This window comes from Salmo trutta, chromosome 9 (assembly GCF_901001165.1).
Source record: "Salmo trutta chromosome 9, fSalTru1.1, whole genome shotgun sequence".
Lineage (NCBI taxonomy): Eukaryota > Metazoa > Chordata > Actinopteri > Salmoniformes > Salmonidae > Salmo > Salmo trutta.
Window position 1 is genome coordinate 28,962,699 of NC_042965.1, and position 144,179 is coordinate 29,106,877.

The 144,179-nt window shown below is 42.8% G+C and overlaps 5 protein-coding genes and 1 pseudogene across 8 annotated transcripts; 4 read left to right on the forward strand and 2 right to left on the reverse strand.

Moving 5' to 3' along the window:
• The first annotated feature begins 245 nt into the window (after window positions 1-245).
• On the forward strand, window positions 246-7,500 carry neff1 (neuronal intermediate filament family member 1). Its single transcript, XM_029763365.1, has 4 exons — window positions 246-1,279; window positions 3,422-3,745; window positions 3,998-4,122; window positions 4,545-7,500. Exons 1-4 carry the CDS (start codon window positions 536-538, stop codon window positions 4,936-4,938), a joined length of 1,587 nt encoding a protein of 528 aa, XP_029619225.1. The 5' UTR covers window positions 246-535; the 3' UTR covers window positions 4,939-7,500.
• A 6,747-nt stretch (window positions 7,501-14,247) lies between these two features.
• Window positions 14,248-39,155, forward strand: LOC115200359 (phosphatidate cytidylyltransferase 2-like). The gene is made up of 13 exons (XM_029763366.1): window positions 14,248-14,482; window positions 19,974-20,110; window positions 20,574-20,670; window positions 21,296-21,393; window positions 21,849-21,988; window positions 24,928-24,986; window positions 25,864-25,946; window positions 26,486-26,573; window positions 26,707-26,775; window positions 26,880-27,032; window positions 37,966-38,085; window positions 38,269-38,372; window positions 38,780-39,155. Exons 1-13 carry the CDS (start codon window positions 14,420-14,422, stop codon window positions 38,901-38,903), a joined length of 1,335 nt encoding a protein of 444 aa, XP_029619226.1. The 5' UTR covers window positions 14,248-14,419; the 3' UTR covers window positions 38,904-39,155.
• Window positions 39,156-42,409: 3,254 nt separating this feature from the next.
• LOC115199604 (rho GTPase-activating protein 25-like) lies at window positions 42,410-58,274 on the forward strand (annotated as a pseudogene).
• Window positions 58,275-64,096: 5,822 nt separating this feature from the next.
• Window positions 64,097-68,247, forward strand: LOC115199605 (bone morphogenetic protein 10-like). Its single transcript, XM_029761929.1, has 3 exons — window positions 64,097-64,505; window positions 66,717-66,894; window positions 67,177-68,247. The coding sequence occupies exons 1-3, from the start codon at window positions 64,097-64,099 to the stop codon at window positions 68,069-68,071; spliced, it is 1,482 nt and encodes a 493-aa protein (XP_029617789.1). The 3' UTR covers window positions 68,072-68,247.
• Window positions 68,248-79,457: 11,210 nt separating this feature from the next.
• On the reverse strand, window positions 79,458-89,522 carry ch25hl3 (cholesterol 25-hydroxylase like 3). The gene is made up of 2 exons (XM_029763367.1): window positions 88,819-89,522; window positions 79,458-80,345 (listed from the first exon to the last, which is right to left on the reverse strand). The coding sequence occupies exons 1-2, from the start codon at window positions 89,280-89,282 to the stop codon at window positions 79,859-79,861; spliced, it is 951 nt and encodes a 316-aa protein (XP_029619227.1). The 5' UTR covers window positions 89,283-89,522; the 3' UTR covers window positions 79,458-79,858.
• Window positions 89,523-94,309: 4,787 nt separating this feature from the next.
• Window positions 94,310-131,161, reverse strand: LOC115200361 (erlin-2). 4 transcript variants are annotated; one of them, XM_029763371.1, is made up of 13 exons: window positions 131,069-131,152; window positions 129,062-129,115; window positions 128,798-128,905; window positions 128,366-128,447; window positions 127,950-127,996; window positions 127,757-127,818; window positions 111,360-111,485; window positions 110,636-110,709; window positions 106,619-106,677; window positions 102,904-102,995; window positions 102,626-102,715; window positions 96,041-96,120; window positions 94,310-95,677 (listed from the first exon to the last, which is right to left on the reverse strand). In XM_029763371.1, the coding sequence occupies exons 3-13, from the start codon at window positions 128,902-128,904 to the stop codon at window positions 95,504-95,506; spliced, it is 993 nt and encodes a 330-aa protein (XP_029619231.1). In that variant the 5' UTR covers window position 128,905; window positions 129,062-129,115; window positions 131,069-131,152; the 3' UTR covers window positions 94,310-95,503. The 4 variants fall into 4 exon arrangements, with proteins under 4 accessions (XP_029619231.1, XP_029619232.1, XP_029619230.1 ...); XM_029763372.1 differs by having other exon boundaries at window positions 129,062-129,120; window positions 131,069-131,126; XM_029763370.1 differs by lacking the exon at window positions 129,062-129,115 and having other exon boundaries at window positions 131,069-131,161.
• Between the last annotated feature and the right edge of the window lie 13,018 nt (window positions 131,162-144,179).

Here is a 144,179-nt window from a genome sequence, read left to right on the forward strand (position 1 = left end):
TTCTATGCCATATTGGCCTCAATATCAGCATATAATAGTGAAGTCGTGTTTTACTTCTATCACTATATATCATCATTATCATTAGGATATTAGTAGGCCTACTATTGTTGTTAGTATTCTGATTTATTGGCCTCATTATTATTTACTATTTATACGTCCCCTATATAAGTCGTAGTTTGATGTGCTTTCCTTGACCATAGGTCTATCTTGTCTTATCTGTACAGCACGGATTACATTTTATTCAAGAAAAGAATGAGTTGCCAAAATACAAGGCGAGGAGCAGCATGAGTGAATTCGTGTTCCCCTGAGAATAGCTCTTTTTGCAGGAGCCTGCAGGTTTCCCTGTCTCTACTGCCGCCCTTGCGTCAAATGATGCTGGAGTTCCATCGCTATAAAAGCACCTGTCTTGGCCAGATATCAATTGCGTCTCACTTTCTCTCTTCCACCCACACTCCCACACTCCAGACACACTCACACAAAAGTACTTCGCAAGCAACAAAGGTATAACCAGCATTCCACTTCTCCAACTGCAAACATGAGCTACTCCGGCGATGTCTACTCCAGCAGTTCCTATCGGAAGATCTTCGGGGATGCGCCCCGGAACTCCGGCCGCATGACCGTAGGCAGCAGCCCCTCTCGCCTATCCAGCGGATTCCGCTCCAGCAGCGCACACCGCAACTATGGCTCCCCATCCATGCTCTCATCCTCCGGCTACCGCAAGGTGGGCGCCGGGCGCAACTTCCACTCCTCCATGTCCGACTCTATGGACCTGAACCAGTCCACGGCCGTCACCAACGAGATGAAAATCATCCGCACAAACGAGAAGGAGCAGCTCCAGGGCTTGAACGACCGCTTCGTCTCCTTCATCGAGAAGGTCCACAACTTGGAACAGCAGAACAAGGTGCTGGAAGCCGAGGTGACCATGCTGCGCCAGCGCCACACCGAGCCCTCCCGACTGCACGACCTGTACGAGCAAGAGATCCGCGAGCTGAGGGCGCGCGTCGAGGAACTGACGCACGAGAAGAGCCAGATGCACCTGGACTGCGTGCAGATGAACGAGACGCTGGACCGCGTTAAGCAGAAGCTGGACGAGGAGACAAGGCTCCGCGAGGAGGCGGAGGGCACCCTGATAAGCTACCGCAAGGACGTGGATGATGCCACGATGTCCCGGCTCGAGCTGGAGAAGAAAGTCGAGTCGCTGCTGGATGAGATCGCCTTCCTCAGGAAAGTGCACGAGGAGGAGCTGCAGGAGCTGCAGGCTTCCCTGCAAGCCACACAGGTGCAGACATTACATCACCCCTCATGACCCCCATCAGATGTCACCCACATCTCCCCATCTCCGCACATATCACACCAAATATACACCAAGGGAAAAGTTAGGCTATGTAGCCTATGAATTGCTGATAACTTTTATGTGACATGGTGATAGCCAGTGCCAAATACCTAATAATGTTCATAGCGTGTTATCATATGGCTATCTTATCATTCACACTGTGGATCCACATTAACTGAGTCAAATAAGGCTGCATTTACACTGGCAACCCAATTCTGACAATTGTTTCTCTAATTGGCCTTTTGAACAATCAGATCAGCTCTGAAAAAGCTCTGATGTGAAAATATCTGATGTGATTGGTCAAAAGACCAATTACTGGAAAAAAATATCAGAATTGGGCTGCCTGTGTAAACGCAGCCTTTGTTCAGTCACAGCACATGCTCTGTCCTTGGTGCTGAAGCCAGTGAACATTGCGCACTGCGATTAGTGGCAGTAAAATGTACGGCACTGCGGTTCTGTGTCAAACAGCACCATGCAGTACTCAATTCCCTGTCTGCCAAGTAATCTGCAGTGCCCCAAACCCAGCACTGACATAGGACACTAACTATTGAAACTATGAGGGAAGTTTTGTAACTATAAAAGATTATTGAAATGGTTTAAAAGGCTACTGAAAATTGAGTCTGCATAGTGAGAAAGTGATATGCAGTGTCAAGCGCATAGGGGAGGGAGAGAGAGGGGGAGCATTGGGGTTGATAGCAGTGCTGGCGCTGCCACTGATGATGCAGAGAAATAGTAGCGCAATATCTAGGTGTGGTCGTCCCATCATGCAGGGGGATACGGGATAGGACAGGGTCAATTCAGAACATCAGAAAACTCAATACAGATAGATCAGTGCATGCCCTTGTTGCATTTTACCTAGACAATCTCATGATGATCAACTATCACACTTTGTCAATTCATTTGACAGGATTGGGAAAAATTACTTATTTTCCCTATAGGTTACTACTGCCACATAGCACATATGTTGTCAACATGGTATTGATTCATGTTGTCCCACACAAGATTAGTTGGAATAATATAATCATTAATCAAGGTCACAATTAAACAGCATTATTGTAGCTTTATACAGTGTCCCAGAAGCCAGTGGCATTTTGGATGCATCATTGGATGAGGTGATAGTACTCTAAAGACTTAAAACAAAACAAAAAAGTATGATGTACAATTTCATGTCAATCAATGCAGCATAGAATCTTCATCATTGGATAGAGCATTAATCGTTAGTTTCCTGTATGGGGCTTTTCTTTTGCCATGCAGTACATACAGTATAATTGCCATGTAAGTGATAAGCGATTGACAGCACCACCCATAGTGGTGCACAGAGCCCTGACTTAGTGCTCGATACATCAGCCCTCGCCATTCTACTTCACTGGGTAGATAATCAATTCAAATGTATTCAAATTAAATTTTATTTGTCACATGCGCTGAATACAACAGGTGCAGATTTTACTGTGAAATGCTTCCTTACGAGCCATTTCCCAGCAATGCAGAGTTAAAAAGGAAGAAAAGATTAGCAAGTAAAAATGAAATAAAAAATGAAATAGTGACACAATAAAATAACAGTAACAAGGCTGTATACAAGGAGAGTACTGGTACCAAGTCAATGTGCAGTGGTACAAGGTAGGTGAGGTAATTGAGGTAATATGTACAGGTAGGTAGGTAGGTAGGTAGGTAAGGGTAAAAGTGACTGTAAAAGTCACATTAGCCCAAGGCTCATAGCTCCCAGGTGTCTACTGCAAGCACATAATGGTCTGTGTTGTTTGACAAAGATTTCACATTTTCAATAGTGATTATCAAAACTTGTACCTATATTTTGATTAAAGAACAACAATTTATTTCAGAAAAACTGGATGTTGCAACAATTTTAGTTTTGATTTCTTATGATATTTCACATTTACATTTGGATTTTTGTGAAAATAATAATATAATAACGAATAATAAAGCAAACATTCTCATATTCATATCGCCACTACAACTTAGAGATGTATCTATTTAGCCAGTGAAGCATTCGTTTCCCCCGTGCTAACACCTGGTAATCATTCCCAACCCTTTAACTTACCCCTCTGTCCCTCTGTGTCTACCTGGTCCCAGGTGTCAGTGGAGATGGACATGAGGGAGGGTAAACCCGACCTGGCCGTGGCCCTGAAGGACATCCGTGCCCAGTACGAGGTCCTGTCAGCCAAGAACCAGAACCAGGCGGAGGAGTGGTACCGCTCCAAGTTTGCCAGTGTGAATGAGGCGGCCGCCCGCAACCAGGATCAGGTTAAGCATAGCAGGGAGGAGCTAAATGAGTACCGCAGGCAGGTGCAGGCCCGTACCCTGGAGATCGAGGCCCTCAGAGGCCACAATGAGGCCCTGGAGAGGCAGATGGCTGAGATGGAAGACCGTCACAGCAACGAGATGGGAGAGATGCAGGTACGTGGAGTAGGACAGGGTGACTATTTTTGTATACCACAGTAATTGTTACAGTACAGGCTTTACCCTGTGGATTCTATAGAATGATGTCCTCCTAAGTAACAGGTGCATATCACAGATGGTATGTTTGATGACATTGTAATTGCACTGTAGCACAACACATGTAAAAAGGTATTAGGTCATGCACATTGTGAGGTAGAATAGTGAGGTCTTTATCATTAGTAATACATCCTGATGTTAATCTGCCTGCAGGAGACCATCCAGCAGCTTGAGTCTGCCCTCCGCAGCACCAAGGGTGAGATGTCCCGTCATTTGCGTGAGTACCAGGACCTGTTGAACGTCAAAATGGCCCTGGATATTGAGATCGCTGCTTACAGGTCAGTCATCCCTTGATCTGAGTCTAAGAGTTATGTCTGATAATGTTAAACCAGCAGCATATCATTGATCCAAACCACAGTGCCTTTCCTGTATACTAAACACCTTTTTCACATTTGAATTCCAAGTCAGCAGAGTGACTGACAACATTCACATGACTGCTTTGACAATTATGAATGGTCGGAGTTTGGTACATTTGTAAACTGACTTCCTCTTTCTCTGATTTAGTCAGTAGTTCAGTCAGCTCAGCAGTCAGCACAATGTTGATGCACCACAGTGTGTCTTGGAAAGATTTATGAACATCTTTTCCTCCCTTTAAGAAAATGTGAATACTTAGTCAGCACACCAGTGGAATTTGACACACGTGTAAACTGACTCTCTCTTCCTCAACCTCTCTATGTCTCCATCTTCATCCCCTCTTCAGGAAGCTGCTGGAAGGTGAAGAGTGCCGTCTGAGTACAGTGGGCGGAAATATCCTGCAATCAGGCTACTCTGGCTACTCCTATTCGTCCGGCCGCTCTTACGCCCTGGGTTCCTCCGCCCCCTACAGGATGAGAGGAGCCAAGCCTGAGGAACCAGAGGAGGAGGAGGATGAGGAAGAGAAGGAGGAAGAGGAGAATGAGGAGGAAGGAGAGGAAGGAGAGGAAGGGGAGGAGGGAGATGAGAATGCAGAGGAGAATGGAAACGGTGATGAGGAGGAAGAGGAGGAAGAGGAGGAGGAAGATCAGAAGAAGAAAGATGAGAAGAATGGCAAGGATGAGAAGGATGAGAAGAAGGGAGAGAAAGGAAGTGCTCCCAGCAAGAGCACCAAGAGCTAAACTGCTTGTGTCATCAATCATCAATGCCTTTCGCACTACTACAGTCCACTCATTCACTCATATGGATCTTATCCCTTCCCCGTCACCTCATCTGTTTCACAAGGACACACACACACACACACACACACACACACACACACACACACACACACACACACACACACACACACACACACACACACACACACACACACACACACTTACTTACCGTACTCACGCCAGATGCCTCACACACACATACCTTCTCCTCTGTTTCTCTGGGCCTCAACAATCAGCTGTGTGGTGGAAAACAGAAAAACACATCACAGAGAGGAACATACTGTTGGTGTATTACCCTGACAGAAGATAAACCTGTAGCTACATATCCTGAATAGGGCGCTCGGGATCCTATGTCACGGTTTTACACCATAGATAATGGTTATCACAAAACAGAGAGCAGAGAGAAGGTGCTCAACATTACAGTAGTAAGCCAGTCAGTCAGTCAGTCAGTAAGAGAATGCCTTAAAGCAAGTATGATGTCATATTAAGAGGTCAGGAATAATATTGCCCAGTAACGTCCTGTCTTTATGTGCCATTAATGATATGAAATGTGTTGAAGAGCAGTTGTAATCTTGAAAGTAGTAATAGGATCCTGGTAGTAGCACACAGACTACTATATGCACAGAGGTCTGGAGCATACAACTTTATCAACTTTTACCAGTCCAACTTTTAAGGTGCTTTTTGATTTCAACAAAGAAAAGTTGGAAATGTCTAGGGAAATTCATTGTAGAAATTGCTTTGTAAACCTTTTCATGAATGTTAGTGTATAATATTGGGGACACAGATATCCAAATCATTCCCGTAGGTGCAATAATGTATTTTGAGCTGCAGACACAAACTGGCACACTGAATGCTCCTCACTCCTCTTTTTTTCATTCACATGTGAAATATATAGAATGTTCAGTCCATTGACCCACTTTCTTTTCATCGCCAGAAAACTAAACATTTCACCATTCACCTTCCCCCCTCTCTCTGTCACTGCGACGGTCAGAGCTCGGCGAAATGACAACATCATAACTTTTATTTGGGAGGTTTCTATTTTCAAAGGTAGGCGATAAGTGCATTGTGCAGTGATTCTTCTGTTTTCAGAAGGGCACCTTTCACGAATGAAAAATGTAGAGTTTTAAAATGCTACTATTTATCACATTATACCCTTATATTTGATGTAGAAATACCCCCTCTTGATTGATTCATTTGTCACTGAATGGATATGCCCTGCCTTGCCCTCCAAGTAAGATAACTCACTCCAAACCTGAGGTAAATGTCTTTCCTAGGCCCTTCCTTTCCCAAAAAGTATTGTTTGTTTAATATCTTCAGTCTTTTAGTATTCTGTACCCTGTGATGTTCTGGGTGGTGGGTTGTTTGAGTGGGGGAGTGTGTGTTGTTTGCATCCCAAATGGCACCCTATTCCCTATATTGTGCACTACTTTTGATCATGGCCCATACGGCGCTGTCCAAAAGTAATGCATTACATAGGGGATAGGATGCCATTTGAGACACAGCCTGTGGGTCCTTTTAGCAGTGTGCTCTGTTCCAGACAGTGAAGAGGCCTGTGGCTGCTCTAACAGGACAGCTGGGAGTGACAGTGAGTGACAGACAGCCCTCCACTCTGACTGCAGGACCAGTTGGCAGCCGGTCAAGACGCCACTGGGGTCATGATTGGTCACATGGTGCGGCACCACAGATAAGGGCTATTATCACAATATACCCCCCTACCACCACCACCACCACCGCCACTGCAGTCTGAGATGGACAGCAACAGTATGTATACCCCAGGCAGACATGTCCTAGCTGCAGGAGAGGGACCATAATAGCATATTGTAAGTTAGCTCTGATATGACTGGTGCCAAGCTATCCATATCAGGATTATCTGTGGGTCAGGGTACAGTGACTGTGTGGGTAGATATGTAAGGCTTAAAGAATAGGTGTAAATGTTAAAGACAGAAACATGTATGATGTACAGCGAGAAAATGAATAGTGTTGTAGGAAGTGTGTTCAGGGAAAGAATAATAAATGGAAAAATACAAATGGATGTAGAGCACAGGGAATTTTTTGTAAGAATTCGGCCAATGTACTCTAGAATCCTATACAGCAGTAAAATTACCTGTCCTCTCCAACATTTTTGTAAACTTACAGTGGGCAAATGTATAGCTTGACAGAATGTTAAATGTTATTTTTTGAGACTGTCGCACACTGTGGAAGGCCTTCCTTAACTGTTCTAGATTTCACTCCTTTTTCCTTTCCTTGAGAAATGAATCAATCGACAAGCATTGATTGCATGGCCTGATTCTCGGAGCATTAAAACTGGGCATGGGATAGATTTCGCTTGTTGAGTGTAAAAAAAAGAAATTGCCTTAACCATGATCAAAACAATAAAAATCGTTTTCACTTGCATTTCACATGTTTCCGAGGTGGTTCAGGAGCGTTGAGCGTTCATTCTGCTATACTACTGTGACTGTATGTGCTGCTATCTCATGCAGTGGTATTCCTCCCAAAGCCAAATAAAGCCATTTATTAACCAAACACTTACAACCATCGGCAGTGTCTTCAATAATATCATATTATCAAAACCATTCGACATAAGCTACATTTTAGGACTGGGCGCAGGTTCAGAGCGAGAATGACAAACCGAAAAACAATGCTATAATATTTGAAGCATTTTGCATTGAAAATGCATACAGTACACAATACAAATGTTAAAGCTAGAATACTTCATTGGAACACTAACAAAGTGATCACCCGCCTCAGTTTTAGTAAAAATGTAGAGGGATGGGCCTGGAGAAATATAATCACTTTCAAATTCATAGACAGAGCTAAGGACTGACCATCATGATATCAACATTATAGTTTCAACCATGTTTTGTGGTTATATAGTGTGTGTTTACGTTTACTTTGATTACAAACATTGGAATAAAACAAGTTTATATTTTGGGGTTTGATGGGTACGACAGTGGAACTAATAAGCTCATGAGGCATTTATAAGGTATATTCTTCAAGAATCATTAATTTAAAAGTAAAAAAAAAATGGATGCAGCAACTAAGGGTTCTAGATTTAAATAGAAAAACAAACCGTGATATCAAATCATTACTACACTAATGGACATGGTCAAAAAGATAAATAATAGTCCACAAAGGGAACAAATCAATAAATGGACTTTATTCAAACTGCCTGCCCATCATAGTATGTTGAACCAGTAGCATGACCTAGAAGATATTGTCAGTCATGCCACTACCAACTAATGCCATTCTTCAATAACTCACTGACCTGAGAGGAATAGACAAACCTATAATAAACCATAAATGATCATATATTTGATATGACATAACAATTTGGGTTAGCCAACCGGCAACGACTTTACCGCATAATAACACATCAAAGACATGTCCTATCACTCCTGACAGGTTATGATCATGTGAAGTAGACATTATGCTTTACTTTAGTGTAGTTAGTTGGAGGAAAGGTTTTACGAACTGCTCCACCAGACTGAAAGTGATGTATGAAGTCAGTTAGGCCTCTAGATGAGTTGGAGGGGTTGCGTCCCAAATTACACCCTATTCCCTACTTAGTACACTCATTTTGACCAGGGCCCACATGGAATAGGGTGACATTTGGATTGCAAGCTATATCTCCCCATATCAGCTCCCTCTCTCTCCTGCCTGCTTCAAAGGTAAAGGATGAGAGAAGGAGAAGGTAAGATGGATGACAGTAGCAGAGTGGCCACCAGCACTGCTGTCAGAAACACCTTATCTTAGAGTGGGGATCTTTACTATCTGCACAGCCACTCCGTAATACTGTGTGGACAAAAAGGTATCAGCGCATTGACAAAAGGTCATCATCAGCACTAAGGACAAATCAATGAAACACAGAAAACAAGACAAAGCCTGCAAGAGGATATGTAAGACCTTGGTATCATATGAACCTCTACACTTTAAGATTATGGGAAGGCACTGGCAGCGACAGTCAAAATTTACTTCAAAACTTCTCTCTGTGTGTGTGTGTGTGTGTGTGTGTGTGTGTGCATACAGTACATGTGTGGCCATTTGAACCTCAACCTTTGTGTCGGTATGCAAGCCAAGGCACAGAATGACTGATTCACTGTCGTCTGTGTACCATGGAGAGAGTTATGGGTTGGCAGGGCCGGTGGGGTGAATGAGAAAAGTCCAGGGATGTATCACTCTGCAGGAGGATTGCAATAGAAGAAGACACACACACACACACACACACACACACACACACACACACACACACACACACACACACACACACACACACACACACACAGCAAGACAGAGCACAGTATCTAGACAGATTTATTGAAAATAGAGGAATGTGATCAATCCCTTTTTGTGGTGTGTGGATGTGCCGTGGTGGAGCCGTCCTTGATTTGTTTGGCGGCCTTGCGGTTCGGCACAATGCGGGGAGATATGCCGTCAGCAGATTTGTTGTTCTGGAGATGCAGACATAATTGAACTGCATCTTTTTCTCAGTGCACTCTCGAGATCTGCTGGGATAAGGTCGTAAATCTTGGCCTCAGCAATCAGCAACCACCTCCCTCTATCCATGTTGATGGCCCAATAATTACATTTCCACTAGAAACTGAATTAGAAGATGATTACTGGCAGGTAGACAGTTCTCTGACCTTGCCACTGCTTCTCTGACCTTGCCCTTTATCTCCAGTACGGTCAACTGAGACTTTGGGAAGGGGTCAGTAACCTAATTATATAATATAGCCTACTATTACTGTTATGTATGTCTACATTACATTAAGATAATGAGTTTACACAGACATCTTGCTAATCAGAGAAAAGATTCCTTTGTGATAAGGTTAAGTATTACATAACTCAATAGCACATGTGGCAGAGGAAGCTGATTGTATCTAGGCGAAGTTACCAAGTTATCACAGTCTTTCAGTCTGGGCCTCACGGCAGTTTTATCCGATGATCAGTGCTGTGTTTTGGCTTCTCAAAGGGTCCAAGGGATTTATTCAGTTGTCAATAGCAACATATTGCTTATTGAGAAAAAAAGGAAATTATCAAATTGAGGGTACAATTACTCAATTATTCTTTGTGTCATTGATACTATCTTTCCCTATCTCTCCCCTTTCTCTAAATCTGTCTCATCCTGCTTTTTCTGTACAAGAAGAGTTTTCATTCAACCACCATTCAGCAGCTCCCCTTTCACACTCTCTTTTCAGCCTTTCTCCCACTCTCTCGCTCCCTCTCTCTCTCTGTCTCTCTCTGGCTTTCTCTCTCTTTCACCTCCCTCTCTCTCTCTCTTTCCATTTCTCTGGCATCCTTTCTCCACCGCTATAAATAGACTTCTGCATTGCAGATGTCCCAGAGCCCAGAGGAGCCCCAGCCAAATTCTGCCACTCTGACATACAGTACAGCAAGATACCACACCACTGAGCGGGGCAGGGGGGCACCCTGCCTCATGCATACGCAATATAGCATGACTGTGCAAAGTCGGGTGCCGGAACTGGGTGAAGTACCACCACATACCACAGATCACAGACACAACACTACAGTACAAGCATAACATGTAACTATGTGAAAATGGTTATTAGATTGTTTACTGTATTATTTTTTTTAAACACAAAGCAAACAGTTACCATTTTTAGGAAAAAATTATTCAACAGTTATGAACTGAGAAATGCATGGATCTTTACAACTCTCTCCCTAATATATAATGTCTTAGATACATTCACCCAATAACAAGATACAGTATGTGCAGCACCCTCAAAATGCCATGGATCTGATACTGTCAGGGAATGTGGAATCACAATGATCGTAAAGTAGACAGAGAATGGATATGTAGCTTATAGATCACCTCGAGGGAGTGATTGATGGAAGAAAAGTGCCGCATGCATTAATTGCCATAGATTGATTTATCTCTTCCAGCACTACAGGGGTTTTTGATGAGTCATAAATCTATGTGCTGTGCTCCAGCATGGGCTACTGTTGTGAGAGGGCTCTCAAAGGATTTATGCAAGAATCAAAGGAAGTAATTCAAAGAACTGATAAAGAATAAAAAAACATCACTTCACAGTAGGCCTATTTAACATGAGCACTGATGTTTTTATAGAAATTGTAGTTCATTCGTAGCCTACTTTACAATTTTTAAACCACTATTGATGACCCTTTAGTACTCTCTTATGAAAAATGTCATATTGAGAGGAGAAAAGAGGGGAAACGCCCTGAGAAGCATAAAAACGTGGCTTTTGTGTTTTGTCTGCAATGCTGCCTTCCCTTCACTCCGACGCTGCAGCAGGCCATTAAGTAGTTATACTTCTCCATACCCCTGTCACGCCACTGGAATGAACCACATCTCTGTGCTGCTGGGGAGAGAGAGGCACACACACGAATGCACGTATGCTGCTACACACACATGCACCCATGCTGCACAAAGCATCTCAAACAGTCCTCATTCAATACATTTGTCAGCCTTTGCTGCCACTTGGTGTCAAAACTGTCAATTGCAAAACAAAAACATTTCAACTTCACATTTGTTTTAGCCCACTTCATGTACCAGAAGGGTGAGATATCAGCAAGCCAACTGCATCGTCTGGCATCGATCATCTAGCGCACCAGTCTCCGCCAAGAGAGGGCACACTCCGTCGTGAAGGGACTCTCTGAAGCTCGCTTCTTACCATCGTCAATTTATTTGTTTTGTTATTCTACCTACAGTTGAAGTCGGAAGTTTTATTATGCTTAGGTTGGAGTCATTAAAACTTGTTTTTCAACCACTCCACACATTTTTTGTTAACAAACTATAGTTTTGGCAAATCGGTTAGGGTATCTACTTTGTGCATGACACAAGTCATTTTTCCAACAATTGTTTACAGACAGATTATTTCACTTATAATTCAATGTATCACAATTCCAGTGGGTCAGAAGTTTACATACACTAAGTTGACTGTGCCTTTAAATAGCTTGGAAAATTCCAGAATATTATGTCATGGCTTTAGAAGCTTCTGATAGGCTAATTGACATAACTTGAGTCAACTGGATGTGTACCTGTGGATGTATTTCAAGGCCTACCTTCAAACTCAGTGTGTCTTTGCTTGACATCATGGGAAAATGAAAAGAAATCAGCCAAGACCGCAGAAAAAAAATTGTAGACCTCCAAAAGTCTGGTTTATCCTTGGGAGCAATTTCCAAACGCCTGAAGGTACCACGTTCATCTGTACAAACAATAGTACGCAAGTATAAACACCATGGGACCACGTAGCCATCATATCGCTCAGGAAGGAGACGCGTTCTGTCTCCTAGAGATGAACGTACTTTGGTGCAAAAAGTTGCAAATCAATCCCAGAACAACAGCAAAGGACCTTGTGAAGATGCTGGAGGAAACAGGTACAAAAGTATCTATATCCACAGTAAGTCCTATATTGACATAGCCTGAAAGGCCGCTCAGTAAGGAAGAAGCCACTGCTCCAAAACTGCCATACTACGGTTTGCAACTGCACATGGGGACAAAGATCGTACTTTTTGGAGAAATGTCATCTGGTCTGATGAAACAAAAATAGAACTGTTTGGCTATAATGACCATCGTTATGTTTGGAGAAAAAGGGGGAGGCTTGCAAGCCGAAGATCACCATCCCAACCATGAAGCACGGGGTGGCAGCATCATGTTGTGGGGGTGCTTTGCTGCAGGAGGGACTGGTGCACTTCACAAAATAGATGGCATCATTAGGGAGGAAAATGATGTGTATATATTGAAGCAACATCTCAAGACATCAGTTAGGAAGTTAAAGCTTGGTCGCAAATGGGTCTTCCAAATGGACAATGATCCCAAGCATACTTCCAAAGTTGTGTCAAAATGGCTTAAGGACAACAAAGTCAAGGTATTGGAGTGGCCATCACAAAGCCCTGACCTCAATCCTATAAAAAATGTGTTGGCAGAACTGAAAAAGCGTGTGCGAGCAAGGAGGCCTACAAACCTGACTCAGTTACACCAGCTCTGTCAGGAGGAATGGGCCAAAATCCACCCAACTTACTGTGGGAAGCTTGTGGAAGGCTACACAAAATGTTTGACCCAAGTTAAACAATTTCAAGGCAATGCTACCAAATACTAATTGAGTGTATGTAAACTTCTGACCAACTCTAATGAATTTATCCTCTGCAGCAGAGGTAACTCTGCGTCTTCCTTTCCTGTGGCGGTCCTCATGAGAGCCAGTTTCATCATAGCGCCTGATGGTTTTTGCGACTGCACTTGAAGAAACTTAAAAAATTCTTGAAATTTTCAATATTGACTGAACTTCATATCTTAAAGTAATGATGGACTGTCATTTATTTTTGCTTATTTGAGCTGTTCTTGCCATAATGTGGACATGGTATTTTACCAAATAGGGCTATCTTCTGTACTCCACCCCTACCTTGTCACAACACAACTGATTGGCTCAAACACATTAAGGAAAGAAATTCCACAAATTAACTTTTAACAAGGCACACCTGTTAATTGAAATGCATTCCAGGTGACTACCTCATGACGCTGGTTGAGAGAATGCCAAGTGTGTGCAAAGCTGTCATCAAGGCAAAGGGTGGCTACTTTGAAGAATCTCAAACATAAAATATATTTTGATTCAACACTTTTTTGGTTACTACATGATTCCATATGTGTTATTTCATAGAACAATGTAGAAAATAGTTAAATAAAGAAAAACCATTGAATGAGTAGGTGTCCAAACTTTGACTGATATATATATATATATATAAAATTGTATATGAAATCCACAACCAGCAGTTACCAGCAGTTACCACTATGGAACGCATTAACTTTTCATATGTCTAGACTAGAGAAAGTTGATTTTCAAGAGTGTTTGGTAGCCATTGCAAGCCAACGTTACAAAACGTTGCGATACAGAATGCAATTTAGACCATTAGTAACGTCGCGATTCAACACCGAGCGTCGTCACTAGTTACAACAGCCACAAAGTCATAACCCCCGCCCATTTCTCAAAATCAAATCAAATAAAATTGTATTGGTCAAATACGCATATTTAGCAGATTTTATTGGGTGTAGCGAAATGCGTATGTCCCTAGCTCCAACAGTGCACTATTATCCAACAAGTCACAGAAATATAAAAGTCAAATAATGTCGGAGTGGCATTTTCTAAAATACAGTAGAATATAATACAGTATATATACATATGAAATGAGTAAAGTATGTAAACATTATTAAAGTGACCAGTGACCAAACTGCACAGTTTTGTTTTCATAAATTGTTACGATATAGACAATTACATTTTGATTTTGTGGCTGTAATATCTAGTGGAAACCCAGTGAGAGGGACGTGAATCATCTGGGGTTAACAAGAAAGCATAATTTATGTCGAACGAAACCGTCGTATTTTGTTGTTTAGCAAGCTAGGTGGTAAACTGTAACAACCCTGTGTCACATACACTCACCCTCTGTCGTAGCTGGGACACGAGTTGCAGAAATGACAGAGCTACGGCACCGCGGAACGACTGAAAACGACCTATATCAACAATCCGAAGACAAGGTAGCTAGCCTACGGTACTACGGAGTGGTTATGGACTGCCATTTGGAATAAACCCGTTAGCTAGCCAAGGCAAGAAAGACCCACTAGATGGGACATCACGCCACAAATTATGATTGTGACTAGAATAATGATAAGTATTATTTAGTTAGCTGTAATAGCGTACAAGGCAAGCTAGTTAGCCAGCCACGTCTAACGTTACAATTTAATTAGCGCTAGTTTGCTTGCTAGCAAAACATAGCTAGTACGCTAACAAAGTGTATGCTGATTTGCTGCTAACATTAGATCTGGCATGAATGGCACACATTTACAAGATACCATTAGTGGTTAACTAGCTATCTATATCTAACCCTTGTCTCTAGGGTGTCATTGAAAGTAACAAGAAGTATAGCTATTCCTCTCTGCCTACTCCCCCGTCAACTGAACTGAAAATGGGCGTTGTGCATTTACTGTGTGGACAGGGCAACTAACTTTTTAAGTAGATGTATCTATTCAATTAACTAAATATATGTATTAGTCTAAGCTCTGGCTAGTTTTCAAACGTATGAGTTGGATTTCAACTCATGAGGTAGGCTGAATTGAAATGGCCATGGCCAATCAACTCTGCAGGAAGCCACATACAAATACAGACAGATCACCATCACTGCCTCAATTTATAGCTAGTATGCATTGTGGGCTGTTTCGAATTTAAAAAAAGAATTACTTTACATTAAATTAGGGATGGGCAATATGGCCAAAATATCAAATGATGGTATTTTATGTTTTGGATAATAAAAGTTATATATTTGCTTTGAGTAGTGGGTGGCAACACATACATTCAAAGTTATTTTAACAGGTCTCTCTCCATTCTGATTGTTTTATACTGTTCAATTAAACTTCAACCCCAAATAATTTAATGCATTTTGATCAATTTCTGCATTTCCTGCACTCATTTGAGATCATTTCCACACTGCCACGTAGGGTTGCACGATATTGGAAAAGAATCGAGGCCTTATATTTAACCAAATGTTAATTGCGATTTGACTTGCGATTTAGTTTAAACTGTTGGAATCATGGAAAAATGTGTTATTATTCTATAGTTAGAAGATAATAGTGGGCACTTTGAATACAGTGTTGTTTGATATGACAACAAATTAAAATGCCAGGGAGGAGTTATTGTGACAGGGTAAATCAAATGTATTTATATAGCCCTTCTTACATCAGCTGATATCTCAAAGTGCTGTACAGAAACCCAGCCTAAAACCCCAAACAGCAAGCAATGCAGGTGTAGAAGCACAGTGGTTAGGAAAAACTCCCTAGAAAGGCCAAAACCTAGGAAGAAACCAAGAGAGGAACCAGGCTATGAGGGGTGGCCAGTCCTCTTCTGGCTGTGCCGGGTGGAGATTATAACAGAACATGGCCAAGATGTTCAAATGTTCATAAATGACCAGCATGGTCAAATAATAATAATAATCATCACAGTAGTTGTCGAGGGTGCAACAAGTCAGCACCTCAAGAGTAAATGTCAGTTGGCTTTTCATAGCCGATCATTGAGAGTATCTCTACCGCTCCTGCTGTCTCTAGAGAGTTGAAAACAGCAGGTCTGGGACAGGTAGCACGTCCAGTGAACAGGTCAGGGTTCCATAGCCGCAGGCAGAACAGTTGAAACTGGAGCAGCAGCACGGCCAGGTGGACTGGGGACAGCAAGGAGTCATCATGCCAGGTAATCCTGAGGCATGGTCCTAGGGCTCAGGTCCTCCGAGAGAGAAAGAAAGAGAGAGAATTAGAGAGAGTATACTTAAATTCACACAGGACACCGCATAAGACAGGAGAAATACTCCAGATATAACAGACTGACCCTAGCCCCCCGACACATAAACTACTGCAGCATAAATACTGGAGGCTGAGACAGGAGGGGTCAGGAGACACTGTGGCTCCATCCGATGATGCCCTCTGACAGGGCCAAACAGGCAGGATATAACCCCACCCACTTTTCCAAAGCACAGCCCCCACATCACTAGAGGAATATCTTCAACCATCGACTTACCATCCTGAGACAAGGCCAAGTATAGCCCACAAAGATCTCCGCCACGGCACAACCCAAGGGGGGGCGCCAACCCAGACAGGAAGACCACGTCAGTGACTAAACCCACTTAAGTGACGCACCCCTCCTAGGGACGGCATGGAAGAGCACCAGTAAGCCAGTGACTCAGCCCCTGTAATAGGGTTAGAGGCAGAGAATCCCAGTGGAGAGAGGGGAACCGGCCAGGCAGAGACAGCAAGGGCGGTTCGTTGCTCCAGAGCCTTTCCGTTCACCTTCACACTCCTGGGCCAGACTACACTCAATCATATGACCTACTGAAGAGATGAGTCTTCAGTACAGACTTAAAGGTTGAGACCGAGTCTGCGTCTCTCACATGGGTAGGCAGACCATTCCATAAAAATTGAGCTCTAAAGGAGAAAGCCCTACCTGCAGCTGTTTGCTTAGAAATTCTAGGGACAATTAGGAGGCCTGCGTCTTGTGACCGTAGCGTACGTATGTACGGCAGGACCAAATCGGAAAGATAGGTAGGAGCAAGCACAGGTAATGCTTTGTAGGTTAGCAGTAAAACCTTGAAATCAGCCCTTGCTTTAACAGAAAGCCAGTGTAGGGAGGCTAGCACTGGAGTAATATGATAAATTTCTTTGGTTCTAGTCAGGATTCTAGCAGCCGTATTTAGCACTAACTGAAGTTTATTTAGTGCTTAATCCGGGTAGCCGGAAAGTAGAGCATTGCTGTAGTCTAACCTAGAAGTGACAAAAGCATGGATTATTTTTTCTGCTTAATTTTTGGACAGAAAGTTTCTGATTTTTGCAATGTTTTGTAGATGGAAAAAAGCTGTCCTTGAAACAGTCTTGATATGTTCGTCAAAAGAGAGATCAGGGTCCAGAGTAACGCCGAGGTCCTTCACAGTTTTATTTGAGACAACTGTACAACCATCAAGATTAATTGTCAGATTCAACAGAAGATCTCTTTGTTTCTTGGGACCTAGAACAAGCATCTCTGTTTTGTCCAAGTTTAAAAGTAGAAAGTTTGCAGCCACCCACTTCCTTATGTCTGAAACACAGGCTTCTAGCGAGGGCAATTTTGGGGCTTCACCATGTTTCATTGAAATGTACAGCTGTGTGTCATCCGCATAGCAGTGAAAGTTAACATTATGTTTTCGAATAACATCCCCAAGAGGTAAAATATATAGTGAAAACAATAGTGGTCCTAAAACGGAACCTTGAGGAACACCGAAATGTACAGTTGATTTGTCAGAGGACAAACCATTCACAGAGACAAACTGATATCTTTCCGACAGATAAGATCTAAACCAGGCCAGAACTTGTCCGTGTAGACCAGCTTTTTCAAAAGAATTTGAGAGGAATGGAAAATTCGATATAGGCCGATAGTTTATATTTTCTGGGTCAAGGTTTGGCTTTTTCAAGAGAGGCTTTATTACTGCCACCTTTAGTGAGTTTGGTTTTTGTGGAGCGATGGGTAACGATGCTTCGAGGGTGTCAATTGTTGTGGGCAGAGGGTCCCTGGTTCAAGCCCAGATAGGGGCGAGGAGAGGGACGGAAGCAATACTGTTACAGAAGCAAAGTGAAAACCGCATCGTAGTCATCAACATTGTTTCATATGCTGCGTTAACCATGAAGACTGAACGCAAGTGTCTCGTGGTTGAGCAACAATAAATGCGGTCTTTGAGTGACGGGCGGGGATAGGTCTGTGTGGAAAGCAGCATGGAGAGGGAGCGCGGCGAGAGATGACTCACTTAGCGGAGTTTTCTATAAAAATGGACGTTACACACGGCGTATCACATTTAACAAACCAAACATTCAAATACCATTATAAAAGGTAAAGTAAAAACCCAAACCGGTCTGTGCAGCCCTACATTTTAAAGTCAAGTGCCTTTTATGAGCTCTAATTGAAAGTGTCCAGCTGCTTTGTTGTGTTGCCTGTTCTCTCCGCATCCATCACACAGGCTCCACTGTGGGGCTTTACTAGTTTCAGGGTCCTTAAAAGACATGCTGTGTTCCCCCCTCCAAGTCCACTTTGACTTGCATTCTCGCCTCAGAATGTAGGCCTTGCGTCTTGGTTTTTGATCAGTGATTGTCAGGCTGGTGCCCCCCTTAGCGACATTGGCAGAAACCGGATGTTTCTGGTTGACGACTCCGCTCTGGCGTCTGTCTACTCCTGCTACGTTCGGTTAGGCAGGTTTCATCATGCAGCTGTGTTGTGCTGGTGGTATAGGGCCGTGGCGCTCTGTGGTTTGATTCTTTCAGACATCACTGTAGAAGGACCCTGCCTGCAGATGAATCATCAGTTCTCCATGGAGAACTTAGTGTCTCTGTCTTGTGCCTACAAAATGTTTTTGAGTTGAAATCATATGAGCCAAAGTTGACTCGGTTTGCTCTCAGAAAGTTTGAAGAATGGGTATATCAGTCAAAATGTGACAGCCTAAGGACACTGGAAAATAGATCCAGCCTATTTATACCCAGGGGAAATGGCATGTTTGTTGGTCAGTGCTAAACGGAAACCTTGGGATGTCCCATCTCTGACGTTAACCCCTACCCTAACCTTTTACATTTCAATGGGGTAAGGTTAGGGACATCCCAAGGATCCTGGAGAGCACTGACCCTTGTTTGTTGTGTATAGTATGTATGACTGCATGTGCATGTTTATTATTGTGGTAGCGTAGGTCATAAGATAAGGTAGAAGGAAATCGCATAGGCCTACATTACTTATTTAACATGGTTGAATGAATCTCTTGATTCTGATAATGTGACCAGAGACAAAAACAAAACGAGGTGTGGGTAGTGTAGTGCTGCTTCTTGCCTCCCAGGGAACATGAAAGGGGTCTCTTTAGTAGCAGGAGTGGGAGGAGGGGCTATTTTTATCCAGGGCATCCTGCCTGATAGGAAATGGGAACCAGAAAGCCTGGGGGTTCCATCAGCTTGATAGCTAGGCCTACTGCTATATGTGTGTGTACGGTATGTGTGTAGACAACCAAGAAAGGCAGAGTGTAGGCTAACCGCTATCTGTTGTGTTAATAGAAGGTTAGGTGACACAACAGTGCAATGTTCGTAGCGCTAGGGGGGAGAGACAACGATGACGTCACAGCAGTCTGCAATGTCTAATGACACATTTTGTTGCCATGGAAAAGCAGAGGGTCATCCGCTTTCAGAGAGTATCAAGGGGGCAGACACCGTGAAATATGTTGATTACTCTGTCACCATCAGCCGTATATTTATCAGACAGAATATCCTAACGCCAAAGCGGAAAAGCACTACAAGCTTGCTCTCACGATGTTGTTGTTCACTGACATAAAATAGACCCGGAAAGGAAGTGGGGGAGCATTCCTCATAGGAGGCTAGCTGTGTTTGTTTACATTGTATGACTCACTCTATATCTGTGTCTGTCTCTCTGTCTCCCCCCTCTGTCTCCCCTCTCTCTCTCTCCCCGCCCTCTCTCTTTCTCTCTCTGTAGGGATCTGAGAATGAGGGGAAAGCAGAGGGGGTGTCTGAAAGTGAGACCAAGCCTGATACAGGGCTCCCGGAGGTGCCTGTCCCTGCTGATGACACCCCTGAGGTCCTCAACAAAGCCCTCTCTGGACTGTCCTCACGGTAAACACTTTCAACATATATATATTTTTTTCATTGACTATATTCTTATGGTAATCACAACCTCCGGTTTGGCCATTGTTTGGAACAAGGGAAATATCACCTATTCACAAAACGTAATATTTGCGTCCCATAAGTCTCTGGTCAAAAGTAGTGCCACTAGGCCTATAGGGAATAGAGTGCCATTTGGGACACAACCAACATCTAGATTTTTTTATTTACTATCTTCGGTTTGCTCCTCCATCCTAACAACATCCTGTTATTCAGACATGGATTATTGAATGCTAATGAAATACCATCTGCTATGCTCAATATAACTATTGATCTGTGTAGGCCTATATTGACATTCTTCAGGAATGTATTGACCAGCAGTTCATTTGGGCACACAGACAACTGATATGGATGCTTATTGTTCACCTTTTCATTACACACTGTATCTGGGGATTAACTGTGTGTGTGTTCTCAGATGGAAGAACTGGTGGGTGCGAGGGATCCTGACTCTGGCCATGATCTCCTTCTTCTTCATCATCATCTACCTGGGCCCCATGGTGCTCATGCTGATTGTGAGTGATCCTCATCCTCCTTTCCCTAAGCCTTCTGTCAGTCAGTTTGTTAGCCGATCCCAAATCGCTCCCTACACGTCCCCCTTGTTCCGAACCCCTCTTTTACCAGATCTGCAAACTCAGGATAGGTATACGCAGTCCAGTGAGGGAGCTTCCACCATATTGCGTACATACCTTACAGATCTGCAGAAACAAAAGTTTAGGATGAAAGAGAGGGTAAGGGATTGAATTGGGGCCGGCTGTCTGTCTGTCTGTCTGTCCTTAATGGATTTAGGCTCAGAGTGTAGCTCAGTGGAAATAACAGATTCTTCTCTGCTTTACTGCTCTGCTGGACTACCTGCTGGGAGGGAGAAAGCTTGCTGCAGGAAGTGAACAGAGAACACAAAAACTCTTTATAGAGTCACAACACAAGAACATTGAACCAAAATGTCTGATTAAATGAGATGGTATTGAGCAACAAGGAATCATACAGACCGATCCAGATACTGTTGTCAGGGTGATATCAAATGTGAAGTGTGGTAGGGAATACCATGTAGTTGATACCAAAACCCAGACAGTCAATGGCAAACCTCAGTCATTTATTACAGACCTGTTCAAAGTAATAATGGAACATCTTTCTCTACAGGTGCTGTGTGTGCAGATCAAATGCTTCCAGGAGATCATCCACATCGGTTACAGTGTGTACCACTCCTACCACCTGCCCTGGTTCAGAACGTTGAGTTGGTGAGATGCGCGTGCGCACACACACAATTTTATCTCTGTGTTTAATGTTATACTGCAACTAACTGTTTGTTGACCCGAGATAATGAGTTGCACATTTTATTTCATTGCAGACTTCCTGAGGTTTGTTGGTATGATGTTTACCCAGTTTAAAGTGTTCATCTAGATTATTTCTCAGCAGAGAGATACTACATCATGTTACATGTAGTGGTGATGCTATTTGTAGTATGTTAGCTCTGGTGTAAAAACTCTTTAGTTATTATAAAACATCATAACTTGTACATTTCTTCATAACTTGAACATTGCATCTCCAAAAGTTCACCATTGCTCCAGGTTTTCCAGGAAAGGGTGCATAGTGAATGTTCAGTCTGTTGTAACAGTTCTGACCTCACCCCTTGCTCCCCTCCTCCCTTCATCTTCCTCCTCTCCCTCCCCTCCTCTCCTCCTCCCCCTGTCAGGTACTTCCTGCTCTGTGTAAACTACTTCTTCTATGGAGAGACGGTGACAGACTACTTCTTCAATCTGGTGCAGAGGGAGGAGCCGCTGCGCATCCTCAGCAAATACCACCGCCTCATCTCCTTCGCTCTGTACCTCACAGGTGAGATGCAGGCTGTCTCAAAAGTTCTGACTAACTTCCTTTTTTCATGTCTTTTCCTTCATTATCACTGACCTGGAAAGGACAGATGGAAACCTATCTAGTGCTTTTCTCTATTGGTGATAAAGAAGCCATTTTAGAGTATTGAGAGTGAGACAGAGCCAGGGAGAGCAAGTGAGGGAGGGAGAAAGGGGAGTCCTCTTTTGAACGTTTAGTGTTGTTTTAGTTGGAGCTTCTTAATTTATAATCAGTTTTTACCTGACAAAGGGTTTGGTACAAGTTTTTAAAAGATTCTAAAAGCTTCAGAAGGAAACTCCACTGTGCCACACCCTCCCTCTTTCAGTCAACCAGTGCAGCAGTGGCCGTTCATGGCAGCAGGATGTGGTGAAGGTAGCACTCGCTAAACGTCTGCTGTTTCTGTGTGACTGTATGATCATACCTCGACTTTGTTCCTCAAGGTGAAAGAGGAAAGTTAATACCCATCCATCCCTCCTTCGTTCATACCTCCTTTAGGGTGCATTTCAAAACGGGGGCAGGGTGTTTACTGGAGAAGTGTTGGCAGGGAAAGACTAAAGGTAATAGGGCCATCTCTTTTAAGGTAGTAGGGCCATCTCTTTTAAGGTAGTAGGGCCATCTCTTTTAAGGTAGTAGGGCCATCTCTTTTAAGGTAATAGGGCCATCTCTTTTAAGGTAATAGGGCCATCTCTTTTAAGGTAGTAGGGCCATCTCTTTTAAGGTAATAGGGCCATCTCTTTTAAGGTAGTAGGGCCATCTCTTTTAAGGTAATAGGGCCATCTCTTTTAAGGTAATAGGGCCATCTCTTTTAAGGTAATAGGGCCGTGTCCCCAGTGACAGATAATGTAGAAGGAGCTGAGTTTCACAGAATCTATAAGTAATTATATAAAGACAAATCAGAACACTGTGTGCTTTGTTCTAGCCTGGTTCCAGATCTGTTCATCAGGCCAAGTTTCAAGTTTTATTAGTCGTATGTGCGGGATGCACATATGGTATACACCGTCCAACAAAATGCTCACTTGCAGGTTCCTTCTTGACAATGCAACAACAATAAGAAATAATGAAAGATGATATACGAACATAAAGTAAATGACTCAGTAGAATAGAATAAACAATTTAGCAGAAGTATAATACAGTGACTACAATGACCATAGAAGTTGGCAAGACAGCACAAACTGATCTGGTACCAGGCTAGCATTGTGGTGCTCTGATGAAGCATATGTAACAAATTGATGTGGATTGGATGGATGTAGAAATATTCTGGTGTCCAAATTGTCCTAACTGAATTATTGGCCTGACTGCTTTATCTAATTTGTTAGATTCAATAAAAGCATTTTACTCACAAGGGTGTCTTCTTACTCTGCTTTGATACAGCCTTGGGGATTGATATAATTCTTGGAAGTGTAAGAAATCAAGAGTTACACGCAGCGCATTCATGTGAATGTGTTTTTATCTGTTACTGACTTTAGCAGGCGTTTAACCTCTGAACCCAAAACCAAATCATCATTTATGTCACTAGAGATTGTGATTGAGTTTGATTGAACATGGCTAGGATGATTACAAGGATGCAGTTGCTGGTCCTCAGTTTTAAAGCAAAGAATGACAATAATAGCTTCTAAAACAGTCTGACCCAAAAATGCTTTGGGGTAAATCCATTTGAATTCAATCACTTTTTGACAGCATCCCTTTTGAATTAAACTAAACTTTTCATTCATGTTTGCCCATGGAAGAAGTGGTCAGAAAGTGACCGTTTGGACCTGAATGCCAAAACATTCAGGAGATAAAGGTGCTCAAAGTTGACCCATTTTGCATACCCTACCATACCATGAGACATCCATGTCTTCATCACTGGAAAAGATAAATGGTTGAGTTTGACAACACCGTAAGCTTAAAAATGATATCAAACTATTTTATTATTTCTTGAAAGAAAACATTTATTTTTAATAATTGTAATTTTTAAACATTTAATGTAAATTATTTAAAAACGTATGACCTCAGATTGTTTTCATATTCTCATACAGTATGTTGTAGCTTAGACCCTATTTTGTATCATCTGAGGTTTTTATGTTTTCCCCGCCATCGGTTGAGACATAACATGCTCTTGAATACGGTGGGTGTCATTTCAATTATAGAAATATAATTCTTAGAATTGACCTTTACCTGTCGACCATTGCAATTTAGCTGGTACACCATTGAAATTTGAACTTTTAATTACTACCACACAGATGACCGCCAATCCACCCAACGTCGAATGTCAACTTAAATGGTCATGTCTATTCTATTATCTATATTTCTATGATTTCAATAGGATTGACTGTATTATTTAAAACAACCGATATTCCCATCCAAGTCAACATTATCTGATGTGTGGACCTCAACCCATCTTTGTGGTATCGTTTGAAAGTAAAAATGGGAATACATTTGAAATTTTATCAGCCAAAACATGACACCCACCCTGTATTCAAGAGCATGTTGTCTCAACTGATGGTGGGCACAACACTAAAACCTTAGATGATGTCAAATAAGGTCTAAGCTACAACATGTGAAAATGAAAAATATTAGAAAATCAAACTTAAATGACATAATTTTTATAAAAATATTTTTTGCCCAGAAATTAGAAAGTAGTTTGACAACTCTGTTTGTAAGATTTTAAATTGTATAAATCTCAACCGTTTATCTTTTCCAGTGATGAAGACATGGATGTGTCATGGTATGGTGGGGTATGCAAAATGGGTCAACTTTCAGCACCTTTTATCTCTGTAATGTTTTGGCATTCAGGTCCAAAACGTCACTTTCTGACCACTTGTACAATGGGAAGATATGTATGGAAGGTTTCGTTCAAATCAAAAGGGGTGCTGTGAAAAAGAGATTGAATTCAAATGGATTTACTCTTTGTTGACTTGTTTCCTCTGTTCTCTGTGGTGCAGGTTTCTGCATGTTCGTGCTGAGCCTGGTGAAGAAACACTATCGCCTGCAGTTCTATATGGTGTGTGTACTGTATTATGAACCCTCTGGGCTGCTACTTCATTATTGAAGGGGCCTGGCCCAGAAACATAGAATCCTACCAGCAGTGATCTGGGTCCTCTCCAGGATATAGGGCTAGGGGCCTCATCTATCTGCTGCTGCTGCTGCCTTTGTCAAACACACAAACACACACACACACACACACACACAGACCGTCTGTGGCTCTGTTCTGGGCTCTGGATTGACCATGTAGGGCAGTGACATTGCTGAGCGCTGCTAGGAAACACACACTGCAGTAACACATCACTGAGAGCACCGCATACTGCAGTAAAACTCATGTACTCAGTGTTGTGGACAAAATGTCACACTGACTGGGCTGAGGGCTTAGCACTCCTCAAGGATATGCTTGTGTTGTTGCAAAGAAAACTTGGTCATCATTGCCCTGTTATCAGTAAGGATTGTTCTGGGCAAAATGCCATTTACAGCATTAATGCTAAATTATAAACAAAGGGTGCTATGAGTAATTATAAACTGAGTGGTTCGAGCCCTGAATGCTAAAAGCCATGTTATATCAGACTATACCACAGGTATGACAAGAAATTACTGTTCTATTTACATTGGTAACCAGTTTATAATAGCAATAAGGCACCTCAAGGGTTTGTGGTATATGGCCAATATTCCATGGCTAAGGGCTGTATCCAGGCACTCCACGTTGCGTTGTGCATAAGAACAGCCCTTAGTTGTGGTATATTGGCCATATACCACACCTCCTCAGGTCTTATTACTTAAATATACTGCAGTGTTCTGGCCATTTTGGGGTAGCTATGTTCCTTTATCACTTATTAAAAATGTTGGGACAATTAAGCTTTCTGAAAATGAATTTCCTTCCTTCCTGTCAGTTTGGCTGGACTCATGTAACTCTGCTGATCGTAGTGACCCAGTCCCACCTCATCATCCACAACCTGTTTGAGGGAATGATCTGGTAAGAAATGTCTCTCTGTCACTCACTCACTCACTCACTCACTCACTCACTCACTCACTCACTCACTCAAATTCAATCAGAGGGAAAATTCAGTCAGACATTGGTTGTGACCTAAATGGCACTCTATTCCCTATATAGGGCACTACTTTTGATCAGTGCCCTGTGGACCATGGTCAAAAGTAGTATACTATATAGGGAATAGGGTGTAATTTGGGACACACCCAGTGGATCTGTTCTGTCAGAGGTTAATGCATGGGAGTGTCTTCACTTAGCCCACTGTCTCCATGCTGTACAATGGGAGGACTTATTGCAGGTTGAAAAGTCTATCTGATGTAATTACGACCTGTCCTACAACCATGTGATGCAAATGACAAGTGCATTAGGGTGGTCTAGATCTGAATCAGAACGTTCAGACAGAAATGTACTGTGTTGAAGAGACCTGCTCTGTCTCTTCAGAGTAAATACTCATGTCTGCTTTATACACCCCACTGAATACACCCCAGGTGTTGATACCAGTACCTCTCTCCTTCTCGGTCTAGGTTCATCGTGCCCATCTCCTGTGTGATCTGCAATGACATCATGGCCTACATGTTTGGCTTCTTCTTTGGACGTACTCCACTCATTAAGGTTAGCAAGACTGTTACACCACTACTGTATGTAGCATTTTCTGAAGTTTGGATCATTTATTTGACATTTGGTTCAAAGGATACCATTGGTAACACCCTGTACTGTGTCAACATCCTGATTGTGTACTCTACAGCTGTCTCCTAAGAAGACCTGGGAAGGCTTCATCGGCGGATTCTTTTCTACTGTTGTGTTTGGGATCCTGGTAAGACACGGCCATAGCTAACTGCAAAAGTTTCCATTCAAATTCCCCACAAGTCTTATTATTTTATTCTCTGCTTCTGTCCCTCTCTCTCTCTCTCTTTCCAGTTGTCTTATGTGATGGCAGGCTACAGCTTCTTTGTGTGTCCAGTGGAGTTCAACAGCGACCATAACAGTTTTGAGGTGGACTGTGTGCCCTCTGATCTGTTCCAGCTACAGGACTATGCCCTGCCGGCCACCCTCGAGTCCCTCACTGGATGGGTGAGTCGGATCTGTCCCCTCTGTTTGATTGTGTGGCTGGCTGGTCTCTGTTTCTGATCTGTCTTTCTGGCTGGCAGGTGGGTCTGTTTCTGATTGATCGCTAGCAGTTCTCTGATTGATCGCTGGCAGGTTTCTGATCTGTCTCTCTGGCTGGCTGGTGGGTCTCTGTTTCTGGTCTCTGGCTGGCAGGTCTCTGTTTTTGATCTCTGGCTGGCTGGTGGGTCTCTGTTTCTGAACGCTGGCTGGCAGGTTTTTGATCTTTGTCTGGCTGGTGGGTCTCTGTTTCTGATCTCTTGCTGGCTGGTGGGTCTCTGTTTCTGATCTCTTGCTGGCTGGCGGGGCTCTGTTTCTGATCTCTTGCTGGCTGGCGGGGCTCTGTTTCTGATCTCTTGCTGCCTGGCGGAGCTCTGTTTCTGATCTCTTGCTGCCTGGCGGGGCTCTGTTTCTGATCTCTTGCTGCCTGGCGGGGCTCTGTTTCTGATCTCTTGCTGCCTGGCGGGGCTCTGTTTCTGATCTCTTGCTGGCTGGCGGGGCTCTGTTTCTGATCTCTTGCTGCCTGGCGGGGCTCTGTTTCTGATCTCTTGCTGCCTGGCGGGGCTCTGTTTCTGATCTCTTGCTGCCTGGCGGGGCTCTGTTTCTGATCTCTTGCTGCCTGGCGGGGCTCTGTTTCTGATCTCTTGCTGGCTGGCGGGGCTCTGTTTCTGATCTCTTGCTGGTTGGTGGGTCTCTGTTTCTGATCTCTTGCTGGCTGGCGGGGCTCTGTTTCTGATCTCTTGCTGGCTGGCGGGGCTCTGTTTCTGATCTCTTGCTGGTTGGTGGGTCTCTGTTTCTGGTCTTTGACAGTATTTTCCACTAGCCGGCTGTCGGCTATACAGCTGATTACAGAGTAATTTTCAGCTGAGTACTTTTTCCACTTAAATTAACTACGCATATGTTCAATTCTCTAGTTAGAAAAAAGTCTGCCGGCCTACCTAAGTGGCGCAGCATCGCAGTGCTTGAGGCGTCACTACAGACCCTGTTTGTGTCACATCCGGCCGTGACCCGCAGTCCAATAGGGCATCGCACAATTGGCCCAGTGTTGTCCGGGTTAGGGGAGGGTTTGGCCGGGGGCCTTTACTTGGCTCATCGCAATCTAGGGACTCCTTGTGGCGGCCCGGGTGCCTGCAGGCTGACAGCGGTCGTCAGTTGAACAGGGTTTCCTCTGTTCAATTTTGGCCCATTCCTCCTGACAGAGCTGGTGTAACTGAGTCAGGTTTGTAGGCCTCCTTGCTTGCACATGCTTTTTCAGTTCTGCCCACAAATGTTGTATAGGATTGAGGTCAGGGTGTTGTGATGGCCACTCAAATACCTTGACTTTAATGTCCTTAAGCCATTTTGCCACAACTTTGGAAGTATGCTTGGGGTCATTGTCCATTTGGAAGACCCATTTGTGACCAAGCTTTAACTTCCTGACTGATGTCTTGAGATATTGCTTCAATATATCCACATGATTTTCCTCCCTCATGAGGCCATCTATTTTGTGAAGTGCACCAGTCCCTCCTGCAGCAAAGCACCCCCACAACATGATGCTGCCACCCCCATGCTTTACGGTTGGGATGGTGTTCTTTGGCTTGCAAGCGTCCCCCTTTTCCTCCAAACATAACAATGGTCATTATGGCCAAACAGTTGTATTTTTGCTTCATCAGACCAGATGACATTTCTCCAAAAAATTACTATCTTTGTTCCCATGTGCAGTTGCAAACCGTAGTCTGAGCGGCCTTTCTGGTTATGTTGATGTAGGACTCGTTTTACTGTGGATATAGATACTTTTGTACCTGTTTCCTCCAGCATCTTCACAAGGTCCTTTGCTGTTCTGGGATTGATTCGCACTTTTTGCACCGAAGTACGTTCACCTCTAGGAGACATGACGCGTCTCCTTCCTGAGTGGTATGACGGCTGCGTGGTCCCATGGTGTTTAAACCTGCGTACTATTGTTTGTACAGATGAACGTGGTACCTTCAGGCATTTGGAAATTGCTCCCAGGATGAACCAGACTTTTGGAGGTCTTCATTTGTTTTTTCTGAGGATTTGGCGGATTTCTTTAGATTTTTCCATGTCAAGCAGAGATGCACAGAGTTTGAAGGTTTAAAATACATCCACAGGTACATCTCCAATTGACTCAAATTATGTCAATTAGCCTATCAGAAGCTTCTAAAGCCATGACCTCATTTTCTGGAATTTTCCGAGCTGTTTAAAGGCACAGTCAACTTAGTGTATGTAAACTTCTGACCCACTGGAATTGTGATACAAATAATCTGTCTGTAAACAATTGTTGGAAAGATTACTTGTGTCATGCACAAAGTAGATGTCCTAACCGACTTGCCAAAACTATAGTTTGTTAACAAGAAATTTGTGGAGTGGTTGAAAAACGAGTTTTAACTACTCCAACTACTCCAACCTAAGTGTATGTAAACTTCCGACTTACACACACACACAGTACCAGTCAAAAGTTTGGACACACCTACTCATTCAAGGGTTTTTCTTAATTTTTTACTATTTTCTACATTGTAGAATAATAGAATACAAACTATGAAATAATACATAGGATTATATAGTATCCCAAAAAGTCTTAAACAAATCAAGATATTTTATATTTGAGGTTCTTCAAAGTAGCCACCCTTTGCCTTGATGACAACTTTGCACACTTTTGGCTTTCTCTCAAACAGCTTCACCTGGAATGGTTTTCCAACAATCTTAAAGTAGTATGCTGAGCACTTGTTGCTTTTCCTTCACTCTGCAGTCCAACTCATCCCTAACCATCTCAATTGGGTTGAGGTCGGGTGATTGTGGAGGCCAGGTCATCTGATGCAGCACTCCATCACTCTTCTTCTTGGTTAAATAGCCCTTACACAGCCTGGAGGAGTGTTGTCATTGTCCTGTTGAAAAACATATGAGATGCTCAAGGGGGAAGGTGTTCCTGCAGATGGAATGCCCACATGCAGGAACGCCCCGAATTGCGGGCTGCTGTTGCACAGCACAGGACAGCACAGGCTGCTGAGGAGAGGACGGCACATAATAATGGCCGGAAAGGAGCAAATGGAATGGCATGAGCCATGTGTTTGATGTATTTGATACCACTCTACTTGTTCCACTCCAGCCATTATCACCAGCCCGTCCTCCCTCATTAAGGTGCCACCAACCTCCTGCGTTGCACTCTATTGTCCAAAAGAGATATCGACATGATATCGATATGCAGTAGGCTAGCCAAGACCAATGCTAGGTCTTTCTTTTAGCAGACTATCAACAGCGTATTGCTAGTATGTTCCTTATTGAAGGTTTGCTTTTGTAAATCACCTTCCTTAAAACAAATAAACTCGGTGAGTAGATTGATGGGCGCTTCTTTTTGCTCTGAATAGCTCGTTTGTGCTGTGTCTCACAAACTGGATTGAAGCCCTAACAAAAAGGGAGACGACGTAGAGATCAAGGAATAAAAAAAGGTATTAACTGAAGTAGCCTATATACAATTAACAATGGTGTATGTAGTCAGTAGTGTAAGTGAGTGGTTGCGTGCATAGATGTGATAATGAGGGGTGTTGAAAGGTGCCAAAGCAAACAAACAAAACGGCCACAAAAATGCCACAACCAAAATCCAACAGTGTGTCTGCATGGAGAGAGTCTCCTCCATGAATGGGGAAAGGTGAATTTATCCCGGGACACACCGGGCCCATGTGTCCCATTTCGCTGACGACCCTCCCAACTCCGCCCACCGACATCCTAGTAAGGAAAACAATAGCAAAGAGAGATTTCAGCAGACAGGTCCCCCCCCCCCCCATAAAACCGGGGACCAACAAGGACCCTGGAACACCACACCAATCATACATAAACACAACAAAATACTGCCCTGGTTACCCCACTGCCCCAGCCAACCCACTGCCCCCCCCCCCCCCCCCCCCCACAACCCACTGGTATCCCACTGCCCCAGCCAACCTTGTCCTCCCCAGACCTCAGCAACCTTTGCGCACAGGAAGCAACCTTTAAGAGGAAGGAAGAAAATGAGAACAGACAGGAGCGACAGAGCAGGACAATACCAAACACAAAATAAACAGTGTTCAGTCACATGGACATGCAGGAACAGGGCGCACGAGAGAGCGCGTCAGCAATGACATTATCAGTCCCGCTGATGTGCCGCACATCGAGATGGAATGCTTGTAAAAAATAAACACCATCTCATTATCCTCTGGTTAGGATGCATCATAGACCTCAAGAAGGTGAGATTAGATCCTTGGTCACTCTGAATGAGCTTATGGATTCCAAACAATGAGAAACCGAGTCAAAGCTTTTAGCACAGACTTAGTGGTGATAGACCGGAGAGGATAGACAGCAGGAAACCTAGTGGTCTGATATCACAGTGAACAGGTAACTACTACCATTCTTAGAGCGAGGCAGACCAACACAGTCAGTAATCAGATACTCAAAAGGTTGGCTGAGTACGGGAATAGGAAACAGTGGTACTGGCTTAATAGCTTGATTAGGTTTACCAGTTAATTGACAGTTGTGGCAGGTTTTGATGAACTCAGAAACATCCCTCTTTAACCTAGGCCAAAATAAATGTCTTATTATGCGATTATAGGTTTACCTCATGCCCAGATGTCCAGCAACATCGTTGTGGGAAGTTTTCAGCACCAATTCACAAAGCTTAACTGGTACAACAACCTGAGTAATAGCCTCCCCCACAAAACATCATCCTGGAGAAAATAGCCATGGGCGACATCTCCCAACTGTTCCACGGGCACAATTTGGTCACGCAACTCTTCTAATGTGGGGTCAGCCCATTGCTCCTTGAATAGATCGGAGTGGAGCACAGATAACGGGATAACAGGGAAAGTAGTGACAGATTTCTTTGGGCCATCATCGTTAGCCGGCGCAGTGACCAGGTCGCCACTGCTCATGGAATGCGTCACCGTACACGCAGAGAACACCTCTGGGGAAACTCTGCGTGCTCTCGTTGGGTATCCCTACAAATGACGGCTTAGCGGAAACCGCTAGAGATGGACACGACAGCCAATACACGCTCACCAGCCAAGTTATTCCCAAGGATAACGTCGATACCCTCAATAGGAAATGAAGGACGCACCCCTACAACAACCTCACCTTTCACCAGTTCAGAATCCAACATCAGTTTATGCAATGGAACTGACAGAGTATTCAAACCTATTCCCCTAACTAAAACACTATTCCCTGAAATCAGTCTCAGCAGAGAAGGGTAACACCGACTCTAACACAAACGACTCAGAGGCACCTGTCTCTCAGGTTCTTCACTGGCACTAGGTTGTTACTTCCTAACATTGACACAAAACCCTCGGTAATGAAAGGTAAATAATCTGGGTCAAAATGGACTTTCACATGCACCTGGGCATGAGACAGAGTGACAGGAGTGAACTGATGTGGGACAGGCGCTGCTAACGCCGTAGGCTTAGGTTTAACGTAAGTGCGAGTACTGAATTTAGCCTTAGCCCTGAGAACAGGACATTAGTTTTTCCAATGACCTGAACTCTGACAGTAGTGACACCCTTGACCGAAGTCAGCTTTACCACGGGAGACAGGCTCTCAACCCTAGTTGAAAGAAACTCTGCCCGTGAACCAGAGTATCTCGATGGGCGAGGCCCAAATCTCCCCCACTCACTCCGAATACGGGGCTCTGCAAAAACACTTTTGTGAGTCAAAACATACTCGTCCGCCAAAACCGCAGCTTCAGAGACAGTCTTCACTTTTCGTTCGTTAATATACGATCAGGGATTGTGTCCTTAAATTGTTCTAGCATAATCAGATCACACAGCCCCTGGAAAGTCATAACCGCAGAGGCGGAACACCAGCGATTAAACTGTGAAGATATCTCTCGCGCAAACTCAACATGAGTCTGTTGGAATATTATGGCTATTTTACGAGAAAAATCGCATAAAAATTGATTTTAAACAGCGTTTGACATGCTTCTAAGTACGGTAATGGAATATTTTGATTTTTTTTGTCACGAAAGCATGTCAAACGCTGTTTAAAATCAATTTTTATGGTATTTTTCTTGAAAAATAGCGATAATATTCCAACCGGACAATAGTGTATTCATTCAAAGGGCAAAATAAAAAATTACGAGGTCTCGTGAACGCGCATTTCTAATCTCTTAGTCACCAGGCAGTCCACTGACAAACTGTGCTCCTATTATCTGCCCAGAGACAGGAGACGCCTCAATCCGCTTTCTGAACGCTTTAGAGAGCCAATGGAAGCCTTAGAAAGTGCTACGTAACCCCAGAGATACTGTAGTTTCGATAGAGAAGCAAAAGGAGAACTACAAATTTGCAGACAGGCCACTTCCTGCTTGGAATTTTCTCAGGTTTTTGCCTGTCATATGAGTTCTGTTATACTCACAGACACCATTCAAACAGTTTTAGAAACTGCAGAGAGTTTTCTATTCAAATCTACTAATAATATGCATATTCTTGTTTCTGGGCAAGAGTAGTAACCAGTTTAAATCGGGTATGTTTTTTATCCGGCCGTGAAAATACTGCCCCCTAGCCCAGACAAGTTAAGAGTATTTTGCTGCGACTACTATGTCACCTACTACCACCTTAAAATCTGGGGATTTCCTCAGTTTCACTTTGGACCCAAACAAGATGGACTCTGTTTTCCAAGGTGAAGGGACAGTTTATTGTCATATAGCCATTTACTGACATTCAGAAGTTCAGCACTGAGGGCTTTCTCAACCATATTTTTGTCTTTATTGAAAACATACAGTGCAGAATCATCTGCATATAGGAAAAGTTCACATGTACAGGCAGATTTCAGATCATTAATTTACAATAGAAATAAAAGTGGACCCAGCACACTCCCTTGGGGTACCACACAGTTCAAGATTTTGGGCTTAGACAGGGTCCCATCCACATCCACCATCTGTTTTCGTTCTTGCACATAAGAGCTGACCCATTTTACTGCTAAATTGTTAAAGCCCATGGCTCTTCGTTTGATTAACAGAATCTCATGATCCACTGTATCGAACGCCTTTTGGAGATCTAACATAACCATACGACAAAATTTCCCTCCGTCTACTTCCTTCCTTTGTGGTCAGTCAGATATAGTAGGTAGGTGTCAGTGGAATGGGATTTCCAGAAGCCAGATTGGAGCTCATAGAATAGGTTATGCAAGGAAATATAACTGTCAATCTGCTTGAACATAATCTTTTCCATGACCTTCGATAAAGCACACAGGATTGAGACAGGCCGATAGTTTCCGTGATCTAACTTATTTCCTTTTTTGTATAAAGGAATGACCCTTGCGAGTTTTAGTTCACTGGGAAAATACCCTAGTTCAATAGACAGATTCACAATGTGAGTTACACAGGGGCATCCTTCAGAAATCTGTCAGGAATGTTGTCAAGGCCAGTTGCTTTGGAATAGTCAAGTTCTTTCAGCCTCTCTAGCACAGTTGACTCAGACACCTTTTCAAATGAAAAATCATCTACTTGAATCCCCTGCTGTGAGTAAAACTGCTGGACATGACTCTCCCCATAGCAACCTGATTGACTAGGTAACTTGCTAACTAATGTATTAGCTATAGTTGTAAAATAGCTATTCAGACTGTCTGCAACCATGGTCTTGTCTGATGTAACCATTCCTCCTATGTCCAAGCTAAGATTGAGAGCTTTGGTCTTTAATCTGTTACTATAACCTAACAGCTTCAGACACTTCCATAATTTACTCAGATTGTTCCTATTTTCAATTATTTTGTCATTGAAATATTCTTTCTTGGCCTTCTGTATCATCCTGTTGACTTCATTTCTTATAGTCTATAAATATATCTTCTGCCCTGGATTTTCTAAACTCCAGAAAGTGTTCATTTCTACGCTTAATTGCCTTTAAAATGTTATAATTTATCCATGGTTCAGTTGTTTCCTCAATTGTAACCTTTTTTTATTGGAGCCTGCTTATCTACAGCATGTAAAAACAATGATTTAAAATGGCCCCAGGCATTCTCCACCTCATTGCATTTCAATACAGCAGACCAGTCCAATTTGCTCAAACAATTAACAAACATATCTGCACTATAATTATTCATAGCCCTAATTTTTATTAATTTATGACAAACTGTTTTCTGAACCTTCCTAATACAGAAAATGATGGAATTATCATTTTCACACTGGAATGATCACACTGAGCCCATAGTTCACAACACTACTGTTTGATATCCTTGATCTATCCAACACCAACACAAGGTCAATTATGATTTGGGTAGAAGGACAGACCCTGGTTGGCTCATTAATCAGCTGATAAATGATAACATGCTCCAGTTTAACATGATCATTCTCTAGCTTAACATGATCGTTCTCACGATCATGCTCCAGTTTAACATGATCATTCTCTAGCTTAACATGACCATTCTCACGATCATGCTCCAGTTTAACATGATCATTCTCTAGCTTAACATGACCATTCTCACGATCATGCTCCAGTTTAACACGATCATGCTCTAGTTGTAACAGAAGCAGTTCATTCTGTTGTTCAAACATCCACAGGTACATCTCCAATTGACTCAAATTATGTCAATTAGCCTATCAGAAGCTTCTAAAGCCATGACATAATTTTCTGGAATATTCCAAGCTGTTTAAAGGCATAGTGTATGTAAACTTCTGTCCCACTGGATTTGTGATAAAGTGAATTATAATTGAAATAATCTGTCTGTAAACAATTGTTGGAAAAATTACTTGTGTCATGCACACAGTAGATGTCCAAATCGACTTGCCAAAACTATAGTTTGTTAACAACATATATGTGGAGTGGTTGAAAAACGAGTTTTAATGACTCCAACCTAAGTGTATGTAAACTTCCGACCAACTGTATATGAATGTGTGGAGCATTAGTAAGGTCGGGCACTGATGTTGGGCGAATAGACCTGGCTCGCAGTCGGCGTTCCAATTCATCCCAAAGGTGTTTGATGGGGTTGAGGTCAGGGCTCTGTGCAGGCCAGTCAAGTTCTTCCACACCGATCTCGACAATCCATTTCTGTATGGACCTCGCTTTCTTCATGGGGGCATTGTCATGCTGAAACAAGAAAGAGCCTTCCCCAAACTGTTGCCACAAAGTTGGAAGCACAGAATCGTCTAGAATGTAATTGTATGCTGTAGCATTGAGATTTCCCCTCACTGGAACTAAGGGGCCTAGCCTGAACCATGAAAAACAGCCCCCAGAAGCGTGATTCATCACTCCAGAGAACGCGTTTCCAATGGTGAAATAGCCCTTACACAGCCTGGAGGAGTGTTGTCATTGTCCTGTTGAAAATGGTGGCGAGTCCAATGGTGGCGAGCTTTACACCACTGTATCCGACGCTTGGCATTGCACATGGTGATCTTAGGATTGTGTGTGACTGCTCGGCCATGGAAACCCATTTCATGAAGCTCCCATTCTCGTGCTGACATTGCTTCCAGAGGCAGTTTGGAACTCGGTAGTTAGTGTTGCAACCGAGGACGTACTATTTTTATGCGCTACGTGCTTCAGCACTTGGTGGTTCCACTCTGTGAGCTTGTTTGGCCTACCACTTCGTGGCTGTTGCTCCTAGACGTTTCCACTTCACAATAACAGCACTTCCAGTTAACCGTGGCAGCTCTAGCAGCGCAGAAATTTGACGAACTGACTTGCTGGAAAGGTGGTATCCTATGACAGTGCCACGATTGAAAGTCTCACTGAGCTCTTCAGTAAGGCCATTCTACTGCCAATGTTTTTGTATGGAGATTGCATGGCTGTGTGCTCGATTTCATATACCTGTCAGCAACCGGTGTGGCTGAAATAGCCAAATCCACTAATTTGAAGGCGTGTCCACAAACTTTTGTATATATAGTATATTTCATCTGTGCAACTGAGTGGAGAAGTGTAACTAAAGCATGAGATTACTCGTTTTACAAGTGATTTTGAGCAGACCCTGACTGAAGCCTAGCCTAGCTGATTGCTTGCTGGTCTCTGTTTCTGATCTCTGGCTGGCTGGCTGGTCTCTGTTTCTGACCTCTTGCTGGCTGGCTGGGCTCTGTTTCTGACCTCTGGCTGGTCTCTGTTTCTGACCTCTGGCTGGCTGGTATCTGTTTCTGACCTCTGGCTGGCTGGCTGTTTCTGATCTTTGGCTGGTTTTTGATCTCTGGCTGACTGGTCTCTGTTTCTGATCTCTGGCTGGCTGGTCTCTGTTTCTGATCTCTGGCTGGCTGGTCTCTGTTTCTGACCTCCGGCTGGCTGGTCTCTGTTTCTGACCTCCGGCTGGCTGGTCTCTGTTTCTGACCTCTGGCTGGCTGGTCTCTGTTTCTGACCTCTGGCTGGCTGGCTGGTCTCTGTTTCTGGTCTCTGGCTGGCTGGCTGGTCTCTGTTTCTGGTCTCTGGCTGGCTGGTTGGTCTCTGTTTCTGACCTCTGGCTGGCTGGCTGGTCTCTGTTTCTGACCTCTGGCTGGATTCTGACCTCTGGCTGGCTGGCTGGCTGGTTTCTGACCTCTGGCTGGCTGGTCTCTGTTTCTGACCTCTGGCTGGCTGGTCTCTGTTTCTGATATCTGGCTGGCTGGTCTCTGTTTCTGATATCTGGCTGGCTGGTCTCTGTTTCTGACCTCTGGCTGGCTGGCTGGTCTCTGTTTCTGAGCTCTGGCTGGTTTCTGATCTCTGGCTGGCTGGTCTCTGTTTCTGACCTCTGGCTGGCTGGTCTCTGTTTCTGATCTCTGGCTGGCTGGCTAGACTCTGTTTCTGATATCTGGCTGGCTGGTCTCTGTTTCTGACCTCTGGCTGGTCCATGTCTGGAAGTCTGCTTTGATATCCTTTTGTCATTGTTTCTCCTCTGTTAAGAAACTGTTTGACCGTATATGAGACTGTAGTCATCCTCTCTCGCTCCCTCTTCTTCCCCTTCTCTCTCTCCCTCTTCCTCTCTCTCTCTCTCTCTCCAGCCCACAGTGCGCCTCTACCCATTCCAGATTCACAGCATCTCCCTGTCTGCCTTTGCCTCCCTCATGGGACCCTTCGGAGGCTTCTTTGCCAGCGGCTTCAAGAGGGCCTTTAAGATCAAGGTGGGTATGAGGAGAAGAGACTCCTGTTATCACTGGACCTGGTGGACTCACTAGAATTGAGTGGCCTCTCAGTTGGCAGTGCTCATGATCAATGTTCCCTCAAAGCTGCGCGGCAGTCCCGGGGAACAGAAATATCAGCCCACGGAGAGAAGCACAAGATTTATATTTTTGTTGTTGTTCCAGGACTTTGCCAACACCATCCCCGGTCACGGTGGCATCATGGACCGCTTCGACTGCCAGTACCTCATGGCCACGTTCGTCAATGTTTACATCGCCAGCTTCATCAGGTAATGTTCTAGAACACCCCGTTGTTTATAAAGAGAGTAGTCAGTGGTGCATAGAGAGAGAGGAGCCACAGTCTTAACTGCTTTTGGCTGACAGTGTGTTGATTGATGAAAAGAATGCATTACTAAAGAGGAAGTGATTCTAGAGAAGGCTGTTACTGTATATGATTCATGTAACTTTTAAAATGTTATTCTAGTCATTTAGCAGACAATCTTGTCCAGAGCGACTCAGATAGTAATCTTCTCTCTCCTATGGGCCCAAACGGCAGCAATGTTCCACCTATTGCATAAAGACATGAGGTACAGCCTTAAGCAAATTGACTAACCAGACATTTTGTGGAGCTGTATTTGTGCTGTCAAAATGTCACCCTGTATGTATATCTGTAATCCATTGTGTAATCTCTCTCCAGGGGCCCTAACCCTGCCAAGGTGGTCCAGCAGCTTTTAGCCCTGCGCTTGGACCAGCAGCTCAACATCTTCAACTCCTTAAAGAGCCACCTAATAGAGAGGGGTCTGCTGGAGGATGTAGCCTAGGGCCCCCACGGCCACAGAGAGGAGGGCAGCACCTGGCACCAGCAGCCCTGGAGGTGTGTGGTGCTCGTATGAGCAAGAACACATCTAAGAAAGTAACTCAATTCTTTGGGTTGTTCCATTTTCTGTGTGACTGAGAGGGAGGGAGTGTATATAGTATGAAAGAAAGTGTGTCCTAAACTGTTTTCCTTTGTCAGTGTTTCATTTACCTATTCATGTCAGCCATAGTATCTATAACACAGTGATGCCACTTGATCTGTGTACATGTGTGTGAATATTTTATGGTACATATATTTTATTTGTGTTTTAATGCACTGCTCAACATAGTCACACTGTATTGTCCTCATCATCTGCCACCGTGCCTCTGTTTTATTTGCTTCATTCATCGTAATAATTGTTTGTATTTATAATTTTTTATTTTACCTTTTATTTAAGTAGGCAAGTCGGTTAAGAACAAATTCTTATTTTCAATGGCGGCCTAGGAACAGTGGGTTAACTGCATTGTTCTGGAGCAGAACGACAGGTTTTTACCTTGTCAGCTCGGGGATTCGATCTTGCAACCTTTTGGTTACTAGTCCAATGCTCTAACCACTAGGCTACCCTGTCGCCCCACCTATTACATAATATGTGTGGTTGACTTTTTACATTGAAATCTTCCATTATATCCCTGTTTTGTATAGTCAATGTGAAGTTTACCCGGTAGAGGTTCACTCTGCTATTGGCACGTCATGCTGCATACCAGTGTGTTTCTGTCTCTGTACCATGGGCTGCATCCCCAAATGGTACCCTATTTCCTACATAGTGCACTACTTCTGACCAGAGTCCTATGTGCCCAGGCATCATCAACAAGATTCAGCCGCGGCTGGTCAGGGGGCCGGAAGATAATTACAAATAATTTGTAGACTGCAAATTGACTGCAAGAAGTCCAAACAGATATAATATTTTACTCAAACATAATAATTTAAAACCTTGCTTACATTTGTATAAGATCACATATATTCCCAAAATTAAAATCACTGATTTGCCGTTGTTTTTAGTCTTATGCCCCCCAAAAATTTCACCCATGGGACAAATTCGGCTAGCGAGCCGCCAGTTGGGGAACCCTGATATAGGGAACAGGGTGCCATTGTAGACACTCATGCTTCATCTGTAGCTTCATTCACACCCAGCCACATCGTTCTAGGAAGTGGACTGTCTAAATTGGGAGCAAAACACCACTATGGATTTGACAGGATTATTGACTGTCATTATTGTTACAAAATGGAGGTTAAGGGTAAAACATTCCCTAGGAGCAATAGAATACCTGTTTGAAAGTGTAAAATGACAAAAGGAATAGTATAGGAATGTATTTTACAATATATTCCATTGCCATTTCATATTCTACTACACAATTGTCTGCCTTAATGTTAACTTAATGTAAAACTATTGTGATCTCCTTTTTGGTGTGGGAGTTGGACATCAGGGTTTCAGCTGTGGTTATTTGGGATTTTATTTGCCAATCAAGTTCCGTTATCAGAGATGACGATCTGTGAAGGGTCCTTTCACTTCACGCTGGATGACTGCCACCAGAGTTTTTTATACAGTACCATACTCATTCAAGGATTTTTCCTTTTTTTTCTTATTTCTACATTGTAGAATAATAGTGAAGACATCAAAACTATGAAATAACACATATGGAAACATTTAGTAACCCAAAAAGTGTTAAAGTCTTCAAAGTAGCCACCCTTTGCCTTGATGACAGCTTTTGCACACTCTTGGCATTCTCTCAACACATCCATACATGTTGTTTACATCAGCTATTGTAATGGATGAATAGATATTTACAAATGGCCACCAGGCGCGATCTATTTTGTTACCTGCCCTGCTGGTATAATATATATTTGTAAGCTTCTGCTAAGAGGCAGATTTGTTCATCTGTTACAGAGTGTTGTATAGAAAGCACCAGGATGGTGGGGTGAAGGGATCATGCGGTTTGTTCAGTGTCCATAGCTATGGGACTGTAGTGAAGGATACGACTCCTAATGTTTGGTATACACAGTGTAGTGTATTACTTTTGACCAGAGCACTATGTGCCCTGGTCAAAAGTAGTGCACTATGAAGGGAATAGGGTGCCATTTAGGATGCAGCCAGGCTCACAGATAGTGCTCGTCGTTACACATCCCTCCTGTGGGTTGCGAACAATCAGTAACAGGTGGCTGCTGAGGGGAGGACGGTTCATAATAAGCCAGTAGTAATACACAATACCAGAATCACTGACAATCTCACAGATGTTAAGCTACTTTTAATGCTGTTGATGTTTTTCCACTTGTTACCATTGTGAGATATACATTATATGGACAGGGAGGAGCTGATCCTGGATCAGCACTCCTACTCTTAGATGCTTTATGAATATGGCCCCAGAGGCTCATCTATCTATGACTGAGGAAATTGAGGGATTGATGTGTTTAATTAAAGAGATGGCCTGTGGCAAGCTGTGACTGACCCACATACAGATTATCTCAGCACTATGCCTGATCACATAGGGCCCAAATCTGAAATATTGTACAAACTGTCACGTCTTTCACTCTGCCTAATCACATACAGTATGACCCAATACTGATTTACTGTACAATCGATCACCTCAATCATCCGTTGATGCCATACGTCTACTGTAACTCCAGATTGGGATCAAATTGTGTATGTAAAGAATCCACTGCCATTCATAGACGGATAAATGTTCAACGTGGTACATTAGTGAAATTAGATTTTTGGAGTAGCCTACGTCTTACTTACAATAATTTCCGGACTATTGAGCGCACCTGAATATAAGCCGCACCCACTGAATTTAATTGTTAATTTTTTTGAACATAAATAAGGCCGCACATGTCTATAAGCCGCAGGTGCCTACCAGTACATTGAAACAAATTAACTTTACATAGGCTTTTAACGAAACACGGCTTGTAACAAAAATAAATAGGCTTTAACGAAACACGGCTTGTAACAAAATAAATAGGCTTTAATGTAAAATGACTACCGTAATCAGAATGATGGGAAGTTTGAGAGCGCTCGATTTAATCTAAACAGTAAACAAAAAAGTTGTTCGCCCTTTAACCGTTGGCAATTTCATTGGTCTAATTCATGCCGCCCAAAAACTGTGCACGTCACAGAATGTTTTTTTTGGGGGGGGAAAAAATTGAAAGCGGGAAAAATCCATATATTATCCGCGTCATTGTTTAAGCCGCGAGGTTCAAAGCCTGGGAAAAAAGTTGCGGTTTATAGTCCGGAAATTACAGTATTCAATCCAAATGTTAAAATCAAATTTTATTGGTTGCATACACATATTTAGCAGATGTTTTTGCAGGTGTAGTGAAATGCTTGAAATCCAAGGCTCATGCAACTGGATCCTGAACAATAATTAGCGACACATATTTTTATTTTACCTTTATTTTACTAGGCAAGTCAGTTAAGAACAAATTGTTATTTCAATGACAGCCTCGGAACAGTGGGTTAACTGCCTTGTTCAGGGGCAGAACGACAGATTTTTACCTTGTCAGCTCAGGGATTTGGTCTTGCAACCTTTTGGTTACAAGTCCAATGCTCTAACCAATAGGCTACCTGCCGCCCCAATAATGAAAAGATACCTCCGTTTCTGCCAATAACATTTTTAATGTAGGATTAAGTATCATAGCTAACACATCTATTCTGTGATTCTATTCTGTAACGTAAAATACAAAGCAATATGAAGTATCAATGTAGGATGTGAAATGTCCATGCAGGGTCCAATACTTAGTGAGGAGAGTTCATACAAAATCTGTTCACTAAAAAGCCATATAGGTATGTTTGGGATTGGGTGATCTGCACTGTTTACACCTCCACTATCATCATCTCTCTGTCCTTCACATCCTCACCATCCATTCATGTAGATCCAATAAGATGGGGTTTTTGTCTAGATGGGATACAGCTTTTGTCAAAATTGACCTCGTTGCAGGTTAGAAGAATTTACGCAGCAGATTAGGAGAAATAATTTAGCAGGTTAAGGTTAGGAAAGTGTAGGGTTACGGTTAGCAACAAAAACAATTTGGGACAAAAGCTGTATCTCGTCTAGACATGACCCTAATATGGAAGGCCGCATAATAGATCGAAACCTCTATACAGTCCAAAAACCATGCAGCTCTACTCCTTGAAATGCCTACTTCATAAGCACATTTTTCCTATATTTTTTGGTGATAATTATTTGAGATCCTGTCAGTCTTTAACTTACCTTGCTTATTTTTATTCCTATGTTGCCTTGTATACTCTACTGGTATTAAACTTACCTTTGATTTTCAATATTATATTATTATATCATACTTATCTAGCTGTTTTGGCAATTATATCTATATATCCTTCATTTTTTACATTACATAACTCACAGATTTACTTAGCTAATGTTCAGAGAAATATTCAGGCAGTATTGGACATATTTAATGTGTTTGTCACTATTTTATCTCTTTTTGCTGTGGTATCAGGTGCATTAGCTAGTTTTGAATTTCCAGATATTGGCTGTTGTCGGTCTATGGAAACTATCTGGTAACTTTGTGCTGCGTTCAAGAGAGGGAACCTATTGTAATGTCTCATGCGTGTAGATGATAGAGGCATTGATAGAAGTTGTCAGAAGCCAACAAGGGGAATATTGGAAACCGACCAGTGAGAATGGTGGTACATTTTCATTGGCAGTAATAACAGTATTGTGCCAGTTCCCTGTCAGTATTATGGATAGCTGCCACTTGAGTGTGCTAAAGTTTAAAATAGATCATTTTTTGTTATCCTCCTTGGTCTATTAAATTGAGCCTCTGCCAGTATTGCACTTACATGTAAAAGCAGCAAGATTATACCTTCTGCATCACTGCTGTTCGATAACATTCCATCTCCTAAGGTTAACTTAAAACTACTTATGGGGGAAATGGGGATCATTATTCCTCCTTAGCAGTTTGCTCTTACAGAAATTACAATTTCCCTCACCAATAGGTTAATCATAATATTGAGCAGACATATTTTCTGCATAATAGGCACCACTGTGAAATGTTCTATTTTAGTATGTTAGGAATCTTATCAAGTTATCCAGGACATTATGGGATGTATGGAGATCTGCTATGTTTGGCTGTTCACACATACGCTTCTCCTCTGGGTCAACTCTGGTTGGTTTGCTTTTGCTCTGATAGATATTGATATTTTAATGTTTCTGTTTATTATTATTATCGTATATTGTGCAATGATTTGTGTTAAATTGTATTTGATTTAGGAAACGTTTTTGATAATGCCAGAAAATGTGCTTGGCCTTTCAGTAAATACCTTGTTCATATGTTAGATGACAATAAAAGGAAAAAGGTAAATGTGTGTCTGTGAACTCATTGGCTGCATGTTGCGTGTAAGCATATTTGCCACAGCTTGAAGAGACTGAAACGATGAAACAAACCCACTTCCCCCTGAGAGAAAATGTTAGGAGACCAATAGTTTAGTGACACTTGTGAATTTTAGATCATTTGAAACCTTCCATCATGGAGCACCTAATGCTATACCTACATGGAGATAGGAGACATACAGTGGACTATTAGAATAGCAGAACATGTATCTACAGAGAAGTAGAAGGGGACAAGAAACAATGTGTTTTGACGTTTTGAAAAAAAAAGAAAGATTAATATCTATACAGGAAGTAGGAAGTCAGATACAGAACAGTTTTAGTGTGACTGACAGACAGGAGATTTACAGCAAAACCCTTAATGGATGTGTGTGTGCTGTGTGTATGTGAGTACGTGTGTGCGTTTGTGTTGTGAAGTGAGACACTGACCTTTCCTATGAAGGAAGGAGAATGTCTCTCAAGCTACCTCGGAACTGGGACTTCAGCACCCTCAAAGCTGAAACCACCAGAATAGGTAAGTTACTGGTTGTTAAACTGAACATAAAGCTATTCTAGGTATCATTGCATTTGTGTAAGTAGGTTTGTTCTATGATCAGTTGCATTGTACACTAGTGTACAGTATGTGTGTGTAACAGGCCTCTAGGTAAAGAGACTGGACCTGTGGGTGTGACATGAGGTGACTGTGGCAATGTTATTCTCAGACTTGGTTATATTAGTGTGTTTAGCAGTGATCGTGGTCCACGGCTTCCAGCAGGATCGTACACCTGATTACAGGTGGGGCGATGCACCTATAACAGTGCATTGAGTCCATGTGAATACAGAAGTACAGCACATAACCTTATATGGCATGCAAATGAATTCATGCTATAACTTTCAGTGGAATATTGCAGTTGTCATCAACATGAGTCAGTGAAAACAGTGTGGATACTTCTATTTACAGTTTTAGTAGGCTATACTGGATGCACATCAGCATAATATAATAAGCTTAATGTAATAAATTGGCAATCATTTATTGAGTAAATTATGATATTATGAAGTGGGTTAAAACAGTATCCTGAATAGTGTAATAACTTTAACCAATAATGTAATAACAACCTATAAAAAATACAATAACTAAATTCACTGTCTTTTTTTTAATGCATATCAAGTGTCATGCTTCAGTAATAGCTGACTACACAGGACACCACATTCCTGAATCCTTATTTGATATTAATAAGGGACTATAACTGAAGAGTTAATTAAACCAGTGGACTAATGTTGGAGGGGCCGTACTCATCTTTCCCAGCAGACATAAGTGAGGAGATCGTGGGCATTTGAATTCCGACACACTTAGATATTACAGATAATCCCAGCATGTGTCATATCTACAGAACATACGTCAAATGGAGCCATGAAGGCAACTTTGTATTAAATGCTTCTTGTACTGTTTGAAGAAAAAAACGGTTGTAACATTTCCATATGTGAGGGTCATAAGAGAACTGTAAAGGCAGATAAATGAAAGTAGTCTCAGAAAACTGATTTTGGCCTTGGGCGATAGATGTGGTAAAGGAGTCAATGGAACGCAGACGTTCCAATGACCAGATTGGCGCTCATTCAACAAATCGGATTTAACAAAATAGATATTTGTCAATTGATGATTTAAATGATGATTTATGCATTGTAACAGGCCCACAATGTGGTCTGATTTGGATATATTTGGCTGTTTTCACTTCATAACATGTAGAAGTTGTACCTTTTTAGGTTTAGAAGCAGTGACTGCCTAATGCTAACCCCTGTTTGTATAAGCTGGTTAGCATAGCTAGCATACAGAAATCGGTGGTTGTAGTCAGTCATTTTTATCTGTAATGCAGTTGATTGGTAATGATGACATAAACATGTGTTGGGGTTGACATCCATATAAGCATTATACACCGATTTTTTTTTTTACCTCAACATAGTGTGAAATACACATATAAACAGCCTAAATGTTGGCCAATTTTGCTGGGGGGCAATGAGGAGACAATCTATCCCCCACGGACCTTTCCCCCATGCGTTTCCTTGGCAAATCCATTGTTTTGGTCGAGTTCGATTGACCTGTTTACCACATCTATGGGTTAAGAGTGAGTGAGTGAGTGAATCAGTCAATCAGTCTGTGAGTGAGTGAATTGGTGAGCCTGCCTGCCTGCCTGCCTGCCTGCCTGCCTGTCTGTCTGTCTGTCTGTCTGTCTGTCTGTCTGACATGAGTCTGGTTCGATCTCCACTCTGTAAATCAAAGTAGCCTGGTCAAACCGGGATAAGGAGGATTGAAACTCTTCTTGAATATTTTTGTGATCATTGGAATTTGGCTACACATGAATGCAAGGTGTGTCTTCAAATTGAGGATTGTTGTTGTTTTTTCTCTCTAATGACACTGGATGTTTGAATGGAAGTGCAATAGTAACACCCCTTGCAAGTCTGTTGTGGCAATGGATGCAAATTAAAAGTGTTCAAGTGTGTAACACTTAATATGCATCCCATTAATGAATGGTTATTATTGGTTTAAATTATTACACTGTTGATTAACTTGTTTTGTTTTATCCACTTTGTAATGTAATATTCTATATTTTTTTTAATTCACAACTGTGTGTGGGGTGGGGGGGTGCGAGTGGGGGTACTGTGGGATTATTTAAGATACTTTTGAAGAGGTAGGGTTTCAGATGTTTTTGGAGGACGGCAAGGACTCTGCTGTCCGAGCTTCAGGGGGAAGCTGGTACACCATTGGGGTGCCAGAACAGAGAAGAGCTGAGCTGGTGCTGGGGGTGGGAGGGCCAAGAGACCAGAGGTGGCAGAACGGAGTGCTCAGGTTGGAGTGTAGGGTTGAGCAGAGCCTGAAGGTAGGGAGGGGCAGTTCCTCTTGCTGTTCCGTAGGTAAGCACCATGGTCTTGTAGTGGGATGCGAGCTTTGACTGGAAGCCAGTGGAGTGTGTGGAGGAGCGGGGGTGACATGGGGGAACTTGGGAAGGTTGAACACCAGGCGGGCTGTAGCATTCTGGATAAGCCCAGCCAACAGCAAGTTGAAGTAGTCCAGATGGGAGATGACAAGTGCCTGGATTAGGAGCTGCGGTGCTTCCTGTGTGAGGTAGGGTCGTACTCTACGGATGTTGTAGAGCATGAACCTTCAGGAACAAATCACTGCTTTGATGTTACAACGAACAACAGGGTGTTGTCCAGGGTTACGCCAAGGTTCTTTGCACTCTGGGAGGGGGACACCGTGGAGTTGTCAACCCGTGATGAAAAGGTCTTGGAGTGGCCTTCTGCGGGAGGGAAGAGCAGCTCGGTCTTGTAATAACTATTACGTTATGTGCCAAAACGTTATTACGTTATGCATTCCGCATATTTATTACATTATTGCATTATTACATTGTCAGCATTTATTACATTATAAATGCTAAAGTTATTACATTATAAGCAGATCATTCCTGCAATTCTACATATTTTGCCATGGGCCAAAGAGAAAATGTGCAGTTTTATAGCTACTCACATGCTATTCTACACATTTTTCCATGAGGCCTGAAAGAAAATGTTGCTGTTACACATTTTGCCATGGGGCAGAGAGGGATGTGTAGTTTTATAGCTAATCTCATGATTTTCTACACATTTTTCCATGAGGCTGAGAGAGCTAATTTCGTCAAGAGCTGTGGGGGTTTCTGCTACTCCAGTGGCAGTAAGGCGTGTTTGATTTCCTCTGTGCTCTGTGGTGCTTTCAGCAGGAAGCTGATGAAATGCCAGAACAGTAGCTGTGAGTAGGCTTGCAAAGAAGGGTATATTACCGGTAACTTTGGAAATTTACCAATATACTACCAGAAATTTGGAAACCTTCAAGGATTTTATGGAATTGTCATAACATGTAAAATAACAAATAAGATGATTTTAATATAAAAAAAAATAGAATGACAAAGCTGTAAAACATGATCCTAAATATAACCAATCAACAATATCCTGTATATTTTGACACCCGTTAATTTATTTTACTATGTCATATGTCTTTGTGGTGGCAGTTGTGAAAAAAGTCAATAGTTGGAAGAGCTGCAGAGTTATTGCAAGTAATGTCATTGTTGATTAGATAATTTTTTCATTAATTCGGCTATTTTTCTCTTTATCTATATTGTCTATCCAATATAAATTAATGGACAACATGGACATAGATATTTTATTGTATTTCATATATACATTACCGGTAGTGTGTAGTGATGCGTGGGTGACTCATAACCTGCCGTCCCCATGGTTATATCTACGGGGTGGGCAGGTTTAGGGTCATGAAATATGTGTGTGATAAAGGGTGGGTGGGTGGCGGGTTGAATAAAGAGAAAACTATAACTTTAAAAAAATCCATAAATGTATAATTCTTGTGCCAATTTAATCTATAGGCTACATTGAGGTTTTTCTTTCATTATTTTAGGCTATCTGGTATTAGTGTGTAAGTCTAAGCTGTACACACATCAAATAGACTACACGCCAATGGGCAGAAAAAGTTAATATTGAGCCACAGAGGCCAGAAAAGTAATGTTTGGGAAATATTTGGTGAAGTGGTAAAAGAGGTTGATAGCAGTGCCTTTATGTGATGATTATGAGGCGGTACACAAATTAGACAGTCACAAGATGGGGACTTCAAATAGGCTTATGGTACGTCAAGGGAACTGTAGCCTACTGTTCAGATGGGTTAAATGGAAACTGAAATCTGGACACTGACTGTAGGTCTAAAACCTGTCACACTGCCTTAATATTAACTCCTGCAGAATGAAGCATTTCTTGCTGTAAATTGATACAACAAATGTAGGCTAATTTTGGACTCTGGAACAGGACTGGAGAAATATTATTTATTTCTTTCAGCATCTTGAGAGAATGCGAATAGGCAGTTAGATAGAGGTGCTATCTTTATCAGCATCATAAAAGCTGATAGTATTTCACCACATAAAATATGCATCCAAGCCAAACTGAAATCTCATCAGAAACATGTTGGTCATTTCACAGCTTTCTACTTCCTTACAACCGGTCAAACTGATGTCATTTGGAAATCTTGCACAGAAATTATTTTCAGATTTTTTTTGCATTTTCTCCCTAAAGATCTTTGCCACGATGTGAACTAGTATATTGAATAATTTATTCTACCGATTTATGACATTATTCTGGTGAGCAAGGTTTTATTCAGGCTTATAGGAAAGCATACTGTATGACAGAAGAGAAGCTGCATGTATCTAATTATAGACAAGTTGACTAACAAATAGCCTAAAAAAATGTCTGAGATTATAAGCAGAAGCATATCTAAATCAGGCAACAACAAAGAATCTGCACCCCCTGTCCCCAAAATAATTCTGCCGTCTCTGACTGTGGCCTACAGCACAGTTTCTAAATTAGTGGGTTAGGATCAGGTGTGGGCCTCAGATTTTCACTTTATCACATATAGTCAGGCGGTTGCATATAGGTTATCAGCAATTGCGGGCGGGTGCGGGTGAACAAACAGCTGACCCATATTTTTTCATTACACCACACTACTATAAAAGTCAATGGCATTCCATAGCTAGGCATAAGAATATGTACACAGAATTAAAATGTACAGTTACACAGCTGAATGGGGCAAGTGTGTTCTGTCATTTGAGCTGCTAAAGTTACCACCCTATTCAGTGAGATACTTTTGACCAGGGCCCATAGGGCTCTGGTGAAAAGTAGTGCCTTATAGGGAATAGGGTGCCATTTGGGATGCATCCTTGGTGTCTAGGGTTTTTATTTTTTATTTGACCTTTATTTAACTAGGGTTCAACATTCACTTTTTCTTCAGAATGTCATTGAGATCATTTGGAACTTCATAATCCTGTGAGTGCTGCACCTTTCCAGAGGGTGTTGTGTCTCCTACATCACTCTGTGAGGTCCGAGGTTCATCCAGAGCCTTTTTGACCAATGGGTCTGAGTTCTAGGTAGGGGCCTTCGAAGCGTTTCTCCAATCGAACCATGATGCAGTAGCTCTCAATCACAATCAGTCTAATCTCTCCGGCAACCTATGGTGCCACCATCTGTGTCACTCCGTCCGTCGCTTTCTCTTTCCATCCTGTGCCACGTAGTCTACTTTGGCCAGAATCTCCCTGTTCTGCCTGACTTCATCGTTGTGAGAAAGAGTCTCTCTACGCAGCTGTTCGTTAAGCTGAATGTCTACTCTTGTGCCCCCAAATGTTTTTGAACTCACTGTAGCTTGCAGGTGTGAAGTTGAGTCTTGGTGGAACAGTTTCCTGGGTTGCTCACACCGGTCATCATGGATAGCGCTCATAATTGTTAGCTTGAAAATGTCTTTCAAAGCTCTTTCCACATTGCACCAATCAGGGCAGTGCTGGTGTTGGCCACCCCCTCTGCACAACATTTAACTTCTCGTAGAAAGGGAGTTAGCCTTGATAAGGGACAATGCCAACAAATTAGCCAACACATCCTCCTCGAGAACACCTGCTACAGCCACCCCATTGTCAAACAAAGCATGGGAAAACTAGGCTCACTGCTCACTATTGGCTCCAAGTCAGTAGTGACATGTCTAGGCCCTTCCAGAAGGCCTTTTTTTTTATTTTAACGACGCCACCCATTGCAAGTCTAAATGTGATTGGTTTATTCCCACTGTCTAATAGAATTGAATGGCAGAGTCCTTCTCTCCAGCTTCTGAAAGCCTAGCCAGTGGACCTGACTAGAACTCGCTGGATTTTTCTGCCCAGAGACCACAAGAAATTCCTGATTGGATAGTATTTTCTCTTCAGTATTAACTCTAGCTTTCCAACACAAACGGAGGGAGAAAAGCAATGAAATCAGAAGAGCATACATTTAAACATTTTTAAAAGAAGGCCCTCAAGATTCCCCACTGACTTTGGTCGCACACATCCCACTGAATGTGGATCTCCAGTTCATCTGCTGATCTTTCAGCAGTTGCTGACATTTTCGTGGGACTCTAAATATAAAATCAGTTGCACTGGTTCGCAAAGCACTCTGGCAGTCAAAAACCCTTATTGGTGTGACACGTAGCCTACAACTTTACCTCCATTTCCCATCTTTCTTCATACGATTCATTTTTTTTCTCTCTCATGTTCTCCTCTGAATCAACATAGACGACTAAGACAGTCAGGATGTTGCTGAGCAATGGATGGGCTTTTATTAAGGGTAAAGACACCCAAACATGGACAAATGACTCAACTTGTTTCATATGGTATGTGTATGTCTGATTGTTATGAATACACTTAATATTATTTTAAATATACTATATGTTACGAACTTTGCAAAAGCTAGCAGGCTACCGTTAGCAACTTTTGGTTTGCTAGATGTTCAGGTTATACGTCTACCCATCCACCCCGACACAACTACCTGCTTTTGTTTTTGCCTTAAGTAACCATCTGTGCTATGTAACCATACCAAACATAACATATCATATCATTTGAATATTTACTATATTACGTCTAGTCTATGAGACCCAGGCTGAGTTGAGACCATACTGTATTATTGTTCCTGATTTGCTCTTTCCTCTAGTGCACTATACTGTTGAATTCCCAGTGTTATTGTTGTTCGCTACTTTCCATCCACCGAACAATCACAGCTAGAATTTACAAATAGCATGTACCTTGACAGGTCAGATTGAGGGCAGGCTGTATCCTGCCAGGCCACCACACTCAAGGAGGACAAAATACACTTGTCAAGTTTCAGCCTGCAGCCCTGCACACAGCCACACACACTGACTTCTATCTACTGCAAATGTCAGATTGATGCATATTCAAATCAATAAAGAGGAAGACCTGACCTTGACGGATGTTGAGAGCCTTGTTGACATCCTGCCTGTGTTTAGTAAAGTGTATTTTAAGGCTGTCTTTAACAGTCTGGTGTGTTTGTTTCCACTCTGCTGCAGCGCGGTCTAAGAGTGTGATGCCTGGAGAGGGCAGCCCTGGGTCAGGCTCGCCTGGCTCCACCCACCAGGTCCATGAGAGGCCACTGAAGGCCGGCTGGCTGAGGAAACAGAGGTCCATCGTGAAGAACTGGCAGCTGCGTTACTTTGTGCTGAGAGGGAGCACACTGACCTACCATAAAGACGAAAAGGAGGGAAACATGTCCAGGTGAGAGATTGGGCACTAGCTATCCTTTACTAGCGTTTCCTGATCTGGTCATATCGTTACGGAAAAACTCAGGGGACATTTAAGCATCCAAACAACACTACTTCTGTCAATATTCAGTTTCCATCTTTATTGAAGTCCTTTCCTGTGTTTCCTGTAGCATATATGTGTTATTTACTAAGATGTCCGTGTCTGTCTGCCCTCTGTCCCTAGGGAGTGATCCAACTGAGTTCAGTAAAGTAAATGAGCTCCCACTGAACCAAGATGACCAGGGAAATCCTGTTTGAGATCATGCCGCGTAAGCAGAAAGACTGTCTCTGGTCTCTTTCGCTCTGTCTCTCTCTGTCACTCTCTCTCTCTTTCACTTTTCCCTTATCTCTCTATCTCTCTTTCACCCTCTCTCTGTCCCTCCGTCTCACCATCTCTCACTCTCTCTCTCTAAAGGACCCCATCTATGTATGATGTATCCTAGTGTGTTGGAGGGTCATACCCTCTCTGTATCTCTGGGATTTCCAGGCAGCAGTGGTGATGGGAGCGGTTGCCCCCTACATTCTCATGGCCAACTCCCACAGTGAGATGGATGAGTGGGTCCGCACGCTGCGCAGGGTGGTTGGAGCACCCTCTAGTGGAGGTACAGATAGCTTGCTGAACATATTTAGAGGCAGGAGTTTTCCCTGACCAAGGGACTTGACCAGGAAAAACAACGTATAACAGGCTATATTTTTCCTGGTCGGATCACATGGTCAGGAAAATGCAGGGCTCTATGTGTGTGACATCTGAACTTATTTCCTTGACTTTTGGTTCGAGAACTCTTTTTGGAGTCGTCTTTGGGCCCATGACATAAACCATACAAATGTTTCTAGCCACAGGGTCAGTAGGCCTACATGGTCGCAAAGCATGAGGAGCTAGCCACCGCTACTCACCAGATCAGTGGGTCTCGAGCCTCGACCAAGAACTTGAGAAACCGTGTTTTTTGATTCTCCAGATTGAGAGAATGCGAATAGGCAGTTAGATAGAGGTGCTATCTTTATCAGCATCATAAAAGCTGATAGTATTCAACCACAAAAAATATGTGACTTACTCTAACTGCTCTCTTACCCCCTCCGCGATTATTTGGCAAGAGCCTGGGTGATACTGTGACCTATGAGCAGCGGTTTGGCCCCCACATGGTGCCCATCCTGGTGCAGAAGTGTGCTGAGTTCATCAGAGAACATGGACTGAGTGAGGAGGGCATCTTTAGACTGCCAGGGCAAGACAACACCGTCAAACAGTTCAGGGAATCATTCAATGCCGGAGAGAGAACCTTCCTTCCCAAGGTGAGATACCTCAGAGCTAGGGCCCCAAACATACAAACAGATAACTATTACACCCTTTTTATACAAACTCAAATGAACCAATTATCATGCAGATGGGGTACTGTCTCTAAGGGTTGATAGAGACATGAGAGAGATGCAGTCAGGACTGATAGTGCAGAGAAGCCTGATACACTTTCTTCTGCTCTCGGTGCTCTGTGGCTTACACCACATCCTGTCCAACTTGACAGAGAAGAGGAGTGCAACGTTAGTCAAACATTCACAGTGAACAGTCTTATAAGCACCTTCTGCTCAAGCTGAACTCTCTATTGACAAAATGAATGAAAACGGGGACCAAACTGTTTTGTAGCCTGGATTCGACACAAAATAGCAATACACTCAGCACAACTGTATGTTGTGTGTGTGTGTGTGTGTGTGTGTGCATGCATGTGTATGTACGGTAGTGTGTGTGGCTGCGCTTGTAGAGCCTATGTACAGTATGCACTGTTTATGACTGTTTTGTGCCTGCAGTGACACCGATGTCCACACAGTGGCGTCGTTGTTGAAGTTGTACCTAAGGGATCTGCCTGAGCGGTGGTTCCTTGGCACAGTACCAAGACTTCCTGGACTGCCAGCCCCATGCTGGACCCCAACAGTGCTGCAGTAGGAACTAATATTTACTTAAATGAAGACCTTAGGCAAATATTGTCATAAATAAACCCTTTGCACTACAATTTGTGATATAGCACCGTTTCTATCAACTTGTATAGGAACAAATACAAACTAATTCTTTAGCCAATGTTCTTATAAATAAACATTTTCTCTTGGCTACAATTTGTCATTTTGCCCTATTTCTGTCAAGTGTTCTAAAATGAGTATGTACTGAATCAGAGTGTTTTGACTTCCTTTCAATGAAGACCATAGCCAATATTCACATAAAAAAATGTTTTTCGGTACAATTTGTAATTTAGCTCTATTTCTGTCATCTGTGCCAAAATTACATATGGCTGCGTTTAGACAGGCAGCCCAATTCATATATTTTTTTCCAATAATTGGTATTTTGACCAATCACAACATATCTTTTCAGGTCACGTCTTTTTCAGAGCTCATCTGATTGGTCAAAAGACCAATTTGTGTGAAAACGATATCAGAATGGACTGCCTGTTTAACGCAGCCTCTGTAGGCCAACTGAATCAGTGTTTTGCCTTACTAACTCTTTGCTCAGGGTCATGAAAGACTGGAGAAGCAGATCCACCCTCCTTCCTAGACCCAACTATAACCTCCTCAGCTACATGTGCAGGTGAGCTTACAGTCACACAACCAAGATCAGGGGGGTAAGGGGGTAATTGATTGAATTACAATTCATAGAACCTGTAGTTTGAAGCTCCTTGCAAAACATTTGAAAAGCAATTTGATAACTACACTGTAATATTTAATCTATAGCTTGCTCATACAGCATTTGTTGTTTGATTAGTACACATTTCTGGTGTGAGTGACTTGCTGCATAACCTTGCTTTGCAGGTTCTTATTGAGGTGCAGCAAAACTCCAAGGTGAACAAGATGAGTGTTGAAAACCTGGCCACGGTCATTGGGATCAATCTGTTCAAGCCCCAGATTGAGGACCCCATCACTATGATGACGGGTGAGACCAGACTACTGTCAGGATCCTCTTAGTGCATACTGTAACAGGGTAGTATTCATTCTACTTTTATTTTTCACATACTGCTGCCTGCTTGGTGCAATAACCAACTGACACTTACTGACCTACAATACATAGAAATCATGATGCACTGTTTGATTAAGGGCTTGTAAGTAAGCATTTCACGGTAAGGTTTACACCTGTTGTATTTCAGCATTTCACGGTAAGGTTTACACCTGTTGTATTCAGGCATTTCACGGTAAGGTTTACACCTGTTGTATTCGGGCTCATGTGACAAATACAACTTTATTTGATATCAACAAGTTGTTTCTTTATCCTCGCTATATGTTAACCTTTCAGAAGTGTTTGTGTGTTAACAGGACTTGTCTGTCTCCTCCAGGTACTCCTCAGATCCAGAAATGTTGATGACAGTAATGATCAGACAGCACGAGGCTCTGTTTCCTCCGTCTAAAGACGTGGCTCCTTCACCCCCCGTAAGAAGAGTGAGAGCAAGAAGAACAGTGCTCCACGCAGCTTTGTGGGCTGGGAGTTGCTGAGGTAACAACATAACATTTTCAACGCAGCCCATATGGCCCTAATCAAAAGTAGTGCACTATAAAGGGAATCGTTGTACAATTTAGGATGTGACCCTTAAAGAGGCTCTCCTATTGTTTCATACTATGAATGTGGTGAGTAATATTATTATGATACATTAGTAAGCATTGCCTAAACGCTAAACAATATAAAGATAATCTCTCATTCTAGTTTTGTGGTCTATACTATATTCCACATCTTCTATGTCCCTGCAGTGTGAGGCTTTCAGTCAGAGTCTCCAGAGGAGGAGGAGGACACGACACCTGGGGCGCGAGCCAGTTACCATCTCCATCTCCCAGCAGCCCCCACTCCCCCTTCTCATCCTCAGACTTGGACCCCTTGTCTGGAAGCCCCCGCAAACGCACCCAGACCCTGCCTACTTTGAACTGCCCTGTCCCGGGGAGTGGGAGGGCCGGCAAGCTGGAGGGCCATGACCGCTGGAGCCGCATGCCAGGAGAGCAGCGAGGCGAATGGAGAGAAGACTCTCTCAGAAGACATCTTTAAGATCCTGGACCTGCAGAAAACGTCTCTGTTCGGAGGCACCCAGAAGGACTGGGAGGACAGAGGGATGGCCAGGAGAGGAAGTGACATCACAGTCACCTATGATGACATCACAGCATCTCTTCCAAACCCAGCAATGACCCCCAGCAACAAGTCTCAGTCCACGACCCTGAGAAGAAGACAGAGGCCAGTACAGCTGTGGTTCCATCTTCAGCCCTCCAACCAGACAGCAAGGCTGACCAGCAGGAGGACAGCCAGGGAAACTCCGAGCACCTCAGTACTAGGTCTGTATAATGGGGGTAAGAATACTGTCTGCATCCCAAATGGCACCCTATGCCTTACATGATGTACTGTAGGGCATTTGGTGCTATTTGAGACGCAGACACTATCTTATTGGAAAGGAACAAAATGTCAACGCTAGTAAGATTATTACATAAACGCATGCACGCACACACACACACGCACGCATGCACACACACACACTGACCAATACATACTTACTCTGCATTCATAATAATATCTCTCCTCTCCCCCTCTCATGCAGCCTGCAGCAGAGGAAACAAAGAGCTGAGTGCCACAGTAGCAGAACTGCAGTCAGCCCCTGGACACAGAGAAGCGCTGTGTGTCCGCTCTGGAGATCCGGCTGAGGAACGCGGAACACAGCCGAGACGAGGCCCAGAGACGTAACCAGGAGCTGGACCAAAAGATACAGCAGTTCCTCAGCAGAGAACCACGAGGGCCAACTTAGAACCACGAGGGCCAACTTAGAACCACAAGGGGCCAACCTAGAACCATGAATGGGCCAACCTAGAACCACAGGTCCAACCTAGATCCAATAGCTCCCCACCAGGGAACCATGAAGCCTACCTAGAAGATATAACTGCCTATAGCCTTAAGTTATTAAAGAGATCCCACAATAAAGTTTATGGATATTTAACATAGAGTTCTCTAAACTGTAACGTAACATAGAGATCTCCAACATAGAGAAGAAAGCCCTGACTATAGGCCACCTGCTGTTCTACGAGAGGTAGAGAGTCAGTGTCTTGGCCAGAGCTGTAACTCTGGCTGGGACCTGGAACATGTTGCTACAGATGCAGGATCTTAATTTGACAATATTCTTACAGTAGGAAAATAATCCTGCATTAACAGGAAATGTGAATTCTTGTGTGGATTATAATTAATGGACATTTTTGTAGGGGGTGATACGTTTTTTGTTAGGGCAAGTCAAGTCTGAAATTTTCAAGTGGACATTACAACTTTAGAAGCCTTTTTAAACCTTGAATACACTATAAGTTTGCATTTCCTGCGTGCTGAACTGTCCTGCAAGAACAGGGTGATCAAATTAAGATCCTATATCTGTAGGTTGTAAGTTTGTTTGTTGAGAAAGCCCATGGGTAAACTCTTTAGTCAAACCAGCCATCGTGTTGACTACACTTCACATTTTATAAACACAAAATGAGGAATTCTGTGACTGTATATGAATGGCCTTTGCTCGGTGTAGCTGATTATGTAGTATGGATGTGATGTGCAGTAGCCTATAAAATGCTGATAGTTGTTGACTCTGTTACATTTATATTCTCAGATGATTAGAGCATGTACATGAAATAGCAGGTTGTGCAGAATGTCCAGGTTAAGAGAATGTCCAGGTTAAGAGAATGTCCAGGACAATTGGACTGTAATGGTCTGTATAAGTACTTTGGCCAGGATTCAATTCCCAGCGCAGCGCGCTGGAAGCCAACTTTACAGTTTTTAATGAAATTAATTTTACCTACGTTCGCGGAGATCGTATTCACGGTAAACGCCGTGCATGTCGGCTCAATTGTTAAGGTTTGAATCCTGTTTATATTTTGTTTGACCAGACGTTAATAAAGGAGGAACAGAATATGTCGACTTGGCTGATCAATAACCTGCACTGTTTGTCATTATTATGACTTACAGGGTTGAACTATAACCTTTTAAGAGGGACTGGCAATACAATAAGTGTTACTATAATAATCATGTTTCATAGAGTGAGTGCTAGAGAGAGAGATAGAAAGGATGAAAGAGGGCCAAAGTGAATGCCGTCTCTCACACTGATGGGGTCAGGGGAAAGATAGTGTGTCAGTGTAGATAACGTGTGTAAGGCCAGGGGAGAAATGGCTGCTGGGAAGTGTGTGCATATGTGTGTGTGCACATTTGTTTGTTCATTTGTGGTGTGTGGGCGCACGTTTGTTCGTGCTTGTGTGTTTGTGAGAAAGGGCACGATAGAGCGAGAGAGAGAGAGAGTGGGGCAGGGTCGTTATCAAGCATTCTTCAGCAATGACGGGAGATGGAAGGGAGAAGGGACTGCATAAATGGGACTGCAGGGGAGATAAGCACCTCTGTCAACTGTCACCCTGGAGGATGAGTAACAGGGGAAGGAAGAGCCTGTTCCTTCCCATGTCCTCCCCTCCTCACTATCAGGAGTGCATCTTTGCAGGTCATAGTCAGAAGCTCAGGAATGAGGACCCCTGAATTGTGGTTGAACCAAGCAGTAGCATCCATACAGATTTTGAAAATGTAGTTAAATGATACGTCTAAATTTAGGATCTGGAGCTAATGGTAGCATAAATTAATCTCACAGTCTAGCTTTTAAGGCAAATCTGAGAAGACGAAGTGTTGTGATGAGGTATTGAGTGTTTGGAATCAGTCATCGACGGAGAGAGGAGGTAAAAAGGGTTTATAAATACATTTGATTGATATGACTGATTGAGAGGTAGAGACAGTGGGCACTCAGTGTAGATTACTCCTCTGTCACTGGTCAGTGGGGAAGTGTTCTAACTTGAGTCATCCAGGTTGCAGTTCTAGTTTGACCTTGACTCCATGCTGTCTCCCAATCACAGTGGAATGCTTGAGACAGTCTGCCTTACAAGCATGGAGTCTGCCCATGCAAAGCCCTCTCTCTCCTGCACTCCACTCTGGGGAATCTGGACTAAAGCTAAACTCAGGACCTCAGAACCACTGAACTGACAGACGTGTGAGGGAACAGCACAGGGCACATTGTAAGTAATTGTAAGTCCTGACTGCTGTGCATTTATAGGCAGTGAGGCCTCTTAATCAGACTCCGGACAGAGATAACCCATTTCCAAAACTGCTGTGACTTCTGCAACATGTTTGCCTACTAAAAGAGGAAGCGTACTTACATTAAGTGTTGCAAACTTCCAAACTCAATTAGGTAATGAGTGGATTACGGGAAAGTTGTGTTTTGTTGTGTAGTCTACTCTGTTTCCACAACAGACGGGAAACAACTGAAGAGTTTCATTCCAAAACGCTATATATCCATTTTCTGAAATGTTGGTAAATTAGCTGTTAAGGGTTAAAGGAATTATGAAATAGATTGGGGTGTTTTTTCACTATCTAATCATGGCATGGGGTTGTTAAATTACAGACATGTATTTGTTTAAAATCTATCACTTGATGGTTTCATTTCACATAGACAAATAATCATGTTTCTTTGCAAAATGCTATACACTCAGTGGACAAAACATTAGTAACTCTTTACTAATATTGATTTGCACCCTGTTTTGCCCTCAGAACAGCCTCAATTCGTCAGGGCATGGACTCTACAAAGTGTTGAAAGGATTCCACAGGGATGCTGGCCCATGATGACTCCAATGCTTCCCACAGTTGTTGCAAGATGGCTTGATGTCCTTTGGGTGGTGGACCATTCTTGATACACACGGGAAACTATTGAGCGTGAAAACTCCAGCAGTGTTGCAGTTCTTGACACACTTAAACAAGTGCAGCTGGCACGTACTACCATACCTCCTCCAAAGGGAACTTAAATCTTTTGTCTTTGCCCATTCACCCTCTGAACGGCACACCTACACAATCCATGTCTCAATTTTCTCAAGGCTTAAAAATCGTTCTTTAACCTGTCTCCTCCCCTTCATCTTCACTGAATGAAGTGGATTTAAAAGGTGACATCAATAAGGGATCATATCTTTCACCTGGATCACCTGGTCAAACTACAGTGCCTTCGGAAGTATTCAGACCCCTTGAATTTTTGCACATTTTGTTACGTTACAGCCTTATTCTAAAATGGATTAAATACATTTTTTTCCTCACTAATCTACACATAATACCCCATAATGACAAAGCAAAACAGAAATACCTTATCTACATAAGTATTCAGACCCTTTGCTATGAGACTCGAAATTGAGATCAGGTGCATCTTGTTTCCATTGATCATCATTAAAACATGTTGAGGCTAGGGTGCAGTATTTGCACGGCCCGGATAAAAAACATACCGATTTAAAACTGGTTACTACTCTTGCCCAGAAACGAGAATATACAGATAATTGGTAGATTTGGATAGAAAACACTCTAAAGTTTCTAAAACTGTTTGAATGGTGTCTGGAGTATAACAGAACTCATATGGCAGGCCAAAACCTGCGAAGATTCCATACAGGAAGTGCCCTGTCTGACAATTTGTTATCCTTCTGTTGCATCTCTATCGAAAATACAGCATCTCTGCTGTAACGTGACATTTTCTAAGGCTTCCATTGGCTCTCAGAAGGCGCCAGAAAGTGGAATGACGTGTCTCCTGTCTCTGGGCGAAGAACAGCAGGAGTATTTGTTAGTGGTCAGGCTGGGAACAGTGACACTGGAGATGCGCATTCATGAAAATTCTCCATTTTTTTTCTTTCAGCCTTTGAATGAATACGTCGCCCGGTTGGAATATTATCGCTATTTTATGAGAAAAATAGCATAAAAATTGATTTTAAACAGCGTTTGACATGCTTCGAAGTACGGTAAAGGAATATTTTAAAAATGTTGTCACGAAATGCGCTCGCGCGTCACCCTTCGGATAGTGACTTGAACGCACGAACAAAACGGAGCTATTGGATGTAACTATGGATTATTTGGAACCAAAACAACATTTGTTGTTCAAGTAGAAGTCCTGGGAGTGCATTCTGACGAAGAACAGCAAAGGTAATCCAATTTTTCTTATAGTAAATCTGAGTTTGGTAAGGGCCAAACTCGGTGGGTGTCAAATTAGCTAGCCGTGATGGCCGGGCTATGTACTCAGAATATTGCAAAATGTGCTTTCGCCGAAAAGCTATTTTAAAATCTGACACCGCGATTGCATAGAGTTCTGTATCTATAATTCTTAAAATAATTGTTATGTATTTTGTCAACGTTTATCATGAGTAATTTAGTAAATTCACCGGAAGTTTACGGTGGGTATGCTAGTTCTGAACATCACATGCTAATGTAAAAAGCTGTTTTTTGATATAAATATGAACTTGATTGAACAAAACATGCATGTATTGTATAACATAATGTCCTACGAGTGTCATCTGATGAAGCTCATCAAAGGTTAGTGCTGCATTTAGCTGTGGTTTTGGTTTTTGTGACATATATGCTTGCTTTGAAAATGGCTGTGTGATTATTTTTGGCAGAGTACTCTCCTGACATAATCTAATGTTTTGCTTTCGCTGTAAAGCCTTTTTGAAATCGGACAATGTGGTTAGATTAACGAGAGTCTTGTCTTTAAAATGGTGTAAAATAGTCATATGTTTGAGAAATTGAAGTTATAGCATTTTTTAGGTATTTGTATTTCGCGCCACGCGATTCCACTGGCTGTTGACTACCCTTCCCCAGATCTGTGCCTTGACACAATCCTGTCTCTGAGCTCTACAGACAATTCCTTCGACTTCACGACTTGGTTTTTGTTCTGACATGCACTGTCCGCTGTGGGACCTTACATAGACGTGTGTGCCTTTCCAAATCATGTACAATTAATTGAATTTGCCACAGGTGGACTCAAATCAAGTTGTAGAAACAGCTCAAGGATGATCAATGGAAAAAGGATGCACCTGAGCTCAATTTCGAATCTCATAACAAAGGGTGTGAATACTTATGTAAATAAGGTATTTCTGTTTTTTATTTTTAATACATTTTCAAAATGCAATTTTTGCTTTGTCATTATGGGGTATTGTGTGTAGATTGATCAGGGGAAAAAACGATTTAATCAATTTTGGAATAAGGCTGTAATGTAGCAAAATGTGGAAAAAATAAAGGGGTCTGAATACTTTCCAAATGCACTGTTTGTCATGGAAAGAGCAGGTGTTCTTAATGTTTTGTACACTCAGTGCATATCTGCCTCACTCAGAGAAATAAGTTACACAGTTAAATGTAACAAATAACTACATTTTTTTATAAAGAAATGTACAAATGATACATTTGTAACATCAATATTATTATTTTTTATAATTCATACAGTAATATGAGCTCTGTATATAAAACATTTACATTTGAGTAATTTAGCAGATGCTCTTACCCAGAGCGACTTACAGCGACTTAAGATATCTAGGTGAGACAATCACATAACACAGTCAAATATACAGGATATGAACATTCCATTATAGCTAAACAGTGGATACATAGCGTTTCGCAAAAAAAATAAACTTCATAGACATCTGAAATCTATTAATAAAAAATCTGAGAACAGTAGTATTTTACACACACGAAGGTACCAATTAGCAATAATTTCTGATGAAAAACATAAATGTGAAAAATTGGTGGATATAGCATTTTGGAAATAAACTCAACATATTCCTCTCTCATTATACTTTTTCTCAAAAAAACAACAAATGCTTTTTAGGATTCCATTGTTAAGTATTACAACTGATTTCTGAAATAATACAACTTCTGTCATAAAATGAAAACGAAATGCAGGATTATGCGCTATGCTGTTCTCATCAGCTGATCTCAATCTGTTTGTTTTGTGCAGATTTACTGATGTCCAACAAATATTTAATCCGTACCCATTACATCTCACACCTCATTAAAATGACATTTAATTTGGGAAGGTACTGTCCAACCGACATATCCTGTCGCATTCATCAACATCAACAAACCCTTTACAGATTTGTCAACAAGAACTGGTCAATGGAGTAAAGTCCTGTATCTGCAGCTCCACCATTTACAAAACAAATAAAAGACATGAACAAGCTCACCCCTGCCTGATTTTCTGACCCCAAAAAATATCGCTTTCACAAGGAAGAGGCTAATGTTTACAAAATCGTCATTAAGGAAGTAGTGAGATCACACACACACACACACACACACACACACACACACACACACACACACACACACACACACACACACACACACACACACACACACACACACACACTAGAAATGCAGAGCTTACCATATCATAGATAAGGGACAGAAAGAAAGCGAGAGGGAGAGAGAGAGAGAGAAAGGGAGAGAGAGAGAGAGAGAGAGAGAGAGAACTGAGGGATATACTGGGAGAAAAAAATAAAGAGATGCCTCCATTGGACGTCGCAAAGCCACCCTTTCGCCGGAACTCCAACTCTTTGGTAAACAACATCAAAAGATGTGCATGAGGATAAAGGGCATAAGATCTGGAATAAAAGCAGTTTATCTGGGTTCCAAGCCACACACACAGAGAGGAACACACAGAGAGAGCGACAGAACACAGACCTCCACACTGATCAACTCCAAGGTTTAACAGCACCTTTTAAGTCACCAGAGAATCGACAACCACACGGCTCAGCAAGAGAAAAACACGGTTGCTGTTTCTCACCCTTCATCAAGCTGAATCCAACCTCCAGTGGACCATTGGATTAACACGTGTGATAGATCTAATTCTGTTCAATCGCAAACAACATTGGATAGTCTCTGTGGACACAACAACAGTACCACTCTTCTCCATGGCGGAAACTGGGCTCCCCAGGTTGGAAGCTACCTTTATTACCCGGATCCTCTTCCCCCTGCTCTTCTTGCTGCTCCTGATGTGGCCCCTATCTGGACAGGGCAGCCCCATCTCCCTTGCCCCAAAGAGGCATCACCCTGCTCCCGAGCTGAGGGACAGCCACAGGGGAGTCATAGACCCATCTCTGTTGGAGCAGGACAGTGATGTGGACATGCAGAGCTTGCTGGTGAATCTGAGAGGCCAGTTTCTCCGGACCTTCAACCTGTCTGGCCTGGGCCCTCCTGCCCAGCCGCCTGGCAGTGCCCGTGTGGAGCCTCCTGAGTACATGATGGAGTTGTACAACCGCTTCGCCAATGACCGCACCGCCATGCCCACCGCCAACATCATCCGCAGCTTCAAGAATGAAGGTAGAGAACCGCTGTACTGTATTGGGTATCCATATCCTGTACTGAGTTCAAATGATGCTAGATGGTGTTCTTCGCTTTCATTTGGAGAGAAAAAATTATTAATGTGCTGTAAGCCCTTTATCCCTTTATAATTAAAGTATTATTAGCAGAACTGTTCATCAAAAATGTATTACGTATCAAAATTGACCTGTAGAAGGTCAACACATGCATGTATAGTGTAAATACAATGAAGGATAAAAATGTTCAATAAGATTTGTAATACATTTTTTATTTTACAAATACTGTAGCACCTTAAATAATTGAGTGTTTTTTAATTATTTGGTTGAGAATATCCAAAATATTTCAAGGTGAATTTCTCAAAATGTGTAAAAAAAACTAAACAATTACAGTTGAAGTCGGAAGTTTACATACACCTAGCCAAATACATTTAAACTCTGTTTTTCACACTTCCTGACATTTAATACTAGTACAAATTCCCTGTCTTAGGTCAGTTAGGATCACCACTTAAGAATGTGAAATGTCAGAATAATAGTAGAGAGAGATTTATTTCAGCTTTTATTTCTTTCATCGTATTCCCAGTGGGTCAGAAGTTTACATACACTCAATTAGTATTTGGTAGCATTGCCTTTAAATTGTTGAACTTGGGTCAAACATTACGGGTAGCCTTCCACAAGCTTCCAACATTAAGTTGGGTGAATTTTGGCCCATTCCTCCTGACAGAGCTGGTGTAACTGAGTCAGGTTTGTAGACCTCCTTGCTCGCACACATTTTTTCAGTTCTGCCCACAAATTTTCTATAGGATTGAGGTCAGGGCTTTGTGATGGCCACTCAAATACCTTGACCTTGTTGTCCTTAAGCCATTTTGCCACAACTTTGGAAGTATGCTTGGGGTCATTGTCCAGTTGGAAGACCCATTTGCGACCAAGCTTTAACTTCCTGATGTCTTGAGATGTTGCTTCAATATATCCACATAATTTTCCTCCCTCATGATGCCATCTATTTTGTGAAGTGCACCAGTCCCTCCTGCAGCAAAGCACCCCCACAACATGATGCTGCCACCCCCGTGCTTCACGGTTGGGATGGTGTTCTTCGGCTTACAAGCCTCCCCCTTTTTCCTCCAAACATAACGATGGTCATCATGGCCAAACAGTTCTATTTTGATTCATCAGACCAGAGGACATTTCTCCAAAAAGTGCGATCTTTGTCCTCATGTGCAGTTGCAAACCGTAGTCTGGCTTTTTTATGGCGTTTTTTGAGCACTGGCTTCTTCCTTGCTGAGCGGCCTTTCAGGTTATGTCGATATAGGACTCGTTTTACTGTGGATATAGATACTTTTGTACCTGTTTCCTCCAGCATCTTCACAAGGTCCTTTGCTGTTGTTCTGGAATTGATTTGCACTTTTCGCACCAAAGTATGTTCATCTCTAGGAGACAGAACGCGTCTCCTTCCTGGACGGTATGATGGCTGCGTGGTCCATTGGTGTTTATACTTGCGTACTATTGTTTGTACAGATAAACGTGGAACCTTCAGGCGTTTGGAAATTGCTCCCAAGGATGAACCAGACTTGTGGAGGTTGACAATTTTTTTTCTGAGGTCTTGGCTGAATTCTTTTGATTTTCCCATGATGTCAAGCAAAGAGGGACTGAGTTTGAAGGTAGGCCTTGAAATACATCCACAGGTATACCTCCAATTGACTCAAATGATGTCAATTAGCTCCTAAAGCCATGACATCATTTTCTGGAATTTTCCAAGCTGTATAAAGGCACAGTCAACTTAGTGTATGTAAACTTCTGACCTACTGGAATTGAGATACAGTGAATTATAAGTGAAATAATCTGTCTGTAAACAATTGTTGGACAAATGACTTGTGTCATGCACAAAGTAGATGTCCTAACCAACTTGCCAAAACTATAGTTTGTTAACAAGAAATTTGTGGAGTGGTTGAAAAACAAGTTTTAATGACTCCAACCTAGGTGTATGTAAACTTCTGAGTTCAACTGTACATATTCGTTCAACTTGATCTAGTTCAATGTTGAATGGGATGTTACAGTAAAGCTGCAATTGCCTCTCGGACGTGTGTTGGAGAAAATCTTGGCTCTTGCTGTACTTCCAATTCTGCATGAAGTGTAGTACAATGGTGGTCCATTCAAAGCATCAACAAGAAGAACTACTGATAAACAGCCTTTGTCTCTGTGTATTCCTCTCCTGCAGACTCACCTCCCTGCATTTTGGGTAGTGGAGGGGTGAGACGACACCCTCTGCTCTTCAACGTATCCTTCCCCCACCATGAGCGCATCACCGCCGCAGAGCTGCGTCTCTACACCCTGGTTCAGACCGACCGCAACCTCTACGCCGGGGTCGACCGCAAGGTGACCATCTATGAGCTGAAGCAGCAGGATGGAACAGGGGAGGACAATAGAACAGGGGAGGACAATAGAACAGGGGAGGACAATAGAACAGGGGAGGACAATAGAACAGGGGAGGACAATAGAACAGGGGAGGACAACAGAACAGGGGAGGACAACAGAACAGGGGAGAACAACAGAACAGGGGAGGACAACAGAACAGGGGAGGACAATAGAACAGAGAAGGACAACAGAACAGGGGAGGGCAACAGAACAGGGGAGGACAACAGAACAGGAGAGGACAATAGAACAGAGAAGGACAACAGAACAGGGGAGGACAACAGAACAGGGGAGGACACTGAGAAAGGAGGAGGAGGGGAAGGAAGGGAGCAGTTAGTGGAGCTGGCATCACGGCAGGTCTATAGTACTGATAACGGCTGGGAGGCCTTTGACCTGACCGCTGCTGTCCAACGCTGGCGCAAGTCAGAGTACGGCACAACCCACAGGCTGGAGGTGCACATAGCAAGCCTGGCCTCTGAGGGGAACGGAGGGCAGGCACTGGCAGAGGGCGAGGGAGAAGGAGAGGAAGAGGGGAGAAGGACATTTAGGGAAGACATGGAAATAGACACCAGCCCAGAGGACAAACACAAACCCCTGATGATCGTCTTCTCCAATGACCAGAGCGGTGATCACCGTGACGACAAGCAGGAGCTGAACGAGATGATTGGACACGAGACTTCGGAGGTGGGGATTCAGGGTGACCTGGGGCTGGGGCTGAATGGGCTATGGGGGGAGCTGAGCCGGGCTGAGGGCCAGGAAGAGCAGGACGAAGAGGCCCTGATCCAGATGCGCTCTAACCTAATCTATGACACAGCCTCTAGGATCCGTCGCAACGCCAAGGGCAACCAGTGCAAGAAACAGTCCCTCCATGTGGAGTTTGAAGACATCGGCTGGGACAGCTGGATCCTAGCGCCGGCTGGGTACGAAGCCTTTGAGTGCAGCGGCGTCTGCACGTATCCACTGACCGAACACGTGACGCCCACCAAGCACGCCATCGTCCAGACACTGGTGAGCATGAAGAGCCCGCAGAGGGTGGTGCGAGCCTGCTGTGTGCCCACCAAGCTGGATCCTATCTCCCTGCTTTACCTGGATGACACAGGAGTGGTCACGTACAAGTATAAGTTTGAGGGCATGGCGGTGGCAGAGTGTGGCTGCAGATAGCCAGTCTACACACCCTGCTAGTCATATGGACATGGAGAGAGACAGTGGTGAAGAGAAATGACAGGGTTTGGATGGAACAAAGCAAAAACTAAGAACAAAATGGTGGCATTAGAATACACAGACACTGAATTGAATCTGGTATCACCATTGAGAACAGTTGAGAAGAGAAACAAAAAGGAAGAGAATAGTTTAGGTGAGCCTTGACAAGGGAGAACAGGACTATGTTGTATCTGCAACTATGATTCATCTAAACTCCAACACTTTGTACATTGTAAACTTATATTTTGAATTTCAGGAAAATGTATGTTATTTTCTACAGTACAACGTCTACGATACGAATTCATCATTCTGAATGAGGGAAAAGGATGGACCTTCAAGAATAAACTATCCTTTTATCCACACAGCACCCAGGCGCACAGTACTGTCCAGTAGGCCTAGCTGGTGGGACCTCACAGGGAGAGCGTTAGTTAGCTCTCCTCCTCTGACACTTATCTCTGTTCTCCCCCTAGACGCTAACACTAATCCACACTTCATTTACCTGTCTCTCTAACAGTAACAGCAACAGGCTTCCCAAGGGTAAGCAAAAACTTGACTGGACTTCTGCTAGGGGCCTGCCCTCATCCTCACCCCCACCACCTCCCCCTGGCACCTGGGCTGAGGTCAGAGGTTAGGGTGGACTGGGTTATCTGAGTCATCTTACCCACCTTCCCACATTGTCCTCAGAGAGTCAGTCACATGCCATGTGAGCCATTCTCTCCCACTCCTCTGCACCGATAAGGAGGTGTTGGCGCTGAGAAACGTGCTCCGCCACTCACGACTGGGGGGGGTCTGTCAAGATTCCATGGTTACGAATAGAAACATGAAAAGATAAACAGCATGCTGAGGTTGGGACAACTTGTATAAACTTAGACCGGGTGTTGAGCCATTGTATGTACAAAACAATGAATAAACTTAAATTAACATATTTTTATTGCTACACAAACTTTCAGGTATGAGCCTTTCTTCAGCGTGCATAGGAGGCAATGGCAATCAGTGTCACGACAACAAACATTTGTGATGCAGTAAAAATATGTTCATTTAAGTTTATTCACCAGAGTGCTGTCCTATTTTTGTTCTACTAACGTTAATAGAAACAGACTCTACTTACACTCTTAGAAAAAAGGGTTCCCGAAAGGGTTCTTCGGCTGTCCCCATAGGAGTACCCTCTTGGTTCCAGGTAGAACTCTTTTTGATTCCAGGTAGAACCCGTTTGGGTTCCATGTAGAACCTTCTGTGGAAAGGGTTTTACATGGAACCCGAAATAATTCTACTTGGAACCAAAAAGGTTATTTAAAGGGTCCTCCTATTGGGACAGCCGAAGAACCCTTCTAGGTTCTAGATGGCACCTTTTTTTCTAAGAGTGTAGCATAACTCACTGACCTACATGTGCCCCCACCATCACCACCCTGAAAACCCCCTCTCTGTCCCTTCAGCTCTACTACCCCCATCCCTCTCCCCCCGGCCCTGCCATCCTTCACGTTTAAGGAAAATATTTACCTGCATTTGGCCTGTTATCATGTACAGGCTGAGGATGAGAGGAGGGGGTGGCACCTCCTGTCTCTCCTCCCCTCCTCTGAGAGTCTTAAGGAGTCCTGTGTGGGGTCCTCTCTTGTTGTTCTGTGTTCTTCTAATACAAATGTAATACAGTTCTCTGCTGCTTGATAATGTGAAAGCCTATTTATTGATTAATTTATTTATGTACAATTGTATAACATGGATATGCATACAGAGGGTGAACATACAGCACATACTCTGACCATATTGTAGAAAACAGCCTTAATTTACAGATATTTTGTGAATATTATATTTTGTTACCTGTTGTTCTGGTTGCTTTGTGAATCCTATCGTAAAATACTGAAGCAGCAAAACTGCAGTCTTAGAATGCATAAATAATTATATTTTCATACAATGAATACTTTAAAAAAATACTATTGAATATAGATTATCATAACATGTTCATTAGGAATCATAATCCATTTCTCCCTTGGCCTGACAACTATGAACATAATGCAACACTTTAGAAAGGGGGCTCTCAGGACTAGGATGCAGAACTCTGAGGTTGGGACAGTTGCGTACCACAGTATCAGCTCACAGGCCATAGTTTACACATGTCACACAAACAAAGAACCATGGGAAACTGACTGGAAGCCCAGCTAATGAACACAATGGATGGTCTGCCTGATGGTTTGACTGTCGCTCGCTATGACAACCTGCAGATGCAGACAGCTGCTCTGGATGGAAAACCTGTCCTTCAAAGCTTTCTTGTACACTTCAAAAAACGGAGAGAAAATTAACTATTAACATGGTTCCTTTGCTTCCAATGCTCTTCCTGATGGACTTATATCAACAGCAGCAGCGGTGTCAAGGCATGTTACTATCATGTAATGTCATTTACATGTACCAATGCACATAGTGGATGTAAATAAAAAATAATGTGCTCCAAAATGTTGTGTAAAGATGCATGACTCTTGTTGTGATATAATGACTTGGTGTAGAAGCACTTGTAGTAGGCCAAGAACATTTACCTAAGGTTGTGGTGTTGCCTTCACAGATTTGATAATCACTTTGAAGCCATAAGCGTTTTTAAGAAAGCTATAGACTCTGGACTTGATGTAGCAGTAGGCCTACTGTACCCAGCTAAACAGTACCCCCAGTACACTGACCCAGTGCAAGGCCCAGTTGACTGTATGCCAGTCTGTGTAGGCATGGTGTCTCCCTCTCTAAGAGGGCTAGGTCACCCTTGTCAACACACTGAGGAGGGACACATGCAGGGAAGCAGAAATATGGAGGAGCTATTGGCTTTCCCAAGCAGCATTCTTTAAACTGCCAGGAGCCAAACGTACAGCTAGTTTAAACCCTGTGATAACACAAATACACAACAGAGTATACAAGGACATGGTCCTACATGAATGCAGCCTCCGCTAAAGTGGGAACATTTCCTTTAAATTTCCTTTCCGTGATGTGGATTGATTCAGATTCAGTCACAATGAAAATTGTAATAAAAAACTACAACAACAGAAATACAAATACCACTAGCTATATGAATAGTCTGGAAGCAGTTAACGCCACCCAGAAAAACATTTCTGACTACGAGTTATGATATAGTAAGTCATAATTATTAGATAGTAAGTTATTATTATGAGATAGTAATTCTGGATCCTGGACAGTCCTGCAGGTTGACCCCTTTTAAAGGAACAATCTGGAATTCAAACATTAACAAATCATACTCCTGGCTATTTTATTTGGTAAACAGCTGAGGAAAGGAGATCAAAATGATAGTTTTAACTGTGTTTTGAAGCTATGCTGTGTTTGTTTATAATTACATTGTCTACAAACAATGGATTAAAACAAGCTTATATTTGGGGTTCTGATGGGGTAAGACTGTTGCTCATGAGGCATTTCTAAGTTACATTCTTCAAGAATCAACGTCTATATATTAATAATTTAAATAAAAGTCCAAAAATGGATGTACCAATCCCAGATTGCCCCTTTAATGGATTGAATTGAATGAATGAATGAATGAATGAATTCAATCTGATGTCAACCAGACGTCATCAAACAGGCACCAACTCACATCAACAAAACTCTCCAATGCATTAAAATGGAACAATATCAACACAAACTCTCGCTCTCTCACATAGACATGCACACACACACATACGCACACACACACACAGACACACAACACATTTATGACTTGCTATCTAATAATAATAACTCACTAACTCATATTTTCTTACATATTATCTCATAACTCGTAGTCAGATTTTCTTCTTTGTTTGTGGAAATGGGCTTCCATAGAACAGAGCCCTTACACAAAATGTAATACTAATGAAAGGATTAGTTCAACAATACACATAACACTTGACAAAACATGCCTCCACCAATCAAATACGTGCATCAATAGCTCATTAACTGCAAAATATGAAAAGTTAAGTAACATCGACGCACTTTTCTTGAAGAGTCCTACACCATAGAACTACATGTCTGAGTGATTCACAGACACAGCTCTTTGAAGTCACCATACTAATGACAAGTACATTGTGATGTTTTGGCAAGAAAAAAATAGGAAACTATGAGATCAGTGACCTCTGTCGTCTTGTGTTAGATGAAAGCAGAGGCCGTCTATATATGGCTGCAGACCAGAGGGCAAGGACCCTAACCAATTACTGGACGACTGGACGTCAACATGCTAGCATGCAAGCCTCGGTGTAGGAGCTCACTAATTTAATATTTACATAAACCACTGAAAAGAGGAGTCTGGCCACTGTCAGCTAATGCCCAAGTCTAGGAAGCATGTTGAAATAGGAAGTCTTTAATGGTTGTGCTGACGATAACTCATGAATGTGGTTTCTATGGCTACTGCTCATGCTACAGAATGACACGATTCTCAAAACATGCAGTGTTTAAACCCATTAATTGACTATCATAAAAAATAGATTCTTACTCTTTGTGTAAGGGTGCATGTGTCAGATTTATGAAAACAAGTTTTTTTCTGGATGTGAAACACACTTAGGCATAATTGTGCAATTGTTATGTTTAAGTAATACACTAGTTTTTCAAAGCTAGAAAATGTGTTTTGATTTGTCATCCTGCCCTGCCTTTTCTCTGACGTGGGACAGCTCCCATCCCATCACTCCCTCTGGATCCCTCAGGCCCATATCAGATCATCTCAATAGCAACCCAGCTCCTTACGCTGATCCCCCTCATCCTGCACTGCAGCTGGACAACAAGACATCACATAGACCTAAACTTTACTCTGTCGTTGTGTGTCTACTCTGTCAGTTGTGCAAGGGTGTGTTTGTGGGTGTTCTTCCAGCTGTGATTTTGTGTAATTATCTATCCATGCTCGTAGGAATAGTACAAGTGAGAAGAGGAGAGAGAATAAATAATAGATACACAGATAAAGAACAGAGGTTTAGTAGAAGAGAGAGAGGCAGAGTGAGACAGAGAGATACCGAGAGACCGAGCAAGCGAGAGAAAGGGGGAGGGAGCTGTGAGATGTAAGGAATCATCGAACGTGAGTATTTACACGGGAGGAAACCTCCTAATTGCCTGTAATGAGGACAGGGGGATGTGTGGCGTACGGTCGACGATGCTGCCCTCCATTCAGCCAGCTCTCTGCCCCGCAGCCCCACTGATCAGGGAGATAGTTGGCACACTTGTGGGAGGCCAATTGTCCTGAGGAAGCTGTGCTGAGGTCACTTTGACATGTGGACTAGCTGTGTGGTGAAGAGCTACGTGTGTGCCTGCATCCTCCAGGGATGGCCCCCAGGCCTGTCTTCCCCCTTCAAACCCCACCAATGTTCATCACAGCTAGGGCGAGCCACACGTCGCCAGGAATAAACACTCCTGTTCTGTACTGTACCTCAGGCAGCAGCAGCTCATTCAGTAGCTCTAGTGGATGCACAAAGGCATCTGTGGAGTGTAATGACGTTTAGGGATGTCTGAAACTATCTGCACATTTCCACACTCTGCACAGAGATTTCAAATCAAATCAAGCTTTATTTGTCACATGCGCCGAATACAACATGTATTAACCAACAGTGCAGTTCAAGAAAGAGTTATAATTTTTTTTTTTATAATAATAAAAAGTACCACAATAAAATAACAATAACGAGGCTATATACAGGGGGCAAAGGTTAGTCAAGGTAATTTGTACATGTAGGTAGGGGTGAAGTGACTATGCATAGATAATTAACAGCTACTAACAGCAGTGTACAAATCAAATGGAAGGGGGGGGGTCAATGTAAATAGTCCGGTGGCCATTTTATTAATTATTCAGCAGTCTTATGGCTTGGGGTAGAAGCTGTTAAGGAGCCTTTTGGTCTTAGACTTGGCACTCCGGTACCGCTTGCCATGCGGTAGCAGTAAGGAAGTCCAGAATCCAGTTGCAGAGGGAGGTGTTTAGTTCCAGGGTCCTTAGCTCAGTGATGAGCTTTGTGGGCACTATGGTGTTTTTAATGCTGAGCTGTAGTCAATGAACAGCATTCTCACTTTTGTCCATGTGGGAAAGGGCAGTGTGGAATGCGATTGAGATTGCGTCACCTGTGGATCTGTTGGGGCGGTATGCAAATTGGAGTGGGTCTAGGGTATCCGGGAGGATGCTGTTGATGTGAGCCATGAGCAGCCTTTAAAACACTTCATGGCTACTGACGTGAGTCTACGGGGCGGTAATAATTTAGGCAGTTTACCTTCGCTTCCTTGGGCACAGGGACTATGGTGGTCTGTTTGAAACATGTAGGTATTACTCTTACTATTACTATGTACTGTAAAAAACAACTATTTCCTGTGTCTATGATTCATGGTTTCGCTCTCAGTCTAGCATCTATTTCTCCCCAACCACCCTGTGACTCTACTGAGTAGCCTACATGTTGCAAGTTATTGACTTGAGCCCCTTGTTACAATCAGTCAGAAATTGACTCAATGAAGACATCTTGTGGTCTTCCAGGGTATTTATGGACTCTGATTCTGCATCATGTAAACTTTCCAGGACCACCATTCTGACATTATTATGAAACCGCTGAGTCTTAATGAAATACAGCAGTTACTACTCAGTACTTATCCGTATGCCAGAAAACATTTTCTGTGATTGAGTTCAAGTAGAGTGAAATGTACTTTTTGTTAACAAAATGTGGAAAAGGGGAAGGGGTCTGAATACTTTTGGAATGCACTGTACTTTGAATAAACCTTAAGTACATTTGATGTATATTTCTCAACGTATTAGTATTTATGTATTTACTACAATTCTTATTTAGTGTAAAAAATATTTATATGTAGTTGACCAATCAACAGTGGTGGAAAAAGTTTGGACCATGATAGTGATAATTAATTGTCATACTTGAGTCATTTTCTATTAAGGCATCTTTACTTTTACTCAAGTAAAAGTCAACAAGTAAAATATTACTTGAGTAAAAGTCTAAAACTATCTAGTTTTAAATGTAATTAAGTACAGTGCTGGAAAAAGTACTCAATTGTCATACTTGAGTAAAAGTACAAGTAAATGCTATACATCAAATTCCTTATATTAAGCAAACCAAACAGCACGATGTTGTGTTTTTTTTAATTTACAGACAGGGGCACACTCCAACACTCAGACATTATTTACAAACTCAGTATTTGTGTTTAGTGACTCAGCCAGATCAAAGGCAGTGGGGATGACAATGCGTGATATTGATAGGTGCGTGAATTGGACCACAATTCTGTCCTTCCTGATTCTTTGAACAAGTACTTTTTGATTTACATTTTTACATTTTTAGTCATTTAGCAGACACTCTTATCCAGAGCGACTTACAGTAGTGAATACATTTCATACATTATATATTTTTTTGTACTGGCCCCCTGTGGGAATCGAACCCACAACGCTGCCGTTGCACACGCCATGCTGGCGTTGCAAACACCATGCTCTACCAACTGAGCCACAGAGGAAATGTATGGGAGTAAAAAGTACATATTTTCTTTAGGAATGTAGTGGAGTAAAAGTTGTTCAAAATATAAATAGTTTAGGAAAGTACATATACCCCCAAAAGCGACTTACATAGTACTTTTAAGTATTTTTACTTAAGTACTTTACATCACTGCCAATCAAACTCATTGTATTATTAGTATACTAGCATGATCAATTAATAACCTTTTACTGCAGTTGGCTAAATCAAGGTCACAAAGAGTGTTTCTTGGTAGTATTACACAAATCTACTTTGAAACAAAAGTATACACCTCACACACATGGGTATGGGCTTAACAAACCTGCACCATGTCAGATATAGCGTTAAATGTATTACATTTTGAGGTTGCATCCCAATATTACACTTTATTTACATCACAGCAGATTGAAATGTAACAGAACTGTTTTAAATAGAAACACCGGGAAAAAAAAGAAATTATGAAAACTATTAATAACATTCCACCCATGAGGCCACTAGAGGATGATTTGGTAATTTGTATTTTCTTTACAAATAAAGTGTATTTATAATATCTTCCAAGCATACTTTTACAAATAGACCTAATCATTAACCACATTGACTATTGTAATTAGCCATAAAAAGGTTACCTTGATTGACCAAAGCATCTTCTCAGCCAATGTTACAACAGTTATTTACAAATAGTTGTAAATGGCAACTCCAGCCACAAGTAACACTTTTGACAACTGTGACCAGTTGTTCACATTACAGTAAAACATTACATACAAAAAATGTGTAATGTTATCACGACTTCCGCCGAAGTCGGCTCCTCTCCTTGTTCGGGCGGCGTTTGGTGGTCAACGTCACCGGCTTTCTAGCCATCGCCGCTCCATTTTTCATGTATCCATTTGTTTTGTCTTGTTCCCTGCACACCTGGTTTTCATTCCCCAATCACACTACATGTATTTATTCCTCTGTTCCCCCTCATGTCTTTGTGTAAGATTGTTTGTGATACGTGTGTGTTGTTGACGCGCCAGACTGGCTTGTTTTTTCACGAAGATGTTTATTTTTAAACATAATTCTTGTGACTGTTTTGCGCGTTTTGCACTTTTGCCTCAAAGTGTGCGCCTGTTCACAAATCTCTGCTCTTGTCATAGGCGTCGTAAGGATTGGACCAAGGCGCAGTGGGTAAAGTGCTCATCTTCTTAATTAATTAGAAATAACACTTAAACAAAATAAACAAACGATGAAACAGTCCCATAAGGTGCACAGACTATACAGGAAATAACCACCCACAAAACACAAGTGAAACAAACCTCAACTAAATATGGCCTCCAATTAGAGCGAACGACAACCAGCTGCCTCTAACTGGAGATCCTACCAAAAACCCAACATAGAAATAGAAAACTAGATTTAAACATAGAAATAGAAAACATAGAACCTAAACCAAAAACACCAAAACACACAAAACAAACACCCCCTGCCACGCCCTGACCAAACTACAATGACAAATAACCCCTTTTACTGGTCAGGACGTGACAGCTCTCCTGCACCTGACTTCGCTACCAGTACGCACACACCTTGACAAATGTGTAACGTATAATTAAAAGTACAACATTATTCAGTTGGAAAATGAACATCAAAACATTTGAATAAGCTAAATATGAGGAACAACGTATTATAATTCAAAACTTCAAATGCAGAAAAGGATGCTGGGTAATATGCTTAAATATCACAAATGTATCATGTCTAAGAGTCCAATGCTGGCTGCATCCAGAAAATGTCTCCCCTGCGCAGGTCACTATTGAATAAACCCTGGGTGAATGATTAACAGTTTTTTTCTACAGCACCACTCGCTCATTTTTCATGCCTCTAACATGCAGTAATGATAAAAAGTGGTGTAATAGCCTACAGTTTTCTTGACATTTTGTTTTAATTATTTTTGATAGGCAAGTGTGTTACCGGTACAGTGTACCCACACTATATATTTGGCACCGGACCATAGCGCCTTACCTTCACCCCTGAAAATAATCAGAGGAAAAAAACGCTCTTACGAAGCTCTAAGAAACATATGGTTATCAGAACGTTATGTGCTAGCTGGGCTAGTAGTGACAGTAGAATAAATAGCCTGACTATAAGAGTACAGTGATTATAACAAGCTATTAACAGTCTATTACAAACATGCCAATTTAGCCAAAGAACCAGCATTGTCTCTTTACATCTATGCTCATCACATATTGAGATCTCTGCCATACCTAAGTCCCATATGAATCAACACATAAGCACCCGGAATTTACAAAACACACACACACACATTTTATTGGAGGCCATTCAAATAACTTGGCAAATGGTCCAACATCCTCTTTTATACAAGGTCTCTTGAACAAGTTTAACAGTGAGCTTTGTTTGGCCATTTTACTTGTTTTTGCTAGCCAAGTCTTGGCTAACTAGCTAGCTAACGCTGAGTAGCCAACACAGTGTAGCCTAGCCGACACAGTGATAAGCTACTGTTTCCTGCACATGGTATCAGTGTGAAGTGACACGTGCCAGAACCCGTCCATTATTTTGAAATTGATAAGCTGTAAATAATCAAGCATAATTCAAATTCATTTGAATTCATGAATGGAATTGATTTTATGTACAGCACTAGATTTTTTGTAAGGTGTCCTGAAAGGCATCTTCCAAATAAAATGCATTATTCTTATTATTGTCTCTGAAGCCTGTGATAGAAAAATTGCATGTTTAGCTGATTTGTTTGATGTTAATAGTTAGCAATTAATACTTAACAAATAGGAGGATATTTCTGTCCTGTTAGTGTCTGTGTTTTTATGGTCTCCACTAATTCCCTGCAGCTAATCTGGGCATATGGTCACCAGAGACGGCTTGAGCTGACAAATTAGTTAAAGACTGCATTACATAGAAAATATGTGGTTGGTGTAACCAGGAGTTTAGAATAATTCTTCATTGTCTCTAAATCATCCTTGCATCTGGGAAACTAAGCCAGGGAGGGGTGAAGACATCACCCACGTGCAGATAACAAAAGAATGAACCCAGAGTGATTTATTTCCACGACAAGCCTCTGATTCTGTCTCTGATTCTGCAATTTCGAATCCAGCAACAGAAAGTTGTTTTTGAGATTTTTGTTTTAAGCCTATCCCAAACCTTAACCATTCAGAGTTAATGCCTAACTTTAAGATTTCGGAGTTAATGCATAAACTTAACCTTAAACACTTTGAAATTTGCAACAACTTCAAACTGTTATGTTTGAGAAACATGGACGAACGTCTAATTCTGACGTGAGACTGTGAGAGCCTGATGAGGCTTCGCTGTGTGGCTGTTGTTACCAAGTTGTATCCAGGCTGTATCACAACTGGCCAGGGGATTGGGAGTCCCACAGGGCGGCACACAACTGGCCAGGGGATTGGGAGTCCCATAGGGTGGCACACAACTGGCCAGGGGATTGGGAGTCCCATAGGGCGGCACACAACTGGCCAGGGGATTGGGAGTCCCATAGGGCGGCACACAACTGGCCAGGGGATTGGGAGTCCCATAGGGCGGCACACAACTGGCCAGGGGATTGGGAGTCCCATAGGGCGGCACACAACTGGCCAGGGGATTGGGAGTCCCATAGGGCGGCACACAACTGGCCAGGGGATTGGGAGTCCCATAGGGCGGCACACAACTGGCCCAGCGTCGTCCGGGTTTGGCCGTCATTGTAAATAAGAATTTGTTCTTAACAGACGTGCCTAGTTAAATAAATGTTACATTTAAAAAGAAAATGTAAGTGCCCTAGAGGAAAAAGCAAACACAGATTCATTCAATCCAAAGCCTACATGTAAAGAATATTAAAGAATGCATCTGTGATTTGTATTTATTGCAACTTTCTGAAGATGCAATGGCATGGGAATGCCTGTGTCTACCACTTTGTGCAGCCAGTTAATTTTTTAAATATATTTTTTTACATTTAAACTTTAACTAGGCAAGTCAGTTAACATTGCCGAAAAAGTCATTTCTAAAGGCCTTCCAGTAAACTTTCCAAATTAAATGTTAACTGCAAAGTAGGCTTACCTGGTAGAATGAATTGTATCAAATTGGGTGGTATTTTGTTTTGCAAACTCTGCTATTGCACATGCAGTACAGAAACACTGCCAGCCAAAAACCAGTCTCTTGATGTGCTCAATTGAAATTAAAAGGGGAACTAAAACCTGCAAAATAATAGTTTTATTTTCTTCCCCACACCTCAAAAGTGGTCTTCTGATGTGATTTAAGCTTTGTTGTACTTAGAAAAACAACAAAATTGCTTGTTGTATAAAAAAAGTTATTTTGAGAGTGAAAACTGACCTGTCAGTTATTTGATTGCTTCATTGCTTGCATAAATTTTAACACACGCATGCCCCGCACATACACCGTCAGATACAAGGCTTTTCCTCCTCCTCCTCCTCCTCATTGTCCTCCCTCCATGTTTCCTTCCAGCCTCCTCCCTTACCCTCAGGTAGGTTCCACAAAGCCAGTCCCAGTGCCTGAAGTAGGGGGCGTAGTTCCCCCTGTAGATGTGGTGGTGTGCCTGGTGGAAGGGGGCCCCTCCGAAACAGGGCAGCAGTCTATGGAGGGCCCAGGGCAGGTCATAACCACAGTGGTCCTCTACGGCCAGCCAGGTGTTGAGCAGGTGGAACAGGGCCTCGCTCAAAGGGTGGCAGCCCACCACCCAGGCACTGGTCAGGGCCAACACCTGCAGGGAGAGGAGCTCAGCCGGGCTGGCATCCTGGGCAATCAGGGCAAAGGTAATCCGGTTCTGGTGGTGAGCCTGATGGACCATCCGATACAGCCAAGGAACCCTGGGGACCATACAGACAGAACTTTGATGTGTATGCACTGTATTGTGTTGGTCTATAACTTTGTTGTCTGGGTTACAATTAAATTATCAAAAACATAGGTGTGTGGTGAATTAAGAGGAGTAGGCTTTAGTGATTGAACCAGTGACACCTCAAATCAAATCACATTTTATTGGTCACATACACATGGTTAGCAGATGTTATTGCCAGTTTAGCGAAACGCTTGTGAAATGCTCTGGTGATTGAACCAGTGACCCCTGCAGTTACAGGGCGAGCACACTCTTGGCAGATGCCATGATATGCTTACATACAGGAAGGCCCTGAGAAGCAGTGACATGCAGTCAGGGTAGGCAGTGCTTACCCTGTGATAATCTAAGAAAAAAAGCTGCTATGAAAAGCCAAATAAAAAAACACAATTATATAAATTATTCTTTTTTGTTATCTAATGTTTTTTCTCAATGATTTTAGTTGTTTTTATGCTCAATCTCAAGAGTTGCTAAAACTGCATCAAAACCTCAGGAAAGGAGCCAGGGTATTCATGCCTTCCTTCCTGACTCCAGTCACTGTTCAAATCACATTTTATTTGTCACATGCACCGAATACATGTGACAAATAAGTAAGCATTAAAGTGAAATGCTTACTTACAAGCCCTTAACCAACAACGCTTTAAGAAGTTAAGACAAAAAAAAGATAAGTAGAAAATAGAAAATAAAAGTAACAAATAATTAAAGAGCAGCAGTAAAATAAACAGTAGCGAGGCCATATACAGGGTGTACTGGTACAGAGTCAATGTGTGGGGGCACCGGTTAGTCGAGGTAATTGAGGTAATATGTACATGTAGGTAGAGTTAAAGTGACTATGCATAGATTATAAACAGAGAGTAGCAGCAGTGTAAAAGAGGGGCCTGGGTAGCCATTTGATTAGCTGTTCAGGAGTCTTATGGCTTGGGGGTAGAAGCTGTTAAGAAGCCTCTTGGACCTAGACATGGCGCTACGGTACCGCTTTCCGTGCGGTAACAGAGAGAACAGTTTATGACTAGGATGGCTGGAGTCTTTGACAATTTTTAGGGCCTTCCTCTGACACCGCCTGGTATAGAGGTCCTGGATGGCAGGAAGCTTGGCCCCAGTTACGTACGGACTACCCTCTGTAGTGCCTTGTGGTCAGAGGCCGAGCAGTTGCCATACCAGGCAGTGATGCAACTAGTCAGGATGGTCTCGATGGTGCAGCTGTAGAACCTTTTGAGGATCTGAGAACCCATGCCAAATCTTTTCAGTCTCCTGGGGGGGAATAGGCTTTGTCGTGCCCTCTTCACAACTGTCTTGGTGTGTTTGGACCGTGATAGTTTGTTGGTGATGTGGACACCAATGAACTTGAAGCTCTCAACCTGCTTCACTACAGCCCCATCGATGAGAATGGGGGCGTGCTCGGTCCTCCTTTTCCTGTAGTCCACAATCATCTCCTTTGTTTTGATCACGTTGAGGGAGAGATTGTTGTCCTGACACCACATGGCCAGGTCTCTGACCTCCTCCCTATAGGCTGTCTCATCGTTGTCGGTGATCAGGCCTACCATTGTTGTGTCATTGGCAAACTTGATGATGGTGTTGGAGTCGTACCTGGCCATGCAGTTATGAGTGAACAGGGAGTACAGGAGGAAACTGAGCATGTACCCCTGAGGGGCCCCCGTGTTGAGGATCAGCGTGGCAGATGTGTTGTTGTTTTTGTCTCACTGCTTTGCTTTATCTTGGCCAGGTCGCAGTTGTAAATGACAACTTGTTCTCAACTGGCCTACCTGGTTAAATAAAGGTGAAATAAAAAATGTTATAAAAAAAATACCACCTGGGGGCGGTCCATCAGGAAGTCCGGGATCCAGTTGCAGAGGGAGGTGTTTAGTCCCAGGGTCCTTAGCTTAGCGATGAGCTTTGAGGGCACTATGGTGTTGAACGCTGAGCTGTAGTCAATGAATAGCATTCTCACATAGAGATTGCATCATCTGTGGAGCTGTTTGGGCGGTATGCAAATTGGAATGGGTCTAGGGTTTCTGGGATAATGGTATTGATGTGAGCCATGACCAGCCTTTAAATGTCTTACGCACATCGGCTACGGAGAGCGTGATCACACAGTTGTCCGGAATAGCTGGTGCTCTCATGCATGTTTCAGTGTTACTTGCCTCGAAGCAAGCATAGAAGTAATTTAGCTCGTCTGGTAGGTTTGTGTCACTGGGCAGCAGGCGGCTGTGCTTCCCTTTGTAGTCTGTAATAGTTTGCAAGCCCTGCCACATCCGACGAGTGTCGGAGCCGGTGTAGTACGATTCAATCTTAGTCCTGTTTGCCTGTTTGATGGTTCGTCGGAGGGTATAGCGAGATTTCTTATAAGCTTCTGGGTTAGAGTCCTGCTCCTTGAAAGCGGCAGCTCTACCCTTTAGCTCAGTGAAGATGTTGCCTGTAATCCATTGTTTCTGGTTGTGGTATGTACGTACGGTCACTGTGGGGATGACGTCATCGATGCACTTATTGATGAAGCCAGTGACTGATGTGGTGTACTCCCCAATGCCATCGGAGGAATCCCAGAACATATTCCAGTCTGTGCTAGCAAAACAGCTCTGTAGCTTAGCATCTGCTTCATCTGACGAGACACTGTTGCTTCCTGCTTTAGTATTTGCTTGTAAGCAGGAATCAGGAGGATAGAATTATGGTCAGATTTGCCAAATGTTGGGTGAGGGAGAGTTTTGTACGCGTCTCTGTGTGTGGAGTAAATGTGGTCTAGAGTTTCTTTCCCTCTGGTTGCACATTTAACATGCTGGTAGAGATTAGGTAGAACGTTTTTGAGTTTCCCTGCATTAAAGTCCCCGGCTACTAGGAGCACCGCTTCTGGATGAGCATTTTCCTGTTTGCTTATGGCCATATACAGCTCATTGAGTGGGTTTTAGTCCCAGCATCGGTCTGCGGTGGTATATAGACAGCTACAAAAAATATAGATGTAAACTCTCTTGGTAAATAGTGTGGTCTACAGCTTATCATGAGATACTCCACCTCAGGCGAGCAAAACCTTGAGACTTCCTTAGATCACGCACCAGCTGTTGTTTACAAATATACATAGGACGCTGTTCTATCTTGCCGAAAAAGCATAGAACCTGCCAGCTGTATGTTAATCATGTCGTCGTTCAGATATTAAAGTTTTAAGATACAGTTTTTAATGTACCGTTGATAGGATATACGTTCTTGTAGTTCGTCTATTTTATTATCGATTGACTGATGGTAAAGGTAGGACTGATGGTAAAGGTAGATTACCCACTCGGCGACGGATCCTTACAAGGCACTCGGACAGTCGTCCACGATATCTCCGTCTTTTCCTCCTGCGAATGACGGGGATGAGGGCCCTGTTGGGCGTCCAAAGTAAATCCTTCCCGCCCGACTTGTTGAAGAAGAATTCCTCCAGTACGGGCTGAGTAATCGCTGCCCTGATATCAAGAAGCTCTTTTCGGTCATAAGACACAGTGGCAGAAACATTATGTACAAAATAAGTTACAAATAACGCAAAAAAAACCTACACAATAGCACAATTGGCTACAGGGTCGTAAAACGGCAGCCATCTTCTTTAGCGACATTATTATTTCCATGGGGAGGACAGGGTAAGCAAAAGAATCACTGCTTTGCCTATCTTCATTTGTTGCATTGAGACGATTTTACATGTTGTGCATGCGTATTGCCTAAACATTTGTGGGTAAGTCTGCGGTAAACTCTGCACATTTGGGCGTGTCTACATAATTCTACATAAGACAGCCGATCAGAGATCAGAGAAATGTTTGACAACACTTTGGACAATAGTGTTTCAATGAATGCCAGGTTTGATAATTTTGTTATCCTTGGCCATACAACGCTGTCACTGAGAGGTTCACCCTAAAAGACAGAGGAATAGACTTAATTTACTAGGAAAGGTAGGCCAAAACACATTTTCCTTCCAATTTGTGGGTTAGGCTACTGTTGAATGAAAATACATGTAGAGCAATAAAGTATTTTATTTATCTAGCTAGAATTTCATTTGAGACACTATTGACATTTTGAACTGCATTTTCAATAATTTTGATTGTTGATATGGACATTTTGTTAGAACATTATTTATTATACAGTACCAGTCAAAAGTTTGGACACACCTACTCATTCAAGTGTTTCTTTATTTTTACATTGTATAATAACAGTGAAGACATCAAAACTATGAAATAATTATGTTGCCAGTTGGTCTTTTACCAAATAGGGCTCTTCTGAACACCTCCCCTGCCTTGTCACAACACAACTGATTGGCTCAAACGCATTAAGAAGGAAAGTAATTCCACAAATTAACTTAACAAGGCACACCTGTTAATTGAAATGCATTCCAGATGACTACTTCATGAAGATGGTTGAGAGAATGCCAAGAGTGTGCAAAGCTGTCATCCAGGCAAAGGTTGGCTACTTTGAAGAATCTCAAATACAAAATATATTAAGATTTGTTTAACACTTTTTTGGTTACTATTATGTGTTATTTCATAGTTTTGATATATTCACTATTATTCTACAATGTAGAAAATAGTAAAAAAATAAAGAAAAACACTTGAAAGAGTAGGTGTATCTAAACTTTTGACTGGTGCTGTATATGTGTGTGTAATAATATTTCACATAATAATATTATCGTGTGTATGTGTGTGCGCGACGGGCAAACGCAGGGTGCATGTGACACGTCTAGTGCAGTAGTGCCTAGGTAGAGTTTAGTGGCATGCCCGCTTACCACATGTTTGCATACTCTCGCTTACAGCTCGCTGCCGCTGGCAAGCCCTTGTGGTGAATTGGGCAGCATCTTCATGCACAAGTCTCCCCTTGCCGGTACAAAGCCTCTCCATGACCAACACTCCTGTCAGGCCTCCTCACGGTGGCACACGTTAACTGGTTGTCTTGAAACTCCAGGCTAACCGGCAGGGGACCTGGGAGCAGCAGTGGGCCCCAGAGATGCATCTGTACAAGCCCACCTCTGTGTGGACACGTCCTGGCAGCAATCAACCACTGTCCCACTGCCTTGTGGGTTAATCTGGTACAACAAAGGCTAGGGGATCACACCCTGAGAGAAAAGAAGCGTGCTGGCGGCATGCGGTAGGCAGACGCCGACAGACTGGAGTTCCGGCAGCCTCCTGCAGCTGTGGAAAATACTGGTCGTCCTGGATTTCCCCCTTGTCACTGGACTTTCACCTTCCTACAGTGAAGTAGTGCTGTTGGGGATTGCACACCCTCAGCGGCACTTTAAATAACTTCCTTTGCGCAGGTATCGACTTCTGACCTTGGTGAAGCCATCAACCAGAAACCGGACTAAAGTCTGGCGGCGTTGGGGTGTCTGGTGATGGGGGCAGGAGTGAATGCACCAGGAGCCCTTAATCATACCCCTGCACGCCAGTGGCACAGGGCTACTATGGTCGCCAGCAGCTGGGACTTGAGTGGAAGCTGCTCTCGTCAGACCACTGTGTGACTGATTAGCCCTATTTAGGAGCCACACTGCTCACCCCAGCTGGGGAGAGGCCTAGAAAAGGTGGCCTAAAAATTGCCCACTCACTCCATCCTGGATAGGCTACTGTACCTATCGGGAGTTCCACTCAGCCGTCGAAAAATGCTAAAGAAAATAATTCCCCTGAGACTGGTGACATGGAACATCAGAACTCTTTTGGACACTGACAATAATAGCGATAGACTCCATCGGAGAACAGCTTTAATTGCTGCAGAACTAAAGCGCTACAACATTGACATTGCTTCCCTGAGTGAGACCAGGTTCCTGGATGAGGAGGGAGAAGGTTAAACCTTCTTCTGGAAAGGTTACCCTCCGGGTGGACAACATCAGCACGGTGTGGGACTGGCAATTGAGAACAGCCTTCTACCCAGCCTCACCGAAACACCTGTCAGCATAAGTGAAAGACTCATGTCTCTCCTTATCCCCCCAGCCAAGATGCGATATGGTACTTGTCTCAGTGGATACGCACCAACGCTACCATCTGAAAATGAGAGAAAGGACTGCTTCTACCAGTCACTAGATGAGGCAATTCAAAGCATCCCCATGAATGACAAGATCTTTCTGCTGGGTTGGCTCAACGCAAGGGTGGGCCAGAACAACAAAATATGGAGTGCTGGGTAGGCGTGGTGTTGGCCAGGTCAATGAGAACGGCATGAGACTGCTAACTCTATGTGCCGCGCATGATCTCATTGTCACTAACACCTTGTTCCAGCAGAAGAACAAATATCCAACATCATGGACGCACCCACACTCCAAACACTGGCACCTGATTGACTACGTCATAGTGAGACGTTCTGATACTAATGTCATCCTGCTGACACGTGCCATGAGAGGTGCAGAATGCTGGACAAATCACCGTATGATACTGGTTAATCTCCAGGTGAGAATAGGTCCTAATTTATGCCGACAAAAACGATATGCACAATTTCTACAACTCAACTAAAGCTATCTATGTCGCTCCATCACCCCCATGAAAACAGCTGATGGTCTGACTCTCTTGAAGGACCAAAACCAGATCCCGATGAAGTGACCTGACCACTTTGAAGCACTACTTAAATCAGCATTCTCCTAGAGACCACTCCTGGAAGAACTGCCTGTTTGTCCACCTATTTAAGACCTCAACCATTTGACAACCTTCCAATAGGTGTTATCAGCTATCTGTTCTCTCAAGAACAACAAGGCTCCTGGCGCTGACAGCATCCCGGCAGAACTACTTAAGAAGGGAGGTTATTTCTGCACCAGAACGCTCCACCAGTACATCACTGAGGTTTGGGACTGGGAGATCGTCCCTCAACAGTGGCAGGATGCAAACATTGTCATGATCAATAAGAACAAGGGTGACAAGTCCTTCTGCGCAACAGCCGGGGGATATCCCTTCTGGCTGTTGCCAGCAAGGTCCTGGCCAAGGTGATGCAACACTGGCTGGTGAACAACATCATAGAGGAACTGCTGCCAGAGTCACAATGCGGCTTAAGAAAGAACAGGAGTACGGTCGACATGACATTCACGGCAAGGCAACTCCAGGAGAAGTGAAGCTTTTTTTGATCGGGAACAAGCTGTCGTACACGTCAATCCAGAGCATCCCAAACATGCTCAATGGGTTACGTTTCTGGTGAGTATGCAGGCCATGGAAGACCTGGGACATTTTCAACTTCCAAGAATTGTGTACAGATCCTTGCGACATGGGATGTGCATTATCATGCTGAAACATGAGGTGATTGCCGCAGATGAATGGCATGACAATAGGCCTCAGGATTGCATTCAAATTGCCATCGATAAAATGCTATTGTGTTCTTTGTCCGTAGTTTATGCCTGCCCATACCATAACCCCACCATGGGGCACTCTGTTCACAACGTTGACCTCAGCAAACCGCTCGCCCACACGACACCATAGACACTCTCTGCCATCTGCCTGGTACAGTTGAAACCCGGATTCATCCATGAAGAGCACACTTCTCCAGCGTGCCAGAGGCCATCGAAGGTGAGCATTTGCCCACTGACGCCGAACTGCAGTCAGGTAAAGACGCTGATGAGGACAACAAGCAAGCAGATGAGTTTCCCCGAGTCGGTTTCTGACAGTTTGTGCAGAAAGTCTTTGGTTGTGCAAACCCACAGTTTCACCAGCTGTCCGGGTCGTTTGTCTCAAACGATCCCGCAGGTGAAAAAGCCGGATGTGGAGGTCCTGGGCTGGCTTTGGTGGACATTCCTGCAGTCAGCATGCCAATTGCACGCTCCCTCAAAACTTGAGACATCTGTGGCATTGTGTTGTGTGACAAAACTGCACATTTTAGAGTGGCCTTTTATTGTCCCCAGCACAAGGTGCACCTGTGTAATAATCATGCTGTTTAATCAGCTTCTTGATATGTTACACCTGTCAGGTGGATGGAATATCTTGGCAAAGGAGAAATGCTCAGTAACAGGGATGTAAACAAATTTGTGCACAACATTTGAGAGAAATAAGCTTTGTGTGTGTATGGAACATTTCTGGGATATTTTATTTCAGCTCATGAAACATGGGACCAACACTTTACTTGTTGCATTTATATTGTTGTTCAGTATAGTTGGATGAAATGTGTACATATTTTGGTATTTTACTGCCACCTATTGGTTGCAGTCTCATCCAGATCATCATGGCATTTGTGGTTCATTATGATAGCCACATTAGCCGCTAATTTGCGTTTCATTGTTGGGGGGTAAATACAGGCAATATATATATTGATAAGTCACCATGTCCTAGAGAGACTTACACAGTTATACAACTCGTCACGCCTGGGTAAAACCTACACCAAACACAGACCTTAAATTAAGTGTTTAGAAAATCCCCTATGGGAAAAATTTATGTTGGTAGCGGGGTCATTTTGTCAGATGATATGAAATATGCCACCATATTATGCACAACCTGAAGTGAATCACTACACATCAAAGTGCCTCATAAAAACAAAAAGCTTACCGATGCATGGAATAATGCCAGATGAAGAACAGCGCATCGAATAGAAGTAGGCACGCGATAACCTCCGCTATGAGCACTCTCCAGGATGGCGCAAGTTCTGGAAATATTGGATTTCGAACGCGTTGGTAAAGCGCGCTGGCCGGGAGAATAGTTGTCAGGTATTTGATAAAAATCCTCCAAAAACAGTCAACCCATCGCTGCAAACACAACCCCAACGGTTCAGCGTTCCTAGAGATCCTGTAGAAATGTATCCGTGGCCACAAACATCCCAACGCTTCAAATACTAGAAAAGGTGAGCAGAGGAGAATGTGGATGAGAAAAGCAAAGCATGCGGGCAGATAAGGTGACGTGAGGAACTCCCGTCGCGATCGCAGATCATCCCACAGCTCCTGGAGCAGTAATCTATCTCCATTTGGGTCCCCATGTTGATCAAAAGTACAATTCATGTCAGCCATAGGCTTCATATTTAATCAAATCAAATGTTCAACGGGAAGTGTTCTCAGTCAGCATCTAACCAAGTGTTGGCTATTTGAAATATCGGCAGTCCTCTCCAGCAATTTCAATCCAACTGAAAGTAGGTTATGAATTTAGTTATACAAATACTTATTTTCTCCTCCTTCATGGTTGGGAACACACCCACTGTGCACAGACATCAATTCAACTGTTGGTTCAATGTAATTTCATTGAAATCACGTGGAAACAACCTTGATTAAAAGTGTGTGCCTAGTGGGCAGGCTTGTCTGTTATTTGGTGGGAGGGTAGTAGATTCATAGCAGCAGTTAAATCTATGAGACAGTCAATCAGACTGTTTCCGATAACCAAAACTCTTGCATGGGGTCTCTTAAGGTCAGAGCCAGATTCAGAAATCATAGGCATGGGGCTTTGTTTTTTATAGCCCCCCACCCCTCTTCCCTGCACACTATCATTTTCTGTAATCACATCCTTCCACCAAGATGCAATCCGATGCTTGGTACATTTACTGTTGAAGAAAAAAAAACGTTATAATAAAGCCATAATGTTTGCCAAGTGGCATAGGCTACAGTTGAGCAGAGGCGATTTCAGGATTTCAAGACATAGATAAAATAATGTTTAGCAGGGTCTGGAAAAAATATGCCTTTTAATCTTTTTTAATAGCACACCAATGATCGAAATGAGTGGCTACTCTGACTGACAAAGTGATATCAATCTGGTCTTCAATTCGAACAAACAATAGCCCAGGCCAATGAACACAGATTGTACAATATTAGGAGGATATACAGTACCAGTCAAAAGTTTGGACACACCTACCTACTCATTCAAGGGTTTTTCTTAACTTTTAGTATTTTCTAGATTGTAGAATAATAGTGAAGACAAAACCATGCAATTACACATATGGAATAATGTAGTAAAAGTGTTAAACAAATCAAAATATATTTTATATGTGAGGTTCTTCAAAGTAGCCACCCTTTGCCTTGATGACAGCTTTGCACACGCTTGGCATTCTCTCAACCAGCTTCATGAGGTAGTCACCTGGAGTTTCAATGGCATTTCTGGCATTTCAATTAACAGGTGTGCCTTGTTAAAAGTTAATTTGTGGAATATCTTTCTTTCTGCGTTTCAGACAAACAGTTATGTTGTAACAAGGTAGTTGTGGTATACAGAAGATAGTCCTATTTGGTAAAAGACCAAGTCCATATTATGGCAAGAACAGCTCAAATAAGCAAAGAGAAACGACAGTCCATCATTACTTTAAGACATGAAGGTCAGTCAATCTGGAAAATGTAAAGAACTTTGAAAGTTTCTTAGGAGGCCATTCCTTCTCTTGCTAGAACAAAATACACATTTTCTAGCTTTGACAAACCTGATGTATTAGTTAAACATATCAATTGCACAGTTATGACTAAGTAGGCTATGTATCAAATCCAGAAAAAACGTTGCCACAAATCTGGCACAAGCAGACATGTACACAAAGGGTAAGAATCACATTTTTTTGTGAAATAGGGGTAGTCTAGACTAGTCTGTTCCCAATATGTTTCATTCAAACCAATGCTACTTCTTCATTTTGAAATGATTTTGTTCTGTCAGTCCTCTATAAACTAAAATGAAACTATGAACTGTCTCATGCTTGAAATCCCCTCTACAAGACTATCTGAAGCAGGAATACTGGCACCCTGGTCCTGCCCACACAGCAGAGTCACAGACTTCTGATTGCACACACTTCAAACCAGACTGGGAATCTACACTCTTAGCAAAAAGGGTGCTATTACCCTAGGGTTCTCCGGTTTGTCCCAATAGGGGAACCCTTTTTGATGCTACGTAAAAGGTCTTACCTTGAACACTTTACTTAGTAGAATCCTCTATAAACAGTTCTAGAACCCTTCTTCCTAGAACCCTCTATGAACGATTCTACTAAGAACCCTTTTATCTTTGAAGGGTTCTTCCTAGAACCTTCTATGATTGTGGTGTCTATGAATGCTTCCATCAGCCTTATTAGCCTTCACAATTAAACTATTTATGACAATAGTGTTTTACTCGACACAAAGAAAAATGACACTCAACTCTGGCTATTAACACCAACACTGGGGTTATTTTACACCACTGAGTGTTAATTTAACTCCTGAATGAACACTAGAAATGTTACACTGCAATATCAACACTAGGTAAAACTGGCCAATTTGCTGTCTACCATACAATATACTGTTGTTTCACGCATACTATTCTTGTGCTCTCTGCTCAATAGAATCTCAGAAAATACTCATTTGAAAGACAGAATTGATGGCACAGATATCAACTATGTCAGTACTGTATATGTAAAATCATTAAGGGAATACCAGATACATTCACAAATATTCCCATATAGGTAGTTTACAACATTGTCACATTTTTAAACTGGTCAGATTACTCAAACTCCTGATGTTAAAGTTTAAACACAGAGGTAAACATTAATGCTCAGGCTCTATTTAAAAGAAAGAAAAACGTTCCAAAATAAGCTTTTTCAGATTCAGAAGTGTTCTATAGAACCCTACTTGCCAACCAAAGAATTCTTCTTGCCTTCCAAAGAATAATCAAAGAACCCTTTCTGCCAAAAACTGTTGTTAGGATGTTAAAGGTTCTAGGTAGAACCCTTTGCCTTAAAATGAACCGTTGTCTTCCAAAAAGTTTCTTCAGATGAAAACAGTTATTGGTAGAACACTATCCCTCCACCAAGAACCCTTTTAGTAAAAAACTATTCGAAGAGTGTAGGGTGTTTCTCACAGGAGATACAGTTGAAGTCGGAAGTTTACATACACCTTAGCCAAATACATTTAAACTCAGTTTATCACAATTCCTGAAATGTAATCCTAGTAAAAATTCCCTGTCGTTGGTCAGTTAGAATGTGAAATGTCAGAATAATAGTAGAGAGAATTCTTTATTTTAGCTATTATTTCTTTCATCACATGCCCAGTGGGTTAGAAGTTTACATACACTCAATTAGTATTTGATAGCATTGCCTTTAAATTGTTTAATTTGTGTCAAACGTGTCGGGTAGCCTTCCACAAGCTTCCCACAATAAGTTGGGTGAATTTTGGCCCATTCCTCCTGACAGAGCTGGTGTAACTGAGTCAGGTTTGTGTAACTTAAGCCATTTTGCCACAACTTTGGAAGTATGCTTGGGGTCATTGTCCATTTGGAAGACCCATTTGCGACCAAGCTTTAACTTCCTGACTGATGTCTGGAGATGTTGCTTCAATATATCCACATAATTTTTGTTCCTTATGATGCCATCTATTTTGTGAAGTGCACCAGTCCCTCCTGCAGCAAAGCACCCCCACAACATGATGCTGCCACCCCTGTGCTTCACGGTTGGGATGGTGTTCTTCGGCTTGCAAGCCTCCCCCTTTCTCCTCCAAACATAACGATGGTCATTATGGCCAAATAGTTCTATTTTGTTTCATCAGACCAGAGGACAAAAAAAAAAGTACGATCTTTGTCCCAATGTGCAATTGCAAACCGTAGTCTGGCTTTTTTATGGCGGTTTTGGAGCAGTGGCTTCTTCCTTGCTGAGCGGCCTTTCAGGTTATGTCGATATAGGACTCATTTTACTGTGGATATAGATACTTTTCTACCGGTTTCCTCAAACATCTTCACAAGGTCCTTTGCTGTTGTTCTGGGATTGATTTGCACTTTTCGCACCAAAGTATGTTCATCTCTAGGAGAAAGAACGTGTCTCCTTCCTGAGCGGTATGACGGCTGCGTGGTCCCATTGTGTTTATACTTGCGTACTATTGTTTGTACAGATGAACATGGTGCCTTCAGGCGTTTGGAAATTGCTCCACAAGGATGAGCCAGACTTGTGGAGGTCGACAATTTTTTTTCTGAGGTCTTGGCTGATTTCTTTTGATTTTCCCATGATGCCAAGCAGAGGCACTGAGTTTGAAGGTAGGCCTTGAAATACATCCACAGGTATATCTCCACTTGACTCAAATGATGTCAATTAGCCTACCAGAAGCTTCTAAAGCCATTACATAACTTTCTGGAATTTTCCAAGCTGCTTAAAGGCAGTCAACTTTGTGTATGTAAAATCCTGACCCACTGGAATTGTGACACAGTGAATTATAAGTGAAATAATCTGTAAACAATTGTTGGAAAAATTACTTGTGTCATGCACAAAGTAGATGTCCTAACTGACTTGCCAAAACTATAGTTTGTTAACAAATTTGTGGAGTGGTTGAAAAACGAGTTTTAATGACTCCAACCTAAGTGTATGTAAACTTCTGACTTCAACTGTAATAGGTGATTGTTTCTTTGACTGTAGTACTTAAGAGATAAAACTAGGCTTAGTTATTGGACATAGACTGGTACCAGAAAGATGACAGTTAAGTCATGGCACTTTAGTGTTACATATTATAAACACTAGGCTAATGCTGTTTGATGCAAAATCATTTCTTAACAGATACAATAAAGCCATCATCAAAATTAAGGATTTAGGGCTCTATTCAATCTATATTGCAGAGGTTCAGCGTTACAGCGTGATTGAAATGTAAAGGCATGTTTCCGCATTAGTGGAGACTGCATTCACACTAAACGCTGCATGTCGGCTCAATCTGAAATTACCTTTACATTACTATCGCGCAATCTGTAACTCATCGACGATACAGATTGAATAGAGCCCTTACATTTTGAACATCTCTAAAATAAGAGTTCAATTTAACAGATGCTTGAAAAATGTTTTCTAATGTTTATTTTCTGCAGGCCACATCTTCAAGTGTAAATTGGAGTTGTCTCTGTCATCAAATTGGGTAACTTCTCATCTTCATAACTTCAGAAACAGTCTGTATCTTTGTGCAAGTCTGAATGGCTGTGAATCTATCATCACAATTTACATAACCTGAGCACATCTGAACTAGCCTTTCAATAGGCAGTGGTATGTAGCCGAATCCAATCAAGATTCAACATGTTTGTCTTTCTTCCTTGACAGATGTGAAAGGGCAATGTAAGAAAAAGTCAATGAAAACACCCACAGAAACGTCACTCTACAAAGGAAAACTAATTTTATTGTATAAATGACAAAATTATGGATTGCTCATTCACAATTTAATATCAGTGAGAGTGCAAAAACAGTTCCCTTCAAGTCATAATCAGTCAAGTCAACCTGAGCGAGTCTAAAACAGTTTATACAGGTAGTGACTCGCACGGCTAACGCAGAGCAAACCAGAGTTACATTAAGAGAACAGTTTTATAGATACACAGTACAAGAATCAAATGCCTCACAAACAAGTTTAGTTAAGCACTGGTGAAAAACATACAAATGATTAACCCCAAATGAGCTCTGTCTCCAACACTGAGGGCAACAGTGAGTGAAATGCAGAGTTAAAAAAGCTGCTGCTGTATTTTTCATTACATCCCCATTGAGATCATTATACCATAAAGTAATTAGCTTTTGTTTGTTTTTTCTGGGAAGAAATCACACTGTGACAACTCTATACAAGAGATAATGTACATGAGAGAAAAAATGCACAATTATGCATTTAGTCAAGATCTGTTACATCTGTTGTTGTGATAAGAGCCTGGCAAGATAGTAAGACAATTCTTATGGGAGAGGGGTCTGTATGAAGAAACAAGGTAATCCCAACATTTTAGTTATAAAATAATGAATCGCACACACACACACAACTGTCTCTCTGTACACATCTCTCATACACTTATTATGGGCTATGCAACACATAAAAGACGACCATCATTAGAAAATACAAGAAAGCGCTACCAAATGAAGTAACAATGGAAAAAAACATACATCACACACTTGCATAAGTTCAGTTAATGTTTAAATGTCCCTGGTGCAAGAGGAAATTAGAAAAACAATACAACACAAAAACAAAAAGTGATAATTCAGCCAACAGAAACAAACCACATTACATTCAATATCTCTTTGTTTCGCCTACGGTCTTCTCAGGATAGTCTGTTGTAGAGCTAGTAAAGCCTCCTGGTCCAGGTTTGCATCCCAAATGGCACCCTATTCCCTATATAGTGCACTACATTTGACAAGAGCCCTATGGGTAGTAGTGCGCTATCGTAGTAGTACACTATATAGGGAATAAGGTGCCATTTGGGATGCATAAAATCAAAAACAAAACCCAAGGCTCCTCTACCACCCCACCTTGTGCCTGGCCTGGGCCCAGCTCCACAGCTCCAGCCCTAGAATGGGTCTCTCCTCTCCATTCCTCCATCAGTCCAGGTCCAGGATCTGTTCAGCTAGGACGTCCATGGCAGCTGAGGCCTTAGAAGTGCCTGGACCAGAGTCAACAAACATCTGGGGGATCTCACTGCCAAAGTAGATCTTACTGTTAGCTGCTATGGCCTGGAACTTCATCAGCTGCAGGTACTCTGGCGTCAGCTTCAACTGGGAGGCAGAGAGAGATAGGAAAAGGAAAGAGATGAGGAGAAAGAGAGAGGAGAGGGGGAGGAGTGAGAGAAAGAGGGGAGAGACAGGGCAGTGATGGATGCCTGGCTGTAGTGTGATGTTAGATTGTAGCCTGATGGGCAGTGTGTTCTCTCTCACTGTTCCAGCTGCTCCCAATTCACTCCCTTCTACCTTCCCTTGGCTCTAACCCTCGGATATTTGTAGATCTGCATGGAGGAAGCAATATAGTGGGAGCAGAGAGCTCTTTAACTGCCCTGATTATGCAGACCCTTCAGATCTGCAAACATGGAAGGGTTAGGGCCAAGGGGAACCGTCTGTCTCCTCTCAGTATGCTCCTCTCACCTTATTGGCCTCAGCGGCTCTTTGTGCTGTGTAGAACTCTGCATCGGCCCTGGCTCTCATCTTGGCCAGGAAAGCTCTGTCTGCAACCCAGGGGTTAGAGGTCAGAGACAAAGAGGAGTGTGTCAGAGAGGAGGTGTCAGCATTAGCAGGGCTATAAAGTGTAGAAAACAAATGTAGAAAAGAAGAATCCCTTGGGCTTTGGGAAATGCCAACACTAGTTAAAATGGAAACTATGTCTGAGGAGACAGGAGGGAGCAGGAATATGTCTCAATCAGGGGTTCTTAAACTTTTTCAGCTCGAGACCCAAATGAGTAATTGACCGTCCTCCCGTGACCCAAATTGTCCTCATTCCATGATGGCGTAGCAGTCAGACGTCTTTGTCCTTCATCTTGTCGTGTCCCATGTATATATCTTTTTATATAGTATTCTTCGCATATCTTTGTTATATTTTTCTAAACCTCAACTTCAAAATACTCACCTCACCCAATGTGGTGTGGATCTGTTTTTTCTAAAGTATTTTTATTTACCTCGGAACCGGAATCCCCCAACAGAAGCTAGCCAACTCACTAGCTACTAGCTGCTAGCGGTCATCAGCTAACCTTTAGCTCGGAAAGCTCTCGCCAGTTTGTACAACGCGACTCAAATCAGAGCATACCGGACCTATTTTCTCTCCATATCCCTGGATTCCTACCGCAAGCTCTGAACCTTTTCATCTGGATCATAGCAGCTAGCTAGCTGCAATCCAATTAGCCTGGAGCTAGCCCATGCTAGGCCCATTCTCCCGGAAAGCTGAAGAGGCCCATCAGCCACTCCTGGGCTACAATACCCGGACCCCTTCCACTGCCGGTACGGTGCATGGAACCCCACCAATCCTTCACGACTGGACTACCGACGTAACCTGCTCGAGGAAGTACTCAACTGCCCCTACGTCACGACGTCCCCTGAATGCCCATCTGCTAGCTGTGGCCCGCTAGCTGTCTAGAGCATATTGGACTGTTAGCTGAATAGATCCATCGGCCAATTTCTTGGGCCACTATACCTATTTTGCCAGTTGGACTTGGACCCCTCTGCTACTCGGAACCCTACTAATCCATCACGACTGATCTATCGACATCACCGCACGAGGAGGCTAAAACAGACTTTCCTCCATCGCGACGTCCCTCTAAGGCCCTTCTGCTAGCTTGCTAGCCCCGGCCTGCTAGCTGTCTGAATCGCCGTGTCTCCCAACCACTCACTGGACCCCTATGATCACTCGGCTACACATGCCTCTCCCTAATATCAATATGCCTTGTCCATTACTGTCCTGGCTAGTGATTGTCTTATTTCACTGTAGAGCGTCTAGCCTTGCACAATATGCCTTAACCAACCATTTAGTTCCACCTCCCACATATGCGGTGACATCACCTGGTTTAAACGACTCTAGAGACAATATCTCTCTCATCATTACTCAATACCTAGGTTTACCTCCAATGTTCTCACAACCTACCATACCTTTGTCTGTACATTATGCCTTGAATCTATTCTATCGTGCCCAGAAACCTGCTCCATTTACTCTCTGTTTCGAACGTACTAGACAACCATTTCTGATAGCCCTTAGCCGTACCCTTATCCTACTCCTCCTCTGGTGATGTAGAGGTTAATCCAGGCCCTGCAGTGCCTAGCTCCACTCCTACTCCCCAGGTGCTCTCATTTGTTGACTTCTGTAACCGTAAAAGCCATGGTTTCATGCATGTTAACATTAGAAGCCTCCTCTCTAAGTTTGTTGTATTCACTGCTTTAGCACACTCTGCCAACCCGGATGTCCTAGCCGTGTCTGAATCCTGGCTTAGGAAGACCACCAAAAACCCTGAAATTTCCATCCCTAACTATAATATTTTCCGAGAAGATAGAACTGCCAAAGGGGGCGGTGTTGCAATCTACTGCAGAGATAGCCTGCAGAGTTCTGTCTTACTATCCAGGTCTGTGCCCAAACAATTTGAGCTTCTAGTTTTAAAAATCCACCTTTCCAGAAACAAGTCTCTCACTGTTGCCGCTTGCTATAGACCACCCTCTGCCCCCAGCTGTGCCCTGGACACCATATGTGAATTGATTTCCCACCATCTACCTTCAGAGCTCATGCAGCTAGGTGACCTAAACTGGGACATGCTTAACTTCTTTGGGATAGGGGGCAGTATTTTCACGTCCGGATATAAAACGTACCCAATTTAATCTGGTTACTACTCCTGCCCAGAATATGCATATAATTAGTAGATTTGGATAGAGAACACTCTAAAGTTTCTAAAACTGTTTGAATGGTGTCTGTGAGTATAACAGAACTCATATGGCAGGCCAAAACCTGAGAAGATTCCATACAGGAAGTGCCCTGTCTGACAATTTGTTGTCCTTCTGTTGCATCTCTATCGAAAATACAGCATCTGTGCTGTAATGTGACATTTTCTAAGGCTTCCATTGGCTCTCTAAAGCCGCCAGAAAGTGGAATGGGGTGTCTGCTGTCTCTGGGCAAAGAACAGCAGCAGAATTTGTTAGTGGTCAGCCTGGGGACAGTGAGATTGAGATGCGCGTGCACAAGACTACTCCATTTTTTTCGTTCAGCCTTTGAATGAATACAACATTGCCCGGTTGGAATATTATCACTATTTTATGAGAAAAATCGCATAAAAATTGATTTTAAACAGCGTTTGACATGCTTCTAAGTACGGTAATGGAATATTTTTAATTTTTTTGGCACGAAATGCGCTCGCGCGTCACCCTTCGGATAGTGACCTGAACGCACGAACAAAACGGAGCTATTTGAATATAACTATGGATTATTTGGAACCAAAACAACATTTGTTGTTGAAGTAGAAGTCCTGGGAGTGCATTCTGACGAAGAACAGCAAAGGTAATCCAATTTTTCTAATAGTAATTCTGAGTTTAGGTTGTCCCAAACTTGGTGGGTGTCAAATTAGCTTGCCGTGATGGCCGAGCTATGTACTCAGAATATTGCAAAATGTGCTTTCGCCGAAAAGCTATTTTAAAATCGGACACCGCGATTGCATAAAGGACTTCTGTATCTATAATTCTTAAAATAATTATGTATTTTGTCAACGTTTATCGTGAGTAATTTAGTAAATTCACCGGAAGTTTTCGGTGGGTATGCTAGTTCTGAACATCTCATGCTAATGTAAAAATATGTTTTTTTTACATAAATATGAACTTGATTGAACAAAACATGCATGTATTGTATAACATAATGTCCTAGGAGTGTCATCTGATGAAGATCATCAAAGGTTAGTGCTGCATTTAGCTGTGTTTTGGGTATTTGTGATGCATGCTAGTTGCTTGGAAATGGCTGTGTGGTTTTTTGTGTCTATGTACTCTCATAACATAATCTAATGTTTTGCTTTCGCTGTAAAGCCTTTTGGAAATCGGACAACGTGGTTCGATTCAGGAGAAGTGTATCTATAAAATGGTGTAAAATAGTCCTATGTTTGAGAACTTTGAATTATGACATTTTGTGGTTTTAAATTTGGCGCTCTGATTTGTCACTGGCTGTTGAATAGTGCGGGACGATTTCGTCCCACCTCCCCTAGAGAGGTTAACACCCCGGCCATCCTATAATCTAATGCTTGATGCCCTCAATCTCACACAAATGATCAATGAACCCACCAGGTACAACCCCAAATCCGGAAACACGGGCACCCTCATATATATCATCCTAACCAACTTGCCCTCCAAAGACACCTCTGCTGTTTTCAACCAAGATCTCAGCGATCACTGCCTCATTGCCTGCATCCGTAATGGGTCTGCGGACAAACGACCACCCATCATCACTGTCAAACGCTCCCTAAAACACTTCAGCGAGCAGGCCTTTCTAATCGACCTGGCCTGGGTATCCTGGAAGGATATTGACCTCATCCCATCAGTAGAGGATGCCTGGTTATTCTTTAAAAGTGCCTTCCTCACTATCTTAAATAAGCATGCCCCATTCAATTTTTTTTTAACCAGGAACAGATATAGCCCTTGGTTCTCTCCAAACCTGACTGCCCTTGACCAGGACAAAAACATCCTGTGGCGTTCTGCATTAGCATTGAATTGCCCCCATGATACGCAACTTTTCAGGGAAGTTAGGAACCAATACACACAGGCAGTTGAAAAAGCTAGCCTTAGCTTTCCTAAGTAGAAATTTACATCCTGTAGCACAAACTCAAAGTTCTGGGACATAGTAAAGTCCATGGAAAATAAGAGCACCTCCTCCCAGTTTCCCACGGCACTGAGGCAAACACTGTCAACTGAGGAAACACTGTCAACACCGATAAATCCACGATAATTGAGAATTTCAATAAGCATTTTTCTACGGCTGGCCATGCTTTCCACCTGGCTACTCCTACCCCGATCAACAGCCCTGCACCCCCCACAGCAACTTGCCCAAGCCTCCCCCATTTCTCCTTCACCCAAATCCAGATAGCTGACGTTCTGAAAGAGCTGCAAAATCTGGACCCTTACAAATCAGCTGGGCTAGACAATCTGGACCCTCTCTTTCTAAAATGGTCTGCCGAAATTGTTGCAACCCCTATTACTAGCCTGTTCAACCTCGCTTTCGTATCGTCTGAGATTCCCAAAGATTGGAAAGCTGCCGCGGTCATCCCCCTCTTCGAAGGGGGACACTCTAGACCCAAACTCCTACAGAACTATATCTATCCTACCCTGCCAAGTTAAACACATTACCGACCATTTCGAATCCCACCGTACCTTCTCCGCTATGCAATCTGGTTTCAGAGCTGGTTATGGGTGCACCTCAGCCACGCTCAAGGTCCTAAACAATATCATAACCGCCAACGATAAGAGACATTACTGTGCAGCCGTAATTATCGACCTGGCCAAGGTTTTCGACTCTGTCAATCACCACATTCTTATCGGCAGACTCAACAGCCTTTGTTTCTCAAATGACTGCCTCGCCTGGTTCACCAACTACTTCTCTGATAGAGTTCAGTGTGTCAAATCAGAGGGCCTGTTGTCCAGACCTCTGGCAGTCTCTATGGGGGTGCCACAGGGTTCAATTCTCGGGCCGACTCTCTTCTCTTCTTTGGACACTGTGTTAACTACTCTCCAGACGAGCTTCAATGCCATACAACTCTCCTTCCGTGGCCTCCAACTGCTTTTAAATACAAGTAAAACTAAATGCATGCTCTTCAACCGATCGCTGCCCGCACCTGCCCGCCCGTCCGTCCAGCATCACTACTCTGGACGGTTCTGACTTAGAATATGTGGACAACTACAAATACCTAGGTGTTTGGTTAGACTGTAAACTCTCCTTCCAGACTCACATTAAGCATCTCCAATCCAAAATTAAATCTAGAATTCGGCTTCCTATTTCGCAACAAAGCATCCTTCACTCATGCTGCCAAACATACCCTCGTAAAACTGACCATCCTACCAATCCTCGACTTCGGCGATGCCATTTACAAAATAGCCTCCAACACTCTACTTAACAAATTGGATGCAGTATATCACAGTGCCATTTGTTATGTCACCAAAGCCCCATATACTACCCACCACTGCGACCTGTACACCCTCGTTGGCTGGCCCCCGATTCATAATCATCGCCAAACCCACTGGCTCTAGGTCATCTACAAGTCTCTGCTAGGTAAAGCCCCGCCTTATCGCAGCTCACTGTTCACCATAGCAGCACCCACCCGTAGCACGCACTCCAGCAGGTATATCTCACTGGTCACCCCCAAAGCAAATTATTCCTTTGGCTGCCTCTCCTTCCAGTTCTCTGCTGCCAATGACTGGAATGAACCGCAAAAATGACTGAAGCCAGAGACTCATATCTCCCTCACTAGCTTTAAGCACTAGCTGTCAGAGCAGCTCACAGATCACTGCACCTGTACATAGCCCACCTGTAAATAGCCCATCCAACTACCTTATCCCCATACTGTATTTATTTATTTATCTTGCTCCTTTGCACCCCAGTATCTCTACTTGCACATTCATCTTCTGCACATCCTACCATTCCAGTGTTTAATTGCTATATTGTAATTACTTTGCCACCGTGGCCTATTTATTGCCTTACCTCCCTTATCCTACCTCATTTGCACACACTGTATATAGACTTTTTCTACTGTATTATTGACTGTATGTTTGTTTATTTCATGTGTAACTCTGTGGTGTGATATGTGTCGAACTGCTTTGCTTTATCTTGGACAGGTCACAGTTGTAAATGAGAACTTGTTCTCAACTAGCCTACCTGGTTAAATAAAGGTGAAATAAAAATTTAAAAAAATTAAGAAGAAATATTGTGTAATTATAGATGTATTCTCTTAACTCATGACCCACCTTTTACATGCCCAGGTCCCACTTTGGGTCCTGACCCATAGTATAAGAAACCCTGTTTAAATGTATTTGTGCTTTGAGCTTCTACACTCAGTCAGTCCTCAGGGAACTGCTTTTTCTACCATCGTGACTCATAGAGCCAGAGCTCTATGAGTCACAGGACAGAAATGTAGAGCATCCTAAAAGCCCCGTTGTACAAGCACGCCATTTCACTGGCCAGTGGCCTAATGATAAATATACAGGTATTATCATTTTGCCAGATATACACACCTTCAATTTCAGAGATCGTTTTCTCTGTTTCTTTCTCCATGACTTTCTGGCTAAACTTGATTTCCGCCACTTGAGCCACCTTCTCTGCCTCTGTAGAGCAGCACATGGAGACAGGAAATGAACCTTATATTCTGTGATTTTAGCGAGAAAACTGTCTGAATCCCTCTTAAAAATTCTAATTTGTTTATAAAATGTCAGTGTATTATTGTAAATGTCAGTTTCATATTTTGTCAGTGTAAATATAAGGTTATAGTGCATTAGTGTCACCTATGACTCACCAATCACAGCCCTCTTTCGCTCTGTCTCCGCTTCCTTCTCCACCACCTTCTGAGTCTGCGCAGAAATCAGCAGCTTTGTCTTCTCAGCCTCCCTAAACCCACACACCAGCACAGAGATTACAGCGCGTGCCAACAGCTGGTTAACATCTTTCTCCAGTCCCACAACATGCAGTGGTTCTATAATTTCATAGAATATCGTAGGGAATAATGATGAGTGTGGTGAGTGTTGTGCAACATGTTAACTCAACACCATGAATAAACAGCATCAACAGCCCATCACTAAAGTCTTCCAGATGTAAGTGGAGAGCAGACAGAGACATGAACCAGCAGAGACAGATCCACTTACTTTGGGTCTGCATCCCTATTCCCTATGTAGTGCACTGGTCAAAAGTAGTGCACTATTTAGGGAATATGGTGCAATTTGTGACACAGCCTAGGTCCGGGGAGAACATATATGGGTGATTCTACAGAAGTGGTGTAAATTACTGTCTCACCCCCAAATAAACTATAAAATGCATATGTTCTAATCCAATAACAAACATATTGTTAAATTAATATAGTACAAAGGTATTGTTCATACATCTATTTCAATTGAAAGGTGGCTGTCCCAAACCATGACTACTAAACTTTAGCAATGAATGATTTGTATAATGTTCTTAACACTATTATTTCAATAGAACATAGAGTTTTATTAGTACACTGAAAGATACTGATCTAATTGGTAGTTTAAAACATCTTTCTCTGAAAAATGCTGCCCCACTTTTGATATCACTACCAAAACACACACTAAAAGACTGTAGAATGTGCCTTAAGCTACCACCCTACAAATACATTACATGACCAAAAGTATGTGGACACCTGCTCCTCGAACATCTCATTCCAAAATCATGGGAATTAATATGGAGTTGGTCCCCCCTTTGCTGCTATAACAGCCTCTGCTTTTCTGTGAAGGCTTTCTACTAGATGTTGGAACATTGCTGCGGGGACTTGCTTCCATTCAGCCACAAGAGCATTAGTGAGGTTGGGCACTAATGTTGGGCGATAAGGCCTGGCTCTCAGTCGGCGTTCCAATGCATCCCATAGGTGTTCGATGTGGTTGAGATCAGGGCTCTGTGCAGGCCAGTCAAGTTCTTCCACACCGATCTCGACAAACAATTTCTTTATGAATCTCGCTTTGTGCACGGGGGCATTGTCATACTGAAACAGGAAAGGGGCTTCCCCAAACTGTTGCCACAAAGTTGGAAGCACAGAATTGTCTAGAGGACCACCATGTGGGTAATGGACAAGTGCCCACTCCAGGAAAAACTGTAGAGTATTGACATGCATAGCCAGCAAAGTTCCTCCAGCTCTTCAAGAGCCCAAACATTAGCGTCTATTTGTCCAAAACATAGATGTCTATATTGTGCTATACTGTATTGTTCACTACTGTACTGTGCTCTACCGCACCCTATTCTAATGTACCCTACTGTACTTTACTCTACTTGAGTTTCTTACCATTGAAGGGACCACTTGAGACCCCAAAGTTCTGTCTTTATTAACTTATCATTGTCAACTCACTGGGTTTGGATTTTGGGACCAATGTCCTGGAATAAATATTGGTCTTGGCTCCTGGATATTATCTTAGTCTGGTTTACAAACCATAGGCAACCCAATTTGAAGACAATGCTCTCTGGTCATTGGCTGATCACTCCCAACCGATGTTCCCTCAATTTTTTTTTGCCACTGAGAAAATTTCAGGTCTGCCGAGTGTAAACTTGAACATTGTGAAAATGTTGTGCAACTTCCGGCATTTACTGTGAACACTGAGGCTGTACCCACTTTAAGTTGGTTTTAACAGTGGCCAAGTAGGTAACTGTGGCTATTTGATCATAATATAGGCCTACCAGAGTGGCCTACCATCAAAAATAATGGAGAAAAACGCATCCCATAACATTTTAACAGCTCAAAATTCAAAAGGCACTCGCACATCTGAGCTACCTTTTTTGCAGGTGCATGGTAACAGTAGGATAAGGTGATAAAAATGAGAAGGAACCTGCACACTGCTCTTGATAGTATCACTGATCTTTAATAAGCTTGACGTATCGGCCTCAAGGCCTTCGTTATTCAGCCTACAGTAGCAGCCATGTGTGGTGTTAAATGCCTACATTCCATGAGACTGTTGGGAAAAAAACATGCAGGGCTTGACATTAACCTGTTTATCCATTTGTCCTTCAGGGCTCATATTTCTTTTGCGTGGCAGTCCGAGGGGAGCTGCACACAGCTTAGAGGGAACATTGCTTCAACCCATAGGAATCCCCACCCAGATGACTACTTTTAAATGGTGGAAGCTCTCAATGATAATGTCTATACCAAAATGAGTTATTTCCATCTAGAATCCTTTATTTCTCTCTACACCGAAACGCCTGTTATTTTGCCAAAATAAAGATCGGTAAAGTAATAATTTAAACATCTATCAACAAGTTTTAGATTCATACAATCAACACTGAACATTTTCCAGAGAACAATAGTTTATATTTCTCTAAATTCAATTTAAAGCTTTTGAAAAATCAGGTAACATTTTTAATTTTTTTTAATTTGGTATGCAAATACAATTTAAGGTTGGGATTTCAGGTAAATATTTAAATATGCAATACAAACAGTGTGTGAGTAGTATATACACTCACCGAACAGTTTATTAGGTACACCATCCCGTTCATAAAAATGGATCACTCCTACAGACAGTGAGTCACGTGGCCATGGCTTGCTATATAAAGCAGGCAGACAGGCACCGATGCATTCAGTTACTGTTCGAAGGAACGTTACAATGGGCAAAACGAGTGACCTAAGCAACTGAGCGTGGTATGATTGTTGGTGCCAGGCACGCCGGAGCCAGTATCTAAGAAACGACCACCCTCCTGGGTTTTTCATGCACTAGCGTCGAGGTTACTGAGAACGGTGCAACAAACAAAAAACATTAGTCTGCGGCAGTCCTCTGGTGGTGCAAACAGCTCGTTGATGAGAGAGGTCGAAGTAGAATGGCAAGAATGGTGCAAGCTGACAGGCGGGCCACAAACACACAAATAAAAGGCACAGTACAACAGTGGTGAGCAGAACGGCATCTCGGAACACACAACTCGTCTGTCCTTGTCACGGATCGACTATTGCAGCAGACGACCACACCGGGTTCCACTTTTTTCAAGAAGAAGTCTCCAGTGGGCATGCGATCACCTACACTGGACAATTGAGGAGTGGAAAAACATTGCCAGGTCCGACGAATTACGTTTCCTGTTGCATCATGCAGATGGCCGTCCATGGACCCATCCTGCATGGTGTCAACGATACAGGCTGATGGCAGTGGTGTACCGCCGTCAAATCTGAAGCAACTGTGTGATGCCATCGCGTCAGCATGTACCAATACGTACATACGTTTCAAACTTTTAGAATCCATGCACTGAGAAATTCACTCTGTTCTGGAGGCAAAGGGGGGGGGGGGTCCGATCTGGTATTAGATGGGCGTACATAATAAATTCACCACTGAGTGTATGTCTACCAGACATATGTTGGAAGACGTGTGCTGAAAGTTTGGGAGAAAAAGGCTAATACAAATATAACTTTCATTCCAACCCCCAATTTATACCACTTCTGTAGAACGACCCATATAAAGAACACACAGCAGGGGGTTGGGGATTCAGGGAATATGGAAAGTTTGTGTTCTACAGCCAAATGTTCTACTCACATCATCTCATAGTTCCTGCGAATGCTCTCAGGGATGTTGGGCTTCGTAACCCGGACCGCCTGTGGTAAAGATTGCCAAACCACAAGTATGAAAAAGAAGGGAGACTTGAGATTATATCGAACATTCTTTTACTGTGGTCCTGTAAGTTAATACATGGTAATAAGATGAATTATCATTACCAGAGGATCATCTAGGCTAAGTTCCAATTGGCACTCTATTGCCATTGTAGTGCACTACCTTTGACCGGGCCCCTTAAGGTTCCAGTCAAGGGAATACATAGGGTGCCATTTGGGAGTCAGCCTTGTAAAAACAAACACAATCCTCCTCCCCAAACTCCCTCTGAAGTGAACTGTAGTATTATTAGTTCCTGGTAAAACCTACAGTTGTTACTGTAGTTTCTTCTAGAGGATTTATGGGAAGAAAGTGTTTTTATACCCAATGGGACATTAACCCTTATTTTCCCTTTTTAACTTGAGACCCAAATGAGCAACAAAAACAAACATCTCAGCTCTACAGGAAGAGAGAGAACAGACTCAAACCAAATGCTTTACAGGAATGAGCAGAGTTGGGAAAGGAAATGATTATTTCTCTCCGCGTCTGCCAGAATCTCGCTCTCCTTTTTGTCTGCCTGAATGTTCCCATGGTTCTCTAGTCCAGAAATTGCAACTATGGATGTGACAAATTGAACATTTTTCTTAATGTTTAAATTAGTCTTTGACAACAAAAAATGACCAAAATGAAAATGAGACAGTCAGGGAGAATTGCAAATTCCCAAAACAATGAATTTAGAAGAATATATTTTATTATTGTGGTTGAGCAAATTAGCCATGGAAAAATGCATAGCATTGCAGGAAACTCTCTCTAAAACAGTGTCATGACATGGCCCTTTCTGGGTGTAGATCATGGCTTACCCCGCTCTCACTCTCTCCTACACCCAGGTTCTGTTATCTCAGGTCGTAAATTCCTGGCGGAGACTCTCTCCCCCTGGCCACGCAGTATGGAGAGAGAGAGTTCCACAGTAGAACTTCTACTACATCACAGAATTTGAGAACTGAACAATATCCATATTTTGAATATTGTTTAAACGGTCAGTGGAGAAGCCAGCTACGACACTGCTTATACAGGTTCCTCAGTTAAGAGATTTGCATCTAATTCTTGTATAAAATGAATGAGTAAAGATGAAACTATTTGTGAAATGATGTGATGTTAAACCTTTAATGTGAGAGAATTGTATTCCCATTAAAGTTTAACTAAGTCATTGGCCCGCCCCCGTGAGCACAGACATGATCTGGCATCATGGAACATGGAACAGCATCATGGAACAGCCCTTTCCTATTGTTACGACTAAAACCCCCTCCAGAGGAAATCATCTTCAGACCACGCATATCTCGGTGCAAGCTGAGGTGGCACAGGTTTGAGTACCAAGACTAAGCAAACCCACAGCGTAAGCTGTGATTGCGAAAAGTTATTGAATTTTTTTAAATGTATTTATTTATTTGATTTTTATTTTACTAGGCAAGTCAGTTAAGAACAAAATCTTATTTTCAATGACGGCCAAGGAACAGTGGGTTGTTCTGCCATGTTCAGAGGCAGAACGACAGATTTTTACCTCGTCAGCTCGGGGATTCGATCTTGCAACCTTCCGGTTACTAGTCCAACGCTATAACCACTAGGCTACCTGCCGCCCCAATTCTCAATTCCTAACCATACCATGTGGAGCATTGGCTACACGGCTGGAAATGGTTAAACTCTGAAACTATCGATCCCTACAGAATAAGAGCAAATCTTAGATACTAATTACTAGTCTGCAGCTATAAATTATGTAAACTTGGGATGCGAATATCGACAACCGCCGAAACATCCATCTATGAGAACATTTCTGAATGGTACTCTGAAGTATCCATTCTAACCACAAAAGACTGATCTTCATGGAAACAGAAAGAGAGACTCGGATGAACTCTCCAGCAGACAGACCGGATTTCAACAGAGGAGATCACGACACATAGGCGTAAATATATATTGATTGCAATTATTCCCGAATGAGTGAGCGTTCATGTGCAAAGGATTAGCATTTCAATTAATATAGTTATCAACTGTGTGTAGTGATCCCTTTCGTCTTTCCCGCTCTCTCTCAGTCCACACCCACTTCCCTTTGTCCACCAAGCCGTCATATTGGCTTAGCCCACTAGGGAATCTTCCCTATCATTTGTTAGTAACATATGTTTGTTTATGCATTTCTGTGATTATTTAGTTAGTAAATAAATGATTAAGCCAATTGGTGTATGAATGATTCATAGTAAAGGCTGGGTTCGTTCAGATAACCAACAATTTACGACGTTTGGAATGAGACTGACGTGAAGTAAAGAATAATTAATAGAAGACTAATTGATCAGATATTAAAATATCTGAAGAGTTATATTCAGAAAACTATAACTTTGTAATCTGAAGATTTTCCTTGGTGCGCCGACTTCCTAGTTAATTACATTTACATGATTAGTTTAATCACGTAATAATAATTACAGAGAATTGATAAAATAACAGTCTTCACTTTTAATGATGACAAAGACACAACAACAGCAACATTTTCTCAGCTACATGGCAAAATGTGCAGGATTGCACAAAATTTGCTTTAAAACTGCAAAAATGTTTCTCAGCTGCATGGAGAAATTTGAAGAATTGCACAAAAGTGGCTTGAAAATGTAAACCTTTCTCTACACTGCCAAAATGTGGGCCTCTAGAATTGTCTGAACTTAAGCTGTGCCAGTGGGCCGACCCTGCCACGCCCCCCGGTACACCCACCACCTAAGCTCCTTTTTGATCCAGAAAAAAAACACTGCTTTACAGTCCATACAGGAGCTTTTTGCAGCCCACTCATCACCTGACATTCATCATCACAAAATCAGGTTCTTGGCACGGCTAAATTTCAGAGAAAATGTTGTGTAGCCTCAGTCGAGCAGTGAATTCAACTACAAAGACCAGGGAGATTTTCCAATGCCTCGCAAAGAAGGGCATCTATTGGTAGATGGGTAATAAAAAAATAAAAAAAAGAAGCAGACATTGAATATCCCTTTAAGCATGGGGAAGTTATTAATTACACTTTGGATGGTGTATCAATACAGTCACTTCAAAGATACAGGCATCCTTCCTGACTCAGTTCCCGGACAGGAAGGAAACCGCTCAGGGATTTCACAATGAGGCAAATGGTGACTTTAAAACAGTTACAGAGTTTAATGGCTGTGATAGGAGAAAACTGAGGATGGATCAACAACATTGTAGTTACTCCACAATACTAACCTAAATGACAGAGTGAAAAGAAGGAAGCCTGTACAGAATAAAAATATTCCAAAACATGCATCCTGTTTGCAATAAGGCACTTAAGTAAACCTTCAAAAAATGTGGCAAAGAAATGAACATTATGTCCGGAACACAAAGCGGTATGTTTGGGGTAAATCCAACACAACACATCACTGAGTACCACTTCATAGCTTACCAAGACCATGTTGAATGTCCTTGAGTGGCCTAGTTAATATTTTGACTTAAAATCAGCTTGAGAATTTATGGCAAGACTTGAAAATGGCTGTCAAGCAATGATCAGCAACTAACTTGACACAGCTTGAAGAATTTATATTTTACAAATGTTAGAATTTTTGATAGAGTATTTTGTGTAGATTGTTGACAAAAAATGACAATTAAATATATTTTAATCACACCTTGTAACACAAAAAAATGTGGAAAAAGTCAAGGTGGTGAATACTTTCTGAAGGCACTGTAAATATATTTAAAAAAACATTGATTAATTAACAATATTTATACTGGTATGCAAGGATTCCCTAAGACAAGTTTCTCCCGCCTCCCATGTCTCTCCCTCCCGCCTCCCATGTCTCTCCCTCCCGCCTCCCATGTCTCTCCCTCCCGCCTCCCATGTCTCTCCCTCCCGCCTCCCATGTCTCTCCCTCCCGCCTCCCATGTCTCTCCCTCCCGCCTCCCATGTCTCTCCCTCCCAGTCAGTTCCAGTACCTGTATGATGAGTCCAGGAGCCATGCTGGTCAGATCCTCTTGTAAGGTCAGCTTCAGGTTCTCATCTATCTGGTCTGGGAGGACACACACACACACACAGAGAGAGAAAGAACAGGGTTAAAGGATATACCATGGAGACCATGATACCCACTATAGCAGGTGTAGGTCATAAGCCCATAATAGAGCTAACTGGCTAGCTACTATGGTTAGCTAGCCAGATAGCCAGGAAGAATTGTTACCTAGCTACCCATGAAGAATTGACAGCTGCCTTGGATAACATTGGTTTTAGATCATTTTTGACTGTTATACTATCTAGTTAGCGACATTATTCAGATTCACATATCTAGCTGATAATTATAATGTAAAACGTTTGCTTTGTGTATATCTTGTTTTGTCACTATTGCCATTGTCCTGGCTAGAAGGAAGGTTCAGTGAATGGGTAAGTCAATAGGGCTAACTGGCTAGCTAGCTAGCGACCCACAAAGAATTTACATCTACCTTGGATACCATTGGGGAGATTTAGCGTGAGGTAATACACTATGGGGAGTGTGAGTGCTTCTCAAATTAAATGTTTTATGCGTTCTCCACAATCTCGTCCTCACAAGTACGTACTCAACAGAATGTCCTCAGAGAATGCAGTTGGAGCATGGTAGTATGCATATTGAGAAAAACCCTTTAAACCCATTTAACTAATATTCTAGAACTGCCTATTGTTTACACTTACCGAACAAGCCGATGTAGACCTCCTGAAGAGAATGGACGCTGCAGAACTGGTTGAGCTCATGGTGAACCTTATTGAATATTAGGGCCTTGTCGTAATCCGCTGTGAAGTTCTTCACTATATCATACACTGTAGAGGAGAGAACAAAGAGTTGCTGTGAAGTTCCTCATTATATTATACACTGCAGAGAGGAGAAAGATATACATTGCAGAGAGGAGAAAGATATTATACACTGCAGAGAGGAGAAAGATATTATACACTGCAGAGAGGAGAAAGATATTATACATTGCAGAGAGGAGAAAGATATTATACATTGCAGAGAGGAGAAAGATATTATACATTGCAGAGAGGAGAAAGATATTATACATTGCAGAGAGGAGAAAGATATTATACATTGCAGAGAGGAGAAAGATATTATACATTGCAGAGAGGAGAAAGATATTATACATTGCAGAGAGGAGAAAGATATTATACATTGCAGAGAGGAGAAAGATATTATACATTGCAGAGAGGAGAAAGATATTATACATTGCAGAGAGGAGAAAGATATTATACATTGCAGAGAGGAGAAAGATATTATACATTGCAGAGAGGAGAAAGATATTATACATTGCAGAGAGGAGAAAGATATTATACATTGCAGAGAGGAGAAAGATATTATACATTGCAGAGAGGAGAAAGATATTATACACTGCAGAGAGGAGAAAGATATTATACACTGCAGAGAGGAGAAAGATATTATACACTGCAGAGAGGAGAAAGATATTATACACTGCAGAGAGGAGAAAGATATTATACACTGCAGAGAGGAGAAAGATATTATACACTGCAGAGAGGAGAAAGATATTATACACTGCAGAGAGGAGAAAGATATTATACACTGCAGAGAGGAGAAAGATATTATACATTGCAGAGAGGAGAAAGATATTATACATTGCAGAGAGGAGAAAGATATTATACATTGCAGAGAGGAGAAAGATATTATACATTGCAGAGAGGAGAAAGATATTATACATTGCAGAGAGGAGAAAGATATTATACATTGCAGAGAGGAGAAAGATATTATACATTGCAGAGAGGAGAAAGATATTATACATTGCAGAGAGGAGAAAGATATTATACACTGCAGAGAGGAGAAAGATATTATACATTGCAGAGAGGAGAAAGATATTATACATTGCAGAGAGGAGAAAGATATTATACATTGCAGAGAGGAGAAAGATATTATACATTGCAGAGAGGAGAAAGATATTATACATTGCAGAGAGGAGAAAGATATTATACATTGCAGAGAGGAGAAAGATATTATACATTGCAGAGAGGAGAAAGATATTATACATTGCAGAGAGGAGAAAGATATTATACATTGCAGAGAGGAGAAAGATATTATACATTGCAGAGAGGAGAAAGATATTATACATTGCAGAGAGGAGAAAGATATTATACACTGCAGAGAGGAGAAAGATATTATACATTGCAGAGAGGAGAAAGATATTATACATTGCAGAGAGGAGAAAGATATTATACATTGCAGAGAGGAGAAAGATATTATACATTGCAGAGAGGAGAAAGATATTATACATTGCAGAGAGGAGAAAGATATTATACATTGCAGAGAGGAGAAAGATATTATACATTGCAGAGAGGAGAAAGATATTATACATTGCAGAGAGGAGAAAGATATTATACATTGCAGAGAGGAGAAAGATATTATACATTGCAGAGAGGAGAAAGATATTATACATTGCAGAGAGGAGAAAGATATTATACATTGCAGAGAGGAGAAAGATATTATACATTGCAGAGAGGAGAAAGATATTATACATTGCAGAGAGGAGAAAGATATTATACACTGCAGAGAGGAGAAAGATATTATACACTGCAGAGAGGAGAAAGATATTATACACTGCAGAGAGGAGAAAGATATTATACATTGCAGAGAGGAGAAAGATATTATACATTGCAGAGAGGAGAAAGATATTATACACTGCAGAGAGGAGAAAGATATTATACATTGCAGAGAGGAGAAAGATATTATACACTGCAGAGAGGAGAAAGATATTATACATTGCAGAGAGGAGAAAGATATATACATTGCAGAGAGGAGAAAGATATTATACACTGCAGAGAGGAGAAAGATATTATACATTGCAGAGAGGAGAAAGATATTATACACTGCAGAGAGGAGAAAGATATTATACACTGCAGAGAGGAGAAAGATATTATACATTGCAGAGAGGAGAAAGATATTATACATTGCAGAGAGGAGAAAGATATTATACATTGCAGAGAGGAGAAAGATATTATACATTGCAGAGAGGAGAAAGATATTATACATTGCAGAGAGGAGAAAGATATTATACATTGCAGAGAGGAGAAAGATATTATACATTGCAGAGAGGAGAAAGATATTATACATTGCAGAGAGGAGAAAGATATTATACATTGCAGAGAGGAGAAAGATATTATACATTGCAGAGAGGAGAAAGATATTATACATTGCAGAGAGGAGAAAGATATTATACATTGCAGAGAGGAGAAAGATATTATACATTGCAGAGAGGAGAAAGATATTATACATTGCAGAGAGGAGAAAGATATTATACATTGCAGAGAGGAGAAAGATATTATACATTGCAGAGAGGAGAAAGATATTATACATTGCAGAGAGGAGAAAGATATTATACACTGCAGAGAGGAGAAAGATATTATACATTGCAGAGAGGAGAAAGATATTATACATTGCAGAGAGGAGAAAGATATTATACATTGCAGAGAGGAGAGAAAGAAGTGTGGCTACATTAAGTAATAGTGGCTACAGTAAATAACCCACTGGGTAAACAGTGGTTGAATAAACACTGTTTCAACGTAATTTGTCAACGTTTTGTGACGTGGAATCAACGTGGAAAATATATTGGATTTGAAAAAAGTAATCAACCAGTACCCCTTTCATCTCATTTCAACCAGTGTTGCAAACATTGTGGGGAGTCACTGACCCGCAATGGCACGGGCCAACCACCGAGAACCCTGATCTCAAAGTTCCTCTTCTTCCAAGATGCCATCAGCATAAGGAGGGCTTAGTGCAAAGAAAGACGTTCACAAGATCAACGCATCAGCATCTACCTGGACTACAGCAGAGATGTCCAGAACCAGCAACAGAAATTCCAGGAGTGCAAGAAGCTTCTCCAGGAGGGGCGAGTGTACTGCGCATCGACACCGGGGGAGGACAGCGCCAGTTCAACAACCCTAAGGCACTACAATTCATTAACTCCATGTGATTTACTACATCAGACATTTACCGACACTCACTATCTGTGGCTGACCCCTACTAGCCATGACATTGGTTTGGGGCTCAGGTGAGCAGGCTACAGGAAAACACTGGATGGAGGGATGGCCGGCTAGGGTAGCTGGCTGGCAAGTTCTGATGGCTGGCTGTAACCAGCTACCACATAACGAGAGAGTAGCACAGGTATTTAGCCCAGACTTGAACCAAGTAACTTGGTTATGTAGCGAAGAGAGTGGACTTCGTGTTCACTTTTCTATAGCTATCAAGGGGATTTTTGTTATTCATCATACTTTGCTATTTCTCTCCCAACTTATCATAATAGTGTTGTTTTGATGTAATTTAGGTTACAGGGACAAAACAGCAGCTTTCTTTTTTCTGCCCCTGCTGTTGGATTATGAAGCTTTACTTACTATAACGTTATGGTTGCATTAGAGTATATTAGCTCATATGATGGTGCCTTCATTTCAGCGGCTTTTTAGTTTGCGAATCAGGGGCCGTATGTTTAGTGTAGTTGAGCGCAAATAGTTTTGGTCTGCATACTAATGGCCATGTAATTTCCTTTTTTTGTGGGACTTAGTCTTTCTTCCCTGTGCTTAATTAACGCATCGTACATGTAGATGTAACGCTTTCTGACGGGAATAAGGGGCTGAGCTTCTCAACATTGAACATGAAGGGAATGAGTCAGTTAAGAGGAATAAAGTTCTAATCACACTTAAATCTGAAAAAATGTAACGTCTTCTTTCTACAGGAGACGCAGCTCACAGAGATGGAGTCCAAGAATCTGTCTAGAGGCTAGATGGGTAATGTTGTTTTTCTTTTACTGAGTCTAGTAAGAGCAGGGGTGTAGCAATTTTAGTCCATGAACATCTACAATTTAAAATGTCCTAAAGTATCTAAGGATGCTGAGATTCAGGGACATCCTTTATTTCTGGCTAATATTTATTAGGTACACAACCCCTTTCACGAAAATGGTTTTCTCCTACAGACAGTGAGTCACGTGGCCGTGGCTTGCCGTATAAAGCAGACAAACGGGCATAGAGGCATTCCGTTACTGTTTGATTGAATGGGCAAAACCAGTGACCTAAGTAACTTTGAGCTTTGTATTGTCGCCGGTGCCAGGCTCGCCAGTTTCAGTATCTCAGAAATGTCCGGCCTCCTGGGCTTGTCACGCACAACAGTGTCTAAGGTTTACCGAGAATGGTGCAACAAACAAAAAACATTCAGCCGGAGAATGGCAAGAATTGTGTAAGCTAACAGGCGGGCCCACAAACAGGCAAATAATGGTGCAGTACAACAGTTGTGTGCACAACGGCATCTCGGAATGCACAACTTGTCAGTCCTTGTCACGGATGGGCTATTGCAGCAGACGACCATGTTCCACCCCTCAGCTAAAAACAAGAAGAAGCGGCTCCAATGGGCACACCATCACCAACACCGGACAACAGGTTCCCGTTGCATCACGCTGATGGTCGTCGTAAGCAGCATGAGTCCATGGCCCCATCCTGCCTGGTGTCAACGATGCAGGCTGGTGGCGGTGGTGTAGGGAATCTTTTCCTGGCACACGTTATGTCTCTTGATACCAATTCAGCAACGTTTCCATGTCCCAAAGAATTCAGGCTGGTGGGTCCAACCCGGTACTAGATGGGTGTACCTAATAAACTGAGTATACATGTCCCCATATAGATGATCCATCTTTTTGGGGGGGACCTAGAATGCAGACTGGCTGGGACGAGTGACTTTCCCATTCTAATCGGCGGAGACTTTAAAATCAGGTTCTTGATCCCATTCTGGACCGCAGTAGCCCATCGCTTTCACATCCATGTAGGTCAGTCGGGGTATTAGATAGGCTCTCTAAGACTCTAGGTTTGGTTGACGTGTAGAGAATGTTCAATCCAACAACAAGAGACTATACACTTTACTCCTCCCCACATAATATTTATTCTAAGACTGACTATTTCCTAATTTCTAGCACTTTCCTCTCCTCCACCCTCTCATGTATAATCGGGAGCATACTGGTATCTGATCACGCTGATGTATATACAGTGCATTCGGAAAGTATTAAGACCCCTTCCCTTTTACAACGTTACAGCCTTATTCCAAAATAGATGAAATTATTTTTTCCCCCTCATCAATCTACACACAACACCCCATAATGACAGAGCTAAAACAGGTTTAGACATTTTGCAAAAACTTATTTACATAAGTTTTCAGACCCTTTGCTATGAGACTCAAAATTCCTATTCGGCACCTCCATACATTAGAGGTCCTTTTGGAAGTACATACCGGCTGTAACAGGGGTAAATGAGATAGTTGCTCAGCAAAACTCACATCAACTGAATACAGGTGTCTAGTTCTGTGAATTAATGTCAGGTGTTCTTTACTCTCCTTTCTGAACCACAGAAAACAGTATGCAGAGAATTCGCAAACCTTCTGCAGTCCCCATTGCCTACGGCTTATGTAAGAGTCTATACAAAATGTACAATGAGTCCAAGTGCATTTGGAAAGTATTCAGACCCCTTGATTTTTTCCACATTTTATTTCATTACAGCCTTATTCTAATATGGATTCTATAAAACAAATTCAAAATCAAATCAATCTACACACAATACCCCATAATGACGAAGCAAAAAAAGGTTTAGAAATGTTTGCAAATGTATTAAAAATAAAAAACTGAAATACCTTATTTACATAAGTATTCAGAACCTTTGCTATGAGACTCAGGTGCATCCTGTTTCCATTGATCATCCTTGAAATGTTTGTGGTACATTTAATTTATTGGACATGATTTGGAAAGGCCCACATCTGTCTATATAAAGGTCCCACAGTTGACAGTGCATGTCAGAGCAAAAACCAAGCCATGAGGAATTGTCAGTAGAGCTCCGAGAGAGGATTGTGTCGAAGTACAGATCTGGGTTTGGGTACAAAAACATTTCTGCAGCATTGAAGGTCCCCAGGAACACAGTGGAAGAAGTTTGGAACCACCAAAACTATTCCTAGAGCTGGCCGCCCGGACAAACTGAGCAAACTGGGGAGAAGGGCCTTGGTCAGGGAGGTGACCAAAAACCCAATGGTCACTCTGACAGAGCTCCAGAGTTCCTCTGTGGAGATGGGAGAACCTTCCAAAAGGACAATCATCTCTGCAGCACTCCACCAATCAGGCCTTTATGGTAGAGTGCCAGACGGAAGCCACTCCTCAGTAAAAGGCACATGACAGCCCACTTGGAGTTTGTCAAAAGGCACCTAAAGGACTCTCTGACCATGAGAAACAAGATTCTCTGGTCTTATGAAACCATGAATGAACTCTTTGGCCTGAATGCCAAGTGTCACGTCTGGAGGAAACCTGGCACCATCCCTACGGTGAAGTATGGTGGTGGCAGCATCATACTGTGGGATGTTTTTCAGCAGCAAGGACTGGGAGACTAGTCAGGATCGAGGGAAAGTTGAACAGAGCAAAGTACAGAGAGATCCTTGATGAAAACCTGCTCCAGAGCACTCAGAACCTCAGACTGGGGGGCGAAGGTTCACCTTACAACAGGACAACGACCTTAAGTACACAGCCAAGACAATGCAGGAGTGGGTTCGGGACAAGTCTCTGAATGTCCTTGAGTGGCCCAGCCAGAGCCCGGACTTGAACCCGATCGAACATCTCTGGAGACCTGAAAATAGCTGTGCAGCAATGCTCCCCATCCAACCTTACAGCGCTTGAGAGGATCTGCAGAGAAGAACGGGAGAAACTCCACAAATACAGGTGTGCCAAGCTTGTAGCATCATACTCAAGAAGACTTGAGGCTGTAATCGTTGCCAAAGGTGCTTCAACAAAGTACTCAGTAAAGGGTCTGAATACTTATGAAAATGTGATAAATTTGCTAAATGTTCTCATGCATGTTTTTGCTTTGTCATTATGGGGTTGCAAGACATTGCAAGCCAAGAAATTGCCTAGATACAGCTTTTGATTGCCGATAGATCAACCTAGTGTACAGTTCTGATTGCCTGCCCGGTGGCCAACCTGCCTATACTGTGCCGCTCCACTCCCTCTCTCTCCCTCGCTAACTAGTTTCTTGCACTGTAAAAATACTGAATCTTATTAAACGATTCCTACTTCATCGTCGTTAACTGTGGAAAAATGGCAGAGAAAGGCAAACGACAGCAGCGAAGTCCTGTATGGCAACACTAAGTTAAATGCAAACTTTGCGAGGTGGAATTGAGGTACAGTAATGGTAGTATAGGTGCAATGCTTAACCATCTGAAAGGGACGCACCATGAGACCCAAACCGTTTCTGGCAGCGGCGCAGATGCATTGTCAATTCACGTGGAATTTTGTGAATTTTTCATTTCTTTTTAATGGAAGAAAATGTCTGTTAAAATGGTAAGAAAAATTGTCCATTTGTCACATCCATAGTGCATTTTCATTTCAACTGAGGACACTAAAGAGGCCTTTCTACTGACTCTGAAAAGCACCAAAAGAAAGATGCCCAGGGTCGTCCCTGCTCATCAGCATGAACATGCCTTGGGCATGCTGCAAGGAGGCATGAGGAATGCAGATGTGGCCAGGGCAATAAATTGCAATGTCCGTACTGTGATACGCTAAGACAGCGCTACAGGGAAACAGGACGGACAGCTGATAGTCCTCGTAGTGGTAGACCACGTGTAACAACAGCTGCCCAGGATCGGTACATCTGAACATCACACCTGCAGGACAGGTACAGGATGGCAACAACAACAGCCCGAGTTACACCAGGAATGCACAATCCCTCCATCAGTGCTCAGACTGTCCGCAATAGGCTGAGAGAGGCTGGACTGAGGGCTTGTAGGCCTGTTGTAAGGCAGGTCCTCACCAAACATCACTGGCAACAACGTCGCCTATGGGCACAAACCCACTGTCACTGGACCAGACAGTACTGGCAAAAAGTGTTCTTCACTGACGAGTCGCGGTTTTGTCTCACCAGGGGTGATGGTCGGATTCACGTTTATCGTCGAAGGAATGAGCGTTACACCGAGGCCTATACTCTGGAGCGGGATCGATTTGGAGGTGGAGGGTCCGTCATGGTCTGGGGTGGTGCGTCACAGCATCATCGGACTGAGCTTGTTGTCATTGCAGGCAATCTCAACGCTGTGCGTTACAGGGAAGACATCCTCCTCCCTCATGTGGTACCCTTCCTGCAGGCTCATCCTGACATGACCCTCCTGCATGACAATGCCACCAGCCATACTGCTTGTTCTGTGTGTGATTTCCTGCAAGACAGGGATGTCAGTGTTCTGCCATGGCCAGCAAAGAGCCCGGATCTCAATCCCATTGAGCACGTCTGGGACCTGTTGGATCGGAGGGTGAGGGCTAGGGCCATTCCCCCCAGAAATGTCCGGGAACTTGCAGGTGCCTTGGTGGAAGAGTGGGGTAACATCTCACAGCAAGAACTGGCAAATCTGGTGCAGTCCATGAGGAGGAGATGCACTGCAGTACTTAATGCAGCTGGTGGCCACACCAGATACTTATTGTTACTTTTGATTTTGACCCCCCTTTGTTCAGGGACACATTATTCAATTTCTGTTAGTCACATATCTGTGGAACTTGTTCAGTTTATATCTCAGTTGTTGAATCTTGTTATGTTCATACAAATATTTACATATGTTAAGTTTGCTGAAAATAAATACAGTGACAGTGAAAGGACGTCTCTTTTTTGCTTCATTTATATTCAAAATTATTTCAACGTGTCTTTCTCCATTCTGATTGTTTTATACTGTTCAATTCAACCTAAAATAATTTCCTGCACTCATTTTGAGATAATTTCCACACTGCCACAATATGGGCAAAAATACTAGGCCAAATGTTGCAATTGCGATTTAGATAAACACTTGGGTGAACTTTTGGAATCATGAAAATAGAATGTTCATTATAATTCTATAGTTAGAATATAAATAATTGTGGGCACTATGAATACAGTGTTGTTTGACATGACAATGAATAAAAATGCCATGGCCGAGTTATTGTGACAGGGTTGGAACAAAAGTGATGTTCCGTGTTTCCTAGGGGACCCTATATTCTTTGACTACATTACATCTTTATTCATGTAGCCAACAATTCATGCTTCGCCTACTCCTCTTTCATTTAGAAGATACTGTTGCACAAACTGACTCAGTACTTAGCTTGCCAGCTAACTAGCGATTAGCATTTGTGGCTAACACGATTTAGCTTAACTTGCTAAGAAAATACAAACTAGCTGTTTGCAGATGTAAGAAACAAACTAATATTGTAATTATAGAACGATTGTAGATTTATATTAAGATCAAATTGGAAACAACATTGCTGTCATCAACATTGTTGCATGTGCTGCATTGACCATGCAGACTGAACAAAAGTGTCTCGTGGTCAAGCAACAATAAATGTACTCGAGTGACCGGGTGGGACTACATCTGTGGAAGGCGGCGCGGAGAGGGATGACTCAAGTAGCGGAGTAAACTATAGGAATGGACTTTACACACAGCGTATCACATTTAACAAACCAAACATTCAAATACCGTTATTATTTTCTCTCTCACCCTTATTTAACCAGGTAGGCTAGTTGAGAACAAGTTCTCATTTGCAACTGCGACCTGGCCAAGGTAAAGCAAAGCAGTTCGACACATACAACCACAGAGTTACACATGGAATAAACAAACATACAATCAATAATACAGTAGAAAAATCTATATACAGCATGTGCAAATGAGGTAGGATAAGAGAGGCAAGGCAATAAATAGGCCATGGTGGCAAAGTAATTACAATATAGCAATTAAACACTGGAATGGTAGGATGTGCAGAAGATGAATGTGCAAGTTGAGATACTGGGGTGCAAAGGAGCAAGATAAATAAATAAATACAGTATGGGGATGAGGTAGATAGATAGATGGGCTGTTTACAGATGGGCTATGTACAGGTGCAGTGATCTGTGAGCTGCTCTGACAGCTGGTGCTTAAAGCTAGTGAGGGAAGTAAGAGTCTCCAGCTTCAGAGATTTTTGCAGTTCGTTCCAGTCATTGGCAGCAGAGAACTGGAAGGAGAGGCGGCCAAAGGAAGAATTGGCTTTGTGGGTGACCAGTGAGATATACCTGCTGGAGCGCGTGCTACGGGTGGGTGCTGCGATGGTGACCAGTGAGCTGAGATAAGGCGGGGCTTTACCTAGCAGAGACATGTAGATGACCTGGAGCCAGTGGGTTTGGCGACGAGTATGAAGCGAGGGACAGCCAACGAGATCATACAGGTTGCAGTGGTGGGTAGTATATGGGGCTTTGGTGACAAAACGGATGGCACTGTGATAGACTGCATCCAATTTGTTGAGTAGAGTGTTGGAGGCTATTTTGTAAATGACGTCGCCGAAGTCGAGGATCAGTAGGATGGTTAGTTTTACGAGGGTATGTTTGGCAGCATGAGTGAAGGATGCTTTGTTGCGAAATAGGAAGCCGATTCCAGATTTAATTTTGGATTGGAGATGTTTAATGTGAGTCTGGAAGGAGAGCTTACAGTCTAACCAGACACCTAGGTATTTAGTTGTCCACATATTCTAAGTCAGAACCGTCCAGAGTAGTGATGCTGGACGGGCGGGCGGGCAGGTGCGGGCAGCGAACAGTTGAAGAGCATGCATTTAGTTTTACTTGCATTTATTAAGAGCAGTTGGAAGCCACAGAAGGAGAGTTGTATGGCACTGATGCTCATCTGGAGGTTAGTTAACATAGTGTCCAACGAAGGGCCAGAGGTATACAGAATGGTGTCGTCAGCGTAGAGGTGGATCAAAGAATCACCAGCAGCAAGAGCAACATCATTGATGTATACAGAGGAGTCGGCCCTCCAATTGAACCCTGTGGCACCCCCATAGAGACTGCCAGAGGTCCAGACAACAGGCCTTCCAATTTGACACACTGAACTCTATCGGAGAAGTAGTTGGTGAACCAAGCGAGGCAATCATTTGAGAAACCAAGGCTGTTGAGTCTGCCAATTAGAATGTTGTGATTGACAGAGTCGAAAGCCTTAGCCAGGTCGATGAATACGCCTGCACAGTAATGTCTCTTATCGATGGCGGTTATGATATCGTTTAGGACCTTGAGCGTGGGTGGCTGAGCAGAGAAGGTATATGAAATACAAATCGTATAGAGAGAAATAGTCTTACAATTCCTATAATAACTACAACCTAAAACTTAGCTGGGAATATTGAAGACTCATGTAAAAGGAACCACCAGCTTTCATATGTTCCCATGTTCTGAGCAAGGCACTTAAACGTTAGCTTTCTTACATGGCACATATTGCACTTCTACTTTCTTCTCCAACACTTTGTTTTGCATTATTTAAACCAAATTGAACATGTTTCATTATTTATTTGAGGCTAAATTGATTTTATTGGTGTATTATATTAAGTTAAAATAAGTGTTCATTCAGTATTGTAATTGTCATTATTACAAATTAATAAAAAAAATAACTAAAAAAGTTGGTGTATTAGTCGGTATTGCCTTTTTTGGTCCTCCAATCGGTACTGGCGTTGAAAAATCATAATCGGTCGACCTCTAAAAGAGAGGGTCCAGATTGTCTAGCCCGGCTGATTTGTAGGGGTCCAGATTTTGCAGCTCTTTCAGAACATCCGCTATCTGGATTTGGGTGAAGGAGAAGTGGGGGAGGTTTGGGCGAGTTGCTGTGGGGAGTGCATGGCTGTTGACCGGGGTAGGGGTAGCCAGGTGGAAAGCATGGCCAGCCGTAGAAAAATGCTTCTTAAAATTCTCAATTATGGTGGATTTATCGGTAGAGACATTGCTTCCTAGCCTCAGTGCAGTGGGCAGCTGGGAGGAGGTGATCTTAACCTCCACAGACTTTACAGTGTCCCAGAACCTTTTTGAGTTTGTTCTACAGGATGCAAATTTCTGTTTGAAAAAGCTAGCCTTAGCTTTCCTAACTTCCCTAAAAAGTTGCATATCACGGGGGCTATTCAATGCTAATGCAGAACGCCACAGGATATTTTTGTGCTGGTCAAGGGCAGACAGGTCTGGAGTGAACCAAGGGCTATATCTATTCCTCGTTCTACATTTTTTGAATGGAGTATGCTTATTTAACATGGTGAGGAAGGCACTTTTAAAGAATAACCAGGCATCCTCTAATGACGGGATGAGGTCAATGTCATTCCAGGATACCCCGGCCATGTCAATTAGAAAGGCCTGTTCGCAGAAGTGTTTTAGGGAGCGTTTGACAGTGATGAGGGGTGGTTGTTTGACCGCATGCCCATTACGGATGCAGGCAATGAGGCAGTGATCGCTGAGATCTTGGTTGAAAACAGCAGAGGTGTATTTGGAGGGCGAGTTAGTTAGGATATCTATGAGGGTGCCCTTGTTTATGGATTTTGGGTTATAGAAGGTAAAGTAAAAACCCAAACCGGTCCGTGCATCAATACCGGTATATAGTAAAATATGGTATACGGCACAGCCCTATTTCACTAACAGAAAAAGTGATTCACTAAAGAGTTGTTTTATTTTACTAAAACAGTTAAAAGGTCCAATGAAGACAGTTTTATCTCAAAATCAAATCATTTCTGGTAACAATTAAGGACCTTACTGTGATTGTTTTCAATTAAAATGGTAAAACGGACACAAAAATAGAAGCTATCTGCATTTACGCCAGTTTCGATTGCCGATAGATAGGCCTAGTGCACGGTTCTCTCGCTCCCCCCCTCTCTCATCAGTTATGTTTCCTTGACAAACATTTCTCTTGTATCGTTCTATGTTCGTTAACATTAAATTCACTAACTGCTCCTGTTTGCTGACTCCGTGTCGACGTTACCGAATACTGCCTCACCGAATGGAAGCAGCAGTTAATCAGGACTTGTCCCGGATGGTCAACGAACAGGGACACCTACTTGGCCAACACCACGACCAGTTGGCACATCTGGGGACGGCTATGGATGAGGTCCTCCGCATTCTTCAACGTCTCGACATTTCCTGAGGGGCATCACCTCTAACAAGCAGAGAATTCTCTACCACAAGTCAACCCAGTGAGACAACACCCCAGCCCATCCAACCGTCCGCCCAGGTCATTGATGTCCGTTTGTCCCTCCCGGACAAATATGACGGGACTCCTTCCAAATGCTGTGGCTTCCTGCTCCAGTGCTCCCTCTATTTCACTCATCAGATGGGAACCCCCACCACGGAGAGGTCCAAGGTTGCCATGGTTCTTTCCCTGCTGACCAAACAGGCATTGGAGTGGGCTACGGCCTTCTGGGAGAGAGGAGAGGAGGAGCTGGGTTCCTATGAGGGGTTCATGGCTGTTCAGGGGGGTCTTCGACCATCCACCGGAGGGTAGAGAGAGGGGTGAGCATCTACTCCAACTACGGCAGGATGGCCAGACCACGGCAGAGTAGGCACTTATCTTTCGGACAGTGGCAGCATCCATGGCTCCTCACCCTATTCAGAAACGGATTGCGCGAAGAGGTCCAGATGGAGTTGGTGTGCCGACAATCTAACCTTGGACACACTCATCGTGGGTTAGGCGTGAGTACTCCACCATCATCACTTTCCACCAAACCTTTTTCAGTATCCATTTCACTAGCTGGCTATCTCTCATCTATTGTTTCTACAGCTCTAGTGGATTCCGGTGCCACAGAGAATTTTATTGACCAGGCCCTTGCCTCCTCCCTGCACATCACCTCATACCCGCTCATCTCTCCGTTTCCGGTCCAAGCGTTGGAAATGCAACCATTGGGATCCAGCACTATTACGCACGTCACAGCTCCACTCACCCCCACTGTGGGAACCAAGCACCAGGAAAGCCTTTCCTTCCTCATCACCTCCGCACCTGTGCACAAAGTCATCCTTGGCCTCCTGTGGCTCCAACTCTATAATCCCACCATCTCCTGGTCAGAAAGGAGGATTACCGCATGGGGACCAAGATGTCAGAGGACCTGCTTTCCTGCACCCTGTGGTTCCACTTCTGTGGAGGGCCCTGTGAGTGTCCACCAGCCCATCAATCGGTCCTCCCGTATCGTTGGACCCACGTTTTGGGACGTAGATGTGGACATCCGCCAGGCTCTGGAGAGGGAACCCGCTCCTGCCACCTGCCCTCCGGAGCGCATCTACTTCCCCACGGGGGTCAGCGATCGGTTGCTGACCTGGGCACACATCCCTCGCCGCTGGACACCCAGGTACCACCCGCACCACTCAATCCCTTTCTGAGAAATACTGGTGGCTCACTTTGGCACAGGACGTTGCACATTATGTCAACTCATGTTCAGTATGTACTCAATCTTCCCGACACACTCCAGCAGGAAAACTCCTTCCCCCTACTGTGCCTCAGCATCCCTGGTCTCATCTGTCCATTGATTTTGTCACTGATCTCCCCTCTGATGGTTTCACTACCATTTTGGTGGTTGTGTACAGATTCTCAAAATCATGCCATTTTATCCCTCTCTCTGGTCTCCCTATTGCTCTTCAGGTCGCTGAGGCACTGGTCCAGGAGGTCTTCCGGCACTATGGCCTTCCGGAGGATTTCGTCACCCTCCGATCATGGACCCCAATTCACATCATGTGAATGAAGGCCTTCATGGAGAAGTGGATCGCCACCGCAGTGAGGCCCCCCGTGTTCCATCCTGGTGATCACGTCTGGCTCTCCACCAGGAACCTCCCGCTCTGCCTGCCCTGTAAGAAGTGGAGTCCCCAGTTTCTGGGGCTGTTCAAGGTTCTCGGAAGGGTCAACAAGGTAACTTAAAGATTACTACTCCCATCTAACTACCGGATCTCACCATCTTTTCATCTTTCCCTCCTCAGGCCGGTGGTTCCTGGTCCCCTGGCTGATGCCATCCCCCACAGCACCCCTTGGCCTCCCTTGGACATTGAGGGGAGCCCCGTCTATGCCATCAGGTCCCTCAAGGACTCTCGACGCCGTGGGGGTCGGCTCCATTACCTGGTGGACTGGGAAGGGTACGGTCCAGAGGAACTGCCAGGACTGGTGGTAAGTAGACCGGCAACAGCGAGCGCTGGAGAGGGAGTTGACGTTCCCCCTCTCCGGCGCTTGATGTCTACTAACCACCGGTTCCGGGCAACCCATCTTTACGCACACCTGCGTCTCATCATCAGTCACACTTAATTTTGCTATCAGGCAGTATTGTTTATGTTTCCTTGTCAGACGTCTCTCGTTTTGTATCATTCTATGTTCGTTAATATTAAAAAGTCACTAACTGCACCTGCTTCCTGACTCCCTGCGTTGACGTTACATGGATGCACCGGGAGACCCAAAACGTTGTTGACAGCTCAGCTGCATTGTGAATTCATGTGAAACTTGATTCATTTTTATTATTATCGTTTTAACAAAAACCGACCCAAAAAATTTTTTGAACGCCAATTTTTTTTGTCACATCGCTATTTGAAACTTTCTTGCTTAGTAGTCTATTAACAAATGTACCACCTAATGTACCAAACTAACACCAAAACAGGCAGAAATTTCAGGCGGTCTTTTCAAACAGCTCTGACACTAAAAGAGCATGACCATAATTTTACAGTATTATTCCAACCTCAGTGTGGAAATATATATGAAACCGAGGAAAATCAAGTTTACTGCACAGGGCCTTTAAGACTGAATACAATACATAAGTTGGAAAATGAGCCACCCTTTGAAATGATGCAGTGGACAATGCACTGTTACAATACATGGGTTACAATGTTCTGAAATATTACAGCCTATATACTAAGGAGGGATTTGAAAATTAGACATGCTATGTCACAAGTAAGATCCCAATGGGCTCCCGAGTGGCGCAGCGATCTAAGGCACTGCACCTCAGTGCAACAGGCGTCACTACAGACACCCTGGATCGAATCCAAGCTGTATCACAACCGGCTGGGATTGGGAGTCCCATAGGGCAGCGTACAATTGGCCCAGATTCGTCCAGGTTTGGCCGGTGTAGGTCGTCATTGTAAATAAGAATTTGTTCTTAACTGACTTGCCTAGTTAAATAAAGGCTAAATAAAAAATACAAATAAAAAATAAGATCAGTTTTGAGTTGTGTTGAGAGAAATTAAACTTGAGCACATAGTAAAATTAAAATCAAACTACAATAAGTGTTCTATTTAAATGTTTTATCTACTCCACCTTTTGATTTATTGGCAAATGACTTTACCTGCTGAGGGTACGAGGTAGTTCACCACTTCTATCCGGTCAAAGTAAATCATCACTCCACCACTGAAATAAATAAAAACAGAATGTAACAACGCATACATGCAATAAATCCTCAAGAATGGAGATAAAAGTAGCTGGTATTTGTTTTTGCATCCATAAAGTTTATTTTGGGAAGAGATGACAGACAACCCTACCCTGTTCCACATGGTACATTCTTCACTTCATCTGTCTGTAGAGTGGTCTACAAAGACAGAAATAAAAAGAAGGCTTTCAACACTCAAAAATCCATTACTTCCGCAGGGCTCAATTTGAATAAAACCTGCATTGTAGTATTTACACAGTAGTTCCTTTTTCCAAGGTCAAATAACTTCACAGACTGGTTGTTGGGCACTGTATAAAAACCTACATGTAAACTCCCCTCACAAGTATACTGTCACTTTCCAGAAAAAGTGTGTGGGCTTGGGGCGATGTTTGTAAACAAACTCACAAAGACACTGCAGCCTAAACATTAAAATCCAGCCTCAGTCTTTGTTCAACTACATTTGAACCTAAACCCCTCACTCCCAGTCATGCCGAGGGCCTGTTCCTGAGAACGGTCTGTCTGTATCACCTGCACAGACTTGAAATTAGTGATGAAAGGCATCATGAGGTGGAAGCCAGGGCTACTGGTGGTGGTCAGGAGAGCTCCTCCTCTGTGGAACACACACATGATCACATCACAAGGAAATGACAAGAATCACATCAGAGCCAAATGTCAATCAAAATGGTTCTGATGTAGTGTGCAAGCACAATTGCAAATGTTAGTTGTAAATGTGAGATGAGACTGGAGAATTTGCTGGACTGTTCTGAAGTTCAACACAAAATAATCTTAGCCCTCTTTCTATATCACACTACAGATATAATCTGAGTTTAGCGCTGGTATGAAGTATGTGTGCAGTGCACCGCAAGGTGAACTGATGCATGTCTCCAGAAACCAAAATGCATTAATACACAGTAAGCCTCACAGTAGACAAAACAATGACTAGCCTAATATCTAACTGACCTGTAGTAAACTCCAGTGTGTCCCTCCTCAATCTTGTGCACAGAAGAGAAGAGAGCTGCACCTCCAATTGCACAGATTATTGAGGCTATGGCACCCAACTGTGCCATCCTGGGAAGAAGAAGGACAAGCAATGAGTTTCAAAAGGATCAACATACACAATGTTGGACATAGGGGACAGATTAATGAAATAAGTCTATAAGCCTATATAACAAGTAGGCTAGAATATGGCTTTCATAACAATCAAATTGTAGTAAATAGAGTTACCTTGCAAGCTCTGGATATTAGCTAGAACAGTTGAATAGAATCAACCAGTGCCTTCTATACTGAACAAAAATGTAAACACAACATGTAAAGTGTTAGTCCCATATTTCATGAGGTGATATAAAAGACCCCAGAAATGTTCCATACGCACAAAGCTTATTTCTCATAAATATTGTGCACCTGTTAGTGAGCATTTCTCCTTTGCCAAGATAATCCATCCACCTGACAGGTGTGACATATCAAACAGCATGATCCTTACACAGGTGCACATTGTGCTGTGGACAATAAAAGGTCACCCTAAAATGTGCAGTTTTGTCACACAACACAATGCCAAAGATGTCTCACGCCAGCCCACGACCTCCACATCCGGCTTCTTCACCTGCAGTAACATCTGAGACCAGCCACTTGGACAGCTGATGAAACGGTGTGTTTGCATAACCAAAGAATTTCTGCACAAACTGTCAAACTGTCTCAGGGTAGCTCATCTGCGTGCTGGACATCCTCACCAGTGTCTTGACCTGACTGCAGTTTGGCGTTGTAAATCCCAGTTTCAACTCTACTGGGCAAATAGCAGGCATTATGTATGACATCATGTGAGCAAGTGGTTTGCTAAGGTCAACATTGTGAACAGAGTGCCCCATGGTGCCGGTTGGATTATGGTATGGGCAGACATAAGTTAAAGACAACGAACACAAATGCATTTTATTGATGGCAATTTGAATGCACAGAGATACTGTGACGAGATCCTGAGGCCCATTGTCGTGCCATTCATCCACCGCTATCACCTCATGTTTCAGCATGATAATTTTCAGCTTCCACAATTCCTGGAAGCTGAAAATGTCCCAGTTCATGGCCATACTCACCAGAAATGTCACCCATTGATCATGTTGACGATACTCTAGATTGATGTGTATGACAGCGTGTTCCACTTCCTGCCAATATCTAGGAACTTCGCCATTAAAGAGGAGTGGGACAACAGGCCACAATCAACAGCCCGATCAACTCTTTGCGAAGGAGATCTGTCTCGCTGCATGAGGCAAATGCTGCGATGTGTCACGCTGCATGAGGCAAATGGTCACACAAGATATTGACTGGTTTTCTGATCCACGCCCCTACTTTTTTTTAAAGGTATCTGTGACCAACAGATGCATATCTGTATTCCCAGTCATGTGAAATCCATAGATTAGGGACTAATGAATTTATTTAAATTGACTGATTTCCTTAGATGAACTGTAACTCTCTGAAATTGTTGCATGTTGCGTTTATATTTTTGTTCAGTGAATTTGGAATAGGCTATAGCCATTTAAACATTAGGCTGGAATCAATCACAGGTATTAACAACATATGTGATATCCAGTCACAGGGCAGGTATATTGTTGTCAGGCTAAACTCCTCTGTCAGGAAGAAGAAGCTTAGCTGAGACATCGACAAGGACTGACCTTGTAGCGTTATAAGAGGATTGGCCAAGACAGGGCGTGATATAAAACTTCTCCCAGCTGCCTTACCTCATAACAATCCTAACAACTGCAGCCAGCCCAAACTTAATAACTTAGTGTGTAGTCAGCTATACAATACCTCCAAATAAGACCGTTAAACAAACCTCAAGTCAAGCATTGACTGATACCAGGTCGTGAACCTTTATCTTGCACGTGTAGGGTCAGTATCTTTGGTTCCACTTTCTAACATGGAGAAGTTGATTCACTTTGAGTTGACAATACTAACAGCAAACCATGAATCGCCAGTCTTGGACGTGCTCATACATCCCTCTCCAGCAAGACAAGACTAAATAAGCCAACTACGTAACAAGCAACCGTTTGGCTTTTTAGCAAGCTATTCTAGCTACTTTAGCTACCTAGCTAGCTAACGTTAACCTAGGTTACGCTCGATTTCAAACACGGGGACGGTCACATCCACTGACACAATATTTCACTCACATTGTTGTCATTGTAGATACTTGATAGGTACGTTAAACCCCACTGACAAAAGTGTTCTAGAAATCCGTACTATTACCTGTAGTATTATCACTCGAGGTGCCTCCTCCACCGACAAAAATACGCAAACACCTGCTACCAGGCTCACTTCCGCATTTTGCGTCACACGTCATCAGTTGGACGTTCTTCAACATGGAAATATCCCACAAGACCAACAGAGGGGGACAACGAGTATCATAAAAAGCTAATTATTCTGTTTTGAAGTTGATTCTGTGAAAAGCGCCATCATATATCTAGCAGAATTATATTTATATTAATTTTGACACTGACATTATCCATTTACATAGGAGTACTGATACGTAAATTGCTACCCCTTGGCTTAAGTGATACTTGAGTGACTAGACTAGCGAACAGAGTTCCTTTTATATTATTGTAACATGATAGGAACACAGGGGTTCATAATTACTGGGGAACATGTTATTGTATAAAAGCACCCCTTAGTCCTGTGCATATATGAGAGTGGTGAGGTTTTAATGGGTGCAGGGTTGGTTGGTAGGGCAATACAATAGCTGGTGGCATGTACCTATAACCTATAACATTTGTTTGTTTGTTTGCGGACCGCCATAATACCAAAGAAGAAGAAGAAGAATGAGGAGGAGAAGGAGAAGCGGTGCGCCGATGAGAGCTTTGTATCTGAAGGCCTTGTGTGGGTAAAAGCCAATTTATGCTTGATCCAAAAATGTGCTTGTAGGCTCCGTATGGATGGTGTGATGCAATTGCGGAGCCTCTGGAGGCAAGCAGGGGCCAAATTGAGCTCTGTACTGCATCGCCGTGCGCCTCTCAAATGTTGTAACAATGCGGAAAGCTCAAAATCGCTATGCATTGGCATGATTGGTTGACGGTAGGTGAGGGTGGGAGGTCCTATATAAACACAAACTTACTTCCTTGACAACTTCATTCACAACAGCCCCTGGGCTGCTCCACGGAGCGCAAGAAGTATGAATTCCTTGACTTCAGCAGAGGCCATATCACCATAAATGCTGCAAGGCAAATGCAGTCCTCGGATTGACCATGCAGCACCTCAAAGCCCATATAGGCTGTCCAGTGTCATTGCTGTACTTTGCTAGTCATTTGTTTGAGATCCATCTGAGGACCATGCTGTCTTAAAATGTTCGCGGTTTAATTCTAATGTATTCTGAAGGTCTGTTGGTTTATCTGTAGGCCTATTAATGTTTACGTTTGACAATATTCCCAAACGTTTATGTCAATTTGCCACTGTAGTAATTGTCTTTGTTTTCGATTGGTTGCAGTTGAGCCCATGTGCTGGACTGCTAACTTCACTGATAGTGGTGGTTCAAGGAACTGACTGTAAGTTTTCCTAATGAATCAGCTTCCACACTCTGATTTGAAATGAGGGTTAACCATAGGGAGGCAATAGTTGTGGATTGCAGCACTGGCAGCCAGTAAAAAATACAATCTAAGAAGATCTACATTATATTATAAATACATTTTAACATATTTACAGCCTTGAAAAGTAGAGTGAGAACTCTTCAACAAGCTTGAAAAACATGTATGTGTTTTCTCACCTCAACAACAAGCCTTTATTAGATAGGTGCAATGGTCCAGGGCAGAGATTTGGATATAATGTCCAGGGTCATGATGCAGAGATGGCGAACGCTTTATTTATAGCCCTTGATCGGTCGCCTCAGAAATCTGAAACGCCAACGCTAACCCCTAGGTGCCGCAGTGCATGGCAGATCTGTGCTGCACATTTTTTAAACGAGGAGAGAAAAAGGAATAACTGAGCGAGGGGGGAAAAAAAGTTTGTCAGAGTTCATTAAGTAGCCTATCAAGGGAACATCGCTGGAACTGGCAACGTAAGCCGCGCTGGGGCCCTACTGCCATTAATCACGACTGACAAGGAACCAGGGCCCGGGGGGGGGGGGGGGGGGCACGGGTGCTGCTGCCAGAGACTCTGGTTGTGATTATAGCATGGGTTCCACTCACAGCGAGGGTGTTGAAGGTAGAATTTGCCTATAGCTCATAGTCCAGGTAGGCTACTCTCAGTGTAATCCCACAGTGTAAACAGCCCACAATTATGAAATTATCACTCTTTTACCTTTACGTTTTCTTTACCGTTACTCTTTGTATAATATAAATCACACCATGTCAAATAAGTGTATTATTCCTAAGAAATATAGTGTGCTTCTATATTTCAAAGTGTGTGTAGCAGCACTAAAGGGTGGAGGGGTGTTCTGAGTCAAGCTTTTACCTGTTTTGTGTCTGGCTTAATAATGTGCAGAAAGGTAGAGAGGAGTGGAAATGAAAGAGAGCCTCCTCCATATTTGTCTGCTCTGCCTTGTTCTCTCTGTATCCCAGGTTTCGTGGTTACTAGCCCTCTCCACACCGCCACCACAGAAGAGAAAATGAGATAGAGCATCTACAGACAGCCCAACACACGGAGAAGGAGGAGGAGGAAAAGGAGCCTGTGACTGGTGAAGATGGAGACCTCTGTTAAGTGCAGTGCTTGAAAGCATGTCTGGCCTCATTAACTGTCAGTTGTAACAATACTGAACTGGCAGCGAAGACTGCTCTGAGTCTAGCAACCATAAATCACAGCCTGACAGCCCTCTGACAGGCTGGGAACCAGCACACAAGCAAGCCCTGCTCCTGCTCTCTCTCTCTCACACACACAATTACAGCCCAACACACACTCAGACAGACACACACGCTTACATGCCCACTGCTGCACTTTCTTACCTTCCTGAACAGGACAGACTGATAAGCGGGTTTAGATTGGAAATGTCTGAATTATCTCTAGAGCTTTGTATCGTGTGTGTCTCTGCACTTGTGTGTGTGTGTCTCTGCGTGTGCAGGTGCATGTGTTTTGTGTGCATGCGTAGTACCTAGTAACCCTCAGTCTATTGCTGTGGCCTAGTGGGGGTCGCTCCAGTGTCAATCTGCCGGTGTCCACTAGGTTGACGTGTGACTGTGTGTGTGACAAGGCTGGAAAGGAAGGAAGCAGGAGAAACAAGGCCTGTGGGTCATTAATCACAGGGCCCTGACACACACATACCAGGACGCCAGGGGTACGAGCAGACACACACACACACGGGTGCAGGCATTCGCACACACACATACACACCCTCAGACAGAGGAGAAGGCCATGGCACCATGAGTGAGTGAGCTCACAGCTGGGCCAGACTCCACTCAACTCACATGACATGCTGACTTACCACTCATACTCATACTCTGCATTCCTCTCCCTCAGCCTTCATCTCTCTCCATCTGACATCCACCTGCTACCTCCCCCATTTTTTATACAAATCACCATCGCCTCACAATGGCGAAGGTACCTGACACAAAGTTAGGGAGAAAGGGAATAGGTCAATATATTATTTTCAGCTTTTGAAAACGGATGTTCTACCTTTCCCCTGTCTTCCTTTTCAGTGCCATTCGTTATCATTACTGTCTGTGTTCCAGGTCTCTGGATATCCTCTCTCTCCTCTCTGCTGCTCTCTCTGTCCCCCCTCTCTTGCTCCAGCACCACATTCATCTCCTCGTTGCTGAGATCTCCATTTAATGTCTTCCTCATGGGTGTCCGCCTGCTTTTACTTCATCTGGAGATTTATGAGAGGGCTCAGTGTGTGTGAACAGTATATGTGTAGTACAGTGTGTCTGTTCGTTTGAGTGTGTGTGTCTGGGGGCGGGGTAAAATGGTCCTATGAATGTGCTTGACTATATTTGTGGTACATAGACACAGTGTGTGTCTGGTGCAGTGGGGGTATGGGAAAGGCTCTTTGAAGACTTCAGAGACGCAGTGGAAGAATCAGAAATTTGCAGATACACTGAACAAACATATAAACACAACATGTAAAGTGTTGGTCCCATTTTTCATGAGCTGAAATAAAAGATCCCAGAAATTTTCCAAACGCACAAAAAGCTTATTTCTCAAAAATGTGCAAAACAACCCTATTAGGGAGCATTTTTCCTTTGCCAAGATAATCCATCCACCTGACAGGAGTGGGATATAAACAAGCTGATTAAACAGCATGATCATTACACAGATGCACCTTGTGCTAGGGACAATAAACAGCCACTAAAATGTGCAGTTCTGTCACACAACACAATGCCACCAATGTCTCAAGTTTTGAGGGAGCGTGCAATTGACATGCTGACTGCAGGAATGTCCACCAGAGCTGTTGCCAGAGAATTTAATGTTAATTTCTCTACCATAAGCCGGCTCCAACGTCGTTTTAGAGAATTTGACAGTATGTCCAACCGGACTCACAACCGCAGACCACGTGTATGGCGTTGTGTGGGCAGGCAGTTTGCGTTGTGAACAGAGTGCCCCATGGTGGGGTTATGGTTTGAGCAGGCATAAACTACGGACAACTAACACAACAGCATTTTAATGATGGCTATTTTAATGCACAAAGATACCGTGACGAGATCCTAAGGCCCATTGTACCATTCATCCACCGTTTTTACCTCATGTTTCAGCATGACCATGCACGGCCCCATGGTCGCAAGGATCTGTTCACAATTCCTGGAAGTTGAAAATGTCCCAGTTTTTCTATGGCCTGCATACTCACCAGACATGTCGCCCATTGAGCATGTTTGGGATGCTCTGGGTCGACGTGTATGAAAGTGTCTTCCACTTCCTGCCAATATCCAGCAACTTAGTACAGGAATTGAAGAGGAGCGGGACAACATTCCACAGGCCACAATCAACACCCTGATCAACTCTATGCGAAGGACGTGTGTCGTGCTGCATGAGGCAAATAGTGGTTACACCAGACGCTGACTGTTTTTATGATCCTGTTTTTACTTTTTTTTAAAGGTATATGTGACCAACAGATGCATATCTGTATTTCCAGTCATGTGAAATCCATAGGTTAGGGCCTAATTATACATTTTTATTTAACCTATGTAAATTGACTGATTTCTTTATATGAACTGTGACTCAGTAAAATCTTTGAAATTGTTGCATGTTGTGTTTATATTTTTGTTCAGTATAGATAGCCCCTCATGCATCTGCTCTAGGAACTAGGAAGAGGCTGTAAGGCTAACAGCTGCTAGCCATCTATCTGGCCTTGCTGGAAGGACAAGGGTGGTCTGCAGGGACTCAGTTTGGCAAGGAGTTTGTATACTAGGGCTATGTCCCAAATGTCACCCTATTCCCTATATATTGTACTACTATTGCAATAAGGAAAAGGGTGCCATTTTGGACGCACTTTAGAACCTTTGGTGTCTCTCTTTATGGTAAACCAGGTGGGGATTTTGAAGGATGCATTGATGGATTTGTATTATCGTGTTAGTCATTTCCATTGAGAGATGTTCTGTAGTTGTATTACACTCGATAGTATATATCCCATGGCTTAGGAAACATGTTGTACATGTGTACACAGTTATTACCTAAAGTCTCACCCTGATTAATGGAAAAATAAATGGTTTTGTGTCCCTTTCTCACTTAAAGGGGATTTATAGAGTCATGTAAGCCTATTAATTCACTCATTCAAAGGCAGCTTGACAGGCTGATTGATTTATTGCTTAGGTGATTTATTGAGATTGAATATGTGACCCTTTTTCTTTCATAACACAGAAAATATCAAAGTAGCACTGGAAAGCCTCATCTTGACATGTTGCTTTCTAAAACCTAGTTTGTGAGAGTCACAGTATTTTCTCCATCCCTCCCTTCCTTTCCTCTATCCCTCCCTAACTCTTTACCTCCTGCCTGTTCCCGAATGCTCACTCTCCACAAATCCCTTTTCTCCCTACTCCTCCCCCCTCTCTCCCCAGCACTCCCCTAACCCCACTATGGTCTCACACACCAGGCCTGCCATAAATCAATGGGTAGGATCGTGTCTGCCAGTTAGACTAAACAAGAGCATTTGTGAGGATTTGCTCTACCCCATTAATCATCTTGACAGTTTGAAAAACACATTTCCCCTTTAATGACTGTATTTGGATAATCATCTCTGTTTCTCCTCCTGCCTCTGCTCTCCCAGCCAAGGCCCTCCCTTCCCTCTTTTTCTTTCTGCCCCAAGCAACATCACAGGCAGCTAGCTGGGTTGACTTACTGCCGGACAGTGCTTGTGTCCAAAATGGCAGCCTATTCCCTATAAAGTGCACTTCTTTTGACCAGGGCCCATAGGGCAGTGCTCAAAATTAGTGCACTATGTAGTGAATAGGGTGCTATTTGGGACACACACAGAGGATGGGCGGAGAAGGAGTGAGGGAGTGGTCTCTCTCAGGCTTCTAAAAGGTCTTGAGTAATCACAGCTAGGGCCTCTGGTGGATTTTTTTTAAGAAACCGCTATAACTCTCCTTATGTAAACTCCTGTATGTGAGCACACACACTCACAGTCCTGCTGAATTAAAATTCACAAAACACGAATGGGCATGAGATGCTGACAGCAAACAACTCTGTAATGTAACGTTAGAGGGGGCAACGAGCTAGGGGGACTTGTGGGACAATATATCTAACCACTAGCTAAATACAAGGGCTCAAAGCATATCGTTAGAGTCACTGTGATGGAATCAAGCCACCGTGTCAGTTTAGACCAACTGTGTTCACTGTCTTATTCAGAGTTGTCATTGCATAAAAGAGCCATATAAACTGAAGTATGGGAGTGAGAAGGGTGACTCCTACTGTGTGTGTGTGTACTGACAGTGTGTTGACACCTGGAATTATGTCTTTGTTTGAGCAGTTGCGAGACAACAATACCATCCCTTGAATACAATCTATAGATGAGTAAACATGGCACACACAGAGATACACAAACCTGTTTGGTCTAGAAACAGAGCTCATACAGTCAGTCCATCAATCGTTTCATTGTCGTTCATTGCCTACTTTCAGATCAAGATAAAAATTCACAAACTAGGGTTAAGTGCTTTGCTCACGGGCACTTCGACAGATTTGTCACCTAGTCAGCTCGGGGAATCAAACCAGAGACCTTTTGGTTACTGGCCAAACGCTCTTAAACGCTACGCTACCTGCCGCCCAATGACTGTGTGATAGATTAATAGATGGTTACTCATTAAGAATGATCACATCCTCCTTGGTTCAACATGTGGTTTTAATGTTACATGTTAGATAAGTATGCCCTAGGACCAAAAATAATTGTATAAGATAACCTTGACTTTGCCTCTGATAAGAATAATAATCTGGGATTAATTAGACTTTGAAGTTTATGACGTGAGAAAATTCAGACCAGCTGGATTCAACGTGTGACCTAAATACCTTCTCTAGGCCTAGTCAGCCATTTTGACTAAAGACTGCATCTGGGTTGGATGCACACTTTGAGAGAGACAGTAGAGGCAGAAACCATGAATACTGTGTGTATTATGACCATGGGCTGTCCCATAGTGAAGGAGAAAAAACTTGTCAACCAGGGCACGAATGGCAAGTAGGAGGGCTGCCATCCATTCCTTTCCAGGCACCTTCTACTGAGCAGCGCCGCGCTCTCCTAGCACGCAAACGAGACTGCAATAGCGGTATGCACGTTATTATTAGCAGTGTACCACAATTGTGATGTCCTTTTCTTCTCCTCGATTACCGGGTGTATAACCTAACATAGCAGGCGTAGAAAGTCCCCACATCCTTTTTTCAAGGGAAACGAAAGATAGGTTGAAAAACACTGTTTATCTGAAAACCAGAAACATTTGCTTTCCGCCGATGCTGTTAAGGGTGCCGGGTGTATGTCTGTGGACATGGACAGAAAGCTTAAATTCTTGTTAATCTAACTGCACTGTCCAATTTACAGTAGCTATCACAGTGAAAGAAAACCATGCTATTGTTTGAGGAGAGTATATGAACTTGTATGAACTTGAAAATGTATTAATTAACCAATTAGGCACATTTGGGCAGTCTTGATACAACCTTTTGAACAGAAATGCAATGGTTCATTGAATCAGTCTAAAACTTTGTACATACACTGCTACCACCTAGTGGCCAAAATCGAAATTGCGCCTAACCTGGAATAGTACATTGTGACCTTTCTCTTGCATTTCAAAGACGATGGAAAAAAACACATTTTTTTTCTTTGTATTGTCTTTTACCAGATCTAATGTGTTATATTCTCCGACATTAATTCCACATTTCCACAAACTTCAAAGTGTTTCCTTTTAAATGGTATCAAGAATATGCATATTCTTTCTTCAGGTCCTGAGCCACAGGCAGTTAGATTTGGGTATGTCATTTTAGGCGAAAATTTAAAAAAGGGTCCGATACTTAAGAGGTTCAGTCCTGATGAAGGACGTATTTCACCATCTGGGTTGTTTTACAGTGTGGTCACTGTTGGAAAGAGTAGAGCTCTACATTGTGTCCTGTTCCTGAATGACGCTCAACATAGAGGTGGTAGTCAGGGAAGTTGAAGTTAATGTTTTGTTTGACTGTTTGTTTGTCTGTGTAAGAGAGGGAGAGAGAGAGAGGCCATGAGCTCATGGACTCCTGAATTACTCTGCAAAATGCTTTAATTAGAGGATAAACTTGGATTTGTCTTATACAGGATACTACCCTCTACATCAGTGGTGTACTGCTGTGGGAAATGTTTTCCTGGCACACGTTAGGTCCCTTGATACCAATTGAGCAACAATTGAATGCCACAGCATATCTGAACATTTTTGCTGACCAAACCCAATAAAGCATCTTTGGGATGAAATGGAACAGGATGATTTCAGCATGAAAGTACCGCCGTCCAATCTGTAGCAACTGCGTGATTTCCATTGTGTCAGCATTGACCAAATCCCTGTGGAACGTTTCCAACACCTTGTACAATCCATTTCGCCCACTTGCTTCCAGAGATTCTTGCTCCTTCATCCGTCTTCTAGGGGTCCAGCTCAGGGGGTTCCTACCACAGGCTAGTACCCCCCGGGCTCCCTCTCACATCAGGCCTCAAGGTGTCTGAGGCTGTTGTCTATACTTCCAGGGGTGTTGTCATTTGTAATCTTGTACCCATTCATTTGAACTCTTAAATCTGCTATTGTTAGCTCGAAAGAGAAGCCCGCTGTAGTCTGCACACTCAGTGCTTTGAGTTAAAATGTGAATTCCATAAACTTGAATACACCCTTGATTTTCTAATCAATTAGAGGACTAGGGCTTTTGCACAATAGCAACCTAATCCCATTTAAATAAGTTTATAACATTCCATTATTGGTTACTCTGAGAGTGGCCATTCTTATAAAAAAAAAATGTGAGCTACTAGCCTTTGTCTGGGGAAAAAATGTATCCATAACTTTTATAGGGGTCTACCATACTCCCTCAGCTAACCTTTGTGCACTCAAGGAGTTAACTAGTTTGTTGTCTTCTTGTATGAAATCAGAAGTTATTATCCTGGGTGACCTTAATTATGATTGGGAAATGCAGGCTTCAGACAATCTAAAAGACATATGAAATTATCTAAACCTAACCCAGCTGGTGACTAAGACTACATGGCCCAACCCTAAAGATACTTCAAAGTAAACTCTGATTGATCTTATTTTAACGAATACACCAGATAAATATGTTTCTACTGGTGTCTTCGCACAAGACATTAGTGACCGTTGCATTTGTGTTAGATATATGAAAATACAAAAATCTAAGCCTCGAGTCATCACAAAGAGGAACTTTAAAAACTTCAGTGAACAGGCTTATTTTTCTTCTTTTTTTTTTTTACATTATCTTAATTTTAGTGACCTTGATTGTATTTCAGTTATCCCTAATCCTGGTTTAGCTTTGTGCCTTTTTGCAGATGTCTTCAATACTATTGTGGATAATCATTAAAAAATGAAGGGTTAAAGGTAGATCGAATGTCTGGTACACTCTGGAATTATCAGAAGTCATTCATAAAAGAGATGATGCTGGAGTCATGTCCAGAAACACAGGCTTAGGCCCGGACTGGCAAGCTTTTAAAATTGGATTATTATGTAACCACGTTTTCAGATTGTAATGGGAACCCAGCTACATTCTGGAAAACTGTCAGATCCCTGAAGGGTTCTACTTTTCCTCTCTGCCACAACAAATTAATTTGAGACACAGGCCTCATTATGGGAAAAAATGATGTCATTGATGCATTTAATCACCATTTTATTTCAGCTGGCTATATCTTTGGAAGGACTTCTAAGCCTATTCACAATGATATTGGGCTGGATGCTGTTGAGGGAAACCTGTTGAATGATCAGAGAAATAACAGTCAAAGCTTTTCTTGTCCTGGATGCTTTGCTAGCAATAGACAACAAGAAATCCACAGGGGCTGACCAATTCCAAATCAAATTGTATTTGTCACATGCGCCGAATACAACAGGTGTAGACGTTACGATGAAATGCTTACTTACAAGCCCTTAAGCAACAATGCAGTTTTAAGAAACAAATGCCTACAAAAAATAAGAAATAAAAGTAACAAATAATTAAAGAGTAGCAGTGCATATGGCCAGTGCATATAGTCTGGGTAGCCATTTGATTAGATGTTCAGGAGTCTTATGGCTTGGGTGTAGAAGCTGTTTAGAAGCCTCTTGGTCCTAGACTTGGTGTTCTGGTACAGTTACTTCCAGTAGTAGAGAGAACAGTCTATGACTAGGGTGGCTGGGTTCTCTGACAATTTTTAGGGCCTTCCTCTGACACCACCTGGTACAGAGGTCCTGGATGGCAGGAAGCTTGGCCCTAGTGATGTACTGAACCGTACGCACTACCCTCTGTAGTGCCTTGCGGTTGGAGGCCGAGCAGTTTCCATACCAGGCAGTGATGCAACCCATCAGGATGCTCTCGATGGTGCAGATGTAGAACCTTTTGAGGATCTGAGGACCAATGCCAAATCTTTTCAGTCTCCTGATGGGGAATAGGTTTTGTCGTGCCCTCTTCACGACTGTCTTGGTGTGCTTGGACCATGTTAGTTTGTTGATGATGTGGACACCAAGGAACTTGAAGCTCTCAATCTGCTCCACTACAGCCCCGTCACTGAGAATGGTACTCGGTCCTCCTTTTCCTGTAGTCCACAATCATCTCCTTTGTCTAGATCACCTTGAGGGAGAAGTTGTTGTACTTGCACCACACGGTCAGGTCTCTGACCTCCTCCCTATAGGCTGTCTTGTTGTTGATCGGGCCTAACACTGTTGTGTCATGAGTGATGAGTCATGAGTGAACAGGGAGTACAGGAGGGGACTGAGCACGCACCCGTGAGAGGCCCCCGTGAGCTGTAGTCAGTGAACAGCATTCTCACATAGGTGTTCCTTTTGTCCAGGTGTGAAAGGTCAGTGTGGAGTGCAAAAGAGATTGCATCATCTGTGGATCTGTTTGGGCGGTATGCAAATTGGAGTGGGTCTAGGGTTTCTGGGATAATGGTATTGATGTGAGCCATGACCAGCCTTTCAAACCACTTCATGGCTGCAGACGTGAGTGCTACGGGTCGGTAGTCATTTAGGCAGGTTAACTTAGTGATCTTGGGCACAGGGACTGTGGTGGTCTGCTTGAAACATGTTGGTATTACAGACTCAGACAGGGAGGGACACTTGCCAGTTGGTTGTGAATGTTGAGTGTTTAAAGGTCTTACTCACATCGGCTGCAGAGAGCGTGATCACATAGTCATCCAGAACAGCTGATGCTCTCATGCATGTTTCAGTGTTGCTTGCCTCGAAGCGAGCATAGAAGTAATTTAGCTCGTCAGGTAGGCTGGTGTCACTGGGCAGCTCTTGGCTGTGCTTCCCTTTGTAGTCTGTAATAGTTTGCAAGCCCTGCCACATCCGACGAGCGTCGGAGCCATTGTGGTACGATTCGATCTTAGTCCTGTATTGACGCTTTGCCTGTTTGATGGTTCATCGGAGGGCATAGCGGGATTTCTTATAAGCTTCCGGGTTAGAATCCCGCTCCTTCAAAGTGGCAGCTCTTCCCTTTAGCTCAGTGCGGATGCTGCCTGTAATCCTTGGCTTCTGGTTGGGGTATGTACGTACAGTCATTGTGGGGACGACGTCATCAATGCACTTATTGATGAAGCCAGTGATTGATGTGGTGTATTCCTCAACGCCATCGGAAGAGTCCCGGAACATATTCCAGTCTGTGCTAGCAAAATAGTCTTGTAGCTTAGCATCTGCTTCATAAATCTAGAATAGGCTTTCTATTTCGCAACAAAGCCTCCTTCACTCACGCCTCCAAACTTACCCTAGTAAAACTGACTATCCTACCGATCCTCGACTTCGGCGATGTCATCTACAAAATAGCTTCCAATACACTACTCAGCAAATTGGATGCAGTCTATCACAGTGCCATCCGTTTTGTTACCAAAGCCCCTTATACCACCCACCACTGCGACCTGTATGCTCTAGTCGGCTGGCCCTCGCTACATATTCGTCACCAGACCCACAGGCTCCAGGTCATCTATAAGTCTATGCTAGGTAAAGCTCTGCATTATCTTAGCTCACTGGTCACGATTACAACACCCATCCGTAGCACACGCTCCAGCAGGTATATCTCACTGGTCATCCCCAAAGCCAACACCTCCTTTGGCCGCCTTTCCTTCCAGTTCTATGCTGCCAGTGACTGGAATGAATTGCAAAAATCGCTGAAGCTGGAGACTTATATTTCCCTCACTAACTTTAAACATCAGCTATCTGAGCAGCTAAACGATCGCTGCAGCTGTACATAGTCCATCTGTAAATAGCCCACCCAATCTACCTACCTCATCCCCATATTGTTTTGATTTACTTTTCTGCTCTTTTGCACACCAGCATCACTACCTGCACATCATCATCTGCTCATCTATCACTCCAGTGTTCATCTGCTCAATTGTAATTACTTCACTGCTATGGCCTATTTATTGCCTTACCTTCTCATGCCATTTGCACACACTGTATATAGACTGTCTTCCCTGTAGCTCAGTTGGTAGAGCATGGTGTTTGCAACGCCAGGGTTGTGGGTTCGATTCCCACGGGGGGCCAGTACAAAAAAAAAATGCATGAAATGTATGCATTCACTACTGTAAGTTGCTCTGAATAAGAGTGTCTGCTAAATGACTGTAATGTAAATGACTACACAGGAACATTCAGTCTGCAACTGTTTAAGTACTTTAGTCTAGTAAACTTGACCGAGAACCACCGGGTGGTACCTTGAAGGATCCATTCTAATGAAATCTTCCTCTGGAAGATCCTTTCTCACAGACACTCCAAAACTAAGAAGCTACGACTACAAAATACATTGTGACCTCTGGGGACAAACCAGA

What these genes read in the sequence shown, in the direction of transcription:
- neff1 (XM_029763365.1), top strand. Translation starts at nt 536, where the DNA reads ATGAGCTACTCCGGCGATGTCTACTCCAGCAGTTCCTATCGGAAGATC. An exon ending in CTTCCCTGCAAGCCACACAG is followed by an intron (nt 1,280 to 3,421) that starts GTGCAGACATTA and finishes ACCTGGTCCCAG; the next exon opens with GTGTCAGTGGAGATGGACAT. An exon ending in ACGAGATGGGAGAGATGCAG is followed by an intron (nt 3,746 to 3,997) that starts GTACGTGGAGTA and finishes ATCTGCCTGCAG; the next exon opens with GAGACCATCCAGCAGCTTGA.
- LOC115200359 (XM_029763366.1), top strand. Translation starts at nt 14,420, where the DNA reads ATGACAGAGCTACGGCACCGCGGAACGACTGAAAACGACCTATATCAA. An exon ending in ATCAACAATCCGAAGACAAG is followed by an intron (nt 14,483 to 19,973) that starts GTAGCTAGCCTA and finishes CTCTCTCTGTAG; the next exon opens with GGATCTGAGAATGAGGGGAA. An exon ending in TGGTTCAGAACGTTGAGTTG is followed by an intron (nt 21,394 to 21,848) that starts GTGAGATGCGCG and finishes TCCCCCTGTCAG; the next exon opens with GTACTTCCTGCTCTGTGTAA.
- LOC115199605 (XM_029761929.1), top strand. Translation starts at nt 64,097, where the DNA reads ATGGCGGAAACTGGGCTCCCCAGGTTGGAAGCTACCTTTATTACCCGG. An exon ending in CCGCAGCTTCAAGAATGAAG is followed by an intron (nt 64,506 to 66,716) that starts GTAGAGAACCGC and finishes CCTCTCCTGCAG; the next exon opens with ACTCACCTCCCTGCATTTTG. An exon ending in GTGACCATCTATGAGCTGAA is followed by an intron (nt 66,895 to 67,176) that starts GCAGCAGGATGG and finishes GAAGGACAACAG; the next exon opens with AACAGGGGAGGACAACAGAA.
- ch25hl3 (XM_029763367.1), bottom strand. Translation starts at nt 89,282, where the DNA reads ATGAAGCCTATGGCTGACATGAATTGTACTTTTGATCAACATGGGGAC. An exon ending in TGGCATTATTCCATGCATCG is followed by an intron (nt 80,346 to 88,818) that starts GTAAGCTTTTTG and finishes TATGGTCCCCAG; the next exon opens with GGTTCCTTGGCTGTATCGGA.
- LOC115200361 (XM_029763369.1), bottom strand. An exon ending in GGTCTACATCGGCTTGTTCG is followed by an intron (nt 110,710 to 111,359) that starts GTAAGTGTAAAC and finishes GTGTCCTCCCAG; the next exon opens with ACCAGATAGATGAGAACCTG. An exon ending in AACGATCTCTGAAATTGAAG is followed by an intron (nt 96,121 to 102,625) that starts GTGTGTATATCT and finishes CCTGGGTTGCAG; the next exon opens with ACAGAGCTTTCCTGGCCAAG.